Source organism: Artemia franciscana, chromosome 14, assembly GCF_032884065.1.
Source record: "Artemia franciscana chromosome 14, ASM3288406v1, whole genome shotgun sequence".
Classification (NCBI taxonomy): domain Eukaryota; kingdom Metazoa; phylum Arthropoda; class Branchiopoda; order Anostraca; family Artemiidae; genus Artemia; species Artemia franciscana.
Window position 1 is genome coordinate 32,004,610 of NC_088876.1, and position 144,179 is coordinate 32,148,788.

General features: G+C 35.8%; 2 protein-coding genes and 1 long non-coding RNA gene across 3 annotated transcripts; 2 read left to right on the forward strand and 1 right to left on the reverse strand.

Moving 5' to 3' along the window:
- The first annotated feature begins 5,239 nt into the window (after positions 1–5,239).
- On the forward strand, positions 5,240–15,562 carry LOC136035839 (uncharacterized). Its single transcript, XR_010619530.1, has 2 exons — positions 5,240–5,332; positions 15,192–15,562. It is a non-coding gene; the product is annotated as an uncharacterized LOC136035839 (long non-coding RNA).
- Positions 15,563–16,240: 678 nt separating this feature from the next.
- On the forward strand, positions 16,241–120,683 carry LOC136035851 (calcium-binding mitochondrial carrier protein Aralar1-like). Its single transcript, XM_065717810.1, has 17 exons — positions 16,241–16,294; positions 39,247–39,288; positions 43,943–43,987; positions 48,388–48,444; positions 55,830–55,972; positions 58,663–58,778; positions 62,641–62,780; positions 64,809–64,955; positions 67,640–67,784; positions 73,547–73,640; positions 80,057–80,147; positions 85,947–86,022; positions 91,029–91,237; positions 100,742–100,822; positions 116,419–116,583; positions 118,155–118,351; positions 120,539–120,683. The coding sequence occupies exons 1-15, from the start codon at positions 16,241–16,243 to the stop codon at positions 116,422–116,424; spliced, it is 1,446 nt and encodes a 481-aa protein (XP_065573882.1). The 3' UTR covers positions 116,425–116,583; positions 118,155–118,351; positions 120,539–120,683.
- On the reverse strand, positions 107,307–110,136 carry LOC136035594 (transitional endoplasmic reticulum ATPase-like). The gene has a single exon (XM_065717473.1). The coding sequence runs from the start codon at positions 110,130–110,132 to the stop codon at positions 107,697–107,699; it is 2,436 nt and encodes an 811-aa protein (XP_065573545.1). The 5' UTR covers positions 110,133–110,136; the 3' UTR covers positions 107,307–107,696.
- Positions 120,684–144,179: the final 23,496 nt, after the last annotated feature.

Genomic DNA, 144,179 nt, shown 5'->3' on the forward strand with positions numbered 1-144,179 from the left:
ATTTATTGAATACCTGTCTTTATACAAAAAGAAAGTGATGGAGCAGTGCAAAGAGAAAAAAAAAACAAAAGCAAAATATCAGCTATGACAGGGTAATGTGTTTCTCTGTAAGCTTAGCAACAGCTATTGGAAGATCTCCAATGTGAAGTCTGTTCATGAGTTAGGATTGCATGTCCAAATTGGTTATCTCAGTAGGTATTTTGCAAAATGGAAAAAAGTAGAGTAGATTGTCAATTTATCAATATTTGGAAGAATCTTCCAGGTGCAATGTAGAAGATTTGGGGGGTGTAAAGGCTGTTCAAGTAGTAGTTTCATTGCCTGGTACTTAGTAAGTTTGGATGTTGAACATGTAACAATGCAAGAGGTTGACCAGACTGCCAAAGTTGTTCTTTATCTTATGAAAGAACATGATTGTAATTTAATGGGTGAAGTAAATGTTAAGAAGAATTAAGTTGGTGTTTAAAATTCTAAAAGGAGGGTCTGCTGAAGGTGTTGATGGTGTAACTATAACCATATTTAGGAAATTTCTATCATTTTCTTACACCAACAATTGTTTTTCTTTGTAATAAGGTACTAACTTCAGGGCAATGGCCAGGTACATGGAAGAAGCCATTATTTATACTGCTTTTAAGAAAGGACAAATGTAGTAAGAAAGAGCTTCAGGTTTGAGTTGGATTCTGGTCTGAGGAAACAAACAGGGTTATCAGTCATCACTTAGCTACCTATTTCATTTGTCATGAAAAAGCAGAAGATTTAAAACGTGAGCTTGTGAGAGCAATTTATGAAGCCAATTTAAGTCTAAAAAATCTTTTTGTCATAGACAGTGGTTGATTTTTAGATAATATAAAAGTTTGGTGCTTGATGAACAGTGAAAACTTTCAAATAACTTGAGATCAAAACAAAGGATTGTTAGATTTCAGGAAATGCAGGATCCATGTTGTCCCTAATGCTCTGAAAAGGACTAGAAGCTATTGTTGATGATGCTTCATAGCTGCTGATTGCAGTGTACTATTTCTGTCAGGGCTGGCCACCTAGATTAGAGGACTTTTGGAAGATACAGTAAGCACATGTCTACCAGATGGCTTACACTTGCCCAGATTTGCAAAGGGTTCCCTTGGAATGGGAGCCATTGATTGAGTACTTTCTGAAGTTTATCCCTAAGAAAAACAAAAGACCTATGAATTGGAACTTGTATCTGTTAATTGCAAAGCTTTGGGAGAGTCCAACCATGAAGGCAGAGTTGCAGTTTGTTTTGGACAGTGATGACTACTTTGCAGAGTTCACTGAAAAATTTCATCACTGACCCCTCTCCTGTTTGCACAGCTAAGGGAGCTCATACTGGTGCTGGTTGGACATGTTGTGACCAAAAAGGGTGTTGAAGCAATGGCTAAGAGGGTAAATTAACTACTTGATGATTTGTCAAATGTGAAGAACCTAATATTCTTTGGCAAGCAGACATTAACTTACACCAGGAATTATATAAAAAATTTACCTGAAAGTAAGAAGCAACATTAAAAATTAAAACAAATAGAAACAATAATATAATAAGGTGGACTGCCACCTCTAAAGACCAGAATATTCATGCTGAAGTTTTTAGTACTTTAGTTTCTTGTTGTTCTATTTAAACAACAAACGAGTTTTGGGAGTAGTTCTTACAGACTAAATTCAACCTTAAGCATAAAATGAAGTGTTGAAGAGGGGGGGGGGGCAATCCCTGTAATATATGTATACTTTTTGTTTGTTTTAATGTTCCTCCTTAGGCGTACTTTCAGATGAAAAATATTTTTTTTTGTCAAATATGTTTTTTATAAATGCCAGCAAATCTGGCTCCACCTCCACGGAAAGTCCCTCCACTCCCCAGAAAGATCTTCTAGACAATTCAATTCCATCAAAAATTTATCCCAGATAATTACTCTTAAAATCTCCACACATAAGATTGGGTTGACAAAGAGAAAGTTAAATAGGAATTCTGGCAAATCCCCTCTGTACAATTCCCCTTAAAATTTCATCCGCGGAAACTTCCTTCCCCTTGGAAAGTTCTCTCTGGGGAAAATACATGCATTGTTCCTTGGAATGGCTGCATTTTTCTTGTGGGTTTTCAACATCGCATGGTTTGCCAAATCATTCCTTCCCTTTGTATTGCTCAGTTCAGTATTACACCATTTGTGAATTACCAAATCGCCACTGTTTCTTTGCATGCCAGCCTTTGAACATGTCTTCAGTTTCCCAGGATTGTAAATATTTTGGAAAATAGTTGTCAGTTTTCCCAAAATATTTTCTTTTTCGAACTGGTAGATACAAAAGACTCATTTGCAAGCAAGGAGTTGCTATCATTGCTTTAAAAAATTTCTAGCTCATCATAACTGCCCTTCATGGAAATAATATCAGGCTGGGAGTTGTATTTTTTTAGATATTTATATATATATATATTTTTAGCTTTGCCTTTGTTTGAATCTGAAAGATTGCTATCCAAAGCAAAATCATCCTTGGGAAAATTTCCTATTTCAGTGAATATAGCCAGTGACTTTTCAGCCTGGATTTAAAACAGATAACAAACACTTAGGGTGTGTTCCAGGGACTTACTGTAGTAACCGAATGGTTACTATTTCCGTTCCTAGCGGGAAAATGGTTACTGCCCAACCCACTGGGAACGAGAATAGTTACTGCCGGCAGTAACTGCAGTAAGTGATTTTCTTACCGTGCTCAAAAGAATGGTTAGTGCAGTAAGTACATAATTCACCTTCTTCAACAAAAAATAAATATGGACAAGAATGAAGTAATGGAATATGAAGTTATTTGCTTGGAAGAAAGTGGGACAGTGATTTTGCAAAAGAAAGAGGGATCTGAGCCAGGTTAGTAAATCACCATATTTTGGGATCAACATTAAAGGACACCCTGAGTAGTAGGCTATCTATTAGCAAGTAGGTTAAATCAATGAAAAACTTATTATTTAATTTAAAGATTTCCATGTTTTATGGCATATCCAGGCATAATTATTACCTTAAATTGCCATTTGGAATCATTCTAAGGATTGACTTCTTCCAGGTAACATTGAGGCTCCATTAAATTGCCACATGGTAGCATTTTAAGCATTAACTCCTTTTAGGCTCTGTAAACAGGCCTAGGTGAAGTATTAAAGATAAGTTGAGGATTTATGGGCTGCCAAATCATTATTCTGAGACTGTCTTTAATCCTATTGAAGAAGTAGGCTAGGGTAGACTATTCAGAGTCTATTCCAAAGGATGGTAATTTTATCCAGTAAAATTCTAGTTGATTGACTTCTTGCTATCACTGAAATGGGTTAGGTTAGGAAAATGAAACTTTCAGGGATTGGTCTACAGGCTAAAGTATGTCCTGGGAAGGTATTTCAAAGTACACATCTCTACTCATTCTTGCTCTAGATGGCATTGACCTTTGATGACCTCCAAAAATATTTATAGCTGAAGTTACATGTTTCCCATTGATTCTGCCAATCTATCCCTCAACCTTTAACTCCCTGTTAATTGAAGCAACTGTAAACAAAGCAAGAATGGGGGAAAAGGTAACAGGTGACAGAATACATTGGAACTACATAATTTTGGCTATATATTTGCACATTAGGCAGGTTGGAGGTAAATTATAGTATAGAGATGCATGCTTTTCCCTTGTGTATGTAGGCTAAGTAGAAGGTCACTTCTACCTGATTCTGTCTGTGTTGTTTTTAGTTGGGTGGGAAACATCCAAAGAAAGTTTCCTTTGAAAAGGAAAGGTGAGAATGCCCAAAAGTGAGATTGAATTTGTCAAAGCTTGGAGGTTTGCCCCTTCAGTCTGTTTAAAGGAAAATGGATTCATAATTGAAGCTTTGTTCATTTCAATCTTAAGGGTGACCTATATTTGTGACAATTCATTAAATGGTTGTAAAGGGGTTACTTTTGTTTATTCATTTGTCTTCTTTGTTTTCTAACAATTTTTTTAATCTTTAAATTGATATCCATTTCTTACAAATTTTTATTGATACCAGAGGCTCATTTGCAAGTTTTCACCTACTTTGTAATCCCTGGTCTCACAATTACATTTAAATTTACTGAAGCTAGGAAACATAGAGCTACTATCTATTTTAAGAAAATCAATGGATATAAGTAGGTTTTATTGTATTTAAGCCCTAGGGCCATGGCAATTAAAGACAAATTAAAGAAGATTAACTTTAAAATACTAGACATTAAATAAGCATCATAGTCAGAAAGAAAAACAAATAACAAAATTATACTTCTGTGTTCAGTTGCCAACCTGAGCAACAGTCATAAATTTTTTAAATCTTGCAGAACATTCACTCCAATTACATTCACAAGCTATCTCTCATGACCCACACTCTTGTCCATACATCCACATTTCAGGGAAATAGAAGGACCATCATGCTGGTATTCTTCATTTTTACTTATATTTAATGGGTTTGAAAGAAAGTTTCTATGGCTAAGTCAGTAGGCCAGTAAAGGACCTGGTGGTCCTTTAGCCAGGTAGTGCAATAGGAAGCTAGGGACCAGTCAGCCTATGCTCTTGCATGCCCTTCCTTCTTACTGTCCCTAGATTTCCATCTGTACTCATTTAAAGTTAGGCCAATTCTAGCTGAGGTTAGTCATATCACCAACCCCTATCCAAAACAAAATAAACTGACAATGCCAGGAATTAAACCTGTACCCCTTGGACAAAGCATTCCAGTCCAGAGTGCCTACCACTTAGCAAGGAACACAAATTTGACCAGAGAATAATAATTATTTTTAAAAAGTAGAATATTGAAAAAAAACTTGCTATAGTTGTCCCACTACTATCCTGTAAATGCTATAGGCCCATTTTATTTAGACAAATCAATTTAAGACAGGTATCAACAAAACTCCATCAGGGATTGTATATGCTTAAGATACAATCAAGCTATTTGAATGCTTAGTTATGTGATATTCTAGTCTTCAAATAATAAAAAAAGAGAAAAAGTATATGATCTATTTATTTTTCACCAGCTCATTTGAGCAAAATCATTTGTGACAGCCAAATGCCCATGATTGGCTTAGAACCTCTCTAAATGCTATGAAACAGAAGGAATAAAAAAATTATACTAATCAGCATTAAACTGTCCCTTAAATTTAAACACGTGCATTTAATTCGAAAATGACACTACTGCTAGTTAGCTTACTGTGCCGTTCCCACTGGCTCTACCGCAGTTAGAAATGGGCAGTTACCGCGCAGTTACTGCAGTTACTGAAAAACCGTCAGCTGGAACACACCCTTAACCAAGAAAATATTATAGTTCTTTTATAGTGAACACATGAGAACTGTAAAGACTAGTAGCAATTTTCATAAGGTCATTAACCTCAGCAATTCATTAATAATATTTAAAAACAAAACAAAAATATTGTTGGTGGTTTCTAGATATGTAACTTCTTTTGTCTTTTGTCTAGATAGGTAGCTCTGGTCTTCTTTTGGTATTTAGCCAGTTAACAACCAGTTGAATTAAGCCAGATTAACCGTGTAGTTTTGGAATATATTATAAGTGAAAAATAGCTATTTTTTTCTGGATATTAAGAAGCTCTTTGGCAAATCTTTTTATGAATTATTTTAACTAGTGAAAGGAACTGTCCTTTGGCTTGATTATTATTCTGATTTAGACTGAGTTAAAGGACTGCTTTTAGTTGTTTAAAGTAGCCCTAATTAGCAAGCAGAAGAGGGGCAGTTCCCCGTCGTAAGCACCGTTGTACCTGCGGGGAGAGTCTCCCTTTTGAACTGCGGGGATTAGGTGAACGGGGACTGATGCTTCCCTTCTTTATCCCTTGTTCATGTTGACCTATGCTCTGCCCCTGACTATTCTGATTGGACATTAATTATGCTAGTGTTGGCTCTCGACAAGAGAAGCCGCATTTGATTTTTCCAATGTAAAATAGGTTTGTGATGGGTGATAACCTAGTATGGAATGCAGTACTGAACTTTATCTCAAGAGCTATGATAGCAGGTGTGAAAACAAATGTTTTTACAAGGCGAGGACATGAGTTTTTCAGCCGTGAAGCAATATTAGAAGCAAAGGAAATTATGTATTGCAAGTTGGATTTAGGGGAATGTGTAATAAAACATGTAAAGGACCAGGACAACTTGCTGGACATTGCGAAGATGTTCGCTTGCTGGGCCAAAGAAAAGAGACAGCTTCCTCATTTCATCACCATTGAACCCCAAGAAGCCCCAAGAAGTTTTCACCTGCAATGAAGAGATCGCTGCTTGTTTAGTGTCCACCATCAACGAGATGAATCGCAAGTTCAATAGCCTGCTTGACCGTTTGAACCAAAAACCATTACTGTGGCCTGAAGGCAACCCTGTTGCTGCTCAAGCTAATGAGTCTACCCCTTCTCCTCCGTCTTACTCAGTAATCTTGAAAAAGCCTCCTCCTACCATTGTTACTGCAGAAGAAAGGAAAAACTTCCTGTCAAATATTTGGAATGACACTTTGAATGATGACAATTTTGAACTCCGCTGAGGGAAGTATGAATGGCGCCTTGTAACTAAGAACAAATTTAAAGCAGCAGTACTAGCAACATCTATTTACGAAAAATCACCTGAAACACTGGCAAGCGTTAAAACTCCCATTTTCATTAGTATGATCAAGTTTGTCCCAGCTTATATTAATGGTGACGCACTTAAGAGAATTATACCGAATCAGGAAAAAGCAGATCAATGTGGCAAAACCAGATCCTTCAAATTATACTTCTCATCCCGCCAGCATCTGAACCACGCCATGAAAAACCCTCCTAAGATTGCCTTGGAGTAGTACCCCATCAAGGAATTTATCTTTCTTCCAAAGTGCTGTTTTAACTGCCAGAATTTTGGTTATATTTCTTCTACCTGTTCTAGCCAGCAAATTTGCTCTCGATGCAGAGAAGGAGGTTACGGCTCTAGCCCCAACCAGTCCTTTGGAAACCCTAAAGCATTTGCCCTCTGCAAATCAAAACGCCACACTTGCCATTCCTTCAAGTGTCCCACAATAATAAAAATCATCAGTGAGCTGAAGCGGCCCAATGTCTAATAGCCCAGCCTGTGTCAAAATTACGGCATGGAACATAAACAGAGGAGTCCCCAACAAACTTGCCATAATTCAAAAATACTGTGCAGACTGTGACATTATGTTTATACAATTTTCTCACAATATTTCTCTCCTAAAGTTCTTACACGAATTTACTTTTAAATTCAAGCCCGCAAAAACTCAGTCTTTTGGACGCCCCTCTAGTGGCTTGGCAATTATTTGCTGCCCGTATATTGAAAATAAGTTGTTATTTACGCATGATCACTTCTTGGCTATATCTTCTGGTAGTATCGCATTCTTCAACTTATATCTTCCTACAAACTACCATGATGATAAATAGAAGCGAAAGTTTATGAACGCAGTTCGTGAACTAGCGAAAATGCCTGAAGTCTGTGACCCAGAAAGATTTGCAATACGTAGTCATGGGGGACTTCAACTGCAACCTGCTTGACAGCACGTGTGCCCGTACTCAGCTTCCAAACGGCATCTTTGATGACAAACTTATGATCCTCCCAAAAGACAGTGATTACTCCTTGTTCACAACTCTGGGTTCGCTTAATTCATTGACCACACGACCTGCTCTAAGAATATTAACGGAAGAGTAACTGTTCTAGAAGACGCTGTCTTCACTGATCACTTACCCCTACTAGCATCTCTAAGCATAAAACCAGCTCTGCTATAGATGTTATAGATGAAAAAGATGACTTGGACTCCAATTTTGACAAATTTTACTCTAAAGTAAAAGATTGTTTTATAGAATGCTGCACCAGAAGACCTTCTAATCAGCCTCAAAGCAAAAATCAAACTTTTAACCCTTGGACGACAGAAGGACTTCTGACAAGCTCCAGCCGCAAATTCTACTTATGGAAAAGATACAAAGGTTCTCCTACAGCTTGTCACCTACAATAATTCAAAACTTGAAAGAATTTATTTAAATCATTGATTTGCATAGTGAAAAGCTGGTATTATGTGTCAAAGTTTCTGGTGTGCAAAACGGACATGAGAAAAACTTGGAATGTCATCAATTTTGTCAGTAGACCATCATCTCATAGTCCTGACATTCCAACGAAGCTTGATGTTGACGGGGTACTGATCGGGGGCCCTTGTGAGATTGAGAACTCCCTTGCATCATATTTTGCTTCAGTTGGCGAAAAGACAATCAAGAGACTTGGTGGAACTGTGATTTCCCTCGCACAAGATCAACATCTCAAGTTCATGGGACCCTTTTGCCTTAAATCTATTGTTATAGAGCTTGTATTGGAATCAGAAGTGGCAATACACATTCAAGGTTTAAAAGGTGCATCATCATCTGGCCCAGACTACTTTTTGAAAAAGGAAAGTTTCCTAGGTTCCTAAGACTGCTTGAGTGACAGCTCTATTTAAGAGTGGGAACAGAAATGACCCGTCAAATTACCGACCAATTTCCCTTCTTTCATTGTTTTCAAAAATATTTGAAAAGCCGATGCAAAAAAGGCTCACAAGTTTTTTACAATCTAAGGAGTTTTTGCACAATCATCAGTTCGGATTTCGATCAAAACATACTACAGAGCAAGCATGCACTACACTCATCGGTTTTCTTCATACCGCTTTAGATTCTGGAAAAATACCAGCCACTATTTTCCTTGATGTGTGGAAAGCTTTTGATAGTCTTACTTATAAGATCCCTCTTGATAAACTGTCTCATATAAGAATACGAGGTTCAGCCCTATCATGTTTCCATTCTTATTTACATGATAGAACGATTTCCATGGACCCTGATTCACTAAATTCCATTGCTGTAGAGACTATGGAGTACCACAAGGATCGATTCTTGGTCCTACTCTGTTTTTAATATACATCAACGATTTATTTAAAGCGGTAAAGAACGCGATTCCTTCTGCGTGTTGTGCTCTATGTCATGAAAAGGAAAATACGGTGGCATCTTCTGATATTCTGTCATCTCCTCATGAAGATTTAGTTGACTTTGCTGACGACAGCAATATCCTATGTGCTGAAGACATGGAACAAGCTTTGGAGGTTAAACTTCACATGTTTATGGAGCGGTCTTAACTGGTTTGATACCAACCGACTTGCTTTAAATATTGCTAAATCACACTTTTTCATATTTTCTAGATCTGGCAAGGTATGCCCGTCCTTATCAACTATATCTACCTCGAAAGGACCTTTGTCTCAACCTAACGTAAGATACGTGCGTTTCCTTGGAATTTCGGTGGACGAGAATCTTTCTTTTACAAACCACATCAAGAGGGTCCAAGCAAAAATATCACGTAATTTTGGGATTATTCGGAAACTTAAACACATTTTTCCTGGATTTATTCTTTGGACTCTGTATTTGTCACTCATTCAGCCGTATTTAAATTACTACAACTCGATTTGGATGTCTACTTTCCAGTCTCTGCTCCATCTGGTTAAAGTAATTCATCAAAAGGCTCGCCAGTTAGTTAACAAATTTAATAAAGGACATTGAAAAGTGCTTTTGAATACTTATGCACTCTGTGTCGTCTCTTGCTCTTCAATGATTTTTATGTATCTTCATGGTGAACTGCCTTGCTGTTTCAATTCTTTCTTTCTCGATTTAGTTAATTCAAGGAGCTCTCATAATCTACGCAATAAAGACCACCTACTATTACCTCAAACTAAGACTGTCAGATCACATTTTAGTCCCGAAGTAGCATATAGCAAAGTATGGAACAGTCTCCCTTATAATGTCTGTAGCATTCATTCGTTTGATGCTTTTAAAACCCAACTAAAAATATTTTTGGTTGATAAATATAATGGGGAATAAATTTGGGAAAAATTTTATTTTGAATTGGTTTGAATTAATATTGTTATATGTTTAATAATATGATGAATAATGAGGGTAGGGCGACATCCCTAGATGCTAGACTTGAGCACGTTTATTTATTTATTTTTAATTGTTGTGATTTAGTGTTGGCGGGAGATGGCGTGGACTTGGATTTGAATTTCGAGTACAAATTGGTAAGTAAAATAACACAAAATGTTTAATTGGATTTCTATTTTGTTTTTGTTTTTTTAAGAAGGGACTCTTTATTTGGTATTTATTTTGTTTTAACCCCTATGTAACGGGCCATGGAGCCTTGTAGGGGTAGAGAGTTATTGTTGTCCATTTATTTTGATGTTGATAAACTGAACTGAACCGAACTGCGTCAACCCAAGAACAACAAGTGGAAAGTCGTCAGTGAATGGGATAAAATTAATACTACTTTGTATCATCAGGTGCTGAACTCACTTCTTTTAAAGATACAAATCTTCAAAAGATACTTCTTTTAAAGATACAATTTACTCCAAGTGAATTCGAATTTTGATCCCGTAGATGCAAGAGTACTCATCAATATACTCTGTGCTGAGATTACTCACTCGCTCCTCTTAGCTGAAAAAAAGCAGTTCCTCGTAGAAAGGTTAGAATGAAAACAGAAATTCCCAAATTCTTGCAATATCTGGCTCTAGTTAAGTGTTGCAACGATGCCAAGTTTTGGTTTAGAATCTGGCAAGATTGTGATAGACCCAAATCCGGTCCTGTTAACTCCGTCCGTTCACGGACAAAACGAAAATTTGACAAGCAACTGAAAGCTCATCATACCAAATTAAAAGAAGAGTACTTCTCCAGAATCGTAAGTGACCCAAAACTAATCTGGAAAGCCCGGTTGAGCAAACCGGCCGCCGGAAAACCCCATGATTCGATTAGCAAAAAAGATTGGAAATATTACTTTTCCAACGAATTCAGTGGCCCCGACCGAAATACGTGTAATCCCTTTGCAAAACAGCTAGAATCGGTATTATCCAACCATTGTGTTCCTGATTTTGCAGTTACTTACGGAAGCGTACATGAAGTTATTTTAAAGCTGAAGAAGAAACATTCCATGGTGTAGACAAACTGTGCGCGCTAAATCTGCTACATGGTACCACTATGCTCATTGAATATCTGACTCTGCTGTTCCAGTTTTTTTTTCACCACTGGTATAGTACCTGACTCTTTTTGTGTTGGTTTGCTTTCGCCCATCTTTAAAAAAGGAAACCAACAGATCAGTGCTCTTCGTACAGGCCAATCACTGTTGCTCCAGTGCTTTGTAAAGTTCCAGAGCTCTTAGTCACAAAAGAAATTCAATATTCGTGCGGAAAGCCTGACCACCAGTTCGGTTTCTTACCAGGTCTAGGTTGTGCTAACGCTCTCTTCAGTCTTGCCGCTATTCTAGCAGATTCTCACGAATCTGGTGACCTTATAGTGATTGATGCTTTTGATGCGAGTAGAGCATTTGATTCGTCGATTACTGCTTACCAGCATGGTGTAAACCTCCGTGTCACTAGCGTACTGTACGATATGTATTGCCGTTTAAAAGTGCGTATAAAGATAGGTAACCTCATCACATCAATGGTTGTTCCAGTAAAGAAAGGTGTTCGCCAGGGTTCATTATTATCCCCAAATTTGTACAATAACAGCATTTTAAATGCTCAGGCATGTGTCAATGTTTCATGTATCTCCAAGAATATAAATGTGTCGCTACTTACATACGCAGACGATCTAAAGTCTGTCTATTAGTGGTCTGCAATCGAATTTCTTGATCCTACTTGATGAATACCGAAAAATCGGCCCCACTTTCAATACTTCTAAATCTGCAGTTCTTTTTTTCAACGATAGTTCTTCTCAGCCTGAACACCTCCTGCTGGGTAGCGAGTCAATTACCGTTTCATCTCATGTCGTGTATATGTGTCTGCCCATAGGCTGTAACCTTAACGAAACTAGTCTACTGTTCGTCAAACACGTCGAGAAAAAACTCCACACCGCGTATGTGTCTATCGTCACCAGCAGACTCCTCTTATGCCGAAAGTATCTCGTAAATAATTATAACGCTGTCGCACTACCGCATATTCTATATATCGCGATATTTTGGAATTTATTAACTGACACCCAACAACGAAAGCTCTGGTCCCTTTAGTTTAGGTTCGTGAAGTTCCTGCTGCGATGCCCCTTGTGGACGAGAAATACTTATATGAAAGATTAACACAGGATTGCAGACCCTAGTATCGTGGTAAACCGGTTGATTTCTAATTTTCAGGCAAAATGGAACCACCCCTGGCTTAAACCTTTCGACAGTTCTTGATTGTGTCTTTTTCCATGTTGAGTTTTAAATTTCTCTCCGTTTTTCTTCTCGTTTTTTTCTTGTACTCTATTTTGTTCCATGTGAAAATTACGGGTAATAAATATTTCACTTTTACTTACTTACTTACTTAAATAGTCTAGACAAAATTTAACCTATAAGTAAGGGGCAACACAAAATACTGCTAAGTATTTCTAAGTATAGCTAAATCTTCATTGGTGTGATTCAATTTATCCAGCTCCGAATGGTTTGATTTGACTCTCTATCCTTCCACTTTCCTTTTCTTTTTAAAATAATTTACTGATCAAACTTCTTCTTGTCAAACCAAAGCCTTGTTCTTTGGGTCACTCATTTCTTCAGAAGGGCGTTTAATCGGGTGGTTTAATTTCAGCATTGTTAGCATCCAGTTCATCACGTAATTGGGCCGAAAGATTTTCGACATTCACTGGTGCTGACACGCTCAAATTTTTAAAATTCAAGTCAAAAAATTTACTTTTTCTGGATCAAACCCTTGTTACCTAGGTCTTTCATTTGTTCAGGAGTTCATTAGGGCTGTTCATTTGTGGTTCATTCCATTGTTCACACACACAAAATACTGCTAAGTATTTCTAAGTATAGCTAAGTCTTCATTGGTTTGATTCAATTTATCCAGCTCCGAATGGTTTGATTTGACTCTCTTTCCTTCGAATGGTTGATCCATCCACTTTCCTTCGACACTTTCACAATTTTCTCTATAAAATATTTTAAATATTCTTCTAACACTAGATATTTTATGCAATGCATTACAGATTCGACTGTCTGCTTAGAGTTTGGAAATGACTTGTCAAACCTTTGCTGTTCAAACTTGCCGCAAACTTGTCAAACCTTTGCCGCGCAAAATATTCTACTGGCTGAAATATGAGCCCTTCAGTATCATTTGTCAACTGTTTAAAGATAGAGAGCCACCTTTGAATGCCCTGTGACTGTCTTCGAGCTTGAAGTACTCCTTCTTTGTTATTCTAAAGGATTCCAATCCTGTTTTTATTAAGTTAATTTTTTGGCCGATGTTGTTGGCTCTTTAATGCCATCTTGAATGCTTAATGTCATCTAATTTCTTGTTCCAGACTAGCCACCAACTACACAAGCTGCTGATGCTTCTGATCAAAATAATCCTTCGTAATAGCCGTCATCTTCAAATTCTTTAATGCTAGCAATAAATTCCTGCAAATGTGTTAAATCTTCTCTAAAAAAACATCGAACAAAAACTTACTCTCAAGGGCCCCTTTCATCTAAGAAATAAAAATCCAGAGGGGCTCGCATTAAAAAAAGTCAAAATAAACAGTAACAAGCAAGCGCCTTGAAATGAAACAGCAATCATCTCTGGTTACATTAATTGGTATTTCACTTGGCAAATATCCATAAACAGGTAAGACTGATGCAATTAGCAATCACCCGCTTAGTCGAGACTGACTTTAAATCTTATGTAAGACTCATGGGGATTCCGTTATAGTACTCATTCTAATAGCCCCCCCTGGAGACAATAGAAAATTACTCGGTTCCCTTTCGAATAATAGTGGATGACGTGACGCTTCTGTTTCCTGGAAATAGCGGTACACCAACACGCCTTTGCTCCTAGGAAAATAGTCTCTTTAGTGGTTCCCGTCATAGAAAATGGCCGTAAAAATTCCTTGTTTGCTGACACGAAATGACGGAAAAGTATGAAAATCTTGGACGATTTAAGAACCATGCCCGTACTTGGTAGGATCCCGAAGGTTTTTTTAAACATAATAATAAAACAAATGCTGATTTGACGGGGTCTCATGGTTTCTTTTTTAAAAGTCAAAGCCTATTACATAACAGCCAAGGGAAATCTTAATTTGGTGGGGCCCCCTGAAGGTTTTTCTCCTACATCCTTAGGTTTTTTAAAAAGAAAAACACTATTATGTAACAAGCAAATCCTGTTACTTAGGTGTACTGTACACATGTGCTCTAGTATAGCGTCAGACCCAGGTGTGCATAATAACGTCTTGTGGGGCTAGTAGCTCCAATAGTTTACCTCGTATGTATGTCACGGAAACCGTGGAGGCATCACTACTCTTAACCCCATTTTCCCCTTTCACACAATTCCTAAATATAGATTCGCTCTTTATCTCCGACAAAGCCATGACAAAGATCTCTATCGACAAAGCCATGAAGCTACGCCAAAGCCTGAGACTTTTGATTCCGCCTTGGCTCATACAAGCAAATCCTGTTACGTAGGTGTACTGTACACGTGCGCTCTAGTATTGCGTCAGACCCAGGAGTGCATAATAACGTCTTGTGGGGCTAGTAGCTCCAATAGTTTACCTCATATGTGTGTCACGGAAACCATGGAGGCATCACTACTCTTAACCCCATTTTCCCCTTTCACATAATTCTTAAATACAGATTCGCCCTTTATCTCCGACAAAGCCATGACAAAGATCTCTATCGACAAAGCCATGAAGCTACGCCAAAGGCCTGAGACTTTTGATTCTGCCTTGGCTCATAACGTCTATGACAACCCGTGCCATTTCATTTTGTTTGATAGCACCTCCATTATTGCCCCTGTTAAAGGTCTCGTGCGAGTTTTCAAGGAGGCAGTTGAAATCAAAAAGTATATCCACTAAAGGACTGCCCTTAATGATGATACTGAAGAAATTCATCTAAGCACCATTTATAATGAACTTATTAATTCCGATCTTTTTTTATACCTATTCATAAAATCAAATTTTGCAACCTAATAGGATCTCTGATAATACCATGCCTAATAAGCGATTAAAAAGCGGGGATAAAAAAGCTTTGCAAAAAATGAAAGTTTCAATCACCCTTCACTGTCGGCTTTTTTATTCGGTTACCCTTTCATCATAACTTGGAAAGGGTCCAAATAAAGGGTACCCTTTAAATGTTAACTTACTTTAGTGTTTGTTTCAAGATTATTTTTTTCGTATTGTCCTGTGGGCTCTTTATCTGTATTTTTTATTATTTTAAGCTGTGTTGTTAATGGGGATTAATAATTGCTTCTTTTCTTCTTGTTTCAGGTTTGGGGGGTCTTGCATCTGCCCTTGGATATGGAGCATATATGTATAAGAACCGAGGTCAGATGTCGACATCCGTATATTTGATGCAACTTCGAGTAACAGCACAAAGTGCTGTGGTTATTGCTCTGCTTGGTGGAGTTACCTATAGTTTAATTACGCAGTATGTTTTAAGTCCAAAAGAAAAAGACAAAAAATAGTTATTGTTGTGCTATCATAGGTACAATAAATTTTATAAGGAAACCTAAAAGAAATTTTGGAAAATAGTGAATGTATTATTAGTGTCTCCTTGAATTATCCAAATTTAGTGGAGTTAAATAACGATGTTGTTTGATGGCTCGACTTTTATTTATAATTAAAAATGTATGAACTTATTTTTTTGCCCAAAACTTATAGCTACTATTATTATTTATTAAAAATCCGTCTTCTTAAAAAAAGGAACGTGACGGAGCACTCCAAAAAAAGCAAGACAACTGTAGAACTTTGAGAATGTAACTAGTGTAGAAGGAATTGGTTCTAAATATGGTTTGAAATCTTTTGGTTTTGTTTCTCTATAAGTTTAGCAACAGCTATAGTAGGATCTGTTATATAAAGACTACTGATGAGTTTTGACCTGTGGGTCCAAATTAGATATCTCAGTATATTTTGAGAAACGGAAGAAAGTGGACAGGATTTTTGATTTATCAGCGTGTGTAAGAATCTCATAGAAGGCTGCAATATAGCGGATCTGGGGGAGAGCAACAGTGTTGCACAGTATTGATAGATAACGGTGATTGAAAGGAAGCACAGTAGACACTATGGAAGCATACGAAGCTGATTTGTGAGCGTTTGATATGTTCTATTAGGAGATGACAAGTGTGAGGAACTGTATTTCCAATTGATAGGTTCTGATCTGTTTGATATGTTCTATTAGGAGATGACAAGTGTCAGAAACTGTATTTCTAGTTGGTATGTTCTGATATGTTTGATATGTTCTATTAGGAGATGACAAGTGTGAGAAACTGTATCTCCAATTGATATGTTCTGATATGTTTGATATGTTCTATTAGGAGATGACAAGTGTGAGAAACTGTATTTCCAATAGAAATACCGAAATAATTGATTTGGTAAGATGTGTGAATCTTGAAATTTCCCAGTACAGTTCCATCAGGAACTGGGCCTTTCCACTTAAAAAGGACTATGTCGAACTTCTCAGCGTTGAATTCAAGGCCAGACTTTAGTTTCTCTATTTGTAGGTTTTGGAAGGTTTCTAAAATTTTGTCCAAAGCTGAGGTTAAAAATATCGTCGGCTTAAGTGACGAAGGAGATATTTATGCCAGAAAGAACGCAAGATATCTGATACTGGTCTTCAGGTTCAAGGGGATAACTATTGAAATAACAAGATTGAGGCAACGGCATTTTGCCATGTTCCTCTCTTAACTGGTACAGTTCTATCCAGTGGCCTTGCCATCTTATCTTTTTAAAAAGTATTTTAAATTGGACTCGTAGCTTAGCATACACAGGTATTTGAGATCTGAGGATAGCCAGATTTGCTTCTCTTTTAGCAGCCCTTAAAAGCATAATTTTTTGAACTGGAAGTCAAAGGTGTGATGAACATTATGACTAGCCAAGGCGAGTGAACAACTTGTGAAAGGAGTATCAAGCAGAGCTTTAATAAAAACCAAAAGAGAGTCTAAACATCCAATACCGTGTTGAAAGCCCAATTGATGTGTAGGCGTGCTCAAGCTCTTTTATGAACATTACTTCATAAAGCTTGCGTAAACTGGTTGATAAACTTATGGGTCCGAAAGATGTGCATTGATTGGAGGTTTTTCTCGGATACATATAGTAATTTCTATCCAAAACCTATAGCTATATATTCCCTTAATATTCCAACAAAGTAAAAGTAATGATTTTAATATATTCGTAAAATAGTTTGATAAGAATTCAGATACAAAAATATTTTCATTAGAAGCTTAATAATATGGCTTCAAGCTTCAATGTAGTATTGGATTTTTAAAATTGTGTCGTGTACTTTTTGATCTAGATGTACTGAGATTTAAAACAATCATAACTACATTTGCCATGTTCACAAGGGCATCATCATTTAGGTCTCAATCTCCACTGAGACCCTACACTTAAAAACCAACGTTTCAGAACTTTTAACAATCTACCAGGCTCCTTAAAAAGTTAGGTGGACATTATAGAGTCATTCATTGATAATCACATCATCCCTGTCACCTAAAGCAAATTATATGAAAGGGGTTCTTTTCTGGGAAAATTCTAAAAAGAAATAAATTTTTTTATAGTCGCTACGTTTCCCATATTTTAACATTTGAAAAAATGAATTCCAGCTGAAGAACTATGAATTTCATAGAATAGTATTAGGTAATATAATTAGGTAAGCACAAAAGTAATATAGGGTTAGGTAAGTACAAGTCTTATTTAATTCAAGCTTATCTAAGCTGATTCTAGCTGAATTACAATTCTAGCTGAAGAACTATGAATTTCATAGAATAGTATTAGGTAATATAATTAGGTAAGCACAAAAGTAATATAGGGTTAGGTAAGTACAAGTCTTATTTAATTCAAGCTTATCTAAGCTGATTCTAGCTGAATTACAATTCTAGCTGAAGAACTATGAATTTGATAGAATAGGATTAGGTAATATAATTAGGTAAGCACAAAAGTAATATAGGGTTAGGTAAGTACAAGTCTTATTGAAGAACTTCTAAACAAGTTTGGCTTTCAACAGTCGTCTCATTCATAAAATTTTTTTCAGCACTGTGGTTTTGTTTGTGTTCAAGTGATTCAAGCAAGGGCAAAGCACTGGAATGGTAGGATCTCAATTTTTAAATGTTTTCAGCACACTACCTACAAATGTAGACATGATGATTATAGGGATCCTTCGCATAAAAGGCTCAGCACCCCCTCCTCTCTCCATTTTTCTCCACCCAAGAAAAAAAAAAGCAAGAACAAGTTTTTAATGTTTATGTTTTTTAAGGATAAATAAAAAATTATTGACTGAAAAATACAGGAGTACTTACCTTAAATAACTGAAACATCAAATAAGTGAATCTTCTTCTACCCCCTCCCGTTGTTGTTTACCCATTTTTATTGGCCATTTCATGTGTGGTTTATGTTATTAATTTCAGCGAGGTTATATTTTTTTACTTGATTCAGCCATGTCCCGGGATTTTTAATTTTTTTTACGCCTGAAGCGAGTTCAGCTGTCAAAGCTTGTGATTTATTTTGAAAATGAATATTATTTTTATCTTTATGTAAGATGCTTGTTCTCTTGGATATATTTTAAAACAACATTTTAACCCACTCTTTGCACTAATGCCAAAAGGAACCAAACATTATACAAAAACCAATGGAAAGTGAACCTTGGGTTCCATCCTATGGTTCTATAGGTTCTATATAGCCGACTCTTCTTTATTCAGGGGTGTCTAAATTTTCGCACTCATGCCAAAAGGGACCAAACATTGTCCAAAAACCAATGGAAAACGAACCTTGAGTTCTATCCTATGGTTCTATGGGTTCTATATAGCCCGCTCTTCATTATTATGGGGTGTCTAAATTTTCGCACTCATGCCAAAAGGGACCTAACATTGTACCGAAACCGATGGAAAGTGGACTATTGGTTCTATCCCATGGTTCTCTAGGTTCTATATAGCCCGTTCCTCATTATTCAGGGGTATCTAAATTTTTGCATTCCTGCCAAAAGGGACTAAACATCGTACCAAAAACAATGGAAAGTTGTCCATGGGTTCTAACCCAGTTACCGAAGGGTGGGCTAGGTATACTTCAAAAATTAAGTTGGTGGAACTCAAAGTTGTTTTATATATATATATATATATATATATATATATATATATATATATATATATATATATATATATATATATATATATATATATATATATATATATATATATATATATATATATATATATATCTATAATATGTGATATACTGGAATACTCTCATTAATTCACAGTGGAAGCTAATTTTTGGGATATCCTTATATTGGTCTGGAACTTCCTAGCCAACTCGAATGATTAATATCAAACCACTTTCTGGCGTTTCTTGAAATTATTATTCCTTTCGATGACACTGGTATGTCAAAAGTTATTTTGTTGTGTTTTTGTACCCGTGTCGGTGTTACATGTTGGAACGTGTTGGTTACGTGTCGGTGTTACATGTCGGAAGAGTTTTCCAAATTTTCCATTAAAATTGTCCTATCCCACAGCGCCTGAATTTCATCTTCTTCCTTCTAAGTCTTTTGGTCGATATTCTCCTACTAATTTAGTTTGTAATTTCTCATTCGTATCAGCTACCGATATATGCCTGAATAAATAGTCCTCCAAGACCTACAAATTTTCCAAAGGCAAAAAACAAATTCTTATGATTATCACTCAAATTTCTTGAAGATTTATCATATAAGCCTAACATTGAAATTATTTCATCTAAGCAGCCCACAAATTGAGGTTCACCTTCCTTGAGTCGTTGAGCTACTAGTTAGTTTAAATACGAAAGTTGTTTGTAGTTTGGCTCGTTAAAAGATATGCAAGGCGATGTGGATAGAGATTTTTCTTCGCATAAATTAATCATTCACACAGTGTAGATAATAAGGTTGCTACTTGTAGCACGAAAGTGCTATTTGATCACTATTTCATCATTTGTAGTATTACACCACATGCTACATTATGTGTAGCACTTTTGTTCTTATATGATCAAACTAAAAATGTAGACATATAAAATACATTACATGATGTGTTTCATATCAAAATATATATATCAAAACATTTATTTATGCATGATAATAATCAAAATACTTTTAAATGCTCGTACGTGTACACTTTCCCATTCACTGCTCTGATCAGGTCAGGATGTAATTTTATTCTTTTACATCAAAAAAGGTATTAGTGATTACCGCATGATCGCACATAACCACAATTATGCCTATTTTATCCTATTTTAACCGACCGAGTCCATTGATTTTTGAAGAAAATGGAATAGTTAAGGGAATATATTTGGAATCAGCATAATAAGCTGATTCTTTTGATGTAGCTATTGATATCACAATTCCGTTTTTTAGATTCATGGTTAATATTGAGACGAGTTGCTCCTTGCAACTCGACATTTATCTAATTTTTTTTGTATGTCAATTATTTAGAATACTGTTGATTTAGTCAACTCTAAGTCTAAGCCTTCCACTTAGATTTATTTTTATCGTCCCTTAGGTGTTTGCTATATTACCCCCTTTATGCTATTGAGACACGGAGTTTGTCCCCCCTCTAGACATAGTATTTGGCACAATTTCCATTGCCGTATATCAAACGCTATAGTGTACAAAAAATGGGGTTCGATCCCACTTTCTAAGGCTAGAGTGAAAGAAAATCGATGTGTAACACGTTTAAGGGAATTCTTAAAGATATCGATAGTAATTTACCCCTCACACTCTTTAATCTATGTGTGATAAAGTAGCAACTGTCTTGTGGGTACGTTTAAAGGATGAAGTAAAACCTGCAATTAATGTCCTATTTCGACAGAAATTCGTGTGGACTTCTTTAGTTTCGTTGCATATGCTAGAAAAATACATATATAATTTGTGTAAGGCTCACTGCAAACAAAAAAACTAAAACGACAAAAAATATGTTTATTGTTAATTTAAGTTTTTCTTACGGGAGAAAAGACCGGAGCGACTCTTGAAATGAACAAAACATTAGTCACATATTATGCAAAAACGACAAAACTAGCTGAAATAAAAATAACCAGTGATGTTAAAATATATTTGTAGAATTCCAAAAACTAGCACTTTACTGAAGACAGGGCTGCCTGCATTTTTTGAGAATTATAATTATGTGCTAAAATTTATCGATACCGTAGCTGGTGCAAAACTATAGAGAACCTTATAGGTTAGTGTAGGTTACTTTCTGCAGACCACTCATGAGCTTTTCTGCTCCTAAGGGGATATCCTGATTTTTTGCATCGGTTTTGTATTTTCTATGAAGCACTATTTTTTAATTCTAAAAATATTGAGAAGCATCATGGGCTAGTTAATTTTACCTAGTTTTATCGATATATCTTCCGTAATCATCGAAGCAATAATTTTTATAGTTTTAAATTTCAACTTCGCTCTTTACTTCCGTGAGAAAAATTGCGTTCTATTAATGTATTATTTCAGAGGTCTAGTTTACTACCTGCTGTGTTTTTGTGTGGTCGAGAAAAAAAATTATGGTAGTAGTTCTATGTTGCTTCAGTAAACTCTTGAACTTATGACCTTGATTTTACCTTGATTTTAAAACTGATAATTTCAACATGATTCGAGGTTAATCAGCGAAATTTTGCAGAATTCTGGCGTCTATTTCTTCTCGATATCCATGAATGTAACCTCAGGCCTCTTGAAACTGCATGTGAAACTACTGCTACTACTAGCAACTTACTGCAGCACCAAGCCACTTGAGGCGAACAGATCCACGCGCCCTCCTCCTTAATTCCAATCTATTCAAAGCCTTCCTCATTACAACTTCCTAAGAAGTTCCCATTTCCAATAAATCTTTTCTTACAGTATCCTTCCACCCAATTCAGGGACGACCTGCTCTTCATTTTGCCCTAAACGGTTGGCCGACAAGGACAATCTTTGGCTGTCTGTCATCCTCTATCCGTAGGACATGTCCTAGTCATCTCATCGTTTCTCTCGTTATAGCCCTAAAAAGCGGGATTGAACCAAATTCTTACGCTTCCTACTTAATCAATCTTTTCAGGTAAGTTCGTTAGGTTTACTCAAATTTTCCCAATATATTATATCTCCAGCCTAAATTTCGCTGTTTGGTGAGTGCAAGGTAGGTTGTATTTGGCAAATTACAAGTTATAGGGATAGACGTATACATTTTTGGAATGAATATTTTCAAATTATTCCATTGCAACTTTATGTTTTTCCTTTTAAGTATTGGGTTTATTTTTCCGCAAGGAATTAATTTGCAATTTGACGGAATATTCTAAAATATATAGAAGAGATCGCTATTTACGCTAGTAGGTACAATATAATATGCTAACGGGTTCGCCATGAGATTTAGTCGTTTTAAAAGTGTAGTAATGTTTCAAACTCAAGGAGGATTTTATTTTTTTTACACTACAGCTTGTTTACAAACTTATTAAATTTTATGTGTGAAGTCTTCTAGGTTATGACAATAGGTAATGACAAGTCTTTCGCTATTTAAAAAGAAAAATTTTTTTGCTATTCAATCTCAAAATTTTCTCAAAATGGCCCTGATAGTGACCAGAATAGGAAGTGTCGCCTACATCACATTCAGTGGTAGTTCTAGGGCTGGACAGGGGCACAGATGCCCCCCCCCCACAATGTCCTCTGACATTAAATTCCTTTTATTTCATATTTTTAGACTCATATGGTTTGCCTTACCCTCCTAAGATTAAGAGGCCTAAAACCGTTTCTGATCACACTTACAAGGGCTTCATAGTCTCAATGTTCACTGTAATTCCAACCTTCAAAAGCCCACATTAAATCATTTTAACAGTCTGTCAGATTCCATCAAAGGTTAATTGGTCATTAAATTGTTCAGTATCCAAACTTCATTGATGATCACATTCATCCTATCACTTAAATCATATTATCAAACAATTCGGGGTAACGAACTGTAGTAAGGAGCGACCCGGCTCAATGGTAAACGAAACTCCAAAAATAGAATTTTTTTATGTGTTTCTGCTGTTGCATTGGTGATTTCTTTTTCCATTATAAGTTTCATCAAATGTAGTCTAATCTATCAAAATTTACGATCCTGAGAAAATTTGCCTTATTCTGGAAAATAGAGGGAAACACCCCTTAAAAGTCATAGAATCTTAACGAAAATGCCACCATCGCATTCAGCCAATCAGAGAATCATGCTTTAGAAATTTCAAGCTCCTATCTACAAAAATGTGGAATTTCGTATTTTGGCCAGAAGACAGATCATGGATGCATGGATTTTTTCCCCAGGGGTGATCGTATCGACCCAAAGGTCTTAGAATTTCGCAATAGGGCAAATTCTAACGGAAATTAAAAGTTATAGTGCCCTTTTTAAGTGACCAAAAAAATTGCAGCTCACCTAGGCCCCCTCCCATGCTCAATTTTTTCCCAAATTCAGCGAATCAAAATTTTGAGATAGCCGTTTTGTTCAACAGAGTCAAAAAACCTAATAACTATGTCTTTGGAGATGGCTTACGCCCTCACAGTCCCCGGGGGAGGGGCTGCAAGTTACAAACTTTGACCAGCGTTTATATATAGTAATGGTCATTGGGAAGTGTACAGACGTTTTCAGGAAGATTTTTTTCTTGGTTGGGGAGGGGGTTACGCGGAAGGATCTTTCCATGGAGGAATTTGTCATGGGAGAAGAGTATTTCCACAGTATATTCTAGCTTTATTTAAAACAAAAAATAATGAAAAAATAAATATGAAAAAGTTTTCTACTGAAAGAAAGGAGCAGCATTAAAACTTAAAACGAACAGAAATTATAACGCATATGAGGGGCTCATCTCCTCCTAAATACCTACTCTTTACGCTAAAGTATTTTTAGTAATTTCGACTATTTATTCTACGGCCTTTGTAATTCAGGGGTCATTCTTAAAGAATCGGATCAAAATTTAAGCTTAGTTTGAAGAGCAAGGTATTAACGAGGGGGAAAATCCCATCACATACGCATTAAAAATATACGAATATAGAAGTTTGTTGCGTAAGTTAACTCGTAAGTTACGTATATTTTTTACTAATAGAAATGTTCGTAAGAAAATTAAAAGTTCTAGTTGTCTTTTTAAGTAACCAAAAGATTGGAGGGCAACTAGGCCTCCACCCCCCACTCTTTTTTTCAAAATCGTCCGATCAAAACTAAGAGAAAGCCATTTAGCCAAAGAAATTAATATCCAAATTTCGTTTTAAGCACTCATGTGCGGAGAGCCAAAATCAAAACTTGCATTGATTCAAAGACGTTCAGAAATTAAATAAGTTTTAAAAAGTAGATTTGAGAAAAAGAGTCAAACTTTAGCGTAAAGAGTGGGGCATTGAGGAAAGAACAGCCCCTTTCATATATGGGGTAATTTCTGTTCGTTTTAAGTTTTAACGTCGCTCCTTACTTTAAGTGAAAAAAACTTCTTTTATTTTTTTTTAATATAGACAGAGTTCAAAACATATTAGCTACATTTACCCATATTTTAACATTTGACCGTTGAAATCCGGCAAAAGAATCAATAATTTCACAGATTAGAATTTGGTAATATAGGAGTTAGGTAAGCACAAGCCTTACCTAATTTAAGTTTATCTAAGGGCTTTTGAATTTAATAGGCTAGACGTCTTATTCTTTTATTTTTTGGCAGTGTTATTTTTTGTGTTCATGTGTTCAAGTGATTCGTTAAAAAAAAAAAAAAAAGATTAGGCAAAGCAGCGGAATGGTAAGATCTTTATTTATAGATATTTCAACATATTGTAATTGTGTTGCGGAGCAACACTACTGCTTTCGTAGTTTTTTTTTTTTTTTTTTTTTTTTCACCGTGATCAGCGACCTGTAGCTCCGAAGTGGTATGAGTTAAAAATTTGAGATTTTTCAGAGGGAAGGGAAACGTGAAACAGAGTAAAAAAGCTCCAGAGAAGTTCCTAAAATTTCTAACAGTTTTCCATAAAAAAAAATAAACCGTTTTTTTTCTTAGAAACTCTGCGTTCGATGTTTGGCGTCAAGTTAAGACGACCCTAGCTTCGGAAATAAACTTGTTAGAAATACAGTTATGCTGAACTCATGTAGAACTTTCATTTGTCTCTTCGAGAACCGGAGCACAAAATTCCGTAGCTCTTACAGATTTCCCGGAAATAATTCCGGAAAAGTCCATCTCGTTCCGATTTTTTTTGGAATTTTCTCAAATTTTCGATTTTGATGTTTCTTATATTTTTATCGAGTAGTGCTATGAAAAGTATGCAAGAAGAAGTGAAGTGTTCTATATACCAAGTTGCTTCGTTCTCTAAGAAATAATTTGCGAAGTTTCGACGTTCTAGAGGTAACTTCTGTTCTGGACCAGCTAGAATTTTCTTTTCCAACGCGGTTCGACAGATCTCGATCTCCTAACAACTGGAGCTTACAATAGTTTCTCCGAAATAAAATTCCTTCTGTGGGTTTTTCTATTTGGAAGTTTTGTAATGCCCTCGGGGCAATTTAAATTTTTTGGTGAATTTGGTTTGTTTTATATTTCCCTAGCTTAGACCATCAAAAGTTAAACAGAAAACTATAAGACGTTATTTCCGTATCTCTTTCAGATTTCCCGGAAATAATTCCCGAAATGTGCGTCTCGAAACATAATACTTCGAATTGGCGTCAAGTTAAGACGGCCCTAGTTTCGGAAGTAAACGTTTTAGAGATAAAATAATTATGAACTCATATAGAACTTTTATTGATGTTTTCGAGAACTGAAGCATGAAATTCCCGGAAATGATTCCGGAAAAGTGAATCTCGTTCCGATTTTTTGAAATTTTCTTAAATTTTCGATTTTGATGTCTATTTTATTTTTATCGAGTAGTGCTATGAAAGTTATGCAAGAAGAAGTGAAGTGTTCTTTATACCAAGTTGCTTCGTTCTCTTAGAAATAATTTCCGAAGTTTCGACGTTCTGGAGGTAACTTCGGTTCTGGGCCAGCTAGAATTTTTTTCCCAACGCGGTTCGACAGATCTCGATCCCATAAGACTGGAACTTGCAATAGTTTTCCGGATATAAAATTCCTTCTGTAGGTTTTCTATTTAGAAGTGTTGTCATGTCCTCGGAGCAATTTCCAATTTTTGCCAATTTTTGTTTGTTTTATATTTTCCTAGCTTAGTCCATCAGAAGTTAAGCAGAAAACTTTATTTTGTTTTTTCCGTATCTCTTTCAGATTTCCCGGAAATAATTCCCGAAATGTGTGTCTCGAAACATAAAACTTCAAATTGGCGTCAAGTTAAGTCTGGTTTATCTTGAAATTGTAATTATCCATCCTATAAATATTCAGAATTGTCAACTGTGTTATTGTGTTATTCTCGTTTATTTCTGGACCAGCTAAACATTTTACCAAACTCAGTTTAGTAGGAGCTCGAAATAAAACCATATCAAAGATGCTTCATGATAACAATCGAAGCCGCATTAGAAAAATGTCCTCTGAAGGACATAATGGAGACTGTTGCTCCGCAATTGTCTCCCGTAGGGCACAGTTGCACGTGTTGCTCCGCAATTGTGCCCTAAGGAACAGGGCACAGTTGCTGCAACACTTCCCGTTGCACAGGCAACGGAGGTCTAGTTATAAATGTAGGCCTACTCAATGTGATTTTGGAGATCCGTTGTAAAAGAAAAAATATAATTGTTGGGGTGTCAAATCGCTTAAGTGATTTTTTTTTTATTCAAAGAAAATGGTTAAACGAATTCTAAGTCTGAGGAGAGGGACACAAAATTGTTCGATAAAACTGCAATTAACAGGATCCCGCTCCCTCGATCTTGTTTACCCGTTTTTATAGTCAATTTAGCTTGATAATTTTGCAAGATGATATTATAATTTTTTTTGTTTAGTTTGTACTTTATGTCATAATGACCATTTGACGTGAACTGATCATTTAACGGAAGATTTTTTTTGTGTGTTTTATCTTATTTATTTTTTGCTTAATTTATCGAGTGGCCTGGATTTCACGTTTTTCCTTTCATATGTGAGGAGATTTCGGTGTCAAAGCCTGTAATAGCTTTTCAAATACAGACGTGATTTTGTATATCTCTGTGAGATGTTTATTCTTTCCTATACATTTTTGCAAGATATTAACCACCTTTTCTTTACTCACATGGGTTTAAATTTTCTTACTCATGCCAAAAGTGGAATCTGATTTTAACATTGTATAGAAATCAATGGAAGATTGACCAGGGGTTCGATCTCAGCTGCCATGTTTCAAATACGAACATGATTTTGTATATCTCTGTGAGATGTATATTCTTTCCTATACATTTTTGCAAGATATTAACCACCTTTTCTTTACTCACATGGGTTTCAATTTTCTTACTCATGCCAAAAGTGGAATCTGATTTTAATATTGAATAGAAATCAATGGAAGATTGACCAGGGGTTCGATCTCAGCTGCCATGTGGTTGACAGGGAAGGGGATCTGTCGGTTAAATATATTCCCCCGAAACTCTTGATTATGCTGGTTGAAGAGTTAGCGTCTTGTCTAACTGTGTTTTTACAACAACAACAGCAAAACTCCATATCAACAATTATGGCTTTTAACAGGCGCAATTCAAGCTTAAGTTATTGGATCTCAAAGTGTGTTTTCTTTTTCTATTCCTACATAATGTGATTTACGAAAATACTCCTATTAAATCACATTGGAAGCTAGTTTTTTGGATACTGTCATACTGGTGTTAATTTACTTTGGCCACTTCATTGACTGATGTCAAACCACTCTCGCCTTGAAATTATCTCTTACTTTAGGGACACTTGTGTGTGAAATATGTCTTTTTCATTCTTTTCCTGTATCTGGATCGATGTTGCATGATGGATACGTCTAAGAGGCTTGAATATGAGCCAAACAACAAATTATAAGGACCTCAAATTTCACATTTTAAGATGAAATCCAATAATATCTTATTGGCATTTTCCTATCCAACACCGCTCAAATTTAAGGTTAATGGTTTTTTGGTCAAGTTTGTCACTATCAAAGTAATTTGGATCATTTATATCAGCAAACAAAATTCAAAATTCAAAATTTTGGAAGATACTTCTTTTGACTCCCCCGTTGAAATTTAATAATAATCTGATTACTTCTAAGAAAGAATGCAAATAATTATACTGTTTTGAACTATTGACGGTATCCATGATTGACCGTTAGTCCAAGTCCACGGGAAGATTTTTTTGTGACCCCCCCCCCTCCCGAATGAAAATCCTGGGTATGGTCGTGGTCATAATAGTAGTAATCTTATTAGTAGTAACCTATAGGATTTTTAGTGGTAGTAGTTTTATATTTAGGCTACTAGTTGTGGTAGTAGTACTCGTAATATTAGTTCTAGTAGGAGAGGCTGTAGCATTAGTAGTAGTTGTAATAGTAGTAGTAGTGGTCGGAGTAGTAACAGTCATAACAGTAACAGTCGCAGCAATAGTAGCTGAAGCAGCCGTAGTAGTAATAATTGTAGCAGTAGTAGCATGCACATAATGTCTCATTAGTTCAACATCCCTCTCAGCATTCCCTGATGTTGGAGACACAAGGTCAAACATGCCCCTTTCACAGTAACAAGACTAATGTGTAAACAATAGGCAACTTGCATATTAGAGCCCTTGCCCCAGAAGCTGTCATCCCCGAAACATGGTTATTGGGCCTTTCAACTATTTTGAACAAAATATTTTTCTTAAAATTTTATTGGATGTCTTTAGGGGAGGTTGGCTAAAAGAGGTGGATTAGAGCTGGTTTTTCTTGAAAACTGTTGACTCCTAGAAAGGGCACAAGAAATTTCAATCTTCTATTGAATGAGCCCCTCTGAAGTTTCTAAGACATCTCCTTTCGTACGAAGGGGCGTAGGGAAAAAAGAAATGATACATTGCAGCCTTGTCGCCCATTACTTAGGCAGAGCTGCTGTGCTACCTATGATTTCTCAAGCATTAGGAGGCACTCGAACATCTTAGAAAGCTATCTAAATGAAGCAAATTGTAAAGAAGAAAAATCGAGGATATTTCCAGCCAGTTAAAAAAAAGGATAAATATGGAGATGATAAAGATTAAAAAATATATATATATATATATAGATAAAAGTCCTAAGGACAAAACAAAAACGAAACAAACATCAACAAATAAAATACTAGATTTACATTGGTCCTCTCCGAGCAACGGTGAAAAGTAACTAAATAAAAACGTCAAACATTGAATGGCTGTTCAAAATTGGGAAGTTTTTGTTTGGTTTAAGTTTAAATCTTTTAAATAAAAAAAAAAGTTTAAAAATGTTTGAGCCCTAATCACTTACCGGGCATGGTATTACCAGAAATCGGTTGGGAAACTCGGGCTGTGAATAAAAATAATAAAAAGAAATAGAATTTAAAAGTTTATCATAAATGCGCCTAAGGTAAGTTTCGCCGGTGTCTCTATTAAGACCGACTTTTTTATGTATATGTTTCAACTGGCTCCCTAAAAACATGCATGAGACCTTTAATTGGGCAATAATGTTAATATTTTCAAATAGAATGAAATGGTAAGGATTATCATAAGCGTATTGAGCCAAAGTGGCATAAAAGGTTTCTGGCCTCCATGGCTATGTCTATTAATAGTATGTTTTACAGTGACCTCTCTCCTAGTTTTTAGTGGGTTCTCCCAACATTGAAACAGCCACAAAAACACGGGATTTTCTTTTAAGGCTGTTTAAAGGGTCATTTGAAAAATAAGGCTTACTTCTATATGCTTGGTATACATTTTTCTTGACAACACCATCGTTGGGTGGTATATGGTAGTTTTCATTCGCAGTTTTTAAATGGCGATCTAGGTATATGGCCACTAATAAATTACAAAATAGTCTCAATGACTAAATTTTGGTTGAAAGTCGTCCAGTTACCGCGTGACAGGTTGCTTAAGGCAGCTTATGAAGATTTACTCTCGCAGGAAAAAAAGATCATGGCCACTAAAAATAAAATATATTTTAGACAAAACAGGGTTTTCCTTTGTTTGAAATGAAGGTAGAGGACCAACAGACATAAATGCAAATAGGGAGAACGAAATTAAGATAGTACTAGAGAATCAAATGATTCAAAAATGGAGTGAAGAGATAAAAAAATCAGAAACATTAAAGTTTTATAAGGATGTTAAGGTGGTTTATGGGCAGGAGTTCTACTTTAAGCTGAATATACCAGATAGATATTTGGCGTTGTGGATGCAGCTCTGGGCTAACTGCCTGCCAATTAGTGCAAGATTTACAAAATATTCTAAAGAAAGATGTTCCAATGAAGACAAATTTATATTTGCCTGCTTTGCAGAGTTAAAGAGGATTATTTAGTGCATTGCTTAAGCCGGTACCTGGGGCTCTCTACGATAAGGGAAGGGATATTCGGAAATAATAAGTTGATAATTCCAGGTGTCTTGAATAGTACGTTGCCTCAGTTTATTTGTAGAGTAGCAAGGTATCTGGAAATTTTGTTAAATAAAACAAAATAATAATAAATAAATAAATAAAAATCTCAGTATAAAGTAAATGTATTTATGTCTTTTTCCGAGTGTTAAGCGTTCTTTTCAAGGACCTTTTTTCAAGTATTAAGTACTAGTATTAGGCTAATGCAGTGTTTAATTTAAGCGTTTTATGATGATTGCTGATCAAAGTTTGGTTATTTGTGTCTTTTGTTTATATTATTGTACTGTGTTCATGGCTGTATATTTGGCTTTAAAATACACTTATCTATGGGACCAAAAAGGGACTTTTCGTGCCACTTCTGGAGTGGATAAGCTTAGGAGTATAAGCAGCTCACTATTGAAATATCCATGGCTAAGAATCCTTAAGTGGATACTTAAGGTTCCTCCTTTGAATACACACCTTTCTAGTTTCCTTAGCAAGTGAAAATTAATAAGAGCGTTTTGAAAAAAAATTCTCAGTGAAAGATACTTTCGCTCAAATTTGAAGCTTATGGAAAAAAAATTATGCTACTTATGCTACTTTATCCACTAATTTAACTTTTATCCTTACAGTATGAAAAAAATATTTTTGAGAATTTTCAAAAAAGCTTGATACCCTTATTTATATATTTCTCCTTCTTCTTTTAACTGGTACTAGTGGGACACCGGGACATTGCAGGTGCGTCGAAATGTGGAGCCAGATGAAGTGTTCACAATTAGGGGTCTATTTCTCCGTCAAGGCGTGCATAAATCGGTCCCTGGTTTTGAAGTCTCACACAAGCCCGTCACTTTGGGGGAAGGGGTGGGCACTGATATCTCTGAATTTGAAGAATTCTCATGTTCTAACCTTGTAGTTTAAATATGTATAAATATATTAATGTATAAATTATATTAGTTATCCATCTAAAACTATTTTAACACTCTTCAGTTTTCTAAAAATCTCTATACATTCTTTATTGGATAATATTTCATAAACAATTGAATGTATTTATTTGCATATTTTCAAAGATATTAATGGTTATATATCGCTTGAACTATTTGTATGATAAAATTGCGGTTTTTTTGTGGGAATTTTAAGAAAAATAGACAGTAAAGCACATATTTATTGTGCTATTTTAACAAAAACCTGAAATTTGGCCGTTTTTCCGCCTAAGTTAGCCAAAAATCTCTTTGCAATGTTTATTGTATAAATTTAAAACAGCGGAAAACAAACAACATTTATTTTAACGAACAATTTTCTTATCAAACAGTTCGTGGTAACGAACTGTAGTAAGGAGCGACCCGGCTCAATAGTAGCCAAAACTCTAAAAAATGGAATTTTGATATCAATAGCTACATCAAAAGAATTACATTTTAATGCTGATTTTAAATATATAAGTTTCGCAAAGTTTAGTCTTACCCGTCAAAAGTTACGAGCCTGAGAAAATTTGCATTATTTAAGAAAATAGGGGGAAACACCCCCTAAAAGTCGTTAACGAAAATGACACCATCAGATTCAGCGTATCAGAGAACCCTACTGTAGAAGTTTCGAGCTCCTATCTACAAAAATGTGGAATTTTGTATTTTTTGCCAGAAGACAAATCATGGGTGCGTGTTTATTTGTTTTTTTTTTATTTTTTTTTGTTTTTTTGTTTTTTTCCCAGGGGTCATCGTATCGACCAAGTGGTCCTAGAATGTCACAAGAGGGCTCATTCTAACGGAAATAAAAAGTTCTATTGCCCTTTTTAAGTGACCAAAAAAATTGGAGGGCATCTAGGCCCCCTCCCACGCTCATTTTTTCCCAAAGTCAACGGATCAAAATTTTGAGATAGCCGTTTTGTTCAACATAGTCGAAAACCATAATAACTATGTCTTTGGAGATGACTTACTCCCCCAAAATCCCTGGGGGAGGGGCTGCAAGTTACAAACTTTGACCAGTGTTTACATATAGTAATGGTTATTGGGAAGTGTACAGACGTTTCAGGGGGGATTTTATTTTGTTTGGGCGTGGGGCTGAGGGGAGGGGGCTATGTTGGAGGATATTTTCTTGGAGGAATCTGTCATGGGGGAAGAAAAATTCAATGAAAAGGGCGCAGGATTTTCTAGCATTACTATTAGAAAACAATGAAAAATAAACATGAAAACGTTTTTTCAAATTAAAGGAAGGAGTAGCATTGAAACTTAAAATGAACAGAGATTATTACGCATATGAGGGGTTCTAAAAATACTTTAGCATAAAGAGCGAGGTATTTAGGAGGAGATAAATACCTCGCTCTTTATGATAAAGTATTTTTAGTAATTTCAACTATTTATTCTACGGCCTTTCTGATTCAGGGGTCATTCTTAAAGAATTGGGACAAAACTTACGATTTAGTGTAAAGAGCGAGGTATTAACGAGGGTACAAACCCCCTCGTATACATAATAAAAATATAAGATTATGAAAGTTTGTTACGTAAGTTAATTCTTAAGTTATGTATATTTTTTACTAATAAAAACATTCGTTAAAAATTAAAAGTTCTAGTTGCCTTTTTAAGTAACCGAAAAATTGGAGGGCAACTAGACCTCCTTCTCCACCCCTTATTTATCAAAATCGTCTGATCAAAACTAAGAGAAAGCCATTTAGCCAAAAAAAAAGAATTAATATACAAATTTCATTTTAATAATTTATGTGCGGAGAGCCAAAACCAAACATGCATTAATTCAAAAACGTTCAGAAATTAAATTAAAAAAAACTAATTATTTTAGCTGAAAGTAAGGAGCGACATTAAAACTTAAAACGAACGGAAATTACTCCGTATATGAAATGGGTTGTCCCCTCCGCAATCCCTCGCTCTTTACACTAAAGTTTGACTCTTTGCCACAATTCTACTTTTTAAAACAATTAAAAGCTTTAGCGTAAAGAGCGAGGGATTGCGGAGGGGACAACCCATTTCATATACGGAGTTATTTCTGTTCGTTTTAAGTTTTAATGTCGCTCCTTGCTTTCAGCTAAAAAAAATTAGTTTTTGTTATTCAATGGAAATAAAAAGCGAAGTTGAAACCTAAAACAAACAAAATTGTTGCTTTGCAGCTTATGTACCATATAGTGGCAAGACTTGTTCAAATAACCTGATATGTCAACCTGATAACCTGAAATAACCTGATTGCATGAGTTTTTTAAAGAATTAAAACTGTATACTAAAATCTATGGATTTCCTGGTTGCTGAAATACTATTGAGAGCTTTATACATTGATCTTTTATTTTCTGCGGGCTACTTAAGGACTTTTTTGCTTCTAATCATGTTTTGTATTTTCATGGGTGCACTGTGAGCAATGGTGTATTGGCAATTTTTTTTTTCTCGACAGTTCTTTTTGGCAAAAAAATATAGGTATTCGGCACCAGGAATGTGATATAACCAAAAACTGACTTATGGCAAATAAAGCTACACGTTTGTTGTGGTCACGGACGCCAATTGGGGATGAGATTGTTTCACCCACTAAAATTTTGAAAAAATACCATTTTTCGGTGTTTTTACTCAAAATAATCAAAATCCACTAAGAGATTTCGAAAAATGTTTCGTATTTTGGTTTTGAAAAAATTACCCCTCCCCCCCCCCCGCCCCTCATATTCTTGTGAATTGGCGTCCCTGAGTTGAGTCCTTTTGAACTTTGAAAAGCTTCAAGGAAGCAGCGCCGTCATTTAATTCTGAACTGGTGGGAGGGAGGGGATAAGGAACTTCTGCGGGACCCCTAAAGTGGCCAGCTCAGAGTTTTTTATTAGTAATACTTCTTCACAGTGGTTAGTTCAGACCTCTCCCAAAATCAACTAAGAATCACAAGGACCAAATTAATAATGTTTAACGGACACAGAGAGAAGCTAAGTAAGAAAGTAATTTGCAGTTTTATTGCAGTACTGGGAATCAACAAGATCTCATTTTTCCAAAAATATTAACCATAGCATTAAAATTCAACGACTTCACAAGAGTCTTTTCACTAAACATCCGATCAATTTCGTCACCCATTATTGATCTTAAATGGGTTTTAGTCAGGCTTAGTGAAAAAAAGAATATCTGATTACTAGCCGTTGTGAGAGACAGAGTAATGGAGATTTGCATAATTTCTCAATTTTTGAATACGCTATTGACATTACCTTCAGATAATCGTCAAGTTTAAAGAAATCTTTTGGCTTATTGGGTAAAGAGTCAACATATCTTCTCACAAAATCCGTTTGCAAGGCCAACAGGATAGTGTCGATGTAAGCTTCTGTGTAACGCGCTGCTACACTAGCTAGTCGGCTAGTATCGAGAAAATGCAGTTAATCAACATCTCGCAAAGATTGACTCTAACGCTGGAAGAGCATTCATGAAGTGGCTTCCGAACTCTGAATGAAATCTGTCTGTCACAAGAAACGAATCCCTTCTGAAAGCATCTTTGATTGATTCTTTTACTTCAGCAACATAGCTTTTTCTCAAAGTCGACACGGTTGCAAAATCACGTCAGCTACTTCCTGTGCACGCTCTGCTCTTTTACTTGGGGAATCTTGAATTTTTGAAATTTGGGGAATCTTGAATTTTTGCGACACTCACAAGAAAATTCTTTTGCCTTATGAGAGATTGAATAAAAACAAACGTTTTTTTTTTAATTGAAAGTAAGGAGTGACATTAAAACTTAAAACAAACAGAAATTATTCCGTATGTGAAAGGGACTGTTCCCTCCTCAACGTCTCACTCTTTACGCTGAAGTTTGACTCTTTGTCACAGGTCTACTTTTTAAAACAATAAAAATATTAGCATAAAGAGCGAGGCGTTTAAGAGGGGACAGCCCCTTTCATATACGGAATAATTTCTATTCGTTTAAGTTTTAATCTCGCTCCTTACTTTCAGTTAACAAAAAAACATGTTTTTTATTTAATTTCTGAACCTTTTTCGACTAATGCATGTTCAAACTTGATTCAACGTACATGAAAAATTAAAATAAAATTTGCACAAAAATTTTGGCAGATTTATTCCGTATATGAAGGTTTGCGCCCTCCTCAATACCTTGCTCTTTCCGCTAAAACCGTTAGCACTTTTAAAAAAGCTTATTATTCCAATTAAACGGCCCCTGTGTTTCAGTAGACGCTCTTGAAAAATTGGGACGAACAGTCAAACTTTACCGTAAAGAGCAGCGTATTGAGTAGGGAGCAACCCTTCATATATAGAATAATTTTTGCTCGTTTTTAAAATAACGCCGGTAGTTCTGGCTCGCCCTCTACGAAATATACCCCTTCCCTTTACGGTTGGAAATTTTTTCCAACGTAATTTGCAACCCCTCCGTCAGATTTCTTCTACGATTCCATACTCGTTTAGAATCCCCCCTCCCTATAAAATTGCTTGTGGACGATTCAGCCTGAAAAATTCTCCTTAGCATTCTTTTATTAAGATAAAACTTTAACCTCTAATTGGTTTCTCGATCACTGCCGAAATGCCCCCATACGCGGGAATTATTGCCTGGAAATAAAAAAAAAATGCGGAAAAAAATCCCTGGATGATTCCCCTGGAATATCTCCGCATGAAAAATTTGGCAAAGAGAATGTTAAATTTTTTTTAAGAATTTCGTATGATAATTCTGTCAAAACCCCCCAGTGTAACATTTTCCTTGCAATATTCACCCCCCCCCAGTAATTTACCTCCCCAAGAAAGATTATCCCTATAAAAATCCCCCCAAGCAAAACCCCAACCCCCCTAGAAAAAAATGTCGGTATACTTCCCAATAACAAATACTGTACATAAACAAGGGGCAAATTTCATAGCTTACAGGCCTTTCTCAACGGACTGTAGGGGCTTATTTTGTACCTAAGGACATAATTATTAGATCTTTTAACTATACTGAACAAAATGACAATCTAAAATTTTGATCAGATAATCTTGGGGAAAATGGGGTGGGGTGGGGCCCAGTTGTCCTCCAATCTTTTTTGTCGCTTAAAAAGGCACTAGAACATTTAATTTCCGTTTGAATGCACCCTCTCCTGATCTTCTAAGACTGTTGTTTTGTTACAACCACCCCTGGGAAAAAAAGTAAACACGCATCCGTGATCTGTCTTCTGGCAAAAATAGCAAACTTCCACATTTTTGCAGACAGGAGCTTGAAACTTCTATAGTAGGGCTCTCTGGTACACTGAATCTGATGGTGTAATTTTCATTAAAATTTGTTTAATTTCAGGGGGTGTTTCCCCCCATTTCAAAAATCAGGCAATTTTTTTCTAACACTAAACTTGACAAATCTTACATATTTAGAATCAGCATAATAAGCTGATCCTTTTGATGTATCTATAGTATAAAAATATCTTTTATTAGAGTTTTGGCTACTATTGAGCCGAGTCACTCCTTACTTACACTTTATTACCACGAAGTGTTTGATTTCGTAAAAAGCATTGTCAGTTCGCATGTTTGTAATTTTATCTTGTGTAGCTGCAAAGGCTAGGCGCTCTAGAAAAATTTTAGTTCACCACCTATAGCTGCTCAGACTGAGGGATCGGGGCAAGAAAAATTCCACTAGATGAAGTGTAAATATAGATTCAAATATCAGAAGTCTGGTTGCGAGTCCGTGGGCCTGAGCTGCTGATTTCCGTCACTTGATGTTTGGGTAATTGATAAAATGGCCAAAATACAGTTGAATCTATTCAGTACTCTGTTCGTCAATCTATATCAATATGCCCATCTTGGGATAAAGGATTTCTCTAGCTGAAGAACAGTTGTAACAGCGGCATTCGGAGCGTTAAAAAACAGTTGGTGGTATGTATTGCTATTTGGGATAAAAAAAAGTACAGCTTTTGAAGAATCAAGAACATGAATGCCATTCATCTCGAGTTCTGAGTGCAATCGCTTAACACAAGGTTGAGTCTATGAGCATGGGAGTTAATGTAAATTTAAGGTATTGCAATTGCTTTAATGTGGGCTTGCCCACTTGAAAAGTGGCTGCTCATGACACCGGCTTGGTATTATTATAGAAAAAAAAAACACATTGCATCTCCCTTTGAATTTTGAAGAGTAAATTTGCCTCCCCTTAAAAAAAGAGTCAGAACAGACTTAAGGAAATATAGAGCACATAATACGTATATATAGACGGGATCACTGCTCCAGAATCACGTAACCGACATGTATAATTTTATTACTGATGGGTTGCCTCATTTTATTATAATGAAACTCATATAAATGTGTTATATGAAATATGAAAGAGGGAAATTAAATAATTATGTTCAGTAATGAAGCTCACAATAGATCGTTGTACAGTACTGTTCAATTATAAACGGATTTGTTTTAATTGAGGACACTTTTTTGCACAAATTTAATTTCATACTTCAAATTAATAGAAATCCTGACTACTGATTTGGGGCCACTCCTAAAATTTATAAAAGTTTTTTTCCTGAGACAAAATAAACCTAAAGCTTAAAATGGAAAAAAAAATGAAACTTACTTCGTTTTAATGATAACTTTAAAAATATAGGACAATCCCTACAATTTGTAATCGGCTCAGTAAAATAGTCCTATTTTATTGATGAAGTATATCTTGAGTTCATTCCTCGCTTCTTTTATTTCTATTAAGGAATTATTTTATCTTTAGTTGACTAAAAAAGAAATAGATAACCTGTTGCTATTTTGCTAAGGAACAATTCCTTCCCTGTCTAACCAAGATAAGGAATAGTAAGAATTTGCTCCTGTTGCAAGTTCTTATGATTCCTTAGCCTAGTTGGACAGGGATAGGGTCATTCCTAGGATTGGTAGCGCCCAGGGCAAAAATTAATTTCGGTGCCCTCCTCGCGACTCAAACAAAAATTGAAAAAGCTCCGGAAGACCCAGCTATGTCGCTTAGGATAGCTTGCCCTGGTCCCCTCCCTTAAAATGGTCCTAGACAGGGAAGGAATTATTCCTAAAGAAAAATAGGAAAAGTTTGTTTATTCCTTATAAGTTAACTAAAGTTCCCTAATAAGACCCATTCGCTGATAAGATATTGGAAATGATGAATGATTCGGAATGAGGCTTTCTTAACAAAACGGATCTATGGTTTGTGAAAATCTGGTAATCATAGTAAGAAGGAATAACTACCTTAAATTACCTTAAATCACAGCTTGGAGTAAAATAAGGACTTTTGATCTCGTTGAATTACTCCTTGTGATGACAATTGCATACATGGTTGATTAGATTCTGGTGTATCCCAGTTCAATTCATCTGTTGATTCAGCAGAAACAGTGTTCTCCTTGAGGTTTTTCCAGAGGCTCACAATCCGGTTCGAGAAGAAGCTGCATCTTGCTCCAGTCCTTGCATGAAGTTTGCGGATTTTTTTTTTTTGGGTGTCCTCGTGTTATGCGGGAGGGGTCAATCTCCATAAGCTCATTTTCTTGATTGGTAGAGAGGAGTTTGTGTGCCTGGATCATATCCCCACGTTTCCACCTGTAGACTAAAGAGGGGAGGTTGAGTTCCCTCAGCCATTCACTGTAGGGCTTGTTTTTCATACTGGCAATCAGCTTAGTGGCCCTTTGTTGGATTTGCTAAAGGCACTACCTTGTCCTTTTTGAATCGAGGGGTGGCCAGGATGGTCCCCGCCTCCAAACACGGTCTTACCAGTCCTTTGTAGAGCTTGGTGATTACATGTTTACTGCTGCTGGTAATGCTGTGTTTAATGATGCCTAGGGCTCTGCTAGCATTGGCTGAGATCTTCTGTGAGTGGGAGCTGAATTTCAACTGGGAGTATACAATAACTCCAAGGTCTCACTCCTCCTGAACATGCTATAGTACGTGGTGACTCCCAGGGTTTTGGATCATTAGGTATTGTTGCTGAGGGTTATTGTGTCCAAAATGTATGACCTTGCATTTTTCAGCGTTGAGTTCCAGCAACCATCTTTTGACAAAAAACATGATTCAGCGTTGAATCATGAAATGATCAATGATTCGGAATGAGGCTTTCTTAACAAAACAGATCTATAGTTTGTGAAAATCTGGTAATCGTAATTAGAAGGAAGAACTGATTGAAAAATCAGACAACATTTTCTTTTCAGTAAGCTTTTTAACCCTAGTCAATTTGCTTTAGACATTTATTTATCACGTGGGAAAAGAAAATCAAAAAAATATCCCTTTTCAGGTAAGCAAATTCTTTTTGTTAAGATTAATTAGCCTATTATGATAAAGTGTTCAGCATTTGATTTGTTGCTAGCTAGGCCTATGCTAAGCTACCTACTTCAGTCAGTATATATAAAATTTCATAATTGACATAGGGAAAGGTGAACATACCACTTGTTTCCTTTTTTAGCCTACACCCTTACAAAACATAGCCTACACTACTAGGCCTAGTCAGTTCACTTGCAAATCCACAACAATCTGTGGTGCCATGCCCAATTTCCAAAATACCATTTGAACTAGCCTAAGATGCAATTTAAGAAAGTATATAGCCTAGGTTTGTAATAGGCCTATAAGGAAACTGGATAATCTGACTAGCCTAGCAGAAATCTTCTGGATAGGCCTATTATAAAGTATGAATTTCTTAGTTTTAGTTTTCAGATATTCCTAGGGCTATGTGTAGGACCTTCAAGGGCTGGGGTGCATTTGTAGATACTAATGTATTATACAAGAAACACTTGAGAAATGAAGTTTGACTAATGCTAATGAAGGTTAGGTTACACTTCCAAAGATGTTACTTCTCATAAGAATACTAAATCTTGGTGTGTCTATTGATGCACTGTTTTGTTTTGGGCAACAACCCCTTATCTTAGAAAAATATAATTGCCTGTTCTTTGGTCTTGGCAAATCACAAATCTTAATTTGAATATCCATGGTGAGACACTATATTCTATCACTATGCATTGCAAACTAACTGGTTATGGTCCTATATGATCTTTGCAATCCAAATTTGCAAATGTTTTTTGTATAAAACATAAATAGCCATTTTCAAGTGAATTGATTGTTATAGGCCTATTTAGGAATAGGATACTAAAAGGAGTTGGTAAATTTAGCACAGTTAATAATACTGACCAACAAATAAAGTGAATACATCATTATATGTCTTTTTTGTGCTCTTTCTGAATATAATAATTGCTTTACTTGGAAATTCAATTTGATGCCCTTTTCAGATCCTCAAAGATGATACTTTTTACTCTTATTTTGGCTTAAGAACAATAATTCTTATTTCATTATATATAGAATAATCATAGTCAACACATTTCAACTGTGGCTCTGCTATACTTTATCCCACCCCCTCCTTGTTTACAAAAACTATATATTTCCCAAGTGTTTTCTGGTTTTTTATTCCATCCTAGTCAATTCAATCTACAGGGATACCAGTTTAAACAAGAGTGATTCTAACAGCAGTACCTAAAATAAGAAAAAAAGAATTTTCTTTAAGGTATTGTAAAGGGCTCAAAATTGAATTTATGTTATAAGCATAGGATTCCAGCCATGCATAGGGAAACATGTTAAGAAAACAATTCTTACTTCATAATATACATAATAATCATAGTTAACACATTTGGCACATGGAGAACCTTTACCTGCATTTTGCAGGGAAGCACATTTGTATTTTTGCAAATATGCAGGGAAACATAACACATTTTGCAGGGGGAGAACCTTTATCTTCATTTCTTTCATCAGTGTTCAATACTTTTTTTTAACAATTTTTTTCTGAAAAATAAACATGGATTCAACTCTATTTTCCCATTTTTTAATACTATATATGTAATTAAAGACCATCGGTGCCATCTAATTATTACTCACAAAAATATATCAATAGAACAATAGTGATAAACTAGGTTAGGTTAAATGGAATTAGATAGTGTTGGGGTATTAGTTTATAAATGATTTTCAAGATTTAGAGAATATACACAAATATTTAAAAATGGGATAGAAAAACTAGAAATACAAGATTCCTACAAAATATGTGAACTAGGATTATTCTGTATACTATGAAGTAAGAATTGTTTTCTTAACTTGTTTCCTTGTTTATTGGTAGAATCCTAGGCTTATACCAAATTTCTGAGTAAAGCAGTTATTATATTTGGAAAGAGCATAAAAAAGGCATTGAGTGATATAATCAACTTATTTCCAGGTCAGTAATATAAACTGCCCTAACTGAATGTTGAAAGTTAATGTTGAATCTATGTTTTACCTACTGATTGCATAGTTAGACTGGGATAAAAGCCAAAGGTAGCACTTACATCAGTCTACTGTAGTAAGGAGTTTAATGAAAGATCTTCAGTGGTCAACCATGAAAAAAAAAAAACAAAGAGAGAAATCTCAATGAAGAACAAACAAACAGGACTATAGACAGTAGAGAGAAAAACTAAAACAATGCAGATATTTCATATGTATGAAAACAGGGTCTCTTCAACACTTATGAAACAAAGATGAAAACTAAAATGATCTAAAAACAAATAAAATCCAAAACCAAACCAAAACAACCAAATCAATATCTACAATTGTTGCAACTAATCTTATAGGTCACAAATGCTAATAGAGTTGCTTCAATGAGAATACCAAAGCAAGTCAGTTGCTTTGGTGTACAGTTAATACAGTTTGAAAAGACTGGGAAGGTTATTGAAATACAAGTGATCAATATGCTCATATCAAACTAATTAAGCACTTGAAATTAACAAAAAATACAGGAAAAACAATTAAAAATTGTTTTTAAGTCCAATAAAAATACTGCAAAAAAATTGAGTATTTTGCAAGGACAACTGCCTCTCTTCTTCAGTGGAGACCAACAAGTTTTACTTAGGAAAATGCCAAGAAATGTGGAAAGATAAAGAAAACCAAAACAATGCTGAGAGTTAACATGAAAGACAAACAAATAAAAGCCAAAATTATAAGGTAAAAAGAATCAATAAAAGCCAAAATTAGAAGAATTAAAACCTAGCACCAAAGGGAAGTTACTCACCAATACCCGAAATTAGCAAAAAAATGAAAACTTTTGGCTGGTTTTGTTGGCTGCTAGTGAATGATTGACTGGCTTATTTTTTGCAGTATTTTGGTTGACCTCTAAAAAAATTTTTGATAGTTTTTTCTTTATTATTACAGCAGGCCATTGTGGTTTAATTAATTGTCTTCTTTGAAATTAATCAGCATAAGATTAGAAAAAGGAAAGAAAACAAATAAAATGAGTTTGTTTCTCCTCTCAAACATGTTGTAAAATTACCTGCTGTGGTTGAGCACCTGTAACTAGTTACATTTGGTTTGGTTTTAAATCTCGTTTTTGAGGTTAGTTTGACTGGCTAAAAGCCGTTTTTAAAAAAAATAATGAATTATTTATCCCAATACACAGCCATACAAACCAGGCTCAAGCTAGTTTCAACCTAGAAGTTGTAGACCATTTCTTCGTGAATTTGAAGTCACTGTATTACTAATTTTGTTTCCATCATAGTTCTCTACTAATACACTAATATCACAACCAAAACAAAACAAGCTGTTTTCACAGCTTGTCAATTAAAGACAAACTTGAATTCACTCATGGAAGCTTCATAAGTCTTCAGTCAACCTTAGAATCATACAAGGTTTTTTTTAGCCAAAGAGATATCAATGAAGGAACAGTTTGATATCATTCCTTCACCTGAGGTTTTCAAAAGGAGACATGACAAAGAATGGGATGCTAAATCTTCAAGACATGATTGGGATTGCCATCACTAATTTCCTACAACTGTAAAAAAAAAGAAAAAAAAAGTTGTCCAACCAAAAGAAGCAAAGACAATGACAATGATGAATAGAATATACTTTAGTAGATTTACTACTAAAGTCATACTACTACTACCTAGATTTCAAACACATTTATGTTTTAGTAAATATATGTTTTACTGTTGATGATGAACACTGTATATGTGTTCAAAAATATCCAGGTAAAAATTTTATATCTGTTCACTGTTGATTAATATCTGTTCACTGTTGATTAAAAGGTTCCATCCCTATTTTGAACTGTTATACTTTCGTCATGGAAAGGCAGTGTGGTCTTCAAAGTTATCTGATCCATATTATGCCAATAAAAAACACTATGTGTTTGTAGCTAACCCCAAAGCTGTGTTAGATAAACTAAACAAAACTCTTCTTACAGTCAGAGCTATAAGTGTTTTAGCTGAAAGCCTTCATTCTGACCGTTTTTACTGAGTTCATCTTAATATTAAAGCCTTCTAGTGAAGTATAATAATAGCATTCATCTAGTGGTATAGCAAGGATTTCACTTTGAGAGGGATCAAAATGTCCTTTTGAGCAAAAAGTATCTTTTTACAACAGTTGTTTTGTATAGTTGTGCAATATTTTGTTAGTATCACAAGCTATATTTTGTCACTAAATAGATCCCGAGTGTACCATAAAGTAGGAAAACATAAGAAGTAAACACAGCAAGGTTTATGGGACTTAATTTTCTTATTGACTCAAGAGGATTTAAGAATCCACTAATAATCTAATTTTATTGGTCTTGGGAGAGATAAATGTCCCAAAGCTGACCATTGAAGAAAGTATTGGGTATTAGAAGTGTTTGCAATCTGTATGATGTAAAATAGATTATTTGTGTGTCTGGAAAAATGAGGCCTGGTGGAGAAGTTGTACTTTGAATGTGACAGGTTTAAGTTTGCCATCATAGAATGAATTTTGTCAAATAATGCTAATTATGTGAAATTTATGCTAATAATGTCATTTTTTTTTCAATTTATGCTAATAATGATTTATTTCAAAAGGTTCCAGACATTGGCTCAGTAAAGAAAGTATCATGTGAAAGAGAGGTATCACAATTTTTAGAATATACAGATGGTTGTTTGGGTAGATTGTTCTGGGAAGCTTCTATTACTGGATAGCAGTTTCTGACTTAACTTGATGTACCATTTATGAGTAGAAATAAATACTCTACATACTTGGTATAGTTCTTTGTGGAATTGATGAAAAAGCCTAAAAATTTAGCTTGTTTTTATTTGTTCTTTAAGATATTATTTACTGCTACTACTAGCAACTCACTGCAGCACCAAACTGCCATAAACCAACATAGCTACACATGATACTCCTTCATCTTTATCTATTCAAAGTCCCCCTCTTTCTTCCTCCAAGAACATTCAATTTCCCTTAAATTTTTCTTTATGACATCTTTCCACCCTGACTGCAGACAGGCTGCTTTTCGTTTAGCCCTAGACGGTTGGCCAAAAAGGATAATCTTTGGCAATCTGTCATCCTTCATCTGCAGAATGGGCCCTAGCCATCTCAACATTTCTCACATTATAGCTCTAGAAAGCAGGATTGGACCACACTTTTCACAAAGCCTAATGTTTGAAATTTGATCAGTCAGCTGGATACCCAAAACAATCTTTAGACAATTTCTCTGGAAAATATCTAGCAAATCTTTGTCCATTTCTTGAAGTACCCACACCATTTAGGGATGATATGCTTTTTACTTGGCCCTAGATGGCTGACCAACTGGGACAATCTTTGACAATCTGTCATCTTTATTCTGCAAAAGTGTCTTAGTCATCTGAACCTTTCTCTCATTACAATTTCTCTGGAAAATATCTAGAAAATCTTCCTCTGTCTTTCAGAATGCCCACACTGCAGGAAAATACTTCACCACTGTCATCACTGTAGCTTCCAGTATTCTAACCTTGGTTTGTTAGCTTATCACCTATATACATATGTATATATATATATATATATATATATATATATATATATATATATATATATATATATATATATATATATAATACCACCATTGCCATCTGGTGTTACCCAGCAAAGTCATAAAGTTAATGATAAAAAGCTAAGCAAAATATAAGTCAAATTATTTTTTAAATTTCTATTTACTTCTGCTTTATTTTTGGCCAATTTAGTTTGTAAATAAAGACTATTTTAGAATCAATAAAAAAATATATATATCTGTGAAATTATTTTGGGTACCTGCCTGACAGACTGCATTTTAAACACTAAGCTGTAAAAAGAATGTGGTTCAATCCCACTTTCTAGGGCTATAATGAGATGAAGTTTGAGTAGCTAGGACAGAAGAAGGATGGCAGACAGCCGGAGATTGTCCTTGTCAGCCAACCATTTATGGCCAAACGAAAAACAAGTCTTCCTCGAATGGGGTGGAGGAAGTCATATGGAAAGATTTACAGGAAATTGGAACTTCCTGAGAGGGCATAAAGAAGGACGCTTTGAATAGATTGGAATTGAGGATAAGCTTGCGTAGCTGTGTTGGACTTAGGTGGGTTGGTGCTGCAGTGAGTTGTTAATAGTAGTTTTAGTATATTTAATAACTTGAGACAAGAGAATTTGTCATTTTCTAATACATTTCATGTTTGATTCAGATAAACTTGACCTTGCATTGAAATCCAACTTATATTAAAATCGAATTTAGCTTTCTTGGAATGTGTCTAGTTCTGCAGGGTTGCTGTTGCTAGTAGTTTCAATTCCTGTTAAGTTTGTGCGAAAAGTTTCCTCTCGTAATTGGTTCCCAAGACTATTTGCACCAGTTCTGAATTATGTTTTTCACTTGGTTCTGTACTGCAAACTGTAGGAGCATTGGTTCACTGCTTAAATCTAATATTGAAAGGTTATGATATCCCACCAACCTTTTAGCCTAGAAATATAGGCTAAGGTTTTTCTTTAGCCTGGTCATGGCCTGGCTTTCCCATAGAATCAGTCCACATCTAACGAATGCCACGGTTGGTTCTTTTTGTAATTTGCAGTAAAAATAGTAGATTAAAATGGACCGTTCCTTTTTTTTTTTTTTACAAAGTACATCAACCTCATTAGGTAAACTGTTGTTTGTATTCAGTTAATAAAAGGTTTGTGGCTATCATGATCCTGCTTGTTTCTATTTTGCTTCAACTGGGAATGCTTCAATGTTTTAAGTAATTTTTATTTTTCCCTCTTTAATTTCTGTTCTTGCTGCTGAGTCTGCCTTTTTCTCATGGTTGGTTTATTTTATAATTAGTGTAATTTTTGCTGTAGATTTTCCTATTATTAGGTGCTAATTTAGTTTTGCAAGTCCCAGCACTGAATTATGTTCCGACCATTGTTGTTATGCATAAATACATCAGCCAAAGCTGGTTCCTATCTACTATGTATGTATTTCTATCTATTATCTCTCTATTTCCTCTTCTTAGTCTTTCCTCAATCTAAATTTAGAAAGAAATTAAACTCCCATTCTCATAGAATTAATCCTATTTTTCATAATTATATCAAATTTAAAAAGAACTACTTTTGCAAATTAGGAGAAAACTTTTGCCAAATTTGCCAAACCTACCCTGTCATTCTTAAGAAATCTTATTTAAATTATTACCACTTATTGTCATACAGACTACTGATGCATAGTAATTTAATTATTTTGTTCTTAAATGCTATCATCTTGGTCAAGACTTTGTGATCAAAGGCCTTACTTTTATAATTTACTTGGTTGCAGTCAATTGTAAATGGAATAAGTGCCAAAGCTAAAGCCTCAATTTTTGTAGCCACTATAAAGAAAAGGGTTATAATCTCTTCCATTAATAAGAAAAGACTTCGATAATCTATTCTCCAAACTACTTACCAGTATCGGCTGTAGGCCTCATAATAGGAGGGGACAAGGTATACCACAGGGATGTATAAATATAAAATAAACGGAATTTGATGTTAAATGTTAGAAAAACTGGGGGGAAGGTGCCCCCCCCCACCCAGGCCTAGAACCGCCACTGCACTTACTTTTCAGGCTTGGAAGAGATGAGTTTGGCATGGCAAAAAACACTTAAGAGAATAATTGTGTAATTCATTAATAAGCTTAGAATCCTTTTTCTTCAGAAAAATAAGATTTTAATAGTGTAAAGACAAGCCTATTGTCTACATAATGTCTGGAACTAATCTCATTTGTTAAGGAAAGGGGGTTCAATTCCTTCTTTGCTTATGCAAAATTTTCACCTACTCTTTGCCATCCTTCCTATTAAATGGTGGCTCTACATGGGATGATTCTGTCTTGCAAGTCACTGTATAATTGCTATATTCGGGCACAAATTCACGCATCTTTCGCTCCTCTCCCCCTCATATTAGCCCTGCCACCTTTCTGGCCCTTATTTACTTTTGATTAGAACAAAACAATTGATAAAAAACAGTTAATCAAATTCAAAAATCAACGGACTCGGTCCGTTGTGTTTAGCAATCCGGACTGTGTTTTATGAGTGTGCAAAATATCTGTTAAGCCCCCCCCCCTCTGGTGAAGAAACTAATAGGTATCTACACACGTTATAGACTGGACGATCCCTTGATAATCTTGATCTGGAGGGAAAGGTTCTTTAATTCGTAAGACTTCACGCATAGTATGTACGGAGCAACAGCCAGCATTTTGTAAATTAAATTTCGAATTTTAGTCCATGCTGGCGAATTCTCTCTCGAATAGTTATGTTTTTTTTTGTTTTTTTTTCCAGCTTGATCGTGAATATTTATTATACATTTGGTTATTTTATTTATCATTTTGTCATCACTTCTCTTTTTTGGGGGGAGGGATGTCTTTTTTATGTACATAATCTCGCCCTTGCTTTCTGCTATTGTTATTTTTCTTTTTTGATCTTTTTAGCTAGTGATATATTAATTTAAGTTGTTTGTACATTATCCGTGTCTGCTGCTTTCTTTCATTTTGCTTTACTCTATTTTTACTTCACCTTACTTCACTTTACTTCACTTTATTTTATTTACTCTATTTGTTACTGTCTTTGTACTTTTAAAGAGGGGCTAAATCATTCATATTCACCTCTGCAGTCATGGGTTTAATACATGACCAGGTTCAATAGATTTAACCTTGTCCATTCGTTAATGTGAGCCCCTTCAAGTACTTTTTTTTTGTAAAAACTTTGATTCAAAAACTACTTGTAACAATATCCTTCATATACTTTTTAAAATAATATATTTTATTGGGTCAGTTAACTTGCTGAAAATACTTCATTGCATGGGAAATCTCTTCGTCTCTAGGTTTCTGAACTGCATTTCTTGTGAGGTTAAAACAACTTGTAAAGCTTTTATAAGCAGATGCTTTCAATTTCTTTTCAGTCTGTTTGTAAAAATCAAATGTTTGATTTTTTTGGGTAAGTGTTATTATTGATATATAACTATGAATGTTTTTAGTAAAACAGAATTTGTGACAAATCAATGATATATTTTTTGTTTGTTTTAGATTAGTAATTATTTAAAGCGAGCGGACACAGAGAAGTTAAAAGCCGTTTTTGAAAAGGTAAGTAGATTTTTCTTTAAGTGTATCTATACCTGTACTATGGTTATTCACGTTGGTAGGGGGGGGGGGGTAAGATTGATTAATATCATGGTCCTTTTCAAAATTTTAAAAAAATTATATCATTAAGCATTATTGTTCCGTTGAATCCATGTAATAGTTTCTATTTCTAGATCACTTTCGATTGGAAATCTTTTCGCCAATCTGAAAACTTGATTAAAAATTTCGGGTTATGATGGGCCACGATTTGCTTTTGAGTTAGATTGCGATTGCTTTTACTGCAGCAACCATGATGGGAGACTACAATCCTCCAGTGAAGGGTTTCAACGATGGCGATTTCAGTGGTGCATGTTACGTTTCCATCCCATGTCGACTTTGGAAATAGCACCAAAAATTTTCATTTTTGGTATAATATGGCCTCTTAATCTGACGCTACCAAGACAAATTAGCTTGTAGATATGGCTGTTAGCTTTCAAATGAGCTTCTGATATTCTCAGCAGTGATGTGATAGTAATGAAGAAAAATTGAACCCATGCAGAATTATGGCACTTGGTATTTACCAAGTGACAAATAGCGATCGCAAATTCTGTCAGTCTGTTTGTCCCGATTTTGCTAGTTTAGGCACTTCTAGATAAGCTAGGACGGTGAAATTTGGCAGACTTATCAAATTAAATTATAAATAGTCGTTTCCCCGATTTGACCATCTGGTGGGGGGGGGGAGTGGGGGGTGATTCATTCAAAAAAATCGAAAGGGTGTTTGGATCTTAATGAAACTTGATATTTAGAAGGATACCTTGTCTCAGAGCTCTTGTTGCAAATCCCAACCGGATCCGGTGACATTGGAAGGAGTTGGAGGGGGAAACCTAAAATCTTGGAAAACGCTTAGAGTGGAGGGATCGGGATGAAACTTGGTGGACAAAATAAGCACAAGTCCTAGATACGGGATTGGCATAACCCGAACGGATCCGCTCTCTCTGCAGGAGTTGGGGGGTGGGGTTAATTCCGAAAAATTAGAAAAAATGGAGTATTTTTAGCCTACGAAGGAGTGATAGGATCTTAATGAAATTTCATATTTAGAAGGACCTCGTAACTCAGATCTCTTATTTTAAATCCCGACCGGACCCAGTGTCATTGGGGGTGTGGGGGCAAGGGGAACCAGAAATCGGAGAGCAGGATGAAACTTGGTGGGAAGAATAAGCATAAGTCCAAGATACGTGACTGACATAACCAGACCGGATCCGCTCTCTCTGTGGGGTTTGGGGGTGGGGGTGGGGGAGGGGCTAATTAGGAAAAATTAGAAAAAATGAGGTTTGTGTAATTACGAACGGGTGATCAGATCTTAATGAAATTTGATGTTTAGAAAAATCTTGTCCTTCAGAGTTCTTATTTTAAATCCTGACCAGTTCCGGTGTCATTGGGGGGGAGTTGGAGGGGGAAACCGGAAAACGTGAAAATTGAGGTATCTTTATCTTACGAATGGGTCATCGGATCTTGATGAAACTTGATATATATAAAGATCTTATGTTTCAGATACTCCATTTTCAATTCGAATCGGATCCAGGGACATGGGGGTTAGAGGGCGGAAACAGAATTCTTGGAAACCGGTAACCTTGGGAAACGCTTAGAGTGGAGAAATCGGGATGAAACTTGAAGGGAAGAATAAGCACAGGTTCTAGATACGTGATTGATATAATTGGAACGGATCCGCTCTCTTTGGGGGAGTTGGGGAGGAATTTCCAGTGCTTTGGAAAATTATGTGCTTCTGGACGTGCTAGGACGATGAAAATTGGTAGGCGTGTCAGGGACCAGCACAAATTGACTTGAGAACAGTCGTTTCCCTGATTCTACCATCTGGAGGGCTGGAGGGAGAGGAAAAATAGAAAAAAAGGTATTTTTGACTTACGAATTGGTGATCGGATCTTAATGAAATTTGATGTTTAGAAGGACCTCATGTCTCAGAGCTCTTATTTAAATCCCGACCGTATCTGGTGATATTGGGGGAGTTGGAGGGGGAAATGGGAAATCTGGGAAAACGCTTAGAGTGGAGAGATCAGGATGAAACTTGGTGGGAAGAATAAGCACAAGTCTTAGATACGTGATTGACATAACCGGACTGAGTCCGCTTTCTTTGGGGGAGTTGGGGAGGGATTTCCAGTGCTTTGGAAAATTCGGTGCTTCTGGACGTGCTAGGACGATGAAAATTGGTAGGCGTGTCAGGGACCAGCACAAATTGACTTGAGAACAGTCGTTTCCCTGATTCTACCATCTGGAGGGCTGGAGGGAGAGGAAAAAATAGAAAAAAAGGTATTTTTGACTTACGAATTGGTGATCGGATCTTAATGAAATTTTATGTTTAGAAGGACCTCGTGTCTCAGAGCTCTTATTTAAATCCCGACCTATCTGGTGATATTGGGGGAGTTGGAGGGGGAAATGGGAAATCTGGGAAAACGCTTAGAGTGGAGAGATCAGGATGAAACTTGGTGGGAAGAATAAGCACAAGTCCTAGATACGTGATTGACATAACCGGACTGAGTCCGCTCTCTTTGGGGGAGTTAGGGGGTTTCCAGTGCTTTGGCGAGTTTGGTGCTTCTGGACGTGCTAGGACGATGAATATTGGTAGGCGTGTCAGGGACCTGCACAAATTGACTTGATAAAGTTGCTATCCCCAATTCGACCATCTGGGTGGCTGAAGGGAGAGGAAAAACTAGAAAAAAGTGGTATTTTTAACTTACGACTGGGTGATCGGGTCTTGATGAATTTTGATATTTAGAAGGAATTCGTGTCTCAGAGCTCTTATTTTAAATCCCGACTGGCATTAAGCCTCTGATTTTCGTTTCAAATCAATCGATTGATTCTTAGAATTTTGCTAGAGCTCATAGTCCAGGACTTTTAGGGTTTGACCCGGACAAAATTGCAATATAAACAAAAATGGTACCAAAATGATCAGAAAAAAATTCTGTACAACATACTAAAAGTCCCCATAAATCCGAGTGGGGCGAGTACCCGAAAAACAGGGGAAAAGGGGGAAAATGGGAAAAATGCCGAACATGCCCAGAAAATAGTTTAAAGTGAGTTTTCTGGGGTTTTCACATACGCTGATTGCGAAATTGACATCTAAAATTCAGTATAGAAAAAGAGTACTACGGAAAACGGGGGAACAGGGGAAAGAGGGGAGAAAAGAGAAGAATACAGGGTTGGGGTAGAAAGCGGTTTGAAAGATATTTTCTGGGGTATTCCTATCTGGTGATTACTAAATTGAGAAATAAAATGATATAAAAAAATCGATTAACATAAAACGGGGAAATGGGGGGGAGGGGAAAAGGGAAATATACAGGGTAGGGGTAGAAAGCATGTGGAAATGTGTTTTCTGGGGTTTTTCTATCTGCTGATCACGAAACTGACCCCTAAAATGAAGAAAAGAAAACGAGAACCATGAAAACCGAACAAAACTGGAGGAAACAACGGAAAAGGGGAAGGGAGGCCTGACTCCTGAGTCAGCTGCTAATGGCTAATAAGTAGGTCTATGGACAAAATAACTCGCTTAAGTATCAAACTTGTACTTTCTTGAATCACAGACATTTCTTACAACCATTTGAATTACTAAACATAAAGAAAACAACCGCTTGGCAGTTATATATAAAATGGCTATTATATGTAAAATTTGCACTTTCGAAGGCAGTATAGTTGACTTGAAAAACACAGCATTGATATCACTAGTCGAGCTCCTCGTCTTCGACAATCTCGTTGTCCCTGTTCAAACAGTTGATACCCTGACATTCTCCGCACGCGAACGTACACGCTAATCCATTTTTTCTTGCAGCTGCATCGCGAGTTCTCGCAGCCTGTCTTACAGTTGCATCTCACGACATTCAAAAGAGTCTGAGGTGCGGGCAACAAATGGGTCATCACAGGTGAGTATTTATGGTCTCTGAGGACCCAACCCCAGTCAGCCGGGTCGAGGTCAGCTGGTTCCCCTTTCCAACGGGATACCTGGAGGCGCACTCGCTGGGAGTGGAATGAAGCTGCAGCTTCGGTTGGCGGAAGCCTTTCAGGCTTAACAAACGCCGTAGTATTAGACGAAGAAACTTTTTCCAAGAAAATTCGATGTCGCAGCTTAGTGAGATCTTCGTTTGGTCGTGCTTTATACAAGCTGAGGAGAAGATATTCACCCGCTTTCACAATTTCATCTTTGGACGATGATTCATCCAGAAACACTTTGCATTTTTTTCTGAACACTTCGCTCTTCTTCAAAAGAGGTAGCAAAGCTTGCTTTCCAAGTCCGAAAACTCGTGAGGTCGTGTCACATCCCAAGAGTGCGTGCCCTACCAAAAGCAGCCTGGATACTTCTCCCATTTTTTTTTGCACTTCGTTGAGGGACCAGAACCGTGTTATCGCTTCTTTTGCGTTCGTTGACGATTCGAAGTAAAGTGTTTTTGCATTAGGCGGGAGGTGATACAAGAGTAGAATCAGAAGGTCAGTGTCGTTGCCAAGAACTATTGTTTCAGAGTTTTCTGCTTTCGTTACGGCAGTCTTCACGATTAGATAGTCAGCATCGTCCTTCGCATGGACGACTTCAAATCCTTTGGCTGTGAGTTTTTCCCCGATGTAGCTTATAATTCGCTGTTTGTTCTGAGAGTTGCTCAAAAACTCTTCCTTCTTTTTCTGGAGCTTCATCCCTAAACTGAAATCGATCACTTGATGCTGACTTCCCTTACACCGTCGGTTGTGCGTAGCATCTTTCGTGGTTGGACCAGCGCTGTATCCATCGAAGACAACAGTAGGGGAGGTACAGCGTCGAGTAACGAAACTAACATAGCTGTCACAGATTGAATCATAAGTATCACCAATCTTCCAAGGTACTTGCAGAAGCAGCCAACCTCCGTCAACTACAGTGACACGATCTGACACTGGCAGGTGGTGAATCGAGTCCGTGTTCGCTTCTTTCCATATTGCTTTCGCTAGTGCAGGTTTGTCTGGCTGACGCATTATGCCAGGATTCTCAAACAAAGCGGGCGGATAACTGCACAGTTCGTAACGTAGAGTTTCTGCCATGTCATTTTCAGATGTATGGTCTGCAGTCGAAAGACGTTGAAAAAGCAGTGCAGGATCGATATGCAAAATCTCGCCATCTATCCTAATGTTCCCATCGGATGCCAGTGTAACGACTTTGACTTTCTTCCTGAATGAAAAACTTTCGACGGATTGGCCATCCATGCGCTGGAGGATCAGGCTTAGTACTGAATGAAGAGTTGCCGATACGCAAAATTATGCTTGACTTAAAAAAAAATCTCGTCGTACCTTGATTTATCCTGCTACCATGTCACATGTGTAAGCATCCACGCAGACTGGGGACTATTGGATCCGCTAGATGTCATTCCGTCAGGATAGGTTTTGTCGTCGGCACTGGAACTCCGCGGTGACTAGTCTACCTTGCTTCTCTTACTGGATGTCGAATTAGAACAGGATTATGTTGATTATTTTTGCCTTTTCCGAACCTATGGGGTAGCCGAACCTCTATAGATCTCCTGTATTTGTTCTCGAACTTTGTTTTAGATGTCAATTTTATAATCAGCAGATAGAAAAACCCTAGAAAACACATTTCCACATGCTTTCTACCCCTACCCTGTATATTTTTCTTTTTCCCCTCCCTCCCCCCCCATTTCCCCGTTTTATGTTAATCGAGTTTTGTATATCATTTTATATCTCAATTTCATAATCACCAGATAGGAATACCCCAGAAAATATCTTCCAAACCGCTTTCTACCCCTACCCTGTATTCTTCTCTTTTCTCCCCTCTTTCCCCTGTTCCCCCGTTTTCCGTAGTACTCTTTTTCTGTACTGAATTTTAGATGTCAATTTCGTAATCAGCGTATGTGAAAACCCCAGAAAACTCACTTTAAACTATTTTCTGGGCATGTTCGGCATTTTTCCCATTTTCCCCCCGCATTTCCCCCTTTTCCCCTGTTTTTCGGGTACTCGCCCCACTCGGATTTATGGGGACTTTAAATATGTTGTACAGAATTTTTTTCTGATCATTTTGGTACCATTTTCGTTTATATTGCAATTTTGTCCGGGTTCGACCCTTTTTTGAGCTAAAAGTCCTGGACTATCATGGCATATGGGCTCTTGGCCCTTCCAACCTCGTCACAAGTGCCATATGAGCTCTTAGCTCTTGTTTAAGATGCTCATGACAACAATCGCAGCTCATGACTTTCAACGATTGTGCTTTCAATGGTGTACTTTTATTTTGACTTGACCATATGCTTGAGTGGTTTCCAGCTCTTATTAAATTCTCAAAAATTCGTTTTCAAAATTACAAATTATTAGTCGTTTGGATCTTAGTAATGTTTATTAATTCTGAATTAGTATTTATTGAGAAATGTTTGCATTAGACATATACCTAGAACATGTAGTTTTAAACTTTCTGTTACTATGGACTATTGTTTGCTCTTTACTAGGTTGCAGGTATTGTTACAACCACGATTTTTCCCTTATATGATCCTTCTAAACCTTTATAGTGTCGTAAGGCTCAAAATAGGCTAGAATACAGTCAGTCATTTGACCAATGATGTATCTAGGGGGAGGGGGGCAACCGAATTAGATATCCCTCCTCCTGCCAAAATTTTGGACCGACTCGTAAAAACGTAACAAGAAGGCTTATAAACAATTTCGTACTGCGATTTTTGAATCTTTATGCACACCCTCCTCAAAAAAGAGAGAATTTGACCCCCCCCAAAAAAAACTAATAAATCCTTGAAACATCCTGACATCTGACATTATTATAAATGGAAATTGAAGCCAAATTATCATTCTGTTGATAAAGAATTTTGTAATCTCATTAGTTATTAATTGATACATCCTTATTCCTTTTTCTTCGTTATAATCTTTGCATTGAGTTATACATTTGATTGAAATTTTATTATAAACAATAGGTAAAAGGCTCTTTTGTATTAAGCGGTTATTTTCTAACGGACCGTGACCCTTATTCAATAGATTCACACCCCCTATGGGCCCCACTCTCTGAAAAAAAACGGGGTATTTCGGTTAGCTGTTGAACAAACGTGACGTGCTTTATTAACCCATTTTCAGGTCATTTAACTTAAAATTTAATCCTGAATATATATCTAACTGTTATTGACGAATGAAATTAACTTGTATTTATATTAGCTAATTGTTTTACGATAGACACTTGGCTTAGAGGCCGAAGGCCTCGACCGAGATCTGTTGATTTTCGTAAAATTTCGTAAAATATTATACTGGAAGTGTAATTTTTCCCCCTTCCGACCCAGGTACTGAGTCAATGATTTGTTTATGTTTTTTTTTTTTTTTTAATCCATGGACCACTGTTGGTTAGTTATAGTATACAGTAGCATCTTTTTCTATTATAGTATGCTTCAACTGTCAAAAATGGGGAAAAGTATATGACAACGACTGATTTTATTAGAGGCTTTCTTGGACTTTATCAGCATCTAAACTACAATACAGATGCTGTTCGTGTGATTGGATCGGTTGCTGATACTAGTAAAGATGGGTAAGTGTGTTTTTTTTCTAGATTTAGTACAAAAAACTGCAGATTATGTCTAATCATGGCCCTATCCAGGTCATTTTAGTGGTTTGAACACGCTCCTCTTCTTCCTGAAGTATAAATTACAGGAACATTCGCACTCATTGGTTTTTTGGGACCTAAGATAAATCTCTCATAGGTAAACCCCATCTCTCTCAAAGTCAAATCCCACGCACGGGACTTGATGTCACCCATTTTGTCAAAATGTTGAATACGGTATTTGACGATCCTATAGTCTTCCAAACTCCTAGAGTTTGGAAAAATTGGAAGGTAGGTCTGTAAACCAAGATTAGGATATTGGAAGCTACAGTGATGACAGTGGTCAAATATGATTCTGAAGTATGGGTGCTCTAAAAAGCGAATGAAGATTTGCTAGGTGTTTTCCAAAGGAATTGCCTACGAATTATTCTGTGTACCTGGCTAACTGACCGTATTTTAAACAGTAGACTGCACGGAAAGTGTGGTTCAATCATTGTTTCCAGGTCTATAATGAGAGAAAGATTGAGATAGCTAGGGCGCGTTCTGCGGATGAAGGATGTCAAATTGCTGAAGATTGTTATTTTTGACTAACCGTCTAGGGCTAAATGGAAAGCAGGTCGTCCGCGGTTAGGATGTGGGTTTGTCATAAAGAAAGATTTAAGGGAAGTGGAAACTTCTTGGGAGGGTGTGAAGAGGGGGTTTTGAATAGATTGGGATGAAGGAGCAGCGTGGGTAGCTGTTTAGCCTCAGGCGGCTTGGTGCTGCGGTTATATGTTAGTAGTAGTAGTAGTAGAGTCTACGACACGCATTGAGAAGATTAGAAAGAAAATTGTAAGTTTTTGCTTGTTTTATGATATTTTGCATATCAAAATTGAAGTCAACAGGAACGTAATGCTGAAGCTAGCCTGTAAGTTAGATTTCCGAGGGAGAGGGGATTAGAAAATTAGAAAACTGAAATTTAGCATATAGCGTAATAAATTTGAATATTATGCATACATGTTACACATAAAAATATTTTGAGATGTTACTGATACTTCTCCGCGTATCTGTCTCCTTCTAGGAGCTTAGTGCAGAAGGATAGAATCAGTGCGAAGACATGAAGGTTAGAACCTTTGAGAAAACCTGTCGTTATTCTTATTGCTCTTTTTTCTACAGTTTAGCTAACTACTGCTTCATAAACATTCTTTTGTCAACAAATTTGAGATGATATATATTTTACTTAACCACCTCAAAGAGTTTTATAACGTGTTTCGGCAGTGGGTTTTTGTGGTCTAGATACAGGGGACCTAAAATGATGGTGCAACCCGAAAAATACATTAGTGATCAGGATTACGTACACGTTTTACGGATCTGATGTAATACTTTATTATTGCCAACTACCCTTTGCGATTCTACGTCGCGAAATTCTCGAGATTAGCAACACGCTCGAATTAATATGACCCTATCCTACTATTCCTTCCACTGCTATTAACATATAACTGCAAAAACAAGTCGCGGGGCCAACCCATATATATATATATATATATATATATATATATATATATATATATATATATATATATATATGTCACTGTGAATGTCTGAAATTCCTTTTTCTCTGTCTGGGTTCAATTAGCTTGTCGAATCAGATTTTTCAGTCTTATGCAGGCTTTGATCGTAAAAGTTAGGTTGAATTAGGTTCTAGATCTCACAAGTGGGATAAAAACCTAAACTAACCTAACCTGTCATCATCAAACCTTGCATAAACCTGAAAAAGATGACTGGCAAAACCGACTAAGTCCATAGAAAAAAAAAGGTGTTTCGGGCATTCACCAGTGTAACGCTGACATTCACCAATTTCGGACATTTCGAGACATGTCGATTTTAAATTCTTGGGTCAACCTGCCTAAGACCATTGGTAAGCGTCCCTTGTTTACCTCTCATTCGAAGCAATCTAATGGTCCTATGTCGATTTTAAATTCTTGGGTCAACCTGCCTAAGACCATAGGTAAGCGCCCCTTGTTTACCTCTCATTCGAAGCAATCTAATGGTCCTATGTCGATTTTAAATTCTTGGGTCAACCTGCCTAAGACCATAGGTAAGCGTCCCTTGTTTACCTCTCATTCGAAGCAATCTAATGGTCCTATGTCGATTTTAAATTCTTGGGTCAACCTGCCTAAGACCATAGGTAAGCGTCCCTTGTTTACCTCTCATTCGAAGCAATCTAATGGTCCTATGTCGATTTTAAATTCTTGGGTCAACATGCCTGAAACTCTTGGTAAGTATTTAAATCCAGTTTTCAGTATAAGTCCAACTTACCAATATATTTGACATTCTCCCGATGAACTATCCAATATATTTCCCAACTATAAAATATATTGGAAAACTTTCCATTATAATTTCCTCTAGCAATTATAATGGAAAAATTTCCATTATGATTACAAATCCGAGCGTGAAACCTCTGAAAGAACCGAATATAGTTGACTCTAGTTCGGCATTGTGGAGTGACATGAGAGGTGTAGCACAAGTGGGAGATGGTAACGTTGGCAAGAGGGGGGGGGGGAATTAATGCCAGGTTTTTCTTCTCACTCAATTCGACTGTCTTGGCTTTCTACAATTAGCCATGACTTGATGCCTACAACTATTCCATTTTAATTCAAATTTATATTATACTTCCAACACTTATCTTTTTGTTGTAGGTTAATATCTTTTGTTGAATTTCAAGCGTTTGAAGGTCTATTGTGTGCTCCCGATGCCTTGTATCAAACAACGTTTCAACTTTTCGATGTCGACGGATCTGGATGTGTAACTTTTGGTATGTAGTATTTATTTAGTGCTTTCTTTTTTCATACAGCTCGTGAGATGCATGTGGAAATGTCTGTTATCATCAAAATTTGACGGGCCAATATCATCTCCTAGGTGTTACAATGTATAGGCCTCTCCTCAAAGGTTTTCACTTTTGTTTTGTTTTATTGATTCAATTAAGTTATGTTTTATTTAAAGGGATTAATAGTTATTGATCAGACACGTTCACAGTGTTTGATTTATTTTGTGGAATGGGGGGGGGGGTCAAAGCAATGCAGAACGGGCAAGTCATATGGGAATTATGGAAGAAGTAGTGGAAATCCGGGCCATTAACAAATAATTTTATCGGAAAAGAGGCTAAAAGTCGTCGAACTAAAAGAAACAAGGTGTATTGTAAAATCCAATATTTTAAAGTTGTGAAATGTTGGAGGGGAACCAATACTGGTGGATCCAGGGGGGCCCCTACCTCCCCCAGTATTTTTCGGCGCCTTTATTCCTTTTTATTCTGTTTTTCACTCTTCCAAATTATTGCGTCAATTGAGTTCCATCCTTGCACATTTTATCTGTAAATCAAAACTGCAAATTTTAGGAAGGAAATGCTTGCATTTTCAGGATTGTCCGGAAATGCCAAATTGAGCGAGTTCAATTTGCATACCACTAATCAAGATGTTAAAGAAGTCTTTAAGCTCAGTAATAGATCCTCAAAATCCTGGATTGAATGTTAAATCCTTTTTTGACGTCATAAAATTGTGACACATTTAAGTGACAGGCCAAGTCCACGAGAGAGATTCGTGGTTAGTTCATTAGAAAACTGGTTTTATTTAGACCGCTTTTGAAATTTTTGTAATCGCTTTGCATGTCGCAATGTAAATACAAATTGGTAATTTTAATATTGCATTATTCTTGCTAGGTTATGTATTGAAATATTTGTAAATTTCGGTTAGGCTACTTTACATACACCCCGTTAATGTGCAAATATATAGCCCAGATTATATTATTGTATAAACTTAAGGGTACTTGTATTGAGGAAGCAAACCCTTTCATATACGTGATAATTTCTGTTGGTTTTAAGGTTTGAGGTTGCTCCTTACTTTCAGTTGAAAAACTTGTTGTTTTTATTTAATTACTTACAGATAGTATTTGTTAATATTAAACATGTGGAACAAGTTTTTTTAAAAGAAAAGTAAAGAGCCTCATTGAACTAAAAATGAGTAGAAATAAAGTCAAATAATCCTCTGAGTAAAAACTATGGAGTCTAATAAAAAAAAAATTATAAAATATTTATTCTGTGAAAAGAAAATGTCAATAAAAATGAACAGAAATTAATTAAAAAAACTTTGCTTTTTAGTTCGTTAAGAAATGCGTAGAATAATTTTTGACGCTGAGGGAATTCGATACCGTACAGAATCCGCCTATCTCGTCCATTATAAACCTTTTTAATTTATAACTTTATTAGAGCTTGTATAAACGATCCCAATAAACGGTAGAAAATTTGATGCCAATGCCTACTTTCCTTGACATCTTAGGAAAACCTTGTAACTTCTGTTGCTTTGTCTGGAGATACAGATATTCAGTTTTAGTGAAACTTATATCATTAGAAAATGGGAACTTTATTTTTCTGCTACACGGAGCAGATATTTTTTTCATTCAGGAAAGGCTGGTCCCTGTAAGTGTTCTAACATACTTGCTAGGAAAATCCGACAATACCCTCAAAAGGAATGTAATTTGATCAACTTGGCAGCTCTGCGAGCCCTCTGTGTTGCAATTGAAACACATGGGACAAAGCGATTGAGAGTTTTCAATCGCTTTGATTGAAAACTTTGCCAGCACAATTTCATTGTCTTTTCAATCAAGTTTTATAGTCAATCCACAAATTCTTAATAGGTTTCAATGATAACTAGTTCACTATGAAAATTCGCTAACGAACGCTTTGTCTTTGAGACAGTCAGCCGACGTTGAGGCTCATAAAATGATGTTAATTAAGTATTAATTAAATATGATAATTAAGTATTGAATCCTCCTAATGCAGTATCTTCAGTTTTGAGGCATGATCTTTATTTGTAAATTTTTTGGGTATCTGAGGAAACAATATTAAACTTGATTTTTTGAAATTTTTATTTGTTTATTTTTTCGGGTATGCTTATGACGATAAGTTACTTGTGGAAATTATAACCCTAAATATGCTGGTTGATCTCAGGGTATCTGCGCGTGCTATGCAAGCAAAACTGTTGGTTGTGTGATTTCGTTTGAGACATGAAATGTTGTGTGCATATTTTTTTTTATTCATGGTCTTTGTAGCATTTCTACTTAATAGAGTTCAAGTTACGATAGTTATATTTTCAAAAGATTTGAAATATCGGCATCTTTTGTATATAAATTTTATCTATTTGGGTAGCATGTCTAATGTCACTGGCTAATCTCTGCTTCTCAAAACATCCAGATTTTTTAGCTTCTCCTACAATTGCTTACTTACGGAATATATATTTGCCATTTACAGAAATAATTTTATTTGTAAATTCGACAATTTTATCGTAATAACCATCGCCCTTCCCCCTAGCTGAGATGAAATGCCTCCTTACCTCTACATATATTGTAAAAAAAAAAATCAGGCCTACATTGTAGACACAAAGGAAGGATTCTGTTGTAACGAGATAGATCGGAAACTTAAGCGAAAATGTGGAATGCGTTAGATATATCACACCAAAAGGTTTTTCTCCAGTTTGAATTCTTCGATTGCCAGATGAACTGGAACTTGAAGTAAAACTTATGTTGCATATCCCACATTCAGAAAGATTTTCACCAGTATTAGTTGTTCGGTTAAGACATAAATCGGAACTGAAAGCAAAACGTTTCTTGCATATATCACATTCGGAACTTCTTTCTTCAGTTTGAGTTTTGATGATTAGGTAACCTGGAATTTATAGTCAAATGTTTCTTGCACACATCACATTTGAAAGAAGAAGATAGAGTTAAAGGTACTTATCCTGGTATAAAATCTGGAGCAGACATGGAAACCAGGGCTAGAGGGAAAGTTATGTAAATCGTACACCTCTGTCTGACAGTGTAATGCCCTATTTTCCATAATATTATATCTGTTTCACGAATAGCGAGTATATTCTCCAGAACATTTGGAGGGCGTACCCACATCCAGAATGCATGTCCACCATGTAGCGCGTGCCAAGCTTGGTGGAAGTGTGCCAAACATGTTGGAAAGTGTGCCAAGCGAGGTAGAAACTACCCCGTGCGTGGTGGAACTGTGTGGCAGACGTGGTCTTTTGAGATGTACACCAGGTGACGGAAAGTCAGTGTCACATTGGGAAAGTTAATATGTAATTCTATGCTTGTGAAAATAAAGATTTGCCTGGGAAAAATCACAATGAAATTGAATATTCGCGCTTGGTTGCGGTATTCTCAAATCTTGGAATGAATCAGCGGTTTATACATTCATATGACATTCTGTTCTATTATCATGACGAAAACGCAAAAAAAATAAATAAAATGTAATATTCAATTACATGTAAGCTATAATATTAAGCTATCTTTTCCACATTTGGTCTCTTCGGAATAAAATTCCGGCTGTGTTCGAGCTTGTCAGAATCCCCCTCCTCTCAAGGAAGAAATTATACTGAATCAATTAAGGACCGTCAATGGTTTTCAACATTCTAATGCCAAACTTACCTCCAAAAAGTTCTTCAAAACTTTCCATTTATTATTATTCTTTCCACAAAGTTTGAGTTTAATGTGTCTTAGCAACCTGATAGTTAAAAAAAAAAACGAGAACACCCTAAAAATGTCATCCAATTGGATTATATTTATATTTCAATTAAATTTGGATTAACAGGTATACTTACGAGCATTTTTCCATTTTCTAGAAAACTTTGCCGAGGTTCTTAAACAGACCGATATTCATCAGCGGATACCATTTGACTTAGACAACGAATTTATCAAGGTTTATTTTGGAAAGGACAGGAAAAGGAAAATAAACTATTCAGAATTCAGCCATTTTCTACATGTAAGTTTATCTACCACGGATTTTGGGAAATTAAAATGTGGCATTGTCCGAGAGGTCGCTTTCTCTTTCTCAGAAATCATTTACACCAGGTGATGTGTGCCATGCTTGGCGGAACTTTGCAAAGCGTGGCGGAACCGTGCTGCAGGCGTTCTGAGATATTGATCAGGTGGTGGGAAGTCGGTGGCCACTCGGCATTGCCACTCCCCTGCCATTAACGATTGATATTGATGCAAAAAAAAACAACAACATCTATTTATAGCCCATTTTGATAAAGACATGATTGAGTTAAAGATAATATTGTAGGAATGCTGAAATCTGAAATGTATACTTGTAAATTTAGAAATTGATTCCAAAGAGCGTTGAAATTGATTAAAGAATAGGTGGAAGTTAACTGGTTTATGACCTTAGCTTTATAACACATTATACAGCTATAATAATAGCATTTCAGATCTCGAGTAAGTGTGCAAAATCACAAAACTATTTAACTTTAGGTAAGGGCTAATTCTGAAGTCTCACTTTTGATTAGAAAAGTTATCAAAACCTGATACTTAGTGGAAATTCCCGAGGAAAAGTTAAGTTAGTTGAATTCTGTGGCGTTTTGTAAAAAGGACCTAAGTCCACTTTTTTCCGAAAATGAATTAAGCATATGGTTTGAAAGACCTCGAAGAAGTCTATAGATAGGTCTATTCAAAATGACCGTATCTTTTATTCTAACTGAGTTATAAATTGTTCCAAAAAAGCGTAAGTTCCTTATCTTCTAACTTAACGAACAATTCAGCTTCAAAAAGTTATCTAGGAATCAGTTTTTGAAGTTTCAAATTTCTTAAATTCTAATTAGTAAGATAGATTTTTATTTATTTTTTTGCCTTCAGTTTTCTCTCCTGTAAAATTAGGGAAAGTGGACTTAAACTCTTTTTGCAAAACGCCAGGGAATTTGGCCTATCCTGCTCTTAATTTATGTGTAAATATTTGTTTTAATTTTGAACTACCCAACTAAATATCAGATGATCTATTCATTGTCCATCTGACCAAAGGATGATTTTTCTCTTACATCTTGATCAGTATCAATTCAATTTTGTATTTTTGAATCATCAATAATGATAATTATAATATAATTACATTATCAGCTCAAATTAATATCAATTTGAATTACTTTCAATACAAGTGGTCTAAGTTCTATTCCACAAACAATTAGTTTAACTGTTGTTTCGTCAAAAAAATATATATTTTTGACGGAACACCTTAAATTGAGTATCCTTTTGTCGGCCCACACTGCCTTTCTATGAAATACGTACTTTGAAAAATAATGAAGTTTGCCATTGAACTCTCTCCAAAAAAAATCTAGTGAATAACCCTAGTGAATATGTAATTACATTATTATTATAATATAATTACATTATCAATTCAAATTAATATCAATTTAAATTACTTTCAATACAAGTGGTCTAAGTTCCATTCCACAAACTTTTAGTTTAACTGTTGTTTCGTCAAAAAAACATTTTTTCGACGGAACACCTTAAATTAGGTATCCTTTTGTCAGACCACACTGCCTTTCTATGAAATACATACTTTGAAAAATAATGAACTTTATCATTGAACTCTCTCCGAAAAAAAGTCAGGTGAATAACCCAGAAGTTTGTTATTTTGTGAATGACCCGAAAGTTAATTATTTGTTTTATTTAAATATGTTAGTTTCAATTTTAATACTTTAATATTTCTACTGATGACGTTCGCTGTATATATGATCGAAATATCCAGACTGTTGTACCTGTTTTCATTGTCTAAATAATTTGATTTATCCCTATTTAAACTTTTATTTGTTCGTAAAAAATAATGGTGCTTGATGCAAAAAATAAGATATTTTTGGGAAAATTGAGGGAAACCTAGTGATATGTTAATATTTTGTTTCATTCTCCCAGAAGTATTACTTCTTTTTAATTCATTTTGTTGACAATACACTTTTGCCACTAATTGCACTGGTTCTGGTTCAAATTGTATTTATTTTATGTCCCTCTTTTTTATTTCCAGGACTTTAACCAGCAATATGCAATTGTAGCATTCAAAAGATATGACCCCGAAGGAAGTGGAAGTATCTCAGTCTTGGAGTTTAATGACATTTGCTTATCGATCAAGAATCATCTGCTTACTAAAGCCGTTCAAGATAACCTCGTTGCGGTAAGATTTGGATCCTTTTTTGTACCTAAAATTGTAGGCCGTATCCAGGGAGAAAAGGGGCACCGGGTTCAAGCCCCCCCCCCCGAAAAATTTTTCTGACTCGCAAAACATAACAAAAATGAATATAAACAAATTTGGAAGCATTTTTTAAAGTTTTTCTTTATACACCCCCCCCCTAACAAAAATACTGGATACCCCCTTGTTGATTCCGTTGTCTTATGTTGCCTAACACGCCAAGTGAAATGCCACTTTTCAGCTGAAAAGATGTCAAAAGCTTAAAACCTTAATTTTTTGGAATAGTTAGATACAGGCTGCAAGACCCTAGGCAAGGCAGTGTTTTTCCCTAAAACTATTCGAAAAAAATATATCCGAAAAAAAATTGGGGGGCCTGCTTTCCCTTAAAATGTAAAAAAAATACGCACAAATGTATGTATGTATTGGATTAAGGACTCTTCTGGACTATTGCGGCATTTGTGTTATCTGTGCAGTGTTTTGCTACAGGTGAGTTGAAACTCTGGGTCCCAGGGTTGCCACCACGGTCAGTTCCTAAAGTGCAACAATTGCCTAAATGTGTGTGCTGCACAGCCATTTTTTCGGTGCTATAGTCAACAACCCATACCCCCTTGGATATGGCCTTGGCTGACTCATTAGGAATGGAAATATGGTCCTCGGTATTTAGTGTCTGATTTTAGTTCTAGAATCATTGATTTGTTTTGACTTGAAGTAGATATGAAGTTTCTATTAAAGATTTATATTTTTTTTTCATTTACTAAGGTGAAATCGTTTCCATCCTTACATAGCCGTCTTCGAACCCCACCCCCCTCTCCCCCCCAAAAAAAATGTGTCCAACTCGTAAAAACATTAAAAAATGCATATAAACAAATTTTGATGCGTTTTTTTAAGTTTATTATGTACCCCCCCCCCCTCCACCGAACAAAATCCTGGATACGCCCTTGGTTCAGAGATGAAAATCAACGATTTTAATATTTTCATCTTGACAATTTTTTTCCTTGGATATTTTGGTACTTGTATGATAAACCCACTAGCGCTCAAGTTTTCCATTCATTGACGCATTATATATCCTTTTTTTTTCGTTAGTTTCTTTCAGCTTAGCGTGAGACAAGACAAAAGAAGTGACAGAATAGATGGAAAATATATAATTTGGGCCATATATTTGTAAATGGGGAGGGGTCAAAGTATTTGGACAGTGTGAGGTTAGAAAGCAATTCATACCACATAATATGCTGAATAATTGTACATAACACAATAGGGATGCAGACCTACTATAATTTACCCCCCCCTCCTCCTTATGTGCAAATATATAGCCCAAATTTGTTTCTAAAGTATAAAATTTGTATCTTACTTTGATATTTCATTAGGACTGAGCGTCAGAGAAACATTATTATGTGTTGGATTAGAAGAATGCTAGGTAGTAGGTATATAATACAAGTACCTTTTTTTTTTGTCCTTGAATATATTTTTTTATTTATTCTTTTGTTTTGAAGTCCTTGGTACTTCAAATTGGTACAAAAAAAAACAAAGCAAAAAAACGGACTTACAGATGTCAAATTTGTGGAACTACCACCAGATTAGCATGTAACCTTCTGTTACATGGTGAGTAGCGAGTCAAAATTGATAAATGTCATAGGTTCTTATAATGCTGCTTAAAGTGTTCTTTCTTTAATTGGATACTCAACCTGATGTAGCTTTTTGTCCTTTAATAATTTACAGGTTAAAAAAAATGTGTTATTTTTAATTTCTGCAAATAAATATCTTCAAATTCAAGAACTGTACAAGAGACGGTAGCCTACTTTTGATGTAATGTCCTACTTTTTGATGTTCAGGTTCCGGTGTAGCTGGTTATTTGGTTTGGGACAGGGGTCAGTAGCGTGACTCTGTAAGCTCAACCAGAGTCGACCCAGATCTAAGTGGGTATCTAGAGAGATTTGAGGAAGGTAAACAAGAAGGGCTTGCGAAAGCACAGGATGGTTGGCTCTCAACCCCCCATTGCACTTTCTGGCTGAAGGGCCAGGAAACGGAAATCAGCACCGCCGTTCTTTACCACAAATGCAACATGGAAAAATAGCTTGATTTGAACCCTCTCTTTCACAAATAAATATAGGGTCATTTCGTAATTTCTTAGCATTAAGATAGATTTGTTAGCTTAAGTTTCTTATAATTTAACTTACAAAAAATGCTCAAATATTTTAAATATGTTATGAGCAATTAGCGCTTTCTTTATTCTACCAAATTATTTGCCTGTCTGACTATTTCTTTAGTATGCATGATATTTTTACTTTCTCCCTATATTCTCATGTATCTTGGCTAGGTTATATTTTTGTGATTTATATTATTTGACATGTTATATGAATCATTCTTTTACGATTTCTAAGAATGTTTGTGCTGGATAAGGGTGCGACTCTAGGATTTTAGAAAACAGAAATTTGAACAGCTTTCTTTAAATTCAAAGCACTTCTCGTTTTTAAATAAAAATTAATTTTGGTTTCCGTCTATAACGCTAAATTTAAGTGCTCTTCGAGAAAATAATTATTGGTTTCGATAATTTGTATGTTACTCTAGCTAAACGTTGGCTTTGTGAATGTTTCCTCCTTGTTTTTCGATGACCTAATGATGACTAAATGAATCTAAATAATGACTTTCTTCTTTTTTGTGGTTTATTTTAGGCAGCTCGAAAAGCGGCAGATGGAGGCAATAAAGTATCTTTCCCGTTTTTTTCTGCCTTCCTCACCCTTCTAGAAAACATGGAACTGGTGAAAAAAATATATTTAAATTCCACTGGAGGCCTACAAACGGCTGAAGTAACTAAAGGTATCGAAATTGCTTGTATCTTATGAAAACAGGGACATTAGTATATTGCATGCGTACTGACAAGGGTGGGGATAAGGGGAACTGGTGTTCCTTTACAAGTTGGCCCCCACAAAACTAATGGAATTTTATTAAACTAACCAATGTAATAAAGTTTCCATCCTGGGATATTTATCGGGTACACAGGGGAGGAGGAAGGGGCTTGTGAATAGGAGGCAAATATCGAACTAGGACGTAACAAGGGGAGAGCCATTGGCAATTAAGTGGACTTTTAAGTATTACTGCCAGGGAAAGAATAATTGGGAAAAAATTTGTTATGTTTTTATGGCAAGCAGAATTTGGCTATTCTAAATATGAGAAAAAAAGAAGGATAAGGGAGTGGGGGATGTTACTTGATTTTCAGGTAAATCTTATTGGGGAGTAGGTCGGGTATCTCTACCTGGTTGTGTGGATTTTCAGGTAATGGAATTGGCTGGGTTAACTTACATACCAATAATGATTGAATTTGGAAAAGGACAGTCCGTCAAAAATTGGAATATGAATATTGAAAAATTGAAATGTCGGATATAATGAATATTGAATAATGAATTTGAATATTGAATTTCATGGTTGCGATAAAGGCTAATAATCAGATTTATCATCGAGTGTTTAAGATTTGATGAGGATATTGAACCAAAACTGAAAATAGTACTAGCAGAAGATACAAGGCTGGATATAGTCGTTAAGAACAGTAAAGCGGTGGTGAGATAAAGGGATATGGCAGGATCAGTTGATTTTCTTGGGTGGGATTTTGCATGAGATAAGGGGTAATTATAAAGGAAATTATAAAGGTAGTTATAAAGGAAAAGAGGTGAATAATGTAGCGGTTTTATTTACTTGGGCTGCAAATCTATAACTTTTGGAAGGTGGAATGACCAGGTGCAACTGGTAAGTTGAAAAGGCCAGAAGGGTTCACGGGAATTATTGACGAGCCCCTGTAAGCATCTAGAACCAGCAGAGATTAAGCTGTATAAGATAATTTTGAGACCAAAATAGTGTCATTTTATGCTATTGTGCGGACGTTTGGGGATTTGAAGAAAGGGTAAAAAATAGAAAAATTACATTTAGGACATTTGTGTAGATTATTAGGCTTAAATGGGAAATTCAATAGTTTTGTGTAAAGTCTATCTAGGTTTGTATTAATTAAGGATAAAAACACTGGTTAGAAGGAAAGATATTGGGGAAATGTTATTACCATACTAAATGAGAGGCCCTCTAAATGAGACAGCTTATTTGAAATTGTTACAGGATAAAAGGAGAAGTTCATGGTATCGCAGGCAAGATTAATTTTGATTGGCTGGGGGTTATAAGGTATTTGGAATGGAGGGACGGGAATAAAAGTGAAGATGGAGTAATGTAGCAAAATTAGTAAAGGGGGCTTTAGAGGACCAGGAAATTCAGAAATGGCCGTGTAAACTCACAGCTTCGACGTCCCGAGTTTACATTCAGTGGGTAGAAGTCTGGGATTATGATATTTATTTTAAAGCTGGTTTGTATGGTAGTAATATTAAGCGGTATATATCAAGGAGGGGTACTTTGTTATTATTTGGAAAAAAAAAATATTTAGGGATGGATGTTCTGCTTATGTTCTACATGTGGAGAATTTGATGAGGATATGCTTCACTTTATCACCTTTTTTCCCAAATTACTAGATCTAAGGAAATATTGATTTTCAAATAAAGTAGGGTCACGTGAGCGGTAGGTTTCAGTAGAGGGTTCAAATTATTTTGTGATTATAAAAACATTGCAAAATTCTATTGGGAATTATCAAATTGGGAATGAAATATAGGAGAAAAATTCATAGGGAAAGGGAGGGGCGAAAACTTGAAAAATTGTTGTATATATGTAAGTTTTTTTTTCGTATGAGTTTTTTTTCTGTGTGTTGTCACAGGCCTGTGGCTTTTTTTGTATAATAAATGTCTATTTATCTAATCTATCTATATCCACTAATCAAACGATTTAGACCATTCACCTCTTTAAGCTGATAAATTTGTCTAGAAACTTGTTGTTTCTGGAATTTTTAATTTTGAATCATCATTTATTACGATGTAGTGGTTGCGTAACTAGATTCGTAAAGACCTGGAATCAACCATGAGAAACGCTGTGGTAGAGCAAGGTCTGCATTCAGAAGTTGAATTTTTGGTACCAAAGTTGAAAGTGCTACTGTGGAATCCTCAAGTTCTCCTGACCAAGCTTTGTTGCAAACAAATCTCCACTGAGAAATTAAAACCACCTGCTAATCCTAATGCACCTCCAGAGTTCAGAGTTGAAGGACCGTCGAGTCTTGAGGATCTTGAAAACTAGCATGCGAGGAAGTATACAAAGACGAGCTCCAAGTCGAAAGAAAGCGGCTTCGTGAGCTCATATTTGCTTCTAAATACCAAACCGTTTGAATTCTAGGAATTTATCTAATTATTTCCTAATTATTTTCTAATAATTTATCCAATTATTTTCTAAGAATACGGAGACTATTTTGGCATTGAATTGAACTCTCTGAGGCGTCTGGTATCCCTCAAACCAACAGAGAGAAGAGTGCCACCCAAGGTCATATCCAGGGGGATGACCCCCCCCCCCTGAAATGTTTATCTGACTCGTAAAAATGTAATAAAATGGATATAAACGAATTTTTATGTTTTTTTTTTAGGTTCTGTGATAGGCTTAATCCGATAGTGTTATTTTCAATAAGACTTTATTACTTTTAGGGGTTGTTTTCGCTTTTTTCTGAAAACAAGGCAAATTTTTTTCAGGCTCGTAACCATCGATAGGTAAACTTAATTATACTTATATATTTGAGAGTTTCGGTTACTGTTGAGCCGGAGATTTCTAAGTCGAAAGAAGGCGACTTCTTGAGCTCGTAATCGCTACTCTTGAATCGCTACCGCTTGAATTCTTGGAATTATCCAACAATACATGTGTGCCTAACATAATGATCATGCTGCGAATGTTTTTTACTACTGGAATAAATATAGCCAGCTGCGAGAGAAGTTTTTCAAAGTTGAAACTAATTGAGAATCATCTCCAATCAAGTATGAGCCAGCTTAGGCTGACAAGCCATCTCCAATTGACAAATTGACAAGATATCTCCAATCAAGTAAGAGGCAGCTTAGGTTGACAAGCCATCTCCAATTGACAATTGACAAATTGACATATCCAATCAAGTATGAGCCAGCTTAGGTTGACAAGCCATCTCCGATTGACAATTGACAAATTGACAAGACATCTCCAATCAAGTATGAGCCAGCTTAGGTTGACAAGCCATCTCCAATCGACAATTGATAAATTGACAAGACATCTCCAATCAAGTATGAGCCAGCTTAGGTTGACAAGTCATCTCCAATTGACAATTGACAAGACATCTCCAATCAAGTATGAGCCAGCTTAGGTTGACAGGCCATCTCCAATCGACAATTGACAAATTGACAAGACATCTCCAATCAAGTATGAGCCAGCTTAGGTTGGCAAGCCTAGCTTTGCTCTCCATAGAGCAGGAAATAATCAATGAAATCGATTTTTGAAGTCGCTATTAAGGAATTTGCCTCCTTAAAAAATTCTTAGACTTTTAGCCTTTGCTACTGCTGAGAGCTTAAGGATTTTGTGATATGAAGCTAAATACGCTTGAAGGATTTGAATTTACGAACACCTAACAACAGCTCCCAAACACATACTTAATAACCACTTACACTTGTCCCACACTATTTGACATACTAATTCGTATGTCCGACCAAAATACCCGCCTTCCCACATCCCACACACTCCGTCCGAGCATTTGATATCTACAATTCCAACCGTCAAGAGAGAAGAAGACGCAAGTAGCAGCCAAGGCTGACGATAGAGAATTTGCCCCCGAGACCGTGGCCCCACACTCAGTGAGTCACAATGTTTTCATTCCAGAGCATGATGGACGTAATCCAGTCATTTATTATATTTATTATTTTTGTGAATTATTGTTTCACTCTGTTTTAAGTTCTATGTACACAAAAAATCTGTACAGACTATTAAGGTTCATTTTATCCACAGTATTTTCTAAAATAGTCCGTTTTAAGGCATGAAAGGGGGGGTGGGGGTGGTGCTATTCATTGAACTCAGTAAGGGGGTGGTACTTTTAGAGTTTGTCCCAGTGGTACCAGTGCCAATTATGACACTAGGATGTAGAGATTAAGAAAAGAATGTTTGATAATCTTGATATTTCAAAGGGCTAATTGTATAGAAATTACGGAAGAACCCTCGAAAATTTGTTATATTTTAAATTCACATCAAAGTTCATGTTACATGTTATGTCATATAGATGTTACAATTAAAGTTATTACGAAAAACTGTGCATTCTGGTCTGGGAAATCACGCCCCGTTCCCCCACTGGAGGGTCTTTGCTTTATGTATCTTTGATACATAAGTTGTAATTCCAAAGGATAGGCATAACAATTTACAACCCTACTCAGCACAAAATAAACAAAAAGAAAAAAAGGAGCTATCAGTTATCTTTTTGCGACTAATTTCAAAAGTTGGCTCTTAAAATTTTTCTATTTTATTCATCATTCTTTTTATTGCTTTCTAAAAGTAGGTGTTGTTCGGCTCGGTCTTTTGTGGCTCTAACTTTTCTCTTGGTTTTTACTTTATTCTTGTTTTGTTCGATTTTTCGTTTTTATTACTTTTGCTCCGAGGATGTTTTGACCGGGATTAATCCCTAAATATTTACATTCAATTCTTTTGTAGAAACATTTGGTTTTCCTGTCTTCTAGCTAGATTTTTTTTTATTCTTATCATTTTTCGAGCACCTTGATTTTTTGGAGCATAATTTATCTTTTTTTTTTTTAGGAAATGAAACAAATCAAAAACTCGCTTTCTGATCTTCTCTTGCTGTTCTCATGGTTAAAGATTATACCTGCACATTGAGAAAAAAAAGAGAAAATCTTACACAAAAAGCAAAACCCCAACGATAGATCCCAATGTTTATACTAACACATAAAACATGCATAAAAATGTAATTTTTGGATCTTTAGAAGCTAATTTTCTAAATACTGTAACCCTTTCTTTGAAAAATAACGGGTGTGCACATACGGAGGAGGAGGGTTGGTAAATTATGCAGCCCCAAGAATTTGTCATATTTTTATTCATTCGGTCTGTTACTTGAGCTTTTCTGAATTTACTTTGTTTTGATTTCTCTTTTTTCTTCTTTTTTTGTTTTTTTTCTTTCTTCTGTTTTCTTTTTTTCGTTTTTTTCTTCTTTTTCTTTTTTTCTTCTTTTTTAAAAAAATGAAAAAAACCGACGAAGACCACACTGCCTTTTCATAACAAACAAACACAAAGCAGAAGCAATAAGGAAAATCTTTTCAAGACAGTGGATACAAATTCAGTTGATATTTCGGCCCTATGTCCAAGGGCCGTCTTCAGCACAATACGAGAAAGAAATGTATATATATATATATATATATACTGTCTTGAGAAGATTTTCCCTATTGTTCTACTTTGTGTTTGTTTGTTTTTTCTTCTTTCTTTCGTTTTTTTTTCTTCTTTGTCTTTTATATGCCTAAAAGCAATTCTTCTATTTATATAAGTCTAACCTGTTTTATCTCACGACCGGGGTAATTTTCAGAAAGTATTTTTTTTCGGGGGAGGAGTGCTTATAGTTTTTTACGTATATAAAAAAATAGTTTTTATATCTGGTCTTGAAAAAGACTATTCCTTTATTCAACAGGCTATGCACTTCATAATTGATACATTTTTTTCAGAGGAGTTCTTGCATTCTGCACAAAGTATGTCACAGATAACGCCCTTTGAAGTAGATATCCTTTTCCTCCTTGCTGACCTATTGCATCAAACTGGGTTTGTACTCTTTTCTTTTCGCTATATTATGTCATTCTTATGAACCAAAGGTGTATATACAGATTTCTTTTATTATGAGAAGGGAATAGTAAAAAATTGAGTTATTTGAAAATTATTGGCAAGTCATAAGATTTAAAAAAAAGCTAAAGCATACGGCATTTACTTTACAGTCTTTACCAGCGGTGCTGATCTCCATTTTTTGGTCCTTCAGCCAGGAAGTGGAAGGTGGGGCCAACCATCCTTTGCTTTCGCCCACCCTCCCTGTTTACCTTCTCCAGATTTCTTCCGGTACCCATTTAGAGCTTGGTCGACTCTGGATGAGCTTACAGTGTGTCGCTACTAACCCCCGTCCCAAACCAAATAATTGGGTACACTAGCATTCGAACTCTCTCCCTTTCGGACAAAGGATCCTAAAACCAGCGCACCAATTCACTCGGCTAGGACTATAAGATTGATGTATGTGCATTGATATATTTATTTAACTTTAACAACAAATTACCTACAAAAATCAATATGGTTCACCCAAAACCAAACGGACGACATGAGTGAATCAGGTAAAAAAAAACATACATATAACATCTTTTAAATTCACTATCATAAGAAAGAAAGAAAAAAGAGAGAAAAGAAAAGAAACAAATAAATAAAAATAATAAATCTACAGGGGAAGTAACTACATACCATATCCAACATAGGGGCAATTAGTGTAGCTTACGGGGAAAATGGCTGTTCGAATTCAAGTTTCATTTGATTAAGAAGTATCTGGTGATTAATGAGTGATAAAAAGAAATTTGGCAGGAATAAAAAGGAGTTTATAGTTGACGGTTCATATAGTCCATAGTTGGTTATTTGTAGTTAAAAAAAAAGCAAATTTATGAGAAGGCGCCCAATTTGCAAGGTATTGAGTTATTGTTGTTTTTTGGGGATATTCCTTTTTTCTTTTTATGCTGTTATTTTTTTTTGTCTTATTATTATAATTGGTGTTATTATTATTATTGGGCAGCATGTAATAGATTTAAAATGAGAATAGAATCAAATTCAAAAGGGGATGGTGCTGGTCCTTCCGTGCAAGGATCTAGATAGAAGTTCACAGTATCGCCGCTCAACACTTGCCTATTATCAATATTACCCGATTTTCCACTATTGTATGCCTATAATCTCAAGTAACTACCTTTCAGTCCCTCCCAGACTTTGGTTTATGTAAGAAATTGATTATTTTTTTTTGTGGGGGGGAGGGGACTTTTGACTGTATGATAGATGAAATTTCACTTATAAATATATATATATATATATATATATATATATATATATATATATATATATATATATATATATATATATATATATATATAAAAGGAAGTTTGGAAATTTCTGAAAAATCATTTTATTTTTTATTTTTTTTATCGACTGTGTCTTCTGTCGCTTAGCTGTCTAACCATTTATTTAATTTTGAGAAAAAAAATGAAAAAAAAAATGACAATTGCTAGTTAAAGCAACATAATATTGTTGAATCCAAATCAGAGGGTGGGTGCCAGAGGGTGTTTGTGGGGAAGGGCGCGGAGGGAGCACTTATCTCGGATGCAGAAATTTTGCTCAACATTTCAAATAAATAATCTAACGGTTATAATCACTTTAAAGTCCTGTGGTGGCGCAGTGGATTTGACCTTAGCTTGGTAATACGGGACCCAGGGATCGAATCACGCTGCAGGAATGCACTGCAGGGCCAACGCAGGGACCATAGTAGTCAAGAAGCGTCGTTAATTCTTAAATAATAATAATAATCACTTTATAATTTGAAATTTTATTTTTATTAAAATAAAGTAGAAAGCGCAGTTAATAAATGAAAGAAATTAATAAATTATTTTAAAAAATAACTGAAAATAATTTTCATTATTGCTCTTTCCAACTAAAGTAAACATTTTCATCATCAGTATGTGCCTGCTAAGCATAGTAAGAGCTGAATAAAACAAGCAAGTTGGGTTTAAAAGTTGAGTTTTCATAGAAGTTGAGTTTCATAGTATTTCATAGATATGTGTGTGTAATCAAATAGTCACTCGTATTGCACAAGATTTAGTGTTAGTACTAATTTGTATTGACATTTTAATTCGAGTGTTTACTTTGGGTACTTAGTAGATACAATCCTCGTTGCAGCTACCTCAGAGAAGTTTGTGTTTTTGATCAAAATTTATTTTTCCATCAAAATACTGGTTTTTATGGCACTTGGTATTAACCAAGTGACATATAGCAATCGCCAATTCTGTCGGTTTGTCTGTCTGTCGGGCCCGGTTTTGCTACTTTAGGCACTTCCAGGTAAGCTAGGACGATGAAATTTGGCAAGCCTATCAGGGACCGGAAAAAATGAAGTATTTTTAACTTGAGCGGGTGATTGGATCTTAATGAAATTTGATGTTTGGAATGATATTGTGTCTCGGAGCTCTTATTTTAAATCCCGACCGCATCTGATGACATTGGGGGGAGTTGGAGGGGGGGAACCTAAAATCTTGGAAAACACTTAGAGTGGAGGGATCGGGATGAAACTTGATGGGAAAATAAGCGCAAGTCCCAGGTACATGATTGACATAATCGGAACTGAATAAAAAAAAGAGGTATTTTTAACTTACGAACGGGTGATCGGATCTCAATGAAATTTGATATTTAGAAGGATATCGTGGTTCAGAGCTCTTATTTTAAACCCGACCGGATCTGGTGACATTGGAGGGGAGTTGGGAGGGAGAAACCTAAAACTTGGAAAACACTTAGAGTGGAGGGATCGGGATGAAACTTGGTGGGGAAAAAACACGAGTCCTAGATATATGATTGATATAACCAGAACGGATCCGCTCTCTTTGGTATAGTTGGGGGGGGGGTTAATTCTGAAAAATTAGAAAAAATGAGGTATTTTTAACTTACGAACGGGTGATTGGATCTACATGAAATTTGATATTTAGAAGGATATCGTGTCTCAAAGCTCTTATTTTAAATCCTGACCGGATCTGGTGACATTGGGGGAAGTTTGGGGTGGGGAAACCTAAAATGATGGAAAACGCTTAGATTGGAGGGATTGGGATGAAACTTGGTTGGAAAAACAAGCAGAAGTCTTGCATACGTGATTTACATAATTGGAACGGATCCGCTCAATTGGGGGAGGGGGGGGGGGGTAATTCTGAAAAATAAGAAAAAATTACGTATTTTTAACTTACGAAGGAGTGATCGGATCTTCATGAAACTTCATATTTAGAAGGACCTCGTAACTCAGATATCTTATTTTAAATCTCAACCGGATCAAGCGTAATTGGGGGGACCGGAAATCTTAGAAAATACTTAAAGCGGTGAGATCAGGATGAAACTGGATGGGAAGAATAGAAACCTGTCTAAGATACGTGTCTGACATAACTGGACCAGATCTGCTCTCTTTGGTGGAATGGGGGGGGGGTAATTTTGAAAATTGAGGTATTTGTAACTTACGAAAGGGTGACCAGATCTTAATGAAATTTGATATTTAGAAGGATCTTGTGCTTTAAAGTTCTAATTTCAAATTCCGACCAGATCCTGTGACATTGGGGGGAGTTGGAGGGGGAAACCGGAATTCTTGGAAAACATGAAAATTGGGATATTTTTATCTTACGAATAGATGATCGGATCGTAATGAAATTTGATTTTTAGAAGGAATTCATGTCTCAGAGCTCTTATTTCAAATCCCGACCAGATCTTTTGACATTGTGGGGGAGTTGGAGGGGGAAATCTTGGAAAAATACTTGGAGTGGAGGAATCGGGATGAAGCTCGGTGGATAGAATAAACAAATGTCCTTGATACGTGATTGACAGAATCGTACTGGATTCGCTCTCTTTGGGGGAGTTGGGGGGAGGGGTTCAGTGATTTGGCGAGTTCGGTGCTTCTGGACGTGCTAGGGCGATGAAAATTGGTAGGCGTGTCAGGGAGCTGCACAATTTGACTTGATAAAGTCGTTTTCCCAGATTCGACCATCTGGGGGGCAAAAGGGAGAGGAAAAATTAGAAAAAATTAGGTATTTATAATTTACGAGTGGGTGATCGGATCTTAATGAATTTTGATATTTAGAAGGGCTATTTGACTCAGAGCTCTTATTTTAAATCTTGACCGGCATTAAGCCTCTTATTTTCCTTTTTAAATCAATCTATTGATTCATAGAATTTTTTTAGAGCTCATACCATATGATCTCTTGGCTCTTAGCTCTTCTCGCCTCGTCACAAGTGCCATATGAGCTCTTAGCTCTTGTTAAATTTTTTATTTGCCATTTCAATTTTTAGGCGTAAATACTTGTGATGTACTTTGTATTTTCATCGTTTTTATTTTGGGCATAAAAAGATATTACTCAGAAAATTTGGTAGTCTCAAAATGAGTCACTTTTTTACGATATCCTCCAGCTTCTTTTCTTTAGTAGGGTCAATCCTCACATACTATTGGCGAGATTGAATCTTTCACAGGGAAACTGCCTGCTAAGCATAGTAAGAGCTGAATAAAAACAAGCAAGTTGGGTTTAAAAGTTGAACTTTTGTTTTTTGTTACCAAAGCTTTTAATGGTAGTTTTCATAGAAGTTGAGTTTCATAGTATTTCATAGATATATGTGTGTAATCAAATAGTCACTCGTATTGCACAAGATCTAGTGTTAGTACTAATTTGTATTGACATTTTAATTCGAGTGTTTACTTTGGATACTTAGTAGATACAGTCCCCGTTGCAGCTACCTCAGAGAAGTTTGTGTTTTTGATCAAAATTTATTTTTCCACGAAAATACTGGTTTTAAAATTTTTTATTTGCCATTTGAATTTTTAGGCGTAAATACTTGTGATGTACTTTGTATTTTCATCGTTTTTATTTTGGGCATAAAAAGATAATACTCAGAAAATTGGGTAGTCTCAAAATGAGTCTTCTTTTTGTACTCCTCCAGCTTCCTTTTGTACTTTTGTATCCCCCAGCTTCTTTTCTTTAGTAGGGTCAATCCTCACATGCTATTGGCCAGATTGAATCTTTCACATGGAAACTGTTGCAACAACAATCGTTTACCAGTCTATGCATCCTATTTGTCAAGTTTACGAAAATGCTGAAATTTTTTTTATCTTTGTAGGATCATGTAAAGCTAATCTTTTACTGAAAACAGCTTAGAAAACAAACTCCGTGGCTTTATTCCCTCGTTTTAGTCGGAAATTCCCCGTTTTCGTGTCTCACTTGTTTTTCCTTCCTTTCTTTTTTTCGTTACTTTCAATATTTTTTTTCGTTGATTAGTGCCACTCTAAGCGTTAAGGGAAAGTGACATTGCGTTGGTGCGTCTGATTATTTTTTACTGCCATAGAGCTAATTCTGAATTAAACGAGTTAGTTTCATATTAGGTTTATGTACACACTATTCAATCATTACGTACAAATATTCACTAATAATATGTTGCAATTTGCGTCCACCGTGTCTCCCTGCCTATTAGTGGACATGAAACTATTCGTTTCTATTCCCGTCGGTATGAACCCAGGGTAAATTTCTTGGACCACTCTTTTCGCTAGAAAAGTTTGAGAAAAGGAAGTATAATAGAATAAATAAAGTTTCTTATTATGTATAAGATTTAGTTATGTGGTAGCACAATGGATTGATGCAGAGGCGTAAATTGTTATAGTGCAGGGAGGCAACCGCCCCTCCCAGACTCCTAGATGTCAGTTTGCCCCCCCCCCGCCAGTTGAAATTTAGTTGCTACAAAATCTTGTCAAAATTAAGATTAGTCACCATAATTCAAGCATCCACAGAAACTGGTTAGTTTTCTTTAGGATATCTTTAACATTATGGTTCTATATGGCTCATTTTTCACTTTTCTCTGTCATTTTCACTTGATTTGGGATAATTGGCTCCAGCTTTGCCCCCCTGTCAAGATTTTGCCGGATTTACGCCACTGGGTCGGCACTCTGTGGCAATACAGGGTCCAGGGATCGATCCCCTCTGACTTAAGGCTGGGTGACACGTTTGCTACCAGTTCATGTCAAAAGACTGAGCAGCTGAAACATCGGTCTCATGCCCTATGCGCCACAAATGTCTCTAAAAGGCCTTTATCCCTATCCTGTAACATCGATTTGCTCTACCAATGGCTCTAAAAGGCCTTTATCCTTATCCTGTAACATCGAAACACCGATTTGACACACAATGTGCCACAAATAGCTCTAAAAGGCCTTTATCCCTATCCTGTAGCATCGATTTGCAAATACCAATTGCTCTAAAAGCCTTTTATCCTTATCCTATAACATCAAAACATCGGTTTGATGCCTTATGCGCCATTAATGGCTCTAAAAGGCCTTTATCCTTATCTTATAACATGTATAATTGCCGTATGTATTGGCTACTTTTTGAAGGATTACCATAAAATAATAAGAGATAAATAATTCCGATTGTTAATTATTTTAGTCGCATCACATATGAAGATTTGAGGACAATAGCACCTGACCATTATTTGAAACAAATTACCAAAAGGTTTACAGAAGTAAAAGCAGTATCGGTAAGTAGTCATCATTAAGTTTTCTGTGTATCAGTCGGTTAGTGTTGGACTGAAATTGAAAAAAATGCTTAGTATCAATCACAAGTACGTATCCAGGATTTTTGTTCAGGGGGAGGGGATATAAAAAAAAACTTGAAAAAAGCATTACAAATTTGTTTATATACGTTTCGTTTACGTTTTTACGATTCAGACAATTTTTTGCGGGGGGGGGGGGGGTCAAACTCGATAGAACCCCAGGATGAAAATTTGAGAGAAACCTTCCAGGAATAGTTGAATACTAAACTTGAGAGTGTAAAATTTGACAATGTGGAAGATGGATGGAATAATTTTAGAAAAACAATTTGTGAATTTGCTGATGTTGTCTTAAAGAAGACTGTTAAGACTACAACTAGGAATATTAGTGAAAAAGTTTTATGTTTCATAGAGAGTAGAAGGGGTTTATACAAGAATGATCTGAGTGATAGATCGTATGAAAACAAAAGAAATGTAAAGAAAGTGGAGAAAGCATTAAAATATAAACTAAGGAAGATCTGAGGTGGAGGCCATGGATAAAATTGCTGAGGTCCTGGAAGATGCAGCTAGACGGCATAATAGTAAAATTAGTCCCAGTTAAAGGTAGGAATGGGGCCACAATTAGTGATAAGGAAAGAGCTAAAGATAGATGGGTGGAACATTTTGAGAATGTGCTAAACCGAGATACAGTTGCAGGAAAAGATATTGATGTAAATGAAAAATTTTGTGATACCTTGGATGTGAAGGAAGATTTGTTTTGTGAGGAAGAATTAGCGACAGTACTAAAAGGATTAAAAAGTTATAAGGCCCAAGGTGCTGATAGTGTTGTAAATGAGTTTCTTAAATATGGTGGCTCTGAGGTTAGAAATAAGCTACTGAAGAATATGAATATGATTTTTGAAAAAGGGGAAGTACCTAATGATTTTAGGAAAACCTTAATTAAACCACTGTATTAGAAAGGTGACAAGAGTGAGTGTCGTAATTATCGAGGCATTAGTCTGGTCTCTGTAGGTAGCAAATTACTTGGCAATATGGTACTTTTTAGACTGAGAGATGCTGTAGACAAAGTTTTAAGAGAAGAACAGTGCGGTTTTCGAAAAGGTAGAGGATTTGTCGACCAAGTTTTCACTCTTGGGTTAATAATTGAGAAGTCCCTTCGTTGTCTCAAACACCTTTGGTCCTTGGTTTTATCGATTATGAGCAAGCGTTCGATTCTGTTGATAGAAGAGCTTTACCAAAGGTCTTATTCTTATATGGTATACCAGACAAATACATTAAAGTGATTTGTGCTATGTACGGGAATAATACTGCTGTGGTTAAGGTAGGGAATGAGGTTAGCAGCTGGTTTTGTATTAAATCAGGAGTTAAGCAGGGTTGTGTTCTATCCCCCTTTATATGGATCATTTTGATGGAATTCGTCTTAAGGAGCACAGGAAAGGCAATTGGAGACCATGGGGAGGAAAAACTCTTCTGTATTTAGATTATGTTGATGATTTAAGCATATTAGATGAATAGATATTAGATATTAGATTTGAAAATTAATGTTAAGCAGACTAAGTCACTAAGGATAAGAATAAGTGAAGATGAAAAGGTGACGATGGGTAACGAAAAGATTGATCAGGTGGGCAGCTTCGCTTACCTTGGTTGTATTATTAGTAAAGACGGTGGGAGCAGTGAAGATTTTAAAAGTAGAATAGCTAAAGCTCAGGGTGTTTTTTCACAGTTAGAAAAGGTTTGGAAGAATAGGAAGATAAGTCTGCAAACCAAGATTACAATATTGGAAGCAACCGTGATGACAGTGGTCAAATATGGCTCTGAAGCTTGGGCACTCCAAAAAGCGGACGAAAAATTTGCTAGATGTTTTCTAGAGAAATTGCCTACGGATTGTTCTGGGTATCCGGCTGACTTACCGTATTTCAAACAGTAAGTTGTACGAAAAATGTGGTTCAATCCCGCCTTCTAGGGCTATAATGTAAGAAAGGTTGAGATGGCTAGGCCACGTTCTGCTGATGAAGGATGACAGATTGCCGAAGATTGTCCTTTTTGGCCGACCGTCTGGGGCTACACGGAAAGCAGGTCGTCCTCGTCTGGGGTGGGAAGATGTCATAAATAAAGATTTAAAGGAAATGGGAACTTCCTGGGAGGGTGTAAAAAGGGAGGCCTTGAATAGACTAGGTTGGAGGAGGAGCGTGCGTAGCTGTGTTGGCTTCAGGCGGCTTGGTGCTGCAGTGATTTATTAGTAGTAGTAGCTGTAGTAGTATATCCCCTTGATCAGTCAATATTTTAAAATGGAAAACACTGGAATTAGTATCTAAAGACATATGACTGATAATCTAAATCTTAACAAGGAAAACAATCGGATTGTCAAATAGTTATTGCCAATACTTACTTTATTATAGATTAAAGTTTATTAATAAAAATGGTTTATTGCCGCAGTTTTTAGATTAGACTTGGGCTTGATTCTTCTATTAAAATTAAATTAATTACTATTCTGTTAAACTTGATTTTTCTTAACCTGCCAAAAAAGTCTTGTTTGATCTGTAAAAACTGGGTTTTTATGGCACTTGCTATTAACCAAGTGACATATAGCAATCGCAAATTCTGTCGGTCTGTCTGTTGGTCCCGGTTTTGCTACTTTAGGCACTTCCAGGTAAGCTAGGACGATGAAATTTGGCAGGCATATCAGGGACCGGGCCAGATTAAATTATAAATAGTCATTTTCCCGATTTGACCATCTGGGGGGGGGGAGCGGGGGGCCCGTTAATTCGGAAAAAATAGAAAAATAGAAGTATTTTTAACTTACGAACGGTTGATCAGATCTAAATGAAACTTGATTTTTGGAAGGATATAGTGTCTCAGAGCTGTTATTTTAAATCCTGACCGCATCTGGTGACATTTGGGGGGGGGGAGTTGGGAGGGGGAAACCTAAAATCTTGGAAAACACTTAGAGTGTAAGGATCGGGATGCAACTTGGTGGGAAAAATAAGTACAAGTCCTAGGTACATGATTGACATAACTGGAACGGATCCGCTCTCTTTGGGGTAGTTGGGGGGGGGGGGTTAATTATGAAAAATTAGAAAAAAAGAGGTATTTTTAACTTACGAACGGGTGATAAGATCTAAATGAAAGTTGATATTTAGAAGTATTTCGTGTCTCAGAGCTCTTATTTTAAATCCCGACTGGATCTGGTGACATTGGGGGGAGTTGGGAGGGGGAAACCTAAAATCTTGGAAAACACTTAGAGTGGAGGGATCGGTATGAAACTTGGTGGGAAAAATAAGCACAAGTCCTAGATACGTGATTGATATAACCGGAACGGATCCGCTCTCTTTGGGGTAGTTTGGGGGTTGGGGGTAATTCTGAAAAATTAGACATTGAAGGAGTTTGGGGTGGGGGAACCTAAAATCATGGAAAACGCTTAGAGTGGAGGGATTGGGATGAAACTTGGTGGGAAAAATAAGCAGAAGTCGTAGATACGTGATTTACATAATTGGAACGGATCCAATTCGGAACGAAAGTGATCGGATCTTCATGAAACTTCATATTTAGATGGACGTCGTAACTCAGATCTCTTATTTCAAATCTCAACCGGATCGGCGTCATTGGGGGGGGGGGGAGGGCGGAAATCTTAGAAAATACTTCAAGCAGGGATATCAGGATGAAACTGGATGGGAAGAATAAAAACCTGTCTAAGATAAGTGACTGACATAACCGGACCGAATCTGCTCTCTTTGGTGGAGTTGGGGGGGGGGGGGTAATTTTGAAAATTGAGGTATTTTTAACTTACGAAAGGGTGACCAGATCTTAATGAAATTTGATATTTAGAAGGATCTTGTGCTTTAAAGCTCTAATTTTAAATTCCGACCAGATCCTGTGACATTTGGGAGAGTTGGAGAGGGAAACCGGAATTCTTGGAAAACGTGAAAATTGGGGTATTTTTATCTTACGAATAGGTGATGGGATCTTAATGAAATTTGATATTTAGAAGGAATTCATGTCTCAGAGCTCACAGAGGACGATGAAAATTGCTAGGCGTGTCAGGGAGCGGGAAGCTAAAGGGAGAGGAAAAATTAGAAGAAATTAGGTATTTATAACTTACGAGTGGGTGATCGGATCTTAATGAATTTTGATATTTAGAAGGACATCGTGATTCAGGGCTTTTATTTTAAATCCTGACCGGCATTAAGCCTCTGATTTTCCTTTTAAATCAACCTATTGATTCTTAGAATTTTGTTAGAGCTCATACCATATGAGCTCTTGGCTCTTAGCTCTTCTTGCCTCGTCACAAGTGCCATATGACCTCTTAGCTCTTGTTTTCCATTTTTAAGTTGATTTGATTTATCCTTTCCGGGAAAATCAGAATTTATCCGTAAGTTCGGAAACTAAATTTGATGATCTTACTCGGTAACACTACTGTCGATTCAATTATCCAAATAATAAACCGAATTAATAAGCAGTACTACAATTCTTGTTATCCCTTTTCTGCGCAATTGCTTAATTACTGGTAAAAATCGCTCAGTAAAAAGAATAAAATCAGATTTTGCTTATGGAAAGTTTTGATTCAATATTTTCCAGGAATTTAATTTCTTTGATAAAGTTAACCAATAATCAGATTGGTTATGTAAATCAAAAAATATATAGATATAAATTAAATATTTTACTGTTAATTACACTTTCTGTTCTAGAAATTTTCTTTTCGCCCTTTCTTTAGCAGGGAGGGGAGGAAGGATATTACAATAGATTGTTTTTCTGTCTTACTACTGTCGATTCAATTATTCAAATAACAAACAGAATTAATAAGCAGTAGTACAATTTTTGTTATGCCTGTTATGTGCAAATGCTTAAATACTGGTAAAAATCACTCAGTAAAAAGAAGAAAAAGCAGATTTTGCTTATGGAAAGCTTTGATTCAATATTTTCCAGGAATTTAATTCCTTTGATAAAGTTAACCAATAATCAAATTGGTTATGTAAATCAAATAATATATAAATATAAATTAAATATTTTACCGTTATTTACACTTTCTGCTCTAGAAATTTCCTTTTTCACCCTTTCTTTAGCAGGGAGGGGAGGGAGGATATTGCAATAAATTATTTTTTACAAAAGATAGGAAAATTACAATTAATCAGTGCTGAAAAAATGTCTTTATTATTGCCTTATTAAAGCAAGCGCATTATTTTTCTAATTTTGTAAGTTTAGAACATACTTTAGCTTTTGGGAATTCATTCGTACGATTCCGTATTGATATTCTAATATAATTCTCATTCCCTTTTAATTCTTCTTTTTTAATAGCCTATATCTTTATATTTTTCAGAATTTGTGCTCTATGATAGACTAAATGGAACAAACATACACATATTTCTTTGGTTCTTATGTGCAAAGGAAAATTAAAATACTTTGAGTCCTGTTTTCAAAGTAGTAAAAATGCTACCTTTTTCATGTGGGTGGGTATACTTGAACTACGTCTCAACACTTAACACTGTGTCAAATATTGTAAATGCTTAAAGAGATAATATAACATCATGGATCGTTCCCTATTTTGTGGAAATGTATAAGAAGTGATAGTGATGCAATATATTTAAATTATTTATTATTGTTTTTATTTTTGTAAGGATTACATAAATTAGCCTTGTGCTAGAGTGTGTGTCTAAATAAACCTAAATTTAAGTCTAAACATCTTTTTATCCAATTTGTGAATATAAAAGAAGTAGTTTATGTTTTCAAGCGTTTCTTTTTGTGAGTATTTATTTTGTTTTTGTTTGTAAAATTTTTCCTTTCTATTTGCAGAGTCCCGAAGAACGAGGTGTCCTTATGCAAATTTTGGAAAGCGGATATCGATTCGGCTTAGGTTCTATTGCAGGAGGTAAGTGCAAAGTATAGTTATAATTGCAATTTATTATCCAAAACAAAATGACAAAATCAATCGGTAGCACACCAGAAGCGTCGATTGCGAGAGTCTGCTACTAACAAAAAAGAACAAAAAATAAAAGAGAAACAATAATAAAAACAAAGAAAAAAAAAAAACAAGTTAATCTATAATAAGTAGAAGGGTGAAACCGTGCACCAAAAACAATTCATACACAATAAAATAACATAATAGAAAAAAGATGTTAATCAGATTCGGACTTCTTATTTCAGATATTGTAAATTTTTACTTTATCTCCCCCCTTGGTATAGCAATGGGAAGATAATTCGTAAGTTTGATGTCCCTGATATAAGTGCAAAGTTGGCCCTCCTGCATGGAAGGTTGACGGAATCAGCTTTTTATCGTTTATCGCCTCATCATCCTTTGGTCCGTCTGTTCGGTTAATCTCATTGTAGCGTAGTTTTTTTTTCTATTTGTAGTGTATTTTAATTGCGGTGTATTTCTTTTTTTTTTTTTTTTTTTTACTCTACAAGTGTTTAACTTGTTAGGATGTGGGTTATAAATAAATCATTATTATTATTATTATAATATCATGATCCCAAAGGAAAAAAAGCTGTAAATAATTATTGTCAAATGTCGATTGTAATTCCGTCAATCTCAATCTGTTTCGAAGGAGTATTTACCAAGCAACCCCACACGCAGCTCAGATTTAAATTGACTAATGGGTAATTCCTTGGTACTTGGGACAAGCTTATTCCACACACTAGCCCGTCTGTAAATAACTGAAAAAGCAGTCCTACTTTAAACTAGGCGAGGAACGTCAATATCTCCACTTTTCCGAGTTCCTATGAACGTTAGACCTTTCCTGAAATATTCCTGTAAAACAATCTGGAACAGTATAGAATCAAAATAGTTGGAGGAGACTAAATCTTTAATTTTTGCCATGTAAAATGGAGGTGCCATTTTTACCATCTTCAAGGGGTTGAGTAAAATTTCTTAACTAACAAAAGCTGCATTTTTCATCATCAAAACTACGATTTTCTTATTTCTATCATGAAGGATCGTAATCCTCTGATTTTGCTTTTGGTACGGCCTCAGTTTCTGGGATACTTCTACTGCTACTACTAACAACTCACTGGAGCACCAAGTTGCTTGAGGCCAACACAGCTGCGTACGCTCCTCCTCCATTCCAATCTTTTTAAGGCCTCCCACTTTTTTCTCTGAAATGAACACAGAAAACGTCAAAATCAGCTTTGGTGATTATCTCCATTCCAAACTGTTTAAGACCCCCCTCTTTTATTTTTTGGAATGAATACTGAAAACGTCAAAATCAGCTTTGGTGCTTTTCTCTGTTCCAATCTATTCAAGGCCTCCCTCTTTTATTTCTCTGGAATTAATACAGAAAGTTTTTATAATCAGTTTTGGTGCTTTTCTCTGTTCCAATCTATTCAAGGCCTCCCTCTTTCATTTCTCTGGAATTAATACAGAAAGTTTTTATAATCAGTTTTGGTGCTTGTCATTTAAAAAAAAAATGAAGTTGGTTCTTCTGCCAATATAGGAAGATCTAGGTGAATACTTCTATGATATTTCCATCAATTTCTTTACTTCTTAATTCAGTTGAGGCTTGATAGAGCTGAAATTGTTTGAGAACGTTTGAGGCCTTAGTTTTTTGGCTTGGTTTTTTTGGCTCTATCAGTTGAGGCTTGATTGAGCTGAAATTGTTTGAGAACATTTGAGGCCTTGGTTTTCAAATGAGCTTAAACTTTCCTTTTTATTCCATCATAAAAATAAAAGCAAAGAATAATCATATTATTGAACAGACCACTTAGCAAAAAAAAACAAAAAAAAAACAAGAGATAAATCTTAAAAAAGAAACACGACGCGACCTCTGACGCGTTTTCACTTTTTGGGAGAAAAAGACAAGTAATGCAGTTATTTTATTGGTCACTTAACTACATTAAAAAAATCTTTCCATATATTTATACATATGTCCTTACAAACGCTAAAATGTAGGACTATTTTTGTGTCCCCCTCCCTAAAAAAACCCTGGATTCGCCCTTGGTTGGGATACAAATTATTTCTGTATCTCTAGCTTAAAATCTGCCTCACATAATTTTATGCATTATTCGTATATGAGCCTCCAAAATGGAGGCTCATTAATCAGCTGCATTTTGTAACTCGGTCTGATTTAATCTTATTTAAATTCTCAAAGTGATAGATGTTCCTCTGAAAAGCTGGAGAATTTTATTTTCAGTCCGTTAATAGTATAATATATATGATAACTAATAAATTTAATATATATGCTTGCCCATCACCCCTTCTAAACAAATAACGAATTAAAAAAATGTATACTAAAACTTGTCCTTTCACAGTTATGTCTAAACTCTTAGGGGTGCCCATTAGGAGGGGGAGGGCAATACATATATATAGATTAATGATCCTTGGTGCATAGTTCGTCGAATTGATGTTTCAGTTGTTGGATCTTTTCTTTTCTGTTGCCCGATCTTCAGTGGCGTAATTCCATCAAAATTCGGTTTGGGGGGGGGGGGGGGGGTAAAGTTGAAGCCAATTTTCCCAAATCAAGTAAAAAAACAGTAAAAACTAAAAAATAAGCCATTTGGTACCGTAAAGGTACTATTTAGTACTATAAAAGTAATATAAAGGTACTTTATAATGCTATAAAGTTAAATATAAATTAAAAAACTGATCTGTTTTTTTTATGCTTGAATTATGCGGTTTGGTACAGGAGTTTGCGTCATACTGGTCCGAAACTTTGGAATTTAATCCCAATAGTTGTGAGAAATTATAATGATAGAAACCCATTTCTGAAATTATTAAGAAATCATGTACTCCCAAATGGTCTCCCAATCATGGTCTAATGATTGGGAGCATGATTGGGACCATAATAAATATTATGGGGTACCAATCGGTACCCCATAATGGCGGTACAATGGGGTCTCCCATAATATTTTCCGTTGTGAGTGTTGAAATTTTATTTCCGGTAAATGACGGTTTTTTTTTTCTTTTGCTTATGTTTTTGTATATATATGATTGTATATTTATTGTATATATTGTATATTTGTATATTTTGTATATTTATGTTTATATATATATATATATATATATATATATATATATATATATATATATATATATATATATATATATATATATATAAATATATATATATATATATATATATAATATATATATATATATATATATATATATATATATATATATATATATATATATATATATATATATATATATATATATATATATATATATATATATATATATATATATATATATATATATATATATATATATATATATATGTGTGTGCGTGTGTGTGTGTGTGATTCTCTTATATTATATAAAAACTTGTATTTTGATAATATTGCTTATTGTAAAAAAGAAGGACTTGGCCTCTGAGGGTCAACGCTTTTAATACTACCAATATCACGGACCTGACCAAATTTAACGTTTTGACATTGCCCATATAAATAGGAACTGGTTTTATCTCTAGCAGCTACCTCTATTTTTATTCACTAATGAAAATAATTGATCATGCTCATGTGTTTGCAAAAAGTCAATTTTCTCTAAATGTTATCAGGGAAGACTTATATTGCATTTGATCAGGTATATTAGCCAGAATACAAATAGCGACGTTTTTAGTTCGTTTTCACTTGGCACGGTAATCACTATATCCTATTACAACTTAGCTTTTAGTGCGTTCAAGCATCCCAAAATTACTTATCCGACAAACCCGATTACTTATCTCTAGAGTTTCACGAGATGTGAATGACCTTAGGGGTTATTAAGATTACTACTTGAAAGGGTCTGGGATAATTGTTTGATGAATTACAACTGCTAACCCTGGAAAATCCAGGATTACTGCGGATAAGTGACGCCATATATAAACAAAAAAGTAAGCCTTTTCAAAGAACAGAAAAAATATGTGAAACTATTTGCAGGAAGCCAAAAGGGACAGAATTGTGGCACACTTTCAGGGGTTTGTAAATAAGCTGTGTTTGCCCATAGCGTTTCAGTTGACAAGTTGCCGGATAAGTATTTGTTGTTATCTTTTATGAGTTATGTCTGGGGAACTCAACATTAAGCGAGTTAGTCAGATAAGGGATGCTCGAGTGCACTCTTTATGCTATATAAGCTATAGAGTTAAAATATTTGAGAGCCACATGAAATCCGATATAGCTTTAAACTTTTCTTATATATCTTTTGTTTTGTTTAAGTCAAGCTAAGAATCGGCCAGGCTAGTGCATCTTTCAGTAAACAGTCTCAAATTTGGCGCAGTCAAAAGTACTCTCTCTGACTCTGAGGCTGAGGCTGTGCAATAGCAACATCCTCTTAATGCTCCGAAGTTCTGAAACTTCGGATACGAAGCACCTGTTCGGAATCCGAAGCACCTTCGGATTGCGCATACATCAAATACTTGAAAAGAAACTCCTCGTGTTCGAAAACATGTGTTTAAGGCACATTCTAAATATCTACTCGTCCCAAAAAATAACAAACGCTACTAGACAACAGAAGACATCTCAGCCACTGGTGACCAAAGTGATCAAATGTAGGAAGTAGAGATACCTTGGTCATGTGATCTGCACGGCCGAAACTTGACTACCGAATGTCGTCCTTCTGTGGTTGTCACGTGGTACCAGAAGAAGAAGACGCCCCATAAACAGCCTACGACGCAGCTACTGAGCTGACCTCACAAGACTCAATGTCTCAATCCAACCTCAACATGAAAATGTCTGGGCGGCTGCAGCGATGAGAGATGACTGGTGGCTCTTCTTGGATGCCCTAAGTGCCTCCGGAGGTACAGGAGGAACTAAGGTCTTAGGTAAAGCATCTTTTGTTTTAGCTATGATGAATAAAAGACCCTACCAATGTATTTCAGAAGCTAAAGGTGCTTCATAGGTCAAAGATTTTTCATTTTGGTTGCCGCCTTGTATAAAAAAAAATTAATTTAATTTTAATTATAGCTGTCGGAGCCACTGCTGTATACCCTATTGATTTGGTGAAAACCCGTATGCAAAACCAAAGGACTGGATCCTATATTAGTGAGCTGATGTACAAAAATTCTTGGGACTGTTGCAAAAAAGTCATTCGTCATGAAGGATTTTTTGGCTTGTATAGAGGACTTGTGCCTCAGTTAATGGGGGTAGTACCTGAAAAAGCCATTAAGTTGACGGTACACTTTTTTCTATATTTTAATTATCTGTTTTCGACTCGCTTTCTTTCTTTAATCCTCTCTCCTTCTTTCTTACCTTCTTTCTTTCTTTGTCCACCTCTCTATCCCTTTCCTCTCTTCGTTTCTTTCCCTTTATTCCCTTTCCTCTCTACGTCTATTTCCCTCTATCCCCTTTCCTCTCAGTTGTTCACTAAGAGTCCAACTCGTACGTACCAGGTGTGCAAGAAGTTTCAAAGCTGCCAGTAGCAGAATTCAAAAATCTGCCTACACTTTAGCAGCACAACTTGTGTTTTCACAACTTTGCTTCGAGCATTTTATACGTGAAATTTGCAGAAAAGTATTAAATATAACTTAGTTTAGCTTGCAGATAGAAATATCTATAGTTTTCTGAACCATAATTAACAATATAATCTAATTCAGTGGCAACCCATGCACTAGTCATAAATTTCATACACCATAAATTTATATGTACCATTTTATCAAAAGTTTTTCTCTCTTTACTAATCCTTTCCTAATTTGTATGTCTCTTCTCTTCTTTTCAAATCATTTTCAGCTATATGTTAAATCTTCTTCTAAATCTTTTATCTGTTAAATATCCTATCTATTCAATGTCCTTGTCTTGTTCCAGTGTTTTTTTTTTTTTTTTTTTTTTTTTTTTTTTTTTTTTTTTTTTTTTTTTTTTTTTTTTTTTTTTTTTTTTTTTTTTTTTTGTATGTATTTTATAATAGTGTTTTATTCTTGTTCTCTGTGGTCCATTACAAGCAAAGCTTCTTGGGCCTAGTAACCACTTTACTTTTGTAATAGTTTTTTCTTTTAGTATCAATAAATTGATTGATTGATATTTACTCCAATCCTGCTATTGGAATATAGCATTCAAAGTCTGAATTGTACTGTATCTAGCTTACTGCTTTTAATTTATGGATGTAGTTGTACACTCCAATACTATTGATATTACAAAAAATATACTACAACTATAAAAAGCACTATTTGTTCTTCTTGGAGATTGGCAGCCTGGCAGTGACAAGCATTATGAAGCTGCGATATTAGTTTTGCCCTGTTCTAATCCCCAAAGTAAACAGAGTATTGCTGCTATGTTTCAGTGTGGCTGTTTTTGGCTACTAATTTTCCACGTTCCGGCTTTCCCATTACCTGCTTTTACTGTATGTACACCTTGATAGTTGCCAGCCGTTTTAAGATTCTTTCAACTGACGAATTTTGACGAGTTTTTAGAGAATTTGGCTATTTGTGCGAGATTTGGACAAATATTCACTCCCAGTTGAAGAGAAATGGAGTAAGTAAAAACTTATCCACAAGGACAAAGGATAACGACTTAAAAGTGAATTTTCACGTAGCGACATTGAAACTCAATGAGCTTTTTGTTTGAGCAAGTTTTAAAAAGCAGCAGCGTGAGGGCTCTCTCACAAAGCGGGATAGTACGTTACTTGTCTAAAAGCGTGCTCTGAACTAATTGATTTCAATACCAATCTTGAAGATTAGTCTTAAATCATTAAATATCAGGACTATATAATAGTTTTCTTTGTCTTAAATCTCTTTCTTTTTCTTAAATCCTTCCTTTTAATCCTGTCTTAAATCCTTCTTTTCTTTGTCCAATATCCTTGTCTTAAAGCGTTAAATGTCAGGACTATAATAGTTTTAATGAGAATATAGGACATAAGGGTATTCACAAAGCAACTGGAACGTGAGGCACTTTAGAGCCAATCTGGTCCACTACTTAACTAATGCTATGAAATTTTAGTTTTTCAGCACGATCGGGTGTGCGGAAGAAATATCATTTCTTCCGTGAACCGAAGTGAACGTCCAAGACCGCTTCAACGAATTGCTTACATATTTCATTAATAGGGGGCCCTGCCAATGGATAACCTACTCACTGCAAAGAATGGCTGAACTTAAACCCCACCATAAGCACGTCTGTCCACAATACTGCGCATATTCTCGACAACAGATTTACATGACGTCTTGCATATACAGCACAATAAGAGGTAAAGAAATGCAGGAATACCATCATACAGTGCTGGCTGCTGAATAAATGAGTAAAGCTTTTGTAGTAAACTAAGAGGGGAATGCTTAGGATCTGATTTACGCTAGAAGCACGATCTAACCATTTTTTCTACTGGTTGAGAACTGTACTTTGTGGCAAATTGTGAAAACCCTCTGAATTTGCAAGATCAACTAAGTGTCCAAGTTAATCAGATTTTCCGATCGTCAATTCAATCTGGCATCCAATATATTTCCCATGATGGCAGTCCAATCGTCAACTGGGTTGTACCTATTCTCGGCAACGAAAAAGCGTGAATTGAGATTATTCAATAGATTGTCTAAGAAGCTAAATAATTTCTAAGACCACACTGCTTTTCCATTTATGAAAAACTGAGGAAAGTAAAAACGGGTTTAATTTAGACAAAGCAATGAAAAAAAAATAAAATATAAAAACTACACTTTAACTAAAAAATAAATATATTCCGAATATTTCGGCCCCACGTCCGGGAGCCTTTCTCAACGGAAAAAAAATTACAAACGATAATTTAAGACTTTTTTAAGCATCACAAAAAAACAAAAAAACACGACAAGTAAAACACAACGATATATATATATATATATATATATATATATATATATATATATATATATATATATATATATATATATATATATATATATATATATATATATATATATATATATATATATATATATATATATATATATATATATATATATATATATATATATATATATATATATATATATATATATATATATATATATATATATATATATATATATATATATATATATATATATATATATATATATATATATATATATATATATATATATATATATATATATATATATATATATATATATATATATATATATATATATATATATATATATATATATATATATATATATATATATATATATATATATATATATATATATATATATATATATATATATATATATATATATATATATATATATATATATATATACTAGCTGTTGGGTAGCCCCCCCGCGCGCGTAAGTCGTTACGCGCCATATTAGTTACGCGCCATTGTAGTTGTGTCCCTATGTCCCACCTGTGAATATAGATATATATATATATATATATGTTTTTAACTACGTAAAACTTGCGAATATACAACATTCTTTGCTGTCCCATTGTCTGTGCATATAAATAGATTGTTTACCGACTCTTGAAAATGCAACATATAATGGTCCATGGGAAAACAATCCGTATTCAGATCTATACCTCATGATTCTAATGATTGCCCTTGAGCTTTGTTGATGGTGATTGCTAATCTACCATTCCCTGTGTCGCCATCGTCATTTATATATCCCCTTGTGCCCCCCGGCATCCCCTTTGTAGTTTTGTCCCTGTGTCCAGGTCGTCATTTTTGTCCCGGTGTCCCAGTCTGTGATTTCTCTTTGAGTTTCCCGGGCGTCATTTATATTCCATGTGTCCCGGTGTCTCGGTCGTCATTTATATCCCCCTGTGCCCCCCGGCGTCCCCGTTGTAGTTGTGTCCCTGTGTCCCGGTCGTCATTTATATTCCCTGTGTCCCGGTCGTCATTTGTATCCCGGTGTCCCGGTCTGTATATACATTCGGTTTTTAGTTTTGTTTTTCTCCTTTATTTTTTTCCTTTTTTATTTTTTTTCTTTTTTAGTTTATTTAGATTTTTAGATTTTTTAGTTTTTTTATTAGTTTTTATTTTTTTTTCTTTTTAGTTTTTTTGTAGTTTTTACCTTTTTTTTAGTTTTTTTTAGTTTTTTGTACTTATATCCTGGTCGTCATTTATACTCCCTGTGTCCCGGTCGTCATTTGTGTCCCGGTGCTTTGTTGATTGCTAATCGAACATTCCTTTTGTCCCGGTCGCTTTCTCTTTGAGTGTCGTCATTCATATTCCCTATGTGCCGGTGTCCCGGTCGTCATTTGTGTCCCGATGTCCCGGTCTGTAATTTCGTCAGTTGAAAACTTATGATGAAATAAATTTTTAATTTTTTCCCTTTTTTTGTTTTTAGTTTTTTTTTATTGGTTTTTACCTTTTTTTTAGGTTTTTTAGTTTTTTCTTTTTTCTTTTTAGTTTTTTTTGAAGTTTTTATCTTTTTAGTTTTTTTATTTTTATTTATATTTTTTTAGTTTTCTTTTTCTCCTTTATTTTTCAGTTTTTTCCTTTTTTTAGTTTTTTTTCTTTTTTAGTTCTTTTAGTTTTTACCTTTTTTAGTTTTTTTTAGTTTTTTTAGTTTTTTAGCTTTTTTTATTTTTTTTTATTAGTTTTTAGTTTATTTTATGGTTTTTTCCTTTTTTTAGTTTTTTTTTAGTTTTTATCTTTTTTTAGTTTTTTTTTAGTTTTTAAGCTTTTTTAGATTTTTTTATTTTGTTTTCTTTTTTTTTTGTAGTTTTTACCTTCTTTAGATTTTTGCTTCTTTTATTTTTTTAGCTTTTTTAGTTTTTTTCGTTTTTTCTTTTTAGTTTTTTTGTAGTTTTTATCTTTTTTATTTTTTTGTATTTTTATTCATATTTTTTTAGTTTTCTTTTTCTCTTTTATTTTTCAGTCTTTTCCTTTTTTTAGTTTTTTTCTTTTTTAGTTTTTAGTTTTTTTTTAGTTTTTTACCTTTTTTTAGTTTTTTTAGTTTTTTAGATTTTTTAGTTTTTTTATTAGTTTTTAGTTTTTTTTGTAGTTTTTGCCTTTTTTTAGTTTTTTTTCTTATTTTGTATTAGTGTGAAATAATTCAGACGTCATATGCGGACTTTTTTAGTTTTTTCAGTTTTTTTTAGTTTTTAGTTTTTTACCTTTTTTTAGTTTTTTTTTAGTTTTTTAGCTTTTTTAGTTTTTTTTTCTTTTTAGTTTTTTTGTAGTTTTTACCTTTTTTAGTTTTTTTTCTTATTTTGTATTAGTGTGAAATAATTCAGACGTCATATGCGGACTAACATGACGTCACCTGATCCACACATCCACAGACAGACAACTTATTTTTATATATATAGATATATATATATATATATATATATATATATATATATATATATATATATATATATATATATATATATATATATATATATATATATATATATATATATATATATATATACAACAAAATAAATAAGAACAACTCACATTATAAAACATTTTAAAACAAAATTCCCAGCATTTTATAATGTGAGCTGTTTATTTATTTTATTGTTTTTTTTTTTTTGTTTTTTTTTTCGTTGTGTTTTAGTTGTCGTGTGTTTTTTCTTTTCTGATGTCTTAAAAAGTCTTAAATTGTCGGTAGTAATTTTTTTCTTTCGTTGAGAAAGGCTCCCGGACGTGGGGCCGAAATATTCGAAGTATTTTAAATTTTTTTCTTTTTTTTTTTTTAGTTAAAGTGTAGTTTTTATATTGTTATTTTTGTTCACGGCTTTGTCGAAATTAAACCCGTTTTTTCTTTGCTCAATTTTTTGTCTAAGAAGCTGCAAAGTTTCCATGAAGCTGCAGCAACCACCTCTCTAGCCATTCCTGCAGAATCTCCCAACTCAGACACCACAACGTTATCAACCACCGAACGCGTCCCTCGCGACATCAGGGGTTTCTGGTGTAAAACTACGGGAACTCCATGGTATAAGAAATGTGTCGATAAGGAAGATACCGCTTTCGAGATGCAAGGAAATAGCTGAGAATCAACTGGATCATCTTGCTTACAGTTGTAACTTCATTTTGGCGAGGTCATTAATGTATTTACTCAGTATATTCTTAATTTTCCATGTTAAGAGCCCCACCTTTTGGAGTGAAAGGGAAAGGCTAGATATAGTTTCGTAAATATCAATAATTTCTTCTAGACTAAGTACGAAATCGGCATGTGAGGTCTTATTCAAATAATCATCGTGATTGTTGCCGAGAAAGGAGAACATCAGGGATAGTTGCCCCTGAAAGCTTTGAAAACTTGTGAAGTATGTAGCAAACCTAGTAGAGGAAAAGACCGATGGCTTCTTGAAACTGACATCTTTTGTTTCGGTGAAGGTTGTCATTGCTTCAAAACTTGTTCCATAACTCATTTTCTTGTTACCGTTGGATATGAGGTCACAAAGACTTGAGACCCATTGTGACGAGTTTTGGGCATCTCCTTCCGCCAATTCAACCTGATACGCTGGATCCCAGTTGAATTTATGCCAGTTAGAATCACGGAGACTAATAAGCGTCCAAAGAGGAGAGAGCACATGAAGCGTAAAATATTGTCCATCTATTGCCTCACCTACAAGCTGCTGTTTGATATATTCTACCATCAGAGAGTGATGCTTCAAAGCTTCAAGCAGAGCGTCTGCTATGTCTAATCCTGTATGCCCACTAACAACTTGCAAGTCCACAGCAAAAGAATCAAGACGTCCAGAAATAAAAGAAATAACACCAACAATCTGGAACGATCGACTATTAGGCGTCATCTTGTCGACAATAATAGCAAATGGTGACTTATACTGAGCAAAAGTGACAAATGAATAATAGCAAAAGTGACAAATACTTTCGACAAACATGTGGCTGTGATTCATTTCACCTATAGGAGGGCCTTTCAAGCTATCAAGAGTTATTTCGCTTTCCTATTGGAGCTGGGAACCAGGACCCACTTTAAGCTGTCGATAAGCATTCAGACCACAGATCAACCCCGTTCTATGGTTTCTACACATAAGCTGATCTGCTTTGGACTTTTTGCTTTTGAACTTAACTCCTCGTCTAAAAGAGTCTAATATTTTGTTACCGTTGTGGCACTATGTGTCGATATCACAAAGATTTCGAATCGTTAATACCACTAGATTTGATATTTTCTAATAAACAGTTTGATGATGATGTTCCTTTGTTCTGAAATTTTTGCGGAAAAAATTTATCATACTTACAACTAACGCTAGCTGGTCTGACTCTACGGTCACTGCAGAATTCGTGCCGTCGGTTCTGGGTTGTTTCTGGGGATTGGCTGGTGTGGAGGGTGTAGAATGGTTAGAGACAACTATAGGGTTTACATTGGTAGTCTCTGGGGCGCTTAAAGACCTACTGACTGTTCGGTTAACAAGATTGGCTGGCTTTTCAATTGTTTCATTTTTTGAATCAGGAAGTAAGTCAAGCACAGAGAACGAGCACTCAATTGCTGAACTGGGTGGCAGACTAGAATAACTGGAATAACTAGAATGAACTGGGTGGCAGGTATGCTACTGTAAACTATATGCTACTATAATAACTAGAATGAACTGGATGGCAGGTATGCTACTAGAATAAGTGACTGAAAATTTGGTGACAGCACTAGCAATTGATTGTTCCCTTTTTAATCTAAAAGGCTGAATAGGGTGTTTCTTGGTAATATGGTCTTTGACTGTGTCGTACCAACCAGATACCTTGCAGTACCCGCAGTGAACAAGGTACTTTGAACCTAAATGTATGTCTTACTAAAAACAATAAAGAAGTGGATAGTCAGTTGTAAAAGTGTTAAGTTCCAGTTTGATGTTGCTTCCGTCATGAAGAATATGAGCAACAGTAATATTATCAAGAGAAATTTGAGCATAGAGAATATTCTATGCTCAATTTTCTATTTTCTCTATCCCCTTTCTTCGCTTTGTCTCTTTACCCTTTCCTCTCCTCCTGTCTTTCCCTCTCATATTTTACCTGTAACTTTATAAATTTTTTTAATTTGAAAATGGACATTACTTTTAAAGCGGGGTGGACCATAGATGTTTCTTTCCTATATGGACATTTAAACGCAATCCCATGGATGTAATATACATATCGAATATGTAATATATGGATGTAATATATATTTATACTACACACGTCTTAATTAAAAGTCGTTGAGATCCTGATATGTATTCACTGTGGAGCTCTCAATTTTCCCGAGGAAAGAGTAGCCAAAAAAGGTGATTCATTTGAGATGCTTGCTTGGTGATTCATTTGAGGTGCTTGCTTGGTCGAACTGCATTGCCATCCCCACAGTTTCCAAATAAATTGGTTTGGCCTCTTATAGGACATCACTTGCTCTTAAAGAGTTCCACGAACAAATTCGAAACTTCAACTCACGTTTCGCTCTAACTTCATTCAACTTTTCATTAACTTCAATTTTCTGCTTCAAAGTAGCTGGACAAATTTATCGCCAAATCAATTAGTGGTACATTCCTCGCAAACTCCTGAAGGCTAAAAACTGAATATCTGAATATTTTACTAAATCCGAGCTCAATTTTTTTTTTAAATTGTTTGTTTCTTTTTTTATACGTTTATGAAACTTTTCTTTTTTATGCGTTCTAAAAAAATTGAGTTTAAAATACGAAATAAAATACTGTGTAGCAAAAAAGATCGAGATATTAAAAAAAAATCGGAGAACGAAATACAATGAGGGAGAAGTAGATTAAGGATCCTGAAAGACGTTTATCAAATCTCTGACATCTTGAACATCGGTGCTGACACAGTAATTTGTTGAAGTTATGATACACTTTAAAGCATTTAAATTTGTCTTTAATGTTTTATCATCTTGTTCTTGTTTTTATTATTATTATTTCAAAAGAGAAGGAGGGAAAATTGTATGGACTAACACTTATGGACTTTGATTTAAGTAACTTAAAGAGTAGATAGGTAAATAGCTTTCAACAAGTGAAACCAAAATAGGAAGAACTAAAGTTCGTGTTTAACATATAATTATAAGCTATGATACTCTTAATGGCTTAGCCTCAGCAAGGTATTATTAGAAGGCTGAAATGGCACTTCGACAATTGGCATATTGCAAAAATCTTTTCTGTTTTCCTTATGTCAACCCTATCCCTACCTACCTGTTTCTACAGATATCGGAAAAACATGGAATTTAATCCCATTTGAATGCCGGAAATGGGAAAAAAAAAATCAAAATTACTGCCTGAGCTTGGAAAACACATCGACAGAGAAAGGAATATTGTCTTGCTTTTATTCCCGTTCACTGCCCGTGTCAAGAAATTCCACAGTCTTGACACTCTCGTCCGAGTCAACCTAAGTTCCACTACCCAACCAATGGGTAAGGTTGACATCCTTCCTTTCTCAGTCCTTTTCTCCTCACCCGTGACTCTATTACAAACACACTCCTTACGACCAACACTGAATTCGTTCAAGTGAATTTGGGGGACTTGCCCGCTGGTAAGACAAATCTTCCAGTTTTAGGCTTAGTCTCACCAGATCGCAGTGTAAGTTACTTGGTCTACCGTTTACAAGACCCCGGCAGGTACCCAAGTCTACAAGTGATTTTGGCGTTCGACCTTAAAACTGAGTAAAGCAGAGATAAAACTTATTACATAATAATAAACATTTTACATAGTAATAACACATATTAAAACAGAGTAAAGTAGAGATAAAACAGATTTCACGGTTATTTTTATTACAATTCATCTTTTGTTTAAGCCCACGTAGGCTACTTACTTCAATCGAAATAAATTATTATTTAATTAAACTATTGTTAATATTAAATTATTATTTAGTGTGCAATTTCTTTTTTTAGACAAATGATTTGGTTCGTGACAAGCTAACCGACAAAAATGGAAACCTCCCACTCTGGGCTGAAGCTGTGGCTGGAGGATGCGTAAGTCTATGTCTTGTTTAATTTTATCTATACCATCCATTTTATTATCTATATATCCGTTACTGTTTTTAGATCAAAAATAATAATAGGCCGATTTTACTTGCTTTTTTTTGACATATTTGTCCTTATGAGCACAAAATATAGGATTGGAAGAAAATAATATATTTGTCGCTCTTATGTGGGTGTTATAGGATTACAAACTATTTGCTCTCCAAAAATTAGGACCATACTCATTGGTTTAGCGTTTGCGGCAATCCCTAGGTGCAAAAATAGTAAGGAAACATAAATTAAATCTAACTCAAGGAGTTAAAACTGACAAAGATTCAACATTTCGAAAAAAAAATTCGAAAAGTTAGAAAAGTTTCCAATCTAACGAAAGATACGATATATCTTTTCTTTATTTTTTATTTTTCAATTTATGTCCTTAGTCTCCTTGTATCTCGATTCACATCTCTGAGCGACACTCCCATCTCTTTAGCCGTCAAAATAGTACTAAGTATTCGTTATTCGTCTTCGTTATTCGGTTTCGTTTCGGTATTCGGTATTCGTCTCAAAATTACTGTTCACAAATTGTTGTCTTCTCATTTGATGAAAATCTCTGGCCTCCCAATGCAATTTTTAGGCGAGGGCACAGAAAGAAGTTGCTTGGGGATCGACTTGGTGAGTAAGGTCAAGTAGTTCAGACCATAATTTTTGGATATTTGCCATGGCCATTGTTGAGGTGTAATACGGTGATTGTCCTGGTGAAACAGGATTTTCTTTTTCTGGAAATTTGGCCGTTTTTTTCGTATTTTCTGCTTATCAATTATGGATGTATATTATGCTCCTGTAAGGCTTTTCCCTTTTTGAAGTTAATCAATTAAGATAAATCCATAATTATATCAGATAAAAAACAGCCGCCATCCCAGCCAAAAAAAATACTATATATATATATATATATATATATATATATATATATATATCTATATATATAAAAATAAGTTGTCTGTGTGTGGATCTGTGGATGGATCAGGTGACGTCACCTGAAAAAACTGGATCAGGTGACGTCAAAACTGAAAAAACTAAAAAAAAGGCAAAGCTACAAAAAAAAACTAAAAACTAATAAAAAAAATAAAAAAGCTAAAAAACTAAAAAAACAAAAAAAGGCAAAAACTACAAAAAAAACTAAAAACTAGTAAAAAAGCTAAAAAACTAAAAAAACTAAAAAAAGGCAAAAACTACAAAAAAACTAAAAACTAATAAAAAAAATAAAAAAGCTAAAAAACTAAAAAAACTAAAAAAACTAAAAAAAGGTAAAAAACTAAAAAAACTAAAAACTAAAAAAAAACTAAAAAAAAAAGGAAAAAACTGAAAAATAAGCTAAAATAAAGGTAAAAACCAATAAAAACTAAAAAAAAACTGAAAAAACTAAAAAAAGGCAAAAACTACAAAAAAAACTAAAAACTAATAAAAAAAAGTAAAAAAGCTAAAAAACTAAAAAAACTAAAAAAACTAAAAAAAGGTAAAAAACTAAAAAAAAAAAAAAAAAAAAAAAACTAAAAAAAAGGAAAAAACTGAAAAATAAGCTAAAATAAAGGTAAAAACCAATAAAAAACTAAAAAGAAAAAAAGTAAAAAACTAAAAAAAATTTCATCTAAAAAACTAAAAAAAACTAAAAAAGGTAAAAACTAAAAGAACTAAAAAAGAAAAAAATAAATGACGACACTCAAAGAGAAAGCGACCAGGACAAAAGGAATGTTCGATTAGCAATCAACAAAGCACCGGGACACAGGGAGTATAAATGACGACCAGGACATAAGTAAAAAAAAAACTAACAAAACTAAAAAGAAGGTAAAAACTACAAAAAAACTAAAAAGAAAAAAAAACTAAAAACTAATAAAAGAACTAAAAAATCTAAAAATCTAAATAAACTAAAAAAGAAAAAAAAAGGAAAAAAATAAAGGAGAAAAACAAAACTTAAAAAAAGGCAAAAACTACAAAAAAAACTAAAAACTAATAAAAAAAGTAAAAAAGCTAAAAAACTAAAAAAACTAAAAAAACTAAAAAAACTAAAAAAAGGTAAAAAACTAAAAAAAAAAAAAAATTAAAAAAAAGGAAAAAACTGAAAAATAAGCTAAAATTAAGGTAAAAACCAATAAAAAACTAAAAAGAAAAAAAGGACAAAAGGAATGTTCGATTAGCAATCAACAAAGCACCGGGACACAGGGAGTATAAATGACGATCAGGACATAAGTAAAAAAAAAAACGAAAAAACGAATGTATATACAGACCGGGACACCGGGATACAAATGACGACCGGGACACAGGGAATATAAATGACGACCGGGACACAGGGACACAACTACAACGGGGACACCGGGGGAAACAGGGGGATATAAATGACGACCAGGACACCGGGACAGGGAATGGTCGATTAGCAATCACCAGCAACAAAGCTCAAGGGCAATCATTAGAATCATGGGGTATAGATCTGAATACAGATTGTTTTCCCATGGACCATTATATGTTGCATGTTCAAGAGTCGGTAAACCTGACAATCTATTTATATGCAAAGACAATGGGACAGCAAAGAATGTTGTATATTCGCAAGTTTTACGTAGTTAAAACCATATATATATATATATATATATATATATATATATATATATATATATATATATATATATATATATATATATATATATATATATATATCTATCTATATTCACAGGTGGGACATAGGGACACAACTACAATGGCGCGTAACTATTATGGCGCGTAACGACTTACGCGCGCGGGGGGGCTTGGGGGGGGGCGCGAAGCGCCCCCACCAACTAGGTGTTGGGGTGGCGCGAAGCGCCACCCCAACAGCTAGTATATATATATATATATATGGATGTATAGTTGTATATATGGATACTATACATCCATAATATGGATATATTATGGATGTATAGTATGCTCCTGTAACGCTTTTCCCTTTTTATGGCACTTGGTATTAACCAAGTGACATAGCAATCGTCAATTCTGTCGGTCTGTCTGTTGGTCCCGGTTTTGCTACTTTAGGCACTTCCAGGTAAGCTAGGACGATGAAATTTGGCAGGCTTATCAGGGACGGGACCAGCTTAAATTAGAAATAGTCATTTTCCCAATTTGCCCATCTGGGGGGGAGTTGGGGGTCGGTTAATTCGGAAAAAATATAAAAAATGAAGTATTTTTAACTTATGAATGGGTGATGGGATCTTAATGAAATTTGATGTTTGGAATGATATTGTGTCTCAGAGCTCTTATTTCAAATCCCGACCGGATCTGATGACATTGGGGGGAGCTGGAGGGGGGAAACCTAAAATCTTGGAAAACACTTAGAGTGGAGGGATCGGGATGAAACTTGATGGGAAAAATAAGCACAAGTCCCAGATACATGATTGACATAATCGGAACGGATCCGCTCTCTTTGGGGTAGTGGGGGGGGGGGGGGTAATTCTGAAAAATTAGAAAAAATGAGGTATTTTTAACTTACGAACGGGTGATCGGATTTCAATGAAATTTGATGTTTAGAAAGATATCGTGTCTTAGAGCTCTTATTTTAAATCCCGACCGGATCTGGTGACATTGGGGGGGGGGGGGGGAGTTGGGAGGGGGAAACCTAAAACTTGGAAAACACTTAGAGTGGAGGGATCGGGAAGAAACTTGGTGGGAAAAATAAACACAAATGATAGATACATGATTGACATAACCGGAACGGATCCGCTCTCTTTGGTATAGTTGGGGGGGGGGATTATTTCTGAAAAATTAGAAAAAATGAGGTATTTTTAACTTACGAACAGGTGATCGGATCTCAATGAAATTTGATATTTAGAAGGATATTGTGGCTCAGAGCTCTTATTTTAAACCCGACCAGATCTGGTGACATTGGGGGCGGGGAGTTGGGAGGGGGAAACCTAAAACTTGAAAAACCCTTAGAGTGGAGGGATCGGGATGAAACTTCGTAGAAAAAACAATCACGAGTCCTAGATACATGATTGACATAACTGGAACGGATCCGCTCTCTTTGGGGTAGTTGGGGGAGGGGTTAATTCTGAAAAATTAGAAAAAATGAGGTATTTTTAACTTACGAACGGGTTATTGGATCTCAATGAAATTTGATATTTAGAAGGATATCGTGTCTAAAAGGTCTTATTTTAAATCCTGACTGGATCTGGTGACGTTGGGGGAAGTTTGGGGTGGGGGAACCTAAAATCATGGAAAACGCTTAGATTGGAGGGATCGGGATGAAACTTGGTGGGAAAAATAAGCAGAAGTCTTACATACGTGATTTACATAATTGGAACGGATCCGATCTATTGGGGGGGGGGGTTAATTCTGAAAAATAAGAAAAAATGACGTATTTTAACTTACGAAGGAGTGATCGGATCTTCATGAAACTTCATATTTAGAAAGACCTCGTAACTCAGGTCTCTTATTTTAAATCTCAACCGGATCAAGCGTAATTGGGGGGGGCAGTTGGGGGGGGACCGGAAATCTTAGAAAATACTTAAAGCGGTGAGATCAGGGTGAAACTGGATGGGAAGAATAAAAACCTGTCTAAGATACGTGAGTGACATAACTGGACCGGATCTGCTCTCTTTGGTGGAATTGGAGGGTGGGGGGGGGGGTAATTTTGAAAATTGAGGTATTTGTCACTTACGAAAGGGTGACCAGATCTTAACGAAATTTGATATTTAGAAGGATCTTGTGCTTTATAGTTCTTATTTTAAATTTCGACCAGATCCTGTGACGTTGGGGGGAGTTGGAGGGGGAAATTGGAATTCTTGGAAAACGTGAAAATGGGGGTATTTTTATCTTACGAATAGATGATCGGATTTTAATGAAATTTGATTTTTAGAAAGAATTCATGTCTCAGAGCTCTTACTTCAAATCCCGACCAGATCGTTTGACATTGGGGGGCGTTGGAGGGGGAAATCTTGGAAAAACACTTGGAGTGTAGGAATCGGGATGAAGCTTGGTGGATAGAATAAACAAATGTCCTTGATACGTGATTGACAGAATCGTACTGGATTCGCTCTCTTTGGGGGAGTTGGGGGAGGGGTTCAGTGATTTGGCGAGTTTGGTGCTTCTGGACGTGCTAGGACGATGAAAATTGATAGGCGTGTCAGGGAGCTGCACAATTTGACTTGATAAAGTCGTTTTCTCAGATTCGACCATCTGGGGGGCTAAAGGGAGAGGAAAAATTAGAAAAAATTAGGTATTTATAACTTACGAGTGGGTGATCAGATCTTAATGAATTTTGATATTTAGAAGGACATCGTGACTCATCCTTGCTTCCTCCCTGTATTTTCCCAAATTGGTACTCTTAGCTTATACCCCAATCACTGAAAATTGGATATCAGTAATCTAATCAAAATGTTTGCTTTCTCTTTTTAATTTTTTTTCCCTTGTCGATCCAAAATCCCAGATTTTTGTTTTCCAAAAAATATAGAAACTATTTTCTTTTTACTCTTGTTGAAATAGCACAATTAATGGGACACCAGCTACAATTTTGAAAATGGCCTTTTTATATTTTCATGGAAAAAATGTGTCCCACCCTTCAGAAATTTTGATACGCCTCGGTCTTATTGCTTCTTTAATAAAAAAGAGGTAGTTTTGAATTATATGGAACACACCCAAGAAGTAAAGTTATGTTAATCTTAATAAAATATGCCAAGATATGACCAAAATAAAATACTTTAATTTATATAATAATATAATTTGCGACATATATTTGCACATTAGGGGTGCGTTGGGGTAAAGTAACCTAACCTTGCCCTCACCCCCCTAATATGCAAATATATAGCCTAAGTTATAAAAGTATAATGCATTCTCTCACCCGTTATTTGTTTTCTTGGCTATGAAACTAGTTTTCATAGGTCATACATTATCTTTATCATCCTTAGCATGCGTTTATCCCCAGACCTTATCTCAGGGCAGGGGCATCGTTTTTTTTTTTTTGGGGGGGGGGGGGGTAATTGTCTCCCAATAATTTGGAAAAGCATACTACACAGCCCATGCCCCTCGACTATCCGAATGTGAACTCCTTTTGTCCCCCTCCCCCCCCCCCCACAATAAAAATTCTGGAAATTCGTCCCCACCTCAGGGACTGCATGGATCATGTTAAATGTAAAGGTAGAGTTTTTGGAACCTTTCAACTGTGCTGAACAAAATGGCTCTCTGAAACTTTTGATCAAACGATTTTTGGGGGAAAAAGGGACATGGGAGGGGGGCTAGCAGCCGTCCAATCTTTTTGGTCAAATAAAAAGGGACACCTGATTTTTATTTCTGTTCAAATGAGCCCTCTACCAGTGTTCTATGACTGTTGGTTTGATGCAATTACCCTTAGGAAAAAAAAATTAACACGCATCCATGATTTTTCTTCTGGCGAATAACACAAGATTCAACACTTTGGCAAATAGGGACTTGAAACCTTTGAAAAATGTGTTGGAAAAGACTTTTTTTTTTTATTTAGTTGTAGTTTAGATATGGTTGGAAAATCGAGTTTATTGAAAATTGTCTTTTGCCTTCAGCATTGTAGTATCTACAGCCTGTGCAATTTTGCCCTGCTGGTATCCTATGGTTATATTGTGATATAAGACGCGTATATGTATAAAGCCATTGGTCCGTCCCGGTTAAAATGAAAAAGTGCAGCTAGAGGTCACTACTACTAGATTAGAAATCTTTTCGGTTACTTTAAGCCTCCACTCCCTCTTCCTTGTTTTGCCAGTGTGATTGTATGTATATACGAAAACTCATACTGCTACTGCGGTATTGTACTGCGGCTACTGCGGTATTGCGGTATAGTACTATTGCTACATACTGCAAACTGCTACTGCGGATACGTACAAAAAGAAAAAAAAAACAACTAAAGAGTCATAAATAAAGGACTTAAATCATACAGGTCTCCATCTCCGTTATCTTCAAAGTTGCCCTGCCCGGAGGCACCCGTTGGCTGACCTGCACCTGCTCCACCACCAGCAGGAAACCTGAAGTTAGTTCCTATACCTCGGGATTGTTGTAAAGTCTGACTGAACATTTCATACTTCCGTATGTCAGCATCCGAGACGGAGCGACGAGCAAAGTTCATGGCTTCTTCGAAATGGTGCCTGGTTATTTCTGGCACAGGGTCCTCATCCTCCACCTCCATATCCATATCTGGATTCTCCTCCCTCTCTTTAGTTCTTCTAATATCTGCCTCGATAGATTCACGAATGGCCATTTTAACAGCTCTTTGACATATTTCTGTCAAATCAGCACCGGAAAAGCCATTAGTACTACGAGCTAGGAAAACCAAGTCAATGTCAGGGGCGATTGGTGATTTACGAAGGTTTGCCTTTAAGATGGCCTCACGGGATTTCTCGTCAGGGAGAGGAATATAGATAAGCTGATCGAGACGACCTGGTCGCAGGATGGCAGAATCGATAATATCGGGTCGGTTGGTTGCACCAATGATAAAAACGTTCTTCTTTGCGCCCATCCCGTCCATCTCTGTAAGGATTTGGTTGATTACTCTGTCAGCGGCACCTCCTGCATCACCCTGAGAGCCACCTCGAGCTTTTGCAATTGAATCCAACTCATCGAAGAACAAAACACACGGTGCCGCAGAACGTGCCTTATCAAAAACATCCCTGACATTGGCCTCGGATTCACCAAACCACATAGTGAGTAATTCTGGGCCTTTGATGCTAATAAAATTGGCCTGACATTCATTAGCAATAGCTTTGGCTAAAAGCGTTTTACCACATCCAGGTGGACCATAGAATAATACACCTTTTGAGGGTGACATGCCAAACTTTAAGAACTTCTCAGGATGTTCAACAGGATATTGAACAAGCTCTTGGAGCTCTTTCTTCACGTTTTCTAATCCCCCAATATCATTCCAGGTAACGTTAGGTACTTCCACAACTGTCTCGCGCAATGCGCTTGGAGTAGACTTACCCATGGCATGCCTGAAATTCTCCATTGTCACAGCCAGGGAATCAAGAACTTCAGCATCAATGATGTCCTCTTCTAAATCAATCAGATCCATCTTTTCTCTAATCTGCTGCAATGCTGCTTCTGAACAGAGGGCTGCCAAGTCTGCACCAACATGACCATGAGTTTCGGCCGCAACCTGCTCTAAATCAACATCATCAGCCAGTTTCATATTCTTAGTATGAATTCGCAGAATTTCAAGACGCCCTGTTGTATCTGGGATTCCAATGTCCACTTCTCGGTCGAAACGTCCAAATCGTCTTAAAGCCGGATCGATGGAATTCGGCCTATTAGTTGCCGCCATTACAATGACATGTGCACGTTGCTTCAAACCGTCCATCAAGGTCAAAAGCTGGGACACTATACGACGTTCTACTTCACCACGGGTTTTTTCTCTTTTGGGAGCAATAGAATCTAGCTCGTCAATGAAAATAATCGCCGGTGAATTTTTCTCAGCCTCTTCAAAGGCCTTTCTAAGATTTGATTCGGATTCACCTGCCATTTTTGACATAATTTCAGGCCCATTGATCAAGTAAAAAAAGGCTCCCGTCTCATTGGCAACAGCTCTAGCTATCAAGGTTTTGCCAGTACCTGGTGGACCGTAAAGAAGGATTCCTCTAGGTGGTTTCACACCAATAGCCTTGAACAACTGAGGGTGACGCAGCGGCAGTTCCACCATTTCTTTGATCTGGGCAAGTTGTTTTCTTACACCGCCAATGTCATCATATCCAATGGCATTCAGGGCTTCTTCTTCCTCCTCACGTTTGATCGGCGTGCCTTCACAATGGATTAGCGTATCTGGAGCAACAATGCAATATGGACTTGGGTCGGTGTCTACTACTTTAAATTCAACTGCCCTCATTCCTCCTCTAACTATGAAAATATCGCCTTTCATAACTGGTCTGTAGGCTTCCAAGAAATATGGCTTAAGGTAGACATCAAAAAGCGAGCCTGTAAGTCCTTCAACAGTATCATCTATGGGAAGAACATGAATTCTTTTGCCATATTTGACCTCAGGGCATGCCTGAACTGATATCACGTCTCCAAGTCGAACCCGAAGATTATTTCTGATGACTCGATTCATGCGGATCTTCTCATTTGGCACTTCTCCATCCGAAAGCACAATACAAATTGTCTCCTTTCTTTTCTTTCCTTTGACTAGAACTGTGTCCCCTTTGAACATATTTAGCTCGTCCATTTTGGCCTGAGACAAGCCTATCACAGAATTGTCATCATTGACGGCATCTTCAACAATAAGCCGATTTGGACGGACTTTCTTAGAATCCAGAATGGCTGTGGCCAGATCATCTCCTTTCTTATCACCCATTTTCAGTGGTAAATCAAAAAGGTAAAGTTGCTAATGTGGTACAAACATGTTAATTTTCCAAAACAGGGTAATTTACTAGAGATTACCTCAATGAAAATGATAAAAAGACAGTGGCTTAGGCAAGGACTCATAATAATGAAAAAAATTATGCATTTGTAGCTTTTGTCCTTAATAATTTAAATGTTAAAATAAAAAGCAGCTTCGACAAAACTTAGGACACTGACGTCATCACACAACCTAGTAATCTACAAACCACGGTCCATAGTAGCCAAAAACAAAAAATTAAACAGGTTGAACATGGGTAAGTCCAACCCCTTATCGTATTTTTTCAATTTAATTTGGTCCCAAAATCAGTTTGGAGTTGCTCAACCAATAAAAACTATTTGATATTGCTCTTGTTCATACTAGTAAATTCTTCACAATCCAGAAAGTTGGCAAAGTTTTGTTGCTTCGTTTAGTTACTGCATAAAAGTAACCTGTATGAAGGAGGTCAAACTTACCCCATAGTCTGGGATGACATTGACATCCCCCCCAGTAAATTCTATGCATGCAGAGATAAAAATTGCGTCACCCTAAGACAAGACAAAGGATACCTTTATGAATGAAAAACCATACAAAACAAAACTGTTGTTAATAGTTTATATGTGTCACAGTGGAACGCACGTTTTCTGCTTACAGTGGAGAAATTCGACAATGTCAGTCTTACCCCATAGATAGAAGAAGTCTCTGAGAGAGGTATTTTTTCAAATTATTAGCGTAAACATGAAGAAAAGTACACCATTCTTCAAATAATGTGGGGGAAAATTCCAATTAGTATCAGTCAAGTTATATTTTTATTTTTGTTAATAAGTAGCCTTTATTGAAAACAGTAACTTCAATTGGTATTGAAGGAATTGAGATGGCAAACTTTTGTTCACTTAGACCCTAGTGTGATTCTTGTACAGACTGATGACGTGCCGAATTTGGGAAGATGGCATAGTGAAGAGACCTGCACCAGAAACCTTCAATAATCTGGTAAAGATGTATATTTCTTCAACTTCGTCAATGTAATTTTTTTTTCGACCAGTCACATAAATAGTCAGCTAGGCTCAGGCAGCCAAGATATTTTATGCGAACAAGGTCAGGAGCATCAATTTGCAAAAGAATCATTTTTGCATAGCGAAAAGAAAGCAGTTAACTTTGTATCCGGTGGATTCAGGGCTCTTTGTTGTACGTTGGATTCCGAAAAATAAACACGTTGACCATTCTGTAAATGTACCGCTAAGTCAACAACAGCTGGACTACGTTCATGTATCGGAAATGAAATAATTCGCCAAACAGCTTCATTACTGCTTATTTATCTTCCAGCCTGATATTGTACGATTTCGTCGATATCTTTGATTTCGGACTGCAAGCCAAAAACTGCCATCTCACTGCCTTTATTGACGTATTTATATATGTAGTTGATTGCCTTTACGGAGTTACAGTATTCAACGTTTATGTGTGCATTAAATGTTTTTGATAATAATGGGGAATATAGAACAACCCACTGGTTATATACTTCGATGGTGGTACCGTTACGCTTCTTTATTATTGCTGTTTTACCACCATCTTCAGTAGATCTTCTTCTATATTGTGGGTAACCATCATTGCCAGTAATTGTGTTGGATACTAAAAGTCGAGGATATTGCTTTGTGCACCTTCCTTTGGCCATGCATGGTGAATTTTCGTTCAGTGCACCGCAAGGTCCATGTATCATATTTTTTACAACAATATCATATAACCCCTTATCGACATTTTCATCAGGTATTTCAGCGGAAATCACATCATCAATTTCGTTTGAATTTTATTATTTAGCCATATTTGTATATATGCGTGTGGCAAACCTCGTTTTTGCCATTCCACTGAGTACATCCAGCATCGCACTGACCCAAACACTTCAAGTTTTACTATCAGTGATTTCAACTTTTGCCGGAAGACACGGGCCGTAATGTCATGTCTATGATCCGCCGATTGTCCTTGAAGTAAAAGCTGCTGTATCTTGTCCCAAGATTGATTACTTGTAAATGTAATAAATCTGGACGACCATAGAGACGAACATACGCAATAGCATCCTGAGCATATTCATGCATATGACGGGGACTTCTTCGGTGGGGCAGAGTTGTTCAAGCACAGTAATTTTGGTACTAAGACTACCATTCATATTCCAGGAGACGAAACGCTTGTCAATATAAAATTCATTCATTTTGGGCGTTTGAGGTAATTAACTTCACTGACTTGTTAGATGGGCAGCTAGCGTGGTAGCATGTGTGTCGGGTGCTTGTACAGCTTAGGCACCGCATCGCATTCTGGCTGGCATTTTCTTTCGTTGCTCCATGGTTATTTTGAGCACAATGGGCACACTTCGATACGTTTTTGCACTGGGCCGCTATGTGGCTAGATTCATGGCAGTTGTAGCAACGTTTCGGAAGAAAGACAAATTCTCGAATTCTGAATCTTTCAAAGCCCACTTTCATTGACAGTTTTGTGGCAGTATCAAGGGATTCACGACTTGGAAAATAAAGCTTGAATGCGCGTGATTTTCCAGCTTTCTCACATCCAGAAACTAGACTTTGAATGACCTCTGCGTCAAGGGGTTCAGGAATCCCTTTAATCAGTCCTATGTACAAAGGGGTTTTTACTTTGGCATCGGATTCTGAATTTTTATTTTTGATCGCTAGTGCTTTTTTTTTTCTTTCGTAGCCTTGTGAGCTACAGTCATGCGCCAACCATTCCTTCCAGGCCTTAGTTCAACTTTGGAGGCGTCTAGAGCTTCGCCACATGCAGATTCGATAAAGTTTTTTCGTTCCAGTGGTGTTTTCAAGGGTGGAGGGTTTTTTACAACGACTGAGTATGATAGCTTTTGCGGAGCGTAAAGTTCACTAGAGGGGCTGGTATGAGTAGAAACGTGGAACTCACCTTTGTTAATACGTTCCATAAGGCCGTCAAAACGACGACACATGTCGTTTACTTTAGTAGTTATACATGCATTTATCTCCTCCATACAAGCCGGGACTTCTGTAGGTTCAAAAATAACGAAGGTAGGCAAGGCACGATTTTCCTTTGCTGACTTGACAATGAATTTGGCTATATCCAAAACATTTTCATCATCTTTCAGAGACTTGCGAAAGGGGTCCGGTAGACCAGATTTTAACAGCAAGTTCTATTGCACTTAGAATGTCATCTCTACTGAACTGGTGTGACATCAGTTGGAAAAATTGGTGAAGCAGAAATATTTCGTATTACTCAAGTTTCATTATTATCCCTTCGGAATCATTCCCAAGATGAAGAGCGTGTGGCTGAGCTGTGACGACTTCTAAGCTCAGGAATGTTTTACTTCTCATGGAATGACAATAATGAGACAAATGACATCACTCTCTGTGCTCAAAGACAAGCTAATGGAGCTCCAACTGACAGCCGTTTTTTCTGGTAAGGAATGTATTTGAAAATTTTCAAGGTGGCGAATATGGTCCACACGTCACACGGTCTTTTTACCAAAGCAGCCACTCTACTACTACTACTACTACTACTACTACTACTACTACTACTACTACTACTACTACTACTACTACTAACTCACTGCAGCACCAAGCCGCCTGATGCCAACACAGCTACGCACGCTCCTCCTTCAACCTATTCTATTTAAAGCCTCCCTCTTTACACCCTCCCAGGAAGTTCCCATTTCCTTTAAATCTTTGTTTATGACATCCTCCCAGACAAGGACGACCTGCTTTCCGTATAGCCCCAGACGGTTGGCCAAAAAGGACAATCTTCGGTAATCTGTCATCCTTCATCCGTAGAACGTGGCTTACCCATCTCAACCTTTCTTTCATTATAGCCCTAGAAAGCGGGATTAAACCACATTTTTCGTACAGCCTACTGTTTGAAATACGGTCAGTCAGCTGGGTACCCAGAACAATCTGTAGGCAATTTCTATGGAAAGCATGCTCGGTCTCGCTATTTTTACCAGTGCGCTTGCGAACTGGGAAGATTATAGAAATTGTGCCATGCGTCCCAACATTGGAAGCAACGGTTTCATGAAATTCCTTTTTTTTTGTAAATAGACGTTTCTTTTCTTGCTTCCCTCTTCGGGTTTTAATAGTTTTCAATGGGGTGTTAGGATTTCGGTGAAACGAAAGCTTGGCTTTTTGTAGATATACCAATTTTTACCATGGGTCTTCCCTCATGGATGAAAAAAAACACTAAGATGCCAGAATTGAGGGAACATTCTGTTGCTTCCACAACATAGATATAGCAACTTTGTGCAATTGTACATTAACCATGGATGGTTCAGTGCTATAATGCTTTGCTACCACTGGGATAGCTAGCACTCGATTCCCATTCGGTACATATTTTAGAATTATTTGAAAGTTTGAAATATTTTTTATTAGAACAAAAAGTTTTATTTTAATATAGTTTGGAGGGAAGGGTGAGGCTAATGAGCCAAATATGGCCCTAGACTATGTACAAAAGCTTGCTCTTTGTTAAATTACCATTATTAGATATTATGAACCTACGGCTGATGAGAAATCCCCCCCCCCCCAAAAAAAAATCATAAAGTATGCCATATTAGACATGCCTGTTTATTCAAAGATTAATAATTCGCAAATGGCTAAATCATCGTGTAAATTTGTATGTATATGAGATGCTACGCTTTCATTCTATCTGACACCTGACGTCCATTGAAAACTATAATTTAGTTGATGAGAAAGTAAAAAAAAAATCGTGTATGTCCCAGCTTACATGTAAATATGCCTGTTCGTTCTTAATTGTTAATACCAGAGAAATGGCTAAATTCACTGTCATAATGGTATATTTTTGAAAAGCCAAGTTTTTATTTTATATAAGCAACACCCCTTGAAAGTTATAAAGAACTTGATAAGAAAAAGTATGTTTATTACTAAAAAAAGAAAATTACACGAAGCCGTTGGTTCCAATTTTGGGACGATTGGTACTGTTTCTAAAATTTTTACACTGTGCAAGCGCACTGGTAATAGCGAGATGGGGCTTACAAAACAGTTTATGGTAGTTATTTTAAAAATTTAAGCACATGAAATACGACCTTCATAGGTACGGTGGTTTAAATTCATTTACACATTTTCATTTACGCAAATGGGACGTGTGGACAACATTATCCACGCTGAGTGTTTCAAGTGCTACGTAGAAAATTTTATCCGTTGCAATTTTATGTGCATAATATTGCTTTGGGTAATATATTGTTCAAATATTTATCAGAAATTCCTGGGAAAGCATAAATTCAATTTCCGAATGAGCTTTCAGCAGGTAAAATTCTAGACAAGCTATTTTTGGCTATATTGGAAAGGGGTTATGTTAGGAAAATGAAACTTTCATTAATTAACCCAGGGCCAAAAACATTCTGGGAAGTTATAGCCAAGCTAGGCTACTATGTAAACCCTTAGTAAAATTTTAGTTGCTAAAATTCCAGCATGCGTTTATCCCCAGACCTTATCTCAGGGCAGGTGCATCGTTTTGTTTTTTTTTTGGGGGGGGGGGGTAATTGTCCCCCAGTAATTTGGAAAAGCATACTACACAGCCCATACCCCTCGACTATCCGGATGTGAACTCCTCTTGCCCCCCTCCCCCAGTAAAAATGCTGGAAATTCGTCCCCATTTCAGGGACTGCATGGATCATGTTAAATGTAAATGTAGAGTTTCGGAACCTTTCAACTGTGCTGAACAAAATGGCTCTCTGAAACCTTTGATCAAACGATTTTGGGGAAAAAGAGACGCCTGATTTTTATTTCTTTTCAAATGAGCCCTCTCCCAGTGTTCTAGGATTGTTGGTTTGATGCAATTACACCTGGGAAAAAAATTAACACGCACCCATAATTTTTCTTCTGGTAAATAATACAAAATTCAACACTTTTGCAGATAGGGGCTTGAAACCTTTGAAAAATGTGTTGGAAAATATTCTTTTTTTTTTATTTAGTTGTAGTTTAGATATGGTTGGAAAATCGAGTTTATTGAAAATTGTCTTTTGTCTTCGGCATTGTAGTATCTACAGCCTGTGCAATTTTGGCCTGCTGGTATCCCATGGCTATATTGTGACTTAAGACGCGTAAATAAAGCCATTGGTACGTCCTGGTCAGAATGAAAAAGTTTAGCTAGAAGCCACTACTACTAGATTAGAAATCTTTTCGGATACTTGAAGCCTCCACTCCCTCTTCCTTGTTTTGCCAGTGTGATTGTATGTATATACGGAAACTCATTGGTAGTTTCATCTTGTTTAAAGCACTAATTTTTGTAGGAATAAGAGTTTCCACAGCTATTTTATCCGTTTTGGGATTGAAACTAACCAATGGCTAGTAAAGATAACCTGTGGCAGTGCTGAAATACGAACGGTGTATGCTGGCCATCTTCAGGCAAAGACGGCTGTTATATCAAGGCTTAGCTGTGAAAGAGTTGGAACGAGGTAAGTTTTTTTTTTCTTTTGCTTGTTGTTTTTTCTCCTTTTCTTTTTCTCTATTTTCTTTTTTTTGAGACTTTTCTTTCGGTTAACGGTCTTTTTTCCTCTTTTTTTTCTTTTTTTTTTTTTTTTTTGGAGACGTTCGTTTCGGAAGACATTCTTCTTTCCCTTTTTTCTTTTTTTTTGGAGATGTTCGTTTTGAAAAACATTTCTTTTTCCTCTTCCTCTTTTTTCCTTTTTTGGAAACGTTCGTTTTGGATGACGTTCTTTTTCCTTTTTTCTCTTTTTTTGGAGACGTTCCTTTTGAAAAACATTCCTTTTCCCTCTTTTCTTCTTTTTTTCTTTCTTTTTGGAGACGTTCGTTATGAATAACGTTCCTTTTTCCTCTTTTTTCTTTTTTTGAGACGTTCTTTTTGAAAAGTTCCTTTTTCCTCTTTTTTACTTTTTTTGGAGATGTTCCTTCTGGATAACGTTCTTTTTTCCTCTTTTCCTCTTTTTCTTTTTTTTGAAGACGTTAGTTTTGAAAAACATTCATTCTTCGTCTTTCCACTTTTTTTTTCAAGGCTTTCGTTTTATAAACGTTCTTTTTTTTTCTCTTTTCCTCTTTTTTTCGAGACGTTCGTTTTGAAAACCATTCCTTTTTCCTCTTTTCCTCTTTTTTTCCTTTTTTGTAGACGTTCTTTTTTCATCTTTTTTCCTATTTTTGAAGACGTTCGTTTTGAAAAACATTCATTTTTCCTTTTTTCCTCTTTTTTTCGTTTTTTGGAGACGTTCGTTCTGGATAATGTTCTTTTTTCCTCTTACGCCTATAAACACTTTCCTAAATTCAGGTAGCATTTATTTTCAAATAATCAAGGGTATCCTGAGGTTACCATTCACACAGTCCATGGCCTTTTTCAGAGGGACCTGGATCCTATTGTCAAAAGTTTGCTTTTACTGAGAACTTTCACTTCATAAACTATACATAGCGACTAGCTTAATCTATTCGAACAACCACCAAATTTCAGTAACCATGTCAAGTTAAAAAATGATTCTTTTTCGAAGAACGTTCTTTCTCCTCTTGTAGTGTAACTAAAATCAGATAGCATCCATTTTCAGATAACGATGGATTTCGTCATGCTTTTGATGCCTTTGATGGTTTCAAAAGGGGAATAGTAACCTTAGGAAATCCTCAATAGAGGAATTTCTAAGATTGTGATTCCACCCAAGGAAAAAATTCGCTTAGTCAATAGAGTATTTCCTAAGGTTACCATGATGGATTTCGTAAGCCTACAATAATGGATTTCCTAAGGTTACCATGATGGATTTCGTAAGCCTACTATAATGGATTTCCTAAGGTTACCATGATGGATTTCGTAAGCCTACTATAATGGATTTTAAGGTTACCATTCCCTCAAGGATAAAAAAAAATCGCTTACTCAATAGAGTTGCTAATAAATAAATAGATTTAAAAATCTGTAAAAGTAAAATAAATAAAAGAAAATAGTTTTTCAAAGCTATTCACCTAGTTTTCAGCTTGTCGCAAGGTTACTGATGGAAGATTAATTTCATATTTTCTGTTGATGAAATTATTTCAGGTGCAGGTTTTTATTATGAAATTCACAGTCTCGTGAAAACCAGAAATGCATGGATAAGTCCAACTTGGCTGTTGAATGAAAAAAGGAGAAGCTGCTAGAGGGAAAATATCAGGGAGAGAGGGCTTTGGAGAGAGAGTGACAGGAATGCTAATAAATCACTGGACCTGGTGGTTGATCTGAACGAGTGGCGTCTTTGTGTATGTTCTCCCACCTCTCTTCCCCTCTTTCTCCTCTCTCTCTCCCTTCTCCTCCTCTTTGTTTCTCCTCTCTCTCCCCTCTTTCTCTCCCCTTCTCTATTTCTGCCCCCCTCTCTCTCCCTCGATTCTCTCTTTCTCTCCCTTCTCGTTCTTCCCTCCCTCTCTCTCTATCTTATCTCTTTTCTTCTATCGATATATCTGTCTATGTACTTACATCTATCCTCTCTCTCCTCTCTTTCTTTTTGAAATACCAATTCAGACTTTTGAGTAAATTTATAATTTCTGGTGCTCCTCTTATAAAAAATAGTGTTATACAAATATAATTAATGACACCGGGCTAATGGGCTAATGAGTGACACCAACAGCAGATTTCTAATTTTCTCATCATAATAATTGCTAACTTCTTCTTTATGAATGAGGTCAGTCTGGACTAAGTTGTCAGGAGCTTGTTCATTCACAGACTTTCTTAATAAAACACATTCAGTTTCCTATAGGCTATTTCAAATGCACTCCCAACTTGATTGTATTTGTTAGAATTTAAACTTACTTATCATTCGAGTCGGGAAGCTGTTGTATTAAGACAACATTCCTTATATAATTTGAGAAGTTCAGTTTATTGAATTGCAATAGAAAAAGTAGAGTGCTTAACTATACCGTCTTAAGCCTTTTTTCTTTAATAATTTTAGGATCTATGTAGGAATAGCGTATTAACATATATATACTATGTTAACATGTTACTATATTAACTATAGTATCATGTATATAATCAACAGGTACCTACGTAGTAATTTATTTGACGGCCGGGGAAAATCCGGATATTTTATGATGTCCTTGCTCCAAATAGTCCCCTGTGTGTGTGGCAGCGTGCCGCCATGTGAAAATAAAGGGGGTAAAATATCAGTTAGTATTTATACTTAAAATCTTTACCTTAAAGTGGTCTATGCTTGAATATATCTAGAATAGCTTTTCATTACATTTTATTCTGTTTTCAGAGGAATTGAATTTTTTGTCATTTACGAATAATATAGGTAACTTATAAGAGCGGAATCAGGTGCTAATGTTGACAAAAAAGGATGTCAACGCCATCTAAAATTTGGTGTCTCTTAGTATGTTCCCAAGCTTTGTAATCGTTTTCTGTCAGAAGCTGAGAATTGATGACTACACTAACTTTACCAACTACATCTATTAAAAATAAGGTTTCTTATTGTTATACTGACATAATTGCACAGAAAAAAAATTGCACTCAAATAAAGTTCCCATGCTCTTTGGTCCGTTATATAGTTTTTTGAGTGGACCCTTTTAATTATGATAAATAACTTAATCTATAATGAAGATTCCAGTACCCACTAATTATCAGTCAATGTATTATGTTCTATTTAAGTTGCTATTCCTATTTCCTGTATTCTCTTTAGTTTTATCCTAATGACTAATGACTAATTGACTAATTATCAGTCAATGTATTATGTTCTATTTAAGTTGCTATTCCTATTTCCTGTAATGTCTTTAGTTTTGTCCACATGCGTTTTATCTCACTTTAAAACTCCATTCCCGGCAGTGCTAATCTAAATCATTCCTTTATATTTTTAGGTCTTTCGGATGTTTCTTCATGTGTATTATAATCTCTTTTCTGACTCTTATTTGCTTTGTACTTTCTCCTGTTTCTCAACCTCATTTATTTCTTGGTAAGGAATTGTTTCTAAGTGAGGTTGGATGCCTAGTAATCAGAGAATATAATAGTAATCACATTCCAATTTTTGATTACCTGAAATTTGTTTTTATTTACATACGTCTTGTACGCTAAACAGGGCAGTATGTACACCCTCTACAAAGCTAGTAACATTTTTTTTCTACGATTTTGTTGGTTTCTCGGGGCTATGAATATGATTCGATAGGCGTGTATGTGCAATTGAAATTACGGATTTTTTTTTTTTCCCTTGCTATTTCTATATGGAGATGTAACAAGAACCATAATTACTTAATATAAGTGAAATCCCCTCATTTGCGGCTTATTATATGTTAGTGTTTATTAACTGCTGGCCCTGTGTTTCTTATATTTTATTTTGTAAGTAAGAGGGCCATTTAGTCGGAGTTTATTCTTGACTTCGGCAGCTTGTGTCAATAAAATGATTTTATTTTTTTTTATTTTTTTTTTTATCTGACGAATAATGTTGTTTTTCCTTTTGACAGGTTCAATGTTCGTGGAGTGAATGATGACGGAAGTGTTGCGAATTTTGTTGAAACGGAGCAACTTATTTATGTTGACAATCAAATAACGTCGTTTCTTCAAGTGCGCGGTTCTATTCCTCTGTTTTGGGATCAACCAGGAGTACAGGTATTTCCGTTATGGAGCGTTGCCTAGAAATTCTATTTTTTTTAGGGGGAGGGGAGCTCTGTTTCAGAAATTTTGCGGCCGCCGGAACCAAATTTATGCTTTGTCAATAACTCGCTAGGCAATATCCTCTGAACAGCTAACTATCTCCTCAGTTCGACAATAAGGACCTGAGATAAACTTATTTAATATCAGCATTATTTCTTTTCCTATTTAAATACTGTGGAGTTGAATAGTTGAAGAATAGTTTTCATAAAAATTATTTTTGTGTTTTGTTTTCATCTCTTTTTAACTATCCTGGACGGGGTGAATAATTCCTAGAAATTGTCAGTCACTCTTTTGACACCCTCTTTGTCAATAACTCGCTAGGCAATATCCTCTGAACAGCTAACTATCTCCTCAGTTCGACAATAAGGACCTGAGATAAACTTATTTATGTCAGAATTATTTCTTTTCCTATTTAAATACTGTTGAGTTGAATAGTTTGAAGAATAGTTTTCATAAAAATTATTTTTGTGTTTTGTTTTCATCTCTTTTGAACTATCCTGGACGGGGTGAATAATTCTTAGAAATTGTCAATCACTCTTTTGACACCCTCTTTGTCAATGACTCGCTAGGCAATATCCTCTGAACAGCTAACTATCTCCTCAGTTCGACAATAAGGACCTGAGATAAACTTATTTAATATCAGAATTATTTCTTTTCCTATTTAAATACAGTTGAGTTGAATAGTTTGAAGAATAGTTTTCATAAAAATTAATTTTGTGTTTTGTTCTCATCTCTTTTTAACTATCCTGGACGGGGTGAATAATTCCTAGAAATTGTCTATCACTCTTTTGACAGCCTCTTTGTCAATAACTCGCTAGGCAATATCCTCTGAACAGCTAACTATCTCCTCAGTTCGACAATAAGGACAATCTATGTCAACCTTGAACCGGTTGATTCTTCAAGATAAATTTGACAAGTTTTTCTATAACAATTTACGGTTGTAAGTAGTTTTTATGTCTGTTCAGGAAGGAAAAAAAATTCACATTTCAAAATATAAATAAGATAGATAGATGTTTATTAAAAAAAAAATCCTATCACAAGTCCGGAAAGGCTGAATTCACATTTTGGAGCCGTAACAGAACAATATAAGCAAAAAAAATTCATTAAAAAAATATGACAATGAAAAAAAATAGCAAACAAGGCCAAATGAACAATATCAGAATGACTAGCATTCCTTAGTCAAAAATAACTGTCAGAAATAAACTAGTTGACGAAATCTAGAGATCGCTACAATGGTTCAAAAAGAGAACAAAAAATGCTACCAAATGAAGAGATCACAAAATCCTAAAATAAAACTTTAAATTAGCAAGTGCATCAAAATGAAATATTTTAGGCCCCTGGTTTTATTGTTTAGTCTATTCACAACTGGAAACTGGAATCTTTTTTACGGATTTTTCTTTTGGTTCTTTAAGATTTTGTAATTATTAAAGATTTGTTTCTTAACTATTGAATAAAATTTTAACTAATAAGATTTTTTTTGCGTAAGTTCTCCCCATACATGACGCATGAAACAAAGAAAAGAAAGGATATAATAAATGAAAAATTAAATAAAATAGGTGAGCAAAAACGAGGGTTTTTCAGCCAGTAGTAAACTATGAAAACGAAAACAAGCAAGTATTTCGACGAGGTCCGCCGCCAAGTCGTCCTCAGTGCTCAGAAAAAAAAAACAAAAAATAAAGACAAAATCTAACCTTTTGGCGTCCTATAACCAACTATCAATAAATAAATGAAACTCAAAACGAACAAATAGCCGAGTCAAACTCGAAACGAGCTAACAATAACATGAGTAGGGTTGACAACCCCCATGCCTTCTTAAGACCAGAACATAATTTATAATTTACTGAAAAAACAAACAAATGACGGTGGATTTGTCAATTAAATTGACATGTACTGACAATTTTTCTTTAAAGTTTTGATAATTTTTCGTTTATGAAAGTAAGGAAGGTGAAAACAAAAGTTCGTTACATAAGTTAATTCGTAAGACATATATTTATTACTAATAAAAATATTCGAAAAAAAATTAAAAAGTTCTAGTTGTATTTTTAAATAACCAAAATTGTAGGACAACTAGGCCTCCTCACCACCCCTTTTTTTTTATCAAAATCGTCCGATTGAAACTATGAGAAAGCCATATAGCCAAAAAAAAAAATAAAAAAATGCAAATTTCCTTTTAATTATTCATGTGCGGGGAGCCAAAATCAAAACAGGCATTAATTCAAAAACGTTCAGAAATTAAATAAAAAAAAACAAGTTTTTTAACGACAACGATATTTTTTTCAAAATCGTCCTAACAAAAATATGAGAAAGCCATTTATAAAAAAAAAATAATAACATCCAAACTTCGTTTTAATTATTCATGTGGGTGAGCCAAAATCAAAACATGCATTAACTTTAAAAATTTCAGAAATTAAATAAAAACACAAGTTTTTTGTAACTGCAAGTAAGGAGCGACATTAAAACTTAAGACGAATAGAAATTATTCCTTATATGAAAGGGGTTGTCCCCTCCTCAACGCCTCGCTGTTTACGCTAAAGTTTGACTCTTTGTCACAGTTCTACCTTTTAAAACAATAAAAAACTTTAGCGTAAAGAGCGAGGTGTTGAGGGGGGGGGGCAATCCTTTCATATACGGAATAATTTCTGTTCGTTTTAAGTTTTAATGTCGTTTCTTACTTCCAGTTTAAAAAAAACTTGTTTTTTTTTTAATCTTCTCTAAGAATCCATAATATGGGCTGCTATTTGTATGTTGGAAAAACTTTTTCAAAAATTCCTAATCCTGGCGCAAACAGTATTTTTTAATTTAATTTTATAGCTTCTGAAATTGATCTGAAAAATAAAACTTAATATCATTCCAAAAAGATTACATCTACGCTCTTTTACAACTTATCCCAAAATTTTCAACTTAATAGCCCGAGTCGTTCTCGATATATTGCTGAGGTGTCTTAACGGAAGCCATAAACGCAATGCCTTTTGATTTATTTTAAAGCAACATATAGTTTTAAAATATAATGGGCCAATTGCATAATTGTGGGGGGTTGACATGCCTAATATCCCTGAAGACATAGTTGCTGGACCGTTCTACTATGCTGAACCAAAGTGCTGTTTCAAAATTTTCACTGGGTGCATTTAGAAAATGAGTCGGCTTGAGAGAAGGGCTACTTGCCCTCTCATCTCTTGTTACTCTTAAAAAGAGCACCAGACACCCGCACTGTAATTGGAGCGCAAGGGGAGGACTTCCCCCTTCATAACATTTAAAAACATTAAAATAAATAATTGTAAAAATATTTTAAACAAGTAAAAACAAAGTGAAAAACATTTAAAATATATTTTGTTTTCACTAAAGTGCAAATTATGTTCTGGTCTTGAGAAGGCATGGGGGCTGTCAGCCCTACTCATGTTAATTTTTACTCGTTTTGAGTTCGACTCGGTTTTTTATTGTATGATTTATTGTATGATTTTAATAAACAAAATACATTTAAAATGTTTCTTACTTTAATAAATTAAAAATTATTGAAACTTTAAGGAATGTATATCAGTATATGTATACTAAAATGACAATCCAGTCATTTTTTTTCCAGTAAAGTACAAATTATGTTCAGGTTTTGAGAAGGTATGGGGGTTGTCAAAGACATAATTTCAAGACCTTTCAACAAGACTGAACAGAATGGCTATCTCAAATTTTTAATTTCATGTGTTTTGGGAATTGATGGGTGTGGGGAGGGGGTGGCATATTGTCCCTCAATCACATCAGTTTCCAATCGATTGAGTCTTTTTTTTAAGTTTCTACGACAAAAATGGCCGTCTAAAAATTCTCATCAGATGTAAGTATGGAAATTACGAGGTTTGGGGGGGGGGTGTATCCACCCACCGATCACTCTGAATGTTAAAAAGGGCACTAGAACTTCTCATTACCAATACAACGAGTCCCCTCCCTTTCTATACATACCTTATATGCCCCCAGGGCATAACTTATTTTGCCCTTAGGGCGGTGGGGGTCATCCTCAAAGACATAATTTCTGGTCCTTTCAACTACGTTGAACAAAAGGGATATCTCGAAATTTTTATTGGATGTGTTTGGAGAAATGGTGGGCTTGGGAGGGGGGTTAGTTGCCCTCCAATCATTTTCGACTATTTAAAAGGGCACTCGCTCTTTCAATTTCCAACCGAATGAGCTTTTTTCGAAGTTTCTTCAACAACAAATGGCCATCTCAAAATTTCTATAAATTGCATTTCGGGCAAATTCGAGGTGTGGGGATTATCCACCCTCCGATGACTTTTAACCTTAAAAAGGGCACTAGAACTTCTGATAATCAATCCATTGTACCCCATCCAAAGTTTAAGCGATTACCCTTTCTGTATATTCCTTGTATGTGCCCACGGCATAACTTACAACCCTTGCCGCCCGTGCCCTGAGGGCTGTGGGGGGTTGTCATCCTCAAAGACACATTTCTGGACCTTTCAATTACGTTGAATAGAATCGCTATCTCAGATTTTTTATTGAATGTGTTTAGGGAAATGTTGAGCATGGGAGGGGTTAGTTGCCGTCCAGTCTTTTCAACTATTAAAAAGCGAACTAGCCCTTTTCATTTCCAATCGAATGAGCTCTTTTTGAAGTTTTTACGACAACAAATGGCCATCTCAAAATTTCTATCAGATGCATTCCGGGAAAATACAAGGTTGGGGGGGGGTATCCACCCCCCGATCACTCTGAATCTTGAAACGACCACTAGAACATCTGATTTCCAATCAAATGGGCCCATTCCGGAGATTTTACGATCACCTTTTCTATGTACCTTATATGCCCCCCAGGGTATAACTTACCTTGCCCTGAGGGCTCTGGTAGAAGGGAGACTCACCCTCAAAGATGTAATTGCCGGACCTCTCAACAACGTTGAACAAAATGGCTATCTCAAATGTTGATTGAATGTGTTTAGGAAAATGGTGGGCATGGAAGGAGGGTTAGTTGCCCTCCAATTAATTTTGACTATTAAAAAGGGCACTGGCCCTTTCAGTTTCCAATCGAATGAGCTCCTTTCGAAGTTTCTACGACAACAAATGGTCATCTCAAAACTTCTCTATCAGATGCATTTTGGGAAAATACGATATGTATGTGGGGATATCCACCCTCCGATCACTCTGAATCTTAAAAGGGATACTAGAACTTCTTATTAGCAACCCAATGAGCCCCCTCTGACATTAATGCGATCACCCTTTCTATATATACTCTAAATGCCTCCAGGGCATAACTTACAACCCTTGCCCTGAGTGTTGTGGGGGGGGGTCATCCTCGAAGACATAATTTCCGGATTTATTCAACTAAATTGAACAAAATGGCTATCTCAAAAGTTTTATTGAACATGTTTGGGGAAATGGTGGGCGTGCGAGGGGGGCTAGTTGCCCACCAATTTCTTTTGACTATTAAAATGGGCGCTAGCACTTTCTATTTCCAATCGAATGAGTCCTTTTTGAAGTTTCTACGACAACTCCTTCGATACGAAGTGCCCTGGTCTAAAAAAAAAAAAAAAAAAAAAAAAAAAAAAAAAAAAAAAAAAAAAAAAAAAACTACCTATGATATGCTTTTCTCTTAGTTTTATTTACTCCGCAATGTTTTTCTTTGAGTATTAAGTCGACTAATATTAATTTTTGTATGTTATTTTAATTTTTTTTATAGATATTTATTTTATTTGTATTTATGTCTTATTTTATATCTTATATTTTAATTTTATCTATAAAATTGTTATTTTCATTTTTATATTAACTCCTAACAATTTTTTTAGATAATATAAAAAACTATAATTTTTTGTTTTGTTTTAGGTGGTGGTAAAGTTCCCAGCAGACTACCCCTATTCTCCGCCACATGTAAGATTTGTTACTAAACTGTGGCATCCCAATGTTTATGAAGTAAGTACCCGTTTTCATGTTATTCTTTATTGTTGAAGTAGAAAAGATGTAGGTAATCACCCCTATTTGGATTTTGTTTATTTCCAATTTATTTGTCTTCATTCCTTCCCTTTTTCCTCATTTTGAGTCTTTAGTCATTGAGTCTTGAGTCATTTTAGTCTTGCCAGGCAAGAGTCAAAATACATTTACTTCAAGCATTGATGCTACGGTCATGTAAATTTCCTTCTCTTCATTTAGTAAAATGATGTGCAACCCTTTTTCTACCTTTTTTCTTTTTTCAATCCTTTTTTCACGATGTGCAACCGTTTTTCTACCTTTTTTCTTTTTTCAATCCTTTTTTCACAACCTTTTTCTGGCTTTACAAGCATCTGGCCTCATATTTCGCTTAAAACAAATTCAAAGAAATGCTATTATAATTTATGGTAATAGTAAAAGGTACCTGGAAAAATATGGGGAATGTAAGCAGGATGGGTGTGCGAAAGCACACAGTGACTGACCCCCTACCTTCCCCCCTCCCCCCCAATTTGACTTCCTGGTTGAAGGGCCACGCAGCGAAGATCACACACCGCTGGTTTGGACCTTAAGGGTCTAGTGCCGTCATACTTACTTACTTGTTTTTTTTTAAGATTTAACTTTTATCGTTTGGGCTCTAAAATTCAGTTCTACACCTTTTTTCTCAAAATGTTTGATACATAGACACCATTCCATAGAAAGAAAAAAACTCAAAATAGTCGAATGGCGTAATAAATGGAAAAACGAGATGGCATCAAGATAATGAGCCTGTCTGCTTGTTTCCTATGGCAGGAATGTCGTTTGGGATAGGTGAAGGGGGAATTAGGCCCTTACTAATCAAGGCTTTTTGACTCCTCCTCCCCCGAAATGTAAAAAAAAATATATATTCCAAAGCTTAAACATTCATGAAAACATGCTTGAGTAAAAATGCTTTCACTTGTCTTGCCATCCTTTGCTATTCCAGAAAGACTATGGACCCTTTAACCCCCTTCCCTGCCTTCCCTCATGAGCTGACAAACATTTTCTTTGCTTATAAAAATTAGCTGTTTGTTTATGGGTTTTGAAGCAGATAGATGGGTAGGAAACCCTCTCCCAAGGAGAATTGAAGGACCCCTTCTGTCTAAAGACTCCGGAAAAAAATGTTAATAACCTTGCAGAGATATACGGAAGGAGGGGAGCTCGGACCTCTATCGGAAATCGGAAATTATGCTGGATTTCTGAGTGCTTCCTATTCAAATAATCAAATTAAATTTGTCTTTTTGATAGCCTCCCCCTCCTGAAAAATTTCCATGTACGTGCTTGCGAGCTTGGATGTAAGAACATTGTCCTCTAAAATGTCATTTGCTCCATTTCCTTCTTGCTTTAAAGTTGTAGGTCTATCTGTGTTAATTTCAATTAATTAAGTTAATGTGCATTGTTTGTTTCTTCCTCAAATCGTTTCTGTCATTGAACCAGAGTTTCGAAACTGGCCTTACGTATCCCGGGTCTCTAACCAAGTCTCTCGGCCATTGTGATTTAATTTATAATTTCTATTTATAAATTTTTCGGATTTTAACTTTTGTTTTTCATCGTACAAAGAATGTGTCAAGTGTTTTTTCATAAGACGGCTATATTTATTCTTGAGGGATATGAAAAAGAAACAGCTAACGGTTACTTCTGTAAAGTAACCCTTAAAATAATTTATCAATTTTTTTCAGTCTTCTTTAAATTGTCCCTTAACAGATTTTTAAATCTGTACTTTATTCGCTATTATTGTTGAATTTAAATCCACATAGGGGCCTTTTTTCGCCTATTTCTACCTATTTTTAGTTCAATATACTGGACAGAAAGTAAGTGAAAATAAATCGTGAAAGCGACTGTTTAGTGTCTGCACAATCTATTTAAGTGTTTGTGCCACTATTTACTGTTTCGTGTTAGCATTATTATATAGTGTTTAGTGTTTTCACCACTATTTAGTTTTAGTTTTTTCCACCTATATTTCGTTTTTGAGCCATCAGAATGATACAGGAATCGTTGAAAAGTTCATAGATATCTAGAAGTATATATTTTTATAATTAAGTTCTATAAAATTTTGTCATTGTTCACATAAGTGTGCCCCTCAAAGAGTGGTGGGACCGGAGTTAACAACAGGTATATTCTTGCACCACCCTGCATGCCTTTATGAATACGGATTATAGCACATCCCGCACATCCGGATTATAATCTGGGATGACAAGCACTTCCGGGATTATAATTTTTCTTTTTCACTCTAAATCTGGTATCCAACAGTTTCGTTAATTATGCGTTGAACCTCTTAGTTTAATTTTGCATTGAACCAAATTTCAAATTTAAAAATAATATCGTTATTATATACGTAATGTGTATGTGGAGGGGGCAAATAACTAACAAGTACAAAAATTGTACTAATGCGTGTGCAATACTACTAACAATAACTGAATATTCCAGCAAAAGAGATATCAGTATCTTTTTAAAGACTGGTAGTTATGATTTTTAAAAGTTAAAATATTATGATTTGACACACTTTTAAAAAAAATGGAGAAGGGAGGAGAAATTGGACATATTAGAGGTAGGCCTACAACTCCCATACACACACACATGCGTGTACAATTGTACTAATGCATGTGCAATACTACTAACAATAACTGAATATTCCAGCAAAAGAGATATCAGTATCTTTTTAAAGACTGGTAGTTATGATTTTTACAAGTTAAAATATTATGATTTGACACAATTTAAAAAAAATGTAGAATGGAGGAGAAATTGGACATGTTAGAGGTAGGCCTACAACTCCCATACACACACATGCGTGTGCAATTTGGGGAGTGTTTTCGTAAGATTTTTCTTGCGATTTCTTCTTTGTTTGTCATAATCTTTATCTGATCTCTCAAAATTTGAAATGTATCCTGAATCCCACCTGCGCAAAGAAACTCGTCCAAATAACCTTGCTCCTATAGTTCTTCTTTTTTTTCAAACTGACAAAAAATAAGTGTTATTTTATATGCGTTCCGTAAATTTTTAACTAAATTTGCTCTAAAAAAATTCCTTCTATAACAACTATTTTTGTAACAGTCTTGTCAAATTAAATTTTAGAACGGTGACTTGTGTATATCAATCCTACATCCTCCAGTGGATGACCCACAGAGTGGTGAATTGCCTTGTGAGCGATGGAATCCCACCCAAAACGTTCGGACAGTTCTGCTAAGCGTCATCTCTTTACTGAACGAGCCTAACTGTTCATCTCCTGCCAATGTAGATGCCTCTGTAATGTACAGGAAGTGGAAAGAGTCAAAGGATAAAGAATATGAAAACATTATAAAGTGAGTTCACCTTCTTTATAAAGTTATTTTTTATATTATTTTAAATTTAGTTGGCTTTCTTTTTTTTCTTGAGAGGGAGATATGGATGATGATCAGGGTCGCCACCCCCAGTGACGTATCACTATTCCTAGTGATTTGCTTAAACAAAAAAAAATCACTAAAGTTACACATAAATCACAAGATTACTGAAGAAAAGGTGTCCCCTCTTCAACGACCCGCTCTTTACGCTAAGTTTGACTCTTTGTCACAACTCAACTTTTTAAAACAATACAAACTTTAGCGTAAAGAGCGGGGCGTTGAGGAGGGGGCATCCCCTTTCACATAGGGAATAATTTCTGTTTGTTTTCACTTTTAATATAGCTCCCTACTTTCAGTTTAAAAAACTTGTTTTTTTATTTAATTTCTGAAAGTTTTTGAATTAATGCATGTTTTGGTTTTGGCTCACTGCACATGAATAACTAAAACGAAATTTGTATTTTTTTTTTTTTTTTTTTTTTTTTTTTTTTTTTTTTTTTTTTTTTTTTTTTTTTTTTTTTTTTTTTGGCTAAATGACTTTCTCATAGTTTTCATCGGACGACTTTGATAAAAAAAAAAGGTGGGCTAGTTGCCCTCCAATTTCTGGTTACTTAAAAAGGCAACTAGAACTTCTTATTTTTTTACGAACGTTTTTACTAGTAATAAATATACGTAACTTACGAATTAACTTGCGTAACAAACTTTTATGTTTGTATATTTTTATTTCGCATATGAGGGGGTTCGCCCCCTTGTCAACACCTCGCTCTTTCCAATAAAGCTTGAATTTTGTCCCAATTCTTTAAGGTTGACCCTGAATCACAAAGACCGTAGAATAAATAGTTGAAATTACTAAAAATACTTTAGCTTAAAGAGCGAGGTATTGAGGAGGAAACGAAACCCCTTATATACGTAATAATTTCTGTTCGTTTTGAAATTTAGTGGTCTTTCTTACTTCCAGTTGAATTTTTTTTAATTTATTTTCTCATTTAAAAAAAAAAAAATAATGTTAGAAAATCCTGCGCCCCCTTCATGGAAATTCTCTTCCCTCGTGATAAATTCCTCCATGAAAATATCCTCCAGCGTAACCCCTTTCCCCAACCCATCCCCCCCAACGCGAAAAAGTCCCCCTGAAAACGTCTGTACATTTCCCAATAGCTATTACTATATATTAAGAATGGTAAAAGTTTGTAAATTGCAGCCCCTCCCCCGGGGGATTAAGTCGTCCACAAATACATAGTTATTAGGTTTTTCGACTTTTCCGAACAAAATGGCTATCTCAAAATTTTGATCCGATGACTTTGGAAAAAAATGAGCATGGGCGGGGTCCTAGGCGCCCTCAAATTTTTTTGGTCACTTAAAAAGGGCATTAGAACTATTAATTTCCGTTGAAATGAGCCCTCTCGCGACATTCTAGGACCACTGGGTCGATACGATCACCCCTGGGAACAGTAAACAAACAAATGAACACGCATCCGTGATCTATCCTCTGGCTAAAAATACAAAATTCAACATTTTTGTAGATATGAGATTAGGATTCTCTGATACGCTGAATCTGATGGTGTGATTTTCGTTAAGATTCTATGACTTTTAGGGAGGTTTCCCCCTATTTTCTAAAATAAGACAAATTTTCTCAGGTTTTTAACTTTTGATGGGTAAGACTAAACTTGATGAAACGTATATATTTAAAATCAGCATAAAATACGATTCTTTTGAAGGCATCTTGAGAAGGGAACATGCTAATAAAAAAAGAAATTCTTATTTAATAATATCCAGAGAATTGTAGTTAACACTTTTTGAATCTGCTAACCCCTCTCCTTCCCCCTGGTGTGCAAATATACAGCCCATATTATGTATTTCCAAATATGTGTTGTTTTTTTCCATCAGTTTCATCAGCGTTTATTCAATTTACGGGCATTAAGTTGAAACAAGAGTGACGCAATGACGTATAGTGTGAGTTGTATATTTTCTCTATTTTTTGTTGTATATTTTGGGGTAAAGCATGATGGAAGCGCCTTAAAAATGTGTTAGTTACAATTTTTCTGCATATTCTGAAGTAAGAATTGTTTTCTTAACATGTTTCCTTCACGAGAACAACCTTGCATCAATATCAAAGTGTGGCTTTTCTATCCAGATCAGATTTTGAATGAGTCTAGTTAACTATGGAGCCAAATTAAGGTTGCTAATGAAATAAGAGGATATGTTTTCTTTCAGATTGTTTAAAAATAATTTAGGATTTAAGCTAATCGATGAGGTGCCCAACGTAATTATATACAGATGGAATGGTTCGAACCATTAGTGGTGGTTCTGGTCTCTCTTGTGCACGAGGCAAAATCTTGATTAGTGCCCTCCCCCTCCCTGTCTCCCAAAAATTTTCAGGCCAAGTTTTAACAAAATTTTCATTTATTTACATCAGAATAAATTTACTTTCAGTCTCCTTGCTTTTCAATGAATGGTGACTATTTGCTTATCAAACAGTTCGTGATTACGAATTTTGTGGTTTTTGCAAATTTAAATAACAATAACATAGGTTTTTTCCAAATTTAAATGTCTAACGCCAAACGTAACCGAAACTTTAAAGAGCGGAATTTTTATAACAATAGTTACATCAAAAGAATTGTATTTTAATGCTGATTTTAAATATATCTGCCATCTGTGGACTAGAGCGATGATGGTGAATTCAAAGTATAATATTAAGCACATTCTCAGACATTGATTCTGCTTTGTGCAAAAATATACAAATATAAAATAAATAAAAACATGTAAAAAATAACTCCACAAAACACTACCTGTAAAAACACTAGAAAACATACATTGCTGAGCTGGAGACTGATTGGACCCCCCTCCCAGCAATTATTAAGCTCATTCCAGACCGAGACGCCGTCTGTAATCTACACATGCGTCTTGATCTGAAGTAAGGTAATGGCCGTTTGTTATTGCTCCCACACCGTCCGCGTGCACATAGACTTTATCCGATATGGCTGACATGGCATTTTCTCGACTTTAAATGTATAATTTTTAAAATTTAAAGAGCGAATGGCCATGACACTCGCTCTTGGAACTAAGTTATTTTCTTCACAGTTCCTATAAACACTCATATCGAAATTTTCCTTTACATAGTGTTAAGGCACCCCTTTCCAGACTTCTTTGATACACAGTACACTTTCGGACCTGCAAGCTCACGATTAGATATCAAGTCGCTCTCCATCTCGAATTTTAAAAATAATGACTCAGTTGGGGCCTGGCGCTTCACTAGCTCCGGGAAATGGACTCGTCCTAGTTGGTGTAGTTCATTCGAGAGCTAATGTGCATACCATTTCCAAATCATCTAATAAGTTCTCTGTTTTAGCTTTTAACAATAATAAATCAGTATCACCATAATAAATTTGAACTTGTCCCTCCCTCGGCCATTGGAGCTTACACACATCGTAATAAGATTCCAAAATGAGTTTTTTTGAAAATTCTAATATGACACTGCCAGTTGCAATGTTTTATCTAATGCTAGGTTTCTGTTTTCCTATGTAAAGGGACCATATTGGAGGCTCTGATCGTGAACGATGTGAAGTTTGGGTGTACAATGGTTCGAGCACAGTTTTTGGGTCGGTTGTAACGTCACAACGACTCCTATTGCGCACACTTTCGTGTATCTTACCGAAGGCTGAATTTAAAATGAGTTTAAAGATTTCTCAACCATCGTTTTGCCTCAAAATCGTTTACTGACAAAGGTGTCAATAAACGTCTTCATATATGGCTTTTGATCGAATCGGAGGGCTCTATGAATCTTTGTAGTCTTGAAATCGTTGGCCAGCATCCACCGCAGAAGAACGTGATGTACAACAATATTTTGTTTTGAATGAAGGTCGACTATATGCTTTTGAAGGTGTCCTGTGCAATTACCCATCCTCTACCAAAGATAAATTATAGGGACTCGGTGAATCCCTAGGCACTGGTCTATTTACACGCGGGAAAACCAAGTGATTTACCGAGTCATGAAGTTCCACTGGTATTTTACCATTACTTTTGAAGAACCATCCTTGTGAACCATTCTTCTCAACAGTGGATATGTCGGGGAAGCTTGGAGCACAAGGTTGTCCAGCGATTTGTAATTCCCACACGGCAAAGAGAAGTGAGACATTGTCGACGAATAAAGGGAGTTCTTATCCAGGAAAACCGCGTTCTATTTTTCACTGGTGCGCTGTCCAATGGGGTTGGTCTCCAGGATACCATCTCCATGGAAATCATACCCTCCCCGCATGGATCTCTCTACAAATAAGTGCTGATTCTCGTCAGTGATCGAACCTAGTTTTTCATCGGTGATTTAGAGAATTAAATCCATTACCAGATGAGGATTTGAAAAATAATATCCCTACTTCCTTGTAAATGTTATCCTTGTTTTTACAGACAATATCCAACAACGTCAATACATTACTTGCCAGGTGTCTTTTACAATAATCCTTCCCCTTGTACACCCTTCCATGCCCCAAACGTTTTTAGCAAATACATTGCTAAAACGTTTGGGATACATTAAAACGATTGTATCGGCAGTGATACATTGACGATCATGAAGTGAATCATAAAATGCTTCGATTGTTGGCAATTTTTCCTCAGGTAGCCTTGAGGTGGAGTTTTAGTACTAATACGGGTATATACCTTTACACGTTAAGAAATCATACATTTCGTCATCTGGAAACTGCTGTTTAAGAGGAGGAAGCTATTAAAATAATCGTATTTCTGTTCTTGATTGAGTTAACTTGATTTGGGGGAAAAACCATAAGAATCTAAAAACAGATTTTATTCAAGTACGAATTATTATTTTCATTTGTTATCCAATTGAATTCCAAGAGCAGCAACTTCTCAGATGATTTGGGTATGAAGTTATAAGAAAAAGAACCATTTACCCATGTACCATCTACAACTTCATCTTTCTGCAAACGTACCATCGCTGGTAATATGAATTTTAAATCATAGTTGGTATTGTGCATGTAAACCGGTAGAAAATGTTCTGCCTGACATTTAAATCACAAGATTTATTTGCTACTCCCCAAAAGCTATCCCTCCCAATTAAATAGGATTAGTGAAGTAAACATGGTTGCGGACTGCCATATCCCCACTACCCTAAACAATTTTTTCTCGTAAGCCCAACACATATCTTTATTTTCAATTACCAACGCATCTTTTGGTGATAGTCATTGGATAATTTGTATTGCACAGCTGAGAAAATGACTTATTAGCTGTTATAATAAGTGCAGCCATAGCTGCACCTACACAATATTCCACACCCAATATTTCAAATACTTCTACCAATTACATTGTATTACTTGAGTCTCTTTGCCTATGAGTAAAAAAGGCCCCAATGGTTTCATGTTCTTTAACACGATTCGAGCTTGATGGATCGCACACATCCATGAGTTTGGCCTCGACATCTAATGCCACCTTATAGCTCTGCAGGAGCTAAGTCTGAAAATTCTTAAACTGCAAGATGACATTGTCACCCGAAACCGTCCCCACGGACTGGTATCCATGACGCTTGCAGTGCCTCAGGTGAAGTTTCAATTTGGTTCGGAATCTAGAGAGACACATTGGGCAATAATAGCATTCAGTTCCTGTCCCTTTCTATTCTTATTTAAAACCTAACTAATACTAGGAATTGGAAAGAAAATTCCATTTGCATTACGCTCACTGGCAGACTCGTAAAGAAGCCATACTCAGTTTTCACTGATTCAATTGACTTACTGGATATAAAAGCCCTTTTTCATCTTCAAGTTGTCCCTCTTCATACTCTGTATCGTACTTTAACATTAAAACCCAATCTTTAAATGTTCGTTAGCCCTTTCAAAAATATCTATCCCCTGAAGTGTTATAGTATATTGCCCTTCGAACAATTGAAATCTATCTTAGGAAACTCTGCCCTCTCCTCATCCCCATTAACTGCCAAATCGTCCAAATGTGTCTTAGTAGCATCATTTCCGTGGGTTTATGGCCTGCGACAAGGACTGAATACTTGAAACTCTCTTGGAGTTTTGTAGACCTTGGCAACCCTCTAAATCCGCATTATGTTTTCTTTAATTCTTCTCCCTCTCGCCTCTTAAAACGGATTATGTTTCAAATTTGTGACATTAGCATCTAAATTTTCAATAAATAAAACAACTGATCTGCTCCCATTTTCATTATGATTCTCTACCCTATTAAAAAAAAACTACCCACCCAATCTGAATAAAACTCTCTCAAATTATGCAAGTCTGGGTGGAGCGTCCCCATTTTCGTTTGTAGGTAATGTGAGTACATATCACCCGTCTTTTCATAAAAAATTTTTTTGGCGAGGATGCCTTCACGCTATCCCGACCGCCTGCCTCCCAAAGGTTTTTCGAAAAGTGTCCGAATCTCGACGACATAAGAGTGTGCCATGTCTACTGGATCCGTATGGATACTATCACTCGTAAGAGTATTGTATATGTCTCCAAACCTAGCTCTAAGAAAATAAGTATTGCGCTAAGTGGTATCGGCATGGTTAAAATCAGGCAATTTAGGGGGTGAGTCGGCACAATTTTGTTCTAATTCCCCCATATCTTTCGAAAGGACGGGCGCCTGTTCTTCTAGCACCCTCTCGACCTTCTTAGGCAGTACCTGCGCTGAGAGTTTGCCTAAAAATTCTGCATTGAGCCTGAGATCCCTGACGAAACTATCTACGTCAAAAGTGAGGAAAGTATACTAATTGAGCTCAACCCAAACCATAATTCCCCTCAGCTTATTTTTCCACTTCGGCCGTACACAGATTTTAGAGGAATTCCGATGGTAATGCTGGTATGTGAACCTAGAAAATAATAAGAGGTTGTTAGCTGATTGAAACACTTTTGATTTCATTCTTTGAAAGAATTTATATTCGGCTGAAACAGAATTGCACACTTAAAGGTGGACCATTCGGATTCATTGAGACCACACTACCAACTAATGGTTTATTGATCATAAATGGAGCTCCAAAGTGACCCTTCAGATTTACTGACACCTCACTACCAGTTGGAAATTTAATGGGCATACATAGGCCTCCAAAGTGACCCTTTGGGTCCATTGCCCCAACACTATCAGTTATAAATTTAATTACCAGAAATTACCACATAAATATTGGTAAGTGGTCTCTTTACGTTTCAGCTACTACTAATGTTCTAAAGAGTCTTAAAAAACTTACTAATGGGGCATTGAAATTCATTGGTGCTACTCCAAGGAGGTCGGTGAATAAATCCTCTATAATCTGATTTGAATACTTTCCGGGTGCGGCCTGGAAAAAAATTACTCTCTTGATGCATTTATGATTTTAAGATGTGAAAAAATGTCAATCTAGGGGCCAGAGGCCGGTTATTGTGCTGAAAAGGAATATTAATCTTAGACCCGGTATTTTCATTCTTAGAGAGAATAGTAAAACGCATTTCATCACTATTATGTATTATTTTTAGAAGCTTGAAGATCTTAGTTATTTTCTCTTTTATTAACCTGAAAGGAATGTCTTATATTTATCTATTTTCCTGGGGTCTCCCCTCGAAACTATAGTTAGGGCCCCTGATATTTTTCTTATTATGAAGTTGAAAAAAATAAATCCACTATTAATCTTGGGATTTGAATGCTCAAATCTTCTCGTAGAGACAACAGTAAAACGCTCTTCAACAGTGCAATGCATTGTTTTTGAAGCTTGAAGATCTAAGTTATTTCCTATTTTATTAACCTGAAAGGAATGTCATATGTTTAGCTTTTGCCTTTAGGACTGGCAAGAGCAACATTGACAGGCTCCCCTTTTCTAAACCCTAAAATAATGCGTTATTAATCTGAGGAGCAGTTGCGCTTCAAACCCTTCAGAACTAACAGGCCCAGGCTCTCCCCTCTGCTCGTTATTAATCTGAAAAGAATTTGTTATTTTAGCTATTTCTTGAAGGAGCGGCAAAAGCCTAATTATTTTTCCTTTATTAACCCTGAAAAGAATGGTGTATTTTTAGGACAAATTTATACCATTAAACCCCTCTCTTAGAGGCATCGAACAAGGACTCTCTCATTGTCCTACTATCTCAGGTTCTTGCCTTGTGCTAGATCCTAATATGAAAGTATTAGTTGGAACAGGAATATACATTAGCTAGAAAAAAGCGGTAAGTTTTTCGAGAAATATTAATAAATTTATACGTACATTAAGGTCAACAGCTCCATCTTGTTTAGGAGTAGAAGACCCAAAATCTTCGCTATGGGGTTGGGGGAGCATAGAAAGCTCGACAGCCTCACGTGCATGGGGCTTGGGGGGCCGAAGGGGCAGTATCACCCCCTTGCATGGGGGGGGGGTCCAGCAGCTTTACTGTCATGGGGCCCAGGTCTTTAAGGCCAGGCGATTTTATCTTCTTGAATGTGGAGCACATTTTGGGTAGCATTCTCCTCTTGTAATGGGAATAGTTCTTAGGCGCTAGGCATAATCCTCGCCCCCTTTTTTGGGAGAGTATTGGTCAGAGTTTTCCTTAAAAAGAAATTAAATTTAGTTTTCTATGACGTGAAAAACTACATCTTATTTTCAAGATCTCCCCCGCTTAAATTTAACTCGGCCCTATTGCACCCCTCACACATCTTGAGGGGTCCCAAACAAATTTCGTAGTGATATGGGACTATTGATGGCAAATGATGTGTAAACCACTTTCTTCTAGGAGGAATTTCAACTCTCTTAACCTTAATAAGGCAGAAAAATTTGAATTGGTCAATATCACTGACCACAATTAAATTTTTGGGTTTTTATTCTTGCTATAAAATAGTAAAGGAAATCTATTCTTCACACATGTTTTGCACTTTTTCCATATAACTTGAACCTATTTTCAACCTGCTCCCCCCCCCCCCACTTAAACTTACGCCTTCTATATCGATGTTAGAAAATCCTTCATATTCAACTTAACCTGTCATGCAAGTATTTAAGCTTGGAAGGAATTTTCATGAGAATAAAAAAATGCTTTGAAAAATTGGCCATTATTCGCTCGTTTCAGAATCTTAGTGTTTTAGTTTCAGGCCAAGAATTTGACATTCAGGCCAAAATCTAGAATGCAAAGTTATGCGCTTATTTCTTTGATGGGTGATAAAGTAGACTTGATATGCGCCTCAAAATACTTTCTCAGGACAAGTATATAGACCTCTTCTCATTTTCCAAACCCCTTTCTACAAGATATCAAAAAATTCATAGTTACATCTAGGGGAGGAGGGGGCTCTCAAATAATTCGATGTTATTGTCGAAAAAGATGCTTCTTATCTATTTTTAGTATAATGAAGGAATATTGTCTGCGTGCCCTCATTTGATCCCTAAATAATATTAAATTAAAAAAAACAAGTTTTTTAAATGAAAGTAAGGAGCGACATTATAATTTAAAACGAACAGAAATTACTCCGTATATGAAAGGGGCTTTTCCCTCTCAACGCCCCGCTCTTTACGCTAAAGTTTGACTCTTTCTCTTAACTCTACATTTTAAAACAGTAAAAAACTTTAGCGTAAATTTTTTTACGAGTCTTTTTATAAGTAAAAGGTAATCGTAACTTATAAATTAGCTTACGTAAAGAACTTTTGTATTCTTATGTTTTTATTACATATATGAGGGGGTTCGCCCCCTCTTCAGTACCTCGCTCTTTACACTAAAGCTTAAATTTTGTCCCAATTCATTAAGAATGACCCCTGAATCACAAAAGCCGCAGAATAAATAGTTGAAATTACTAAAAATACTTTGGCGTAAAGAGCGAGGTATTAGGAGGAGTTGAGCCCCTCATATTTTCGGTAACTTAAAAAGGGCACTAGAACTTTTCATTTCTGTTAGAATGAGCCCTCTCGCAACATTCTAGGACAACTGGGTCGATACGATCACCCCTGGGGAAAAAAACAACAAAAAAACAAATAAACACGCATCCGTGATCTGCCTTCTGGCAAAAAATATAAAATTCCACATTTTTGTACATAGGAGCTTGAAACTTGTACAGTAGGGTTCTCCGATACGCTAAATCTGATGATGTGATTTTACACACATCAGAATATAAACCTCCACTCTTCCAGTGAAGTTTTTTGGACGATAATTATCACAATTTTTCAATCCCTACACCTATATTTTCCTATTCTCGAACTTCAGAATATGTTGGCTCAATCCTGCTTTCTTCTTGGACTAATGAAAGAAAGGCTGAGATGGCTAGGACTTTTCTGGGGAAGAAGAATGACAGATTGCACAAGATCGGCCTTCAACTATCTAGGGCCAAACACAAAGCAGGTTGTCCCCGAACGGAGATGGGTTGGGAAGATGTCGTAGGGAAATATTTAAGGGAACTGGAAACTTAATGGGAGGTTGTAAAGAGGGTGGCTTTGAATAGATGGGGGAGCGTTGGTAGCTGTGTTGGCCGCAGATGTCTTGGTTCTGCAGTGAGTGGTTTGTAGTAGTAGTAGTAGTAGTTTGTTGAAAAAAACGAATTAATATCATTGGGTATTAGCAGAATAATAGCTTTTTGTTTTCTAGACATTTATCAATGAATTTATCATTGTTTTTGCAGGCAAGTAATGTTGTAATATTTTGCGTCATCCCAATATTTTCTCACAATTTTTGTACACATCTTCATTAATTGAAACACAATTCTTAATTTCAAACATATACAAAGTAGAAACAATAGGGAAAATCTTTTCAAGACAGTGGAAGATTCCAATGTCTTGAAAAGATTTTCCCTATTGTTTCTACTTTGTATTTGTTTGTTATGGAAAGGCAGTGTGGTCTTCGTGGCTATTTTTTTTTATTCTTAATTTCTTGCTCTCTTACTCTCTCTCTCTTGTTTTTGTAAATGTATCAAAAATACCGTCTCCTATCTTTCCCAACTGAATTTGTGATATTCTGAATTAATGCCCTTTTATTCTCTATAAGTTAGTAATGCGTTTAGTATTTTTTAGCACCCGAGCTTCGCACGGACCCTGGCAACTTGCCAACAGCACGCTTATTGGCATAATTATCAGGTTATCCTTTAGTTTTAAGTCATGAGGTCGCAAATCAGCAATTTTAGTTGAATTAAGAAATTCTCGGGTGAATTCATTTCTTCTTTCCTGTATATCCTTCCTGAGAATCACTCATTTTAAAGGATTTCTATTATCCCAGAATTCGTAATGATTGTATTGTTGCTTTTCTTCTAACCGCAGATTTCATTTACGATTCGATGTGATTCTCGCTGTCGCTTCTCTTTTAACAGCAGCTGTCGTTGTCCATCGTTTTAGCTGCAGATGCCCTTATCCATAATTTTATTTGTGATTTTTTGTGATGCTTATTATTACATGTCTCCTAACGACTGATATTATTGTTCTTCATTTTCTTTTATTATTTACCTCAGACCTTTTTCTATGTTTTTTCTTTAGCTCTTCGAATTATCTTTTAATCACAGATTGTGATATGCAACATTATCGGTCACAATTCAATATTATTCTTGTTGTTGCCTCTTCCATGCCTTTTACCTTAGCTGTTTGGAGTCATTCATGATCTTCTATAATTTCACATGTGTCATAGATACCAAAAATGATTCCATCCTTGGGAAAAAATTATGTAACATAATTGCGATATCCGAAGAATATGAAGATAGATTTTCAATATATGAAGATCGATGAATACGACGTCATTTATATGATTTTGTCCAAAACTATGGCTATAACCAAAGTTTTTCGAACTCATGACCTATCTAGATCGTATTTTCAGGCCAGAAAAACTTAATAGTCCGCTTATTTTAAAAATGAGCTGTTCTCAAGAAAATTATATAAATACATGCATACACAATTGCTCGCTTAAAGAGAGTAGATATATTACTCCACATTGGCCTAATGACTTTTAATGGGAAATAAAATTCATTCTCTTTAATATATTTCTTTCTCATTGTTTTCTCTATATCATATTTCTCTATAATATATTTTATTAAGACATATTACGTATCTTATCTATATATATAAAAATAAGTTGTCTGTCTGTCTGTGTGTCAGGTGACGTCATGTTTCTGTGTCGACTGACGTCATGAAGTTAGTTGTCGTCATTTTTGCTATGACGGTGACGTCATTAATGGTATTTAAGACATGCGTTCACGGAAAAATGTTTAATTGTAAAATGACTGAAGAACCTACAATGGCAACAGCCGAGGAAGCTGCTCAAAGAGTCTATGCCAAAAAACTTGCTGCTGATAGAGAAAGTAAGAAAAGAAAGTGTGCCGAGGAATCACAAGAACAGCAAGAAAACAGGCTTGCAGCTGATAGAGAAAGTAAGAAAAAAAGCGTGCCGAGGAATCACAAGAACAGCAAGAAAACAGACTTGCGGCTAAAGAACGCATAACCGCGCAGTTAGATGAAAATCCACCTGGAAAGCGAGAGTCAAAACATATCAAAACTGAAAATGATAGCGATGATGATTGGGTTTGGGATTTTGACTTGGATAAGGTCATCAATGCCAACCAGATTTAAGTTAAAAAACAAAGGTTCGGCGATATGTACTTCATAGTGACGCTGAAAAATAAAGAAGAAAAAAAAACTGAAAAAATGTAAAAAACTAAAAAAACTAAAAAGAAAAAACACTCAAAGATAAAATACAGACCGGGACACAAATGACGACCGACACAGAGGGAATATAAATGACGACCAGGAACCTCAAAGAAAAATTACAGACTGGGACACCCGGACACAAATCACGACCGGGAATATAAATGACGACCGGGACGCAGGGAAACAACTACAACGGGGACGCCGGGGGCACAGGCGGGATATATAATTGACGGCTGAGACACAGGGATTGTTTGAATAGAAATTACAGACCGGGACACAAATGACAACCGGGACACTGGGACACAGGGAATATAAATGACGACCGGGACACTCAAAGAGAAAATATAAACTGGGACACTAGGACACAAATGACGACCGGGACACAGGGAATATAAATGCTATTTATATGCACAGACAATGGGACAGCGAAGAATGTTGTATATTCGCATGTTTTACGTAGTTAAAAATATATATTTATATATATCTCTATTCACAGGTGGGACACAGCTACAATGGCGCGTAACTAATATGGCGCGTAACGACTTACGCGCGCGGGGGGGCTTGGGGGGCGCGAAGCGCCCCACCAACTAGGTGTTGGGGTGGCGCGAAGCGAGTTGTGTGTATGCATGTTTGTTTGTTTGTAAAAAGAGCGTTTGCATGACGTCATTATTAGTACATAAGGCTTTGTATATGCACAGACATATAAATATAAATGCTATTTATATGCACAGACAATGGGACAGCGAAGAATGTTGTATATTCGCATGTTTTACGTAGTTAAAAATATATATTTATATCTATCTCTATTCACAGGTGGGACACAGGGACACAGCTACAATGGCGCGTAACTAATATGGCGCGTAACGACTTACGCGCGCGGGTGGGGCTTGGGGGGGGGCGCGAAGCGCCCCACCAACTAGGTGTTGGGGTGGCGCGAAGCGCCACCCCAACAGCTAGTTTAATATAGTTTCTCTTTAATTTTTTTCCTGCATAATAAAGCATATAAAAGTATTAATTGTGTTTAGAAAGCAAGTTGAACAATCAATAGCTGAGGCAGTAAAAGATGGTGTTAAAGTTCCAACAACCAGAGAAGAATATTGCATTAAGACGAAAAAACCAGAGACTGTGCCCGAATGTGCCGATCTTGATTTCTTTGATGATGACTATGATGATGATGTCGATGAATATGATGACGATATTGATGATAATGATGATAGTGGAAACGAAGTGTGAAAGTGTTATATATTAGGATGGATTGCAGTAGTTTTTTTATGAATATTTTTTCAAATATGAACGACAGTCGTTTGCAGTATTTCTCTTTTTTATTTCTTCTATTTACTGGTTATTTGTGCTTAATTTTTCTTGGGTTGTTTTCTCTTGGTTTACAAAAAAAGTGGTCGTTATATCTTTATGAAAAGATCATTAAAAGAATATCTGTTAAGGAATTTCCAATTGCACTAGAATAAATTTTATTAACTTTACTAATTTATGTTAAGAATGTGCAGATTGTTTAATCAGGTCTTCGGATTTGTAAAACAACATCTGTTGACCCCCCAAGTCAGATTCTTCATTTTCATGCTAAGATCATTTATTTAAATAAACTCAAGATAAATAATAAAAGCCAGAAGTATGCAAAGCTGTTTTTAAGACTTTGCCAGGAATTGAATTAAAG

Coding starts and splice junctions, on each gene's coding strand:
- LOC136035594 (XM_065717473.1), bottom strand. CDS start 110,132: ATGGGTGATAAGAAAGGAGATGATCTGGCCACAGCCATTCTGGATTCT.
- LOC136035851 (XM_065717810.1), top strand. CDS start 16,241: ATGACAAGTGTGAGAAACTGTATTTCCAATAGAAATACCGAAATAATT. Junction 39,289..43,942: donor CAGACAACATTTTCTTTTCA/GTAAGCTTTTTA, acceptor TTATTTCAAAAG/GTTCCAGACATTGGCTCAGT. Junction 67,785..73,546: donor AACGGCTGAAGTAACTAAAG/GTATCGAAATTG, acceptor CATTTTTTTCAG/AGGAGTTCTTGCATTCTGCA.